At 44.9% G+C, this 144,179-nt stretch overlaps 1 protein-coding gene and 1 long non-coding RNA gene across 8 annotated transcripts; one reads left to right on the top strand and one right to left on the bottom strand.

Annotated features, from left to right (window-relative positions):
- Positions 1–44,933: 44,933 nt before the first annotated feature.
- On the bottom strand, positions 44,934–92,551 carry LOC143818100 (uncharacterized). 7 transcript variants are annotated; one of them, XR_013224310.1, is made up of 15 exons: positions 92,472–92,551; positions 86,719–86,760; positions 74,836–74,877; positions 74,621–74,659; positions 74,264–74,314; positions 73,690–73,767; positions 73,455–73,505; positions 72,604–72,651; positions 67,232–67,300; positions 65,025–65,108; positions 59,272–59,336; positions 59,080–59,119; positions 58,775–58,832; positions 48,984–49,104; positions 44,934–45,244 (listed from the first exon to the last, which is right to left on the bottom strand). XR_013224310.1 is itself a non-coding variant. In XM_077299526.1 (14 exons), the coding sequence occupies exons 1-13, from the start codon at positions 92,540–92,542 to the stop codon at positions 58,784–58,786; spliced, it is 729 nt and encodes a 242-aa protein (XP_077155641.1). In that variant the 5' UTR covers positions 92,543–92,551; the 3' UTR covers positions 44,934–45,244; positions 58,775–58,783. The 7 variants fall into 7 exon arrangements, 4 of the variants coding, with proteins under 4 accessions (XP_077155641.1, XP_077155638.1, XP_077155640.1 ...); XR_013224311.1 differs by having other exon boundaries at positions 49,062–49,104; XR_013224312.1 differs by having other exon boundaries at positions 59,080–59,116.
- LOC143818101 (uncharacterized) lies at positions 69,807–130,307 on the top strand. The gene is made up of 3 exons (XR_013224313.1): positions 69,807–69,930; positions 70,493–70,540; positions 130,237–130,307. It is a non-coding gene; the product is annotated as an uncharacterized LOC143818101 (long non-coding RNA).
- The last annotated feature ends 13,872 nt before the right edge of the window (positions 130,308–144,179 follow it).

Genomic DNA, 144,179 nt, shown 5'->3' with positions numbered 1-144,179 from the left:
AGTTGCCTTCTTCTTCTGAGTTGGTTCCTCTGTTTTTTCAGAATGTTGTCCGATTGCACGGTATTCCTGAGAATATTGTTTCTGACAGAGGTACCCAATTTGTGTCTAGATTTTGGCGGGCATTCTGTGCTAGGATGGGCATAGATTTGTCTTTTTCGTCTGCTTTTCACCCTCAGACTAATGGCCAGACCGAGCGGACTAATCAGACCCTTGAGACATATCTGAGGTGTTTTGTCTCTGCTGACCAGGATGATTGGGTTGCTTTTTTGCCATTGGCAGAGTTCGCCCTCAATAATCGGGCCAGTTCTTCCACCTTGGTGTCCCCGTTTTTCTGTAATTCGGGGTTTCACCCTCGATTTTCCTCCGGTCAGGTGGAATCCTCGGATTGTCCTGGAGTGGATGCGGTGGTAGAGAGATTGCATCACATTTGGGGGCAGGTTATGGACAATTTGAAGTTGTCCCAGGAGAAGACTCAGCGTTTTGCCAACCGTCATCGTCGTGTTGGTTCTCGGCTTTGTGTTGGAGATTTAGTGTGGTTGTCTTCTCGTTTTGTCCCTATGAGGGTCTCTTCTCCTAAGTTTAAACCTCGGTTCATCGGCCCTTATAGAATATTGGAGATTCTTAATCCTGTTTCTTTCCGTTTGGACCTCCCTGCGTCCTTTTCCATTCATAACGTTTTTCATCGGTCGTTATTGCGCAGGTATGAGGTACCTGTTGTACCTTCAGTTGAGCCTCCTGCTCCGGTGTTGGTTGAGGGTGAGTTGGAGTACGTTGTGGAGAAAATTTTGGACTCTCGTGTTTCCAGACGGAAACTCCAGTATCTGGTCAACTGGAAGGGTTACGGCCAGGAGGATAATTCTTGGGTCAATGCATCTGATGTTCATGCTTCTGATCTTGTTCGTGCCTTCCATAGGGCTCATCCTGGTCGCCCTGGTGGATCTGGTGAGGGTTCGGTGCCCCCTCCTTGAGGGGGGGGTACTGTTGTGAATTTGGATTCTGGGCTCCCCCGGTGGCCGCTTGTGGAATTGGACTTGTCATCCTCTTTCCTGTTTCACCTGATTCCATCAGTAGTGGGTGTCGCTATTTAAGCTCATTTCTCTGGTGGTTTCTTGCCGGTCAACAATGTTATCTGATGCCTCTCAGTGCTTGTTCCTGCTTCTAGACTACTACTAGATAAGTTGGACTTTTGTCCATGTTTTGTTTTGCCTATTTGTTCCAGTTCACAGCTGAAGTTTTGTTACTGTGTCTGGAAAGCTCTCGTTGATCAGGGATTGCTACTCTGGCGTTATGAGTTAATGCCAGAGTTTAAGGTAATCTCTGGATGGTGTTTTGTTAGTGTTTTTCTGCTGACCATGAAAGTATACTATCTGTCTTCTGCTATCTAGTAAGCGGACCTCAAATTTGCTAAGACTATTTTCCTGCTGCGTTTGTTGTTTCATCTGAACTCACCGTCATTATATGTGGGGGGCTACTGTCTTCTTTGGAATATTTCTCTAGAGGTGAGCCAGGTCTTATATTTCCCTCTGCTAGCTATTTAGGTCTTAGGCCAGAGCTGGGCATCTAGCGTTAAATAGGAAATGCTACCTGGCTATTTCTAGTTGCGCGGCAGGCTTAGTTCATGGTCAGTATAGTTCCATCTTCCGAGAGCTTGTCCCTCTATAGGCTTGCTATGATCTCTGCCTGCAGAGATCATGACAGGAGAGAAAAACACTCTCAATTGCCAGTGATCTCTTAAAAGAGCAAATTGAGATCACAAAAAAATTCTCAGCTGAGCCCGATTTTTCCTCAAAAGAGACACTCCTCCAGAACGTAATCGAGAGGTACCAGTATAATCTCAAAGAACGGAAGCACCGGAACTTTGTTCGAGATTTACAGGAATTCAAAGAAAATAAAGCTTATAACCTTCCCGCCAATAGAAACTTTCCAGCCAATGGGAACAGGACTTTTGAAACGGATATATCATCCACAGACACAGATATTTCGGATTCCGAAACACGAGTGAAAACTTCTAGAGGAAGACAAAGGGGTAGAGGGAATCAGAGAGGCAGACCAGGGGACAGAACAGCTAATACCCGTTTTTTAGACCAGGGGTATTTCCTGAGAAACAGGCCAGGATCGAACAACTAGGAACAGTCGAGCCCAATCAGGTCATTAATTTATCAGGGAGAATTTTAAATAGCACAGAACTCCAAGTTTTGAATAGAGGCTTAAATTTCGTGCCCACGTCGGACTTCCAAGTATTTGAAAGTATAAAAGATCTCCACCTTTTCATAAGAAAGTTGAAGTGGAGAAAACATTTCATTAGGGAAGACAAACATACATGCTTGGAGATGAATGTCCCTGATACACTATTACCGGATATTAGGTTACTTTTTGGCTTGTCGGACCCCATACCTGAACACACTGGTGAAGGTCCATTTACTGACTGTAAATTGAAAAGTTGTAAGATGCCCCCGAATTCAGGTGACCAGTCCACATTGGATGTATTCCTAGAACTGGTCAGTAAGGATTTGGAGAATTTGGCTACTAAAAAGAATGGGGGTACTAATTTCAATTTATCCAGACAGGAGATGGAGGCATTGTTGAGTCTCGAACAGGATCACAACATTGTGTTTAAGCCTTCTGACAAAGGTGGGAATACGGTGGTGATGGACTACACAAAGTACCAACTTATGTGTGAGGATATTCTAAACAATCGAGAATCCTATGAGCAATTACCTTCTAATCCGACTCCCACCTTTGTCAGGACTTTGAAAGAGATCCTGGATAGGGGCCTTTTCAAATCACTCATTGACAAAAACGAGTATCAGTTTTTATGCCCGAAACATCCAACCATGCCAACCTTCTATTGTCTCCCCAAGGTGCATAAGGGCCTTTCACCTTTAAAGGGGAGACCAATAGTATCTGGAATCGAAGGTATTGGCCATCATGTTGGGGTGTATTTGGATAAGGTTTTGAAACCTTTTGTTCTGGCTCTTGATTCCTATACGAGGGACTCAACGGATCTCCTACGCAAATTGGAGGATCTGACTCTTGACCCCCAGTCCATACTGTGTAGTATAGATGTGGAGGCTTTATATTCTTCCATTAATCATATGGATGGAATAAAAGCGGTGGAATACTACCTAAAAGGTAGGGGTCAACAATGCCAGGTGTCATGATCTCTGCAGGCAGAGATCATAGCAAGCCTATAGAGGGACAAGCTCTCGGAAGATGGAACTATACTGACCATGAACTAAGCCTGCCGCGCAACTAGAAATAGCCAGGTAGCATTTCCTATTTATCGCTAGATGCCCAGCTCTGGCCTAAGACCTAAATAGCTAGCAGAGGGAAATATAAGACCTGGCTCACCTCTAGAGAAATATACCAAAGAAGACAGTAGCCCCCCACATATAATGACGGTGAGTTCAGATGAAACAACAAACGCAGCAGGAAAATAGTCTTAGCAAATTTGAGGTCCGCTTACTAGATAGCAGAAGACAGATAGTATACTTTCATGGTCAGCAGAAAAACACTAACAAAACACCATCCAGAGATTACCTTAAACTCTGGCATTAACTCATAACGCCAGAGTAGCAATCCCTGATCAACGAGAGCTTTCCAGACACAGTAACAAAACTTCAGCTGTGAACTGGAACAAATAGGCAAAACAAAACATGGACAAAAGTCCAACTTATCTAGTAGTTGTCTAGAAGCAGGAACAAGCACTGAGAGGCATCAGATAACATTGTTGACCGGCAAGAAACCACCAGAGAAATGAGCTTAAATAGCGACACCCACTACTGATGGAATCAGGTGAAACAGGAAAGAGGATGACAAGTCCAATTCCACAAGCGGCCACCGGGGGAGCCCAGAATCCAAATTCACAACAGTACCCCCCCCTCAAGGAGGGGGCACCGAACCCTCACCAGATCCACCAGGGCGACCAGGATGAGCCCTATGGAAGGCACGAACAAGATCAGAAGCATGAACATCAGATGCATTGACCCAAGAATTATCCTCCTGGCCGTAACCCTTCCAGTTGACCAGATACTGGAGTTTCCGTCTGGAAACACGAGAGTCCAAAATTTTCTCCACAACGTACTCCAACTCACCCTCAACCAACACCGGAGCAGGAGGCTCAACTGAAGGTACAACAGGTACCTCATACCTGCGCAATAACGACCGATGAAAAACGTTATGAATGGAAAAGGACGCAGGGAGGTCCAAACGGAAAGAAACAGGATTAAGAATCTCCAATATTCTATAAGGGCCGATGAACCGAGGTTTAAACTTAGGAGAAGAGACCCTCATAGGGACAAAACGAGAAGACAACCACACTAAATCTCCAACACAAAGCCGAGAACCAACACGACGATGACGGTTGGCAAAACGCTGAGTCTTCTCCTGGGACAACTTCAAATTGTCCATAACCTGCCCCCAGATGTGATGCAATCTCTCCACCACCGCATCCACTCCAGGACAATCCGAGGATTCCACCTGACCGGAGGAAAATCGAGGGTGAAACCCCGAATTACAGAAAAACGGGGACACCAAGGTGGAAGAACTGGCCCGATTATTGAGGGCGAACTCTGCCAATGGCAAAAAAGCAACCCAATCATCCTGGTCAGCAGAGACAAAACACCTCAGATATGTCTCAAGGGTCTGATTAGTCCGCTCGGTCTGGCCATTAGTCTGAGGGTGAAAAGCAGATGAAAAAGACAAATCTATGCCCATCCTAGCACAGAATGCCCGCCAAAATCTAGACACAAATTGGGTACCTCTGTCAGAAACAATATTCTCAGGAATACCGTGCAATCGGACAACATTCTGAAAAAACAGAGGAACCAACTCAGAAGAAGAAGGCAACTTGGGCAGAGGAACCAAATGGACCATTTTAGAGAAACGGTCACAGACCACCCAGATGACAGACATCTTCTGGGAAACAGGCAGATCTGAAATAAAATCCATCGAGATGTGTGTCCAAGGCCTCTTAGGAATAGGCAAGGGCAACAGCAGTCCGCTAGCCCGAGAACTACAAGACTTGGCCCGAGCACAAACGTCACATGACTGCACAAAGACTCGCACATCTCGTGACAGAGAAGGCCACCAGAAGGATCTTGCCACCAAATCCCTGGTACCAAAAATTCCGGGATGACCTGCCAATGCAGAAGAATGTACCTCAGAGATGACTCTGCTGGTCCAATCATCCGGAACAAACAGTCTATCAGGCGGACAACGATCCGGTCTATCCGCCTGAAACTCTTGCAAGGACCGCCGCAGATCAGGAGAAACGGCCGACAAAATTACTCCCTCCCTAAGGATACCTGTGGGTTCAGAATTACCAGGAGAGTCCGGGTCAAAACTCCTAGAAAGGGCATCTGCCTTAACATTCTTAGAACCCGGTAGGTATGACACCACAAAATTAAAGCGAGAAAAAAATAAAGACCAGCGCGCCTGTCTAGGATTCAGGCGTCTGGCAGTCTCAAGATAAATCAAATTTTTGTGGTCAGTCAATACCACCACCTGATGCCTAGCCCCCTCGAGCCAATGGCGCCACTCCTCAAACGCCCACTTCATGGCCAAAAGCTCCCGATTCCCAACATCATAATTCCGCTCTGCGGGCGAAAATTTGCGAGAAAAGAAGGCACAAGGCCTAATGACGGAGCAGTCGGAACCTTTCTGCGACAACACTGCCCCAGCTCCGATCTCCGAAGCGTCAACCTCAACCTGAAAAGGCAGATTCACATCAGGCTGACGCAACACAGGGGCAGAGGCAAAACGGCGCTTAAGCTCCTGAAAGGCCTCTACAGCATGAGGGGACCAATTAGCAACATCAGCGCCTTGTCTGGTCAAATCAGTCAGTGGTTTAACGACATCCGAAAAACCAGCAATAAATCGGCGGTAAAAGTTGGCAAAGCCCAAAAATCTCTGAAGACCCTTAAGAGAGGAGGGCTGAGTCCAGTCACAAATAGCTTGCACCTTGACGGGATCCATCTCAATGGAAGAGGGAGAAAAAATATACCCCAAAAAGGAAATTTTCTGGACCCCAAAAACACACTTAGACCCCTTCACACATAAAGAATTAGACCGCAGAACCTGAAAAACTCTCCTGACCTGCTGGACATGAGAGTCCCAGTCATCAGAAAAAATCAGAATATCATCCAGATATATTATCATAAATTTATCCAGAAAATCGCGGAAAATATCATGCATAAAAGACTGGAAAACTGAAGGGGCATTAGAAAGACCAAAAGGCATGACCAAATACTCAAAGTGGCCCTCGGGCGTATTAAATGCGGTCTTCCACTCATCCCCCTGCCTGATCCGCACCAAATTATACGCCCCACGAAGATCAATTTTAGAGAACCACTTAGCACCCTCTATACGAGCAAACAAATCAGTAAGCAATGGCAATGGGTATTGATACTTAACAGTGATCTTATTCAGAAGCCGATAATCAATACATGGTCTCAAAGAGCCGTCTTTTTTTGAGACAAAGAAAAACCCAGCTCCCAAGGGAGAAGAAGATGGACGAATATGTCCCTTTTCCAAAGACTCCTTTATATATTCCCGCATAGCAGCATGTTCCGGCACAGACAAATTAAACAAACGACCCTTTGGATATTTACAACCCGGTATCAAATCTATGGCACAATCGCACTCACGGTGCGGAGGTAACGACCCAAGCTTGGGTTCGTCAAAGACGTCTTGATAATCAGAGAGGAACTCAGGGACTTCAGAGGGAATGGACGACGAAATAGAAACCAAAGGTACGTCCCCATGAATACCCTTACATCCCCAGCTCAACACAGACATTGCTCTCCAGTCCAAGACTGGGTTGTGAGACTGCAACCATGGCAATCCCAGTACCAAATCGTCATGTAAATTATACAGCACCAGGAAACGAATAATCTCCTGGTGATCCGGATTGATACGCATGGTTACTTGTGTCCAGTATTGTGGTTTATTATTAGCCAATGGGGTGGAGTCAATCCCCTTCAGAGGAATAAGAGTCTCCAAAGGCTCTAAATCAAAACCACAACGATTGGCAAAGGACCAATCCATAAGACTCAGAGCGGCGCCAGAGTCAACATAGGCGTCCGTGGCAATGGATGACAAAGAGCAAATCAGGGTTACAGACAAAATAAACTTAGACTGAATGGTGCCAATGGAAACAGACTTATCAAGCTTCTTTGTACGCCTAGAGCATGCCGATATAACATGAGTAGAATCCCCACAATAGAAACACAATCCATTCTTCCGTCTAAAATTCTGTCGCTCGCTCCTGGACAGAATTCTATCACACTGCATACTTTCTGGCGTCTTTTCCATAGACACCGCCAGATGGTGCACCGGTTTGCGCTCCCGCAGACGCCTATCAATCTGAATAGCCATTGTCATGGACTCATTCAGACCTGCAGGCAAAGGGAACCCCACCATAACATCCTTAACGGCATCAGAGAGACCTTCTCTGAAAGTTGCCGCCAAGGCGCACTCATTCCACTGAGTAAGCACAGACCATTTACGGAATTTTTGGCAGAAAACTTCAGCTTCGTCTTGCCCCTGAGATAGTGCCATCAAAGTTTTTTCTGCCTGAAGTTCCAAATGAGGTTCCTCATAAAGCAAGCCCAAGGCCAGAAAAAACGCATCCACATCGCGTAACGCAGGATCCCCTGCTGGCAATGAGAAGGCCCAATCTTGAGGGTCACCCCTGAGCAAGGAAATCACAATCCTAACCTGCTGAGCAGGGTCTCCAGCTGAACGAGACCTCAGGGACAAATAAAGCTTACAATTATTTCGGAAATTCTGGAAGCTAGCTCTATTCCCTGTGAAGAACTCCGGCAAAGGAATTCTCGGCTCAGATACCGGAGCATGTACCACAAAATCTTGTAAATTTTGTACTTTCGTGATGAGATTATTCAAACCCGCAGTTACACTCTGGAGATCCATTATTGTCAGGTGCACACAGAGCATACAGAGATTAGGAGGAGAGAGAGAAAAAAAGACTGCAGCAAGGCAGACTGGAGGAAAAAAAAAAAAAAAAAAAAAAAAAAAAAAAAAATTCAGCAGACTTCTTATAACTCTCCTTTCTCAACCTGGGTCTTTAACACTTTAGGGGCCGGTCAAACCGTCATGATCTCTGCAGGCAGAGATCATAGCAAGCCTATAGAGGGACAAGCTCTCGGAAGATGGAACTATACTGACCATGAACTAAGCCTGCCGCGCAACTAGAAATAGCCAGGTAGCATTTCCTATTTATCGCTAGATGCCCAGCTCTGGCCTAAGACCTAAATAGCTAGCAGAGGGAAATATAAGACCTGGCTCACCTCTAGAGAAATATACCAAAGAAGACAGTAGCCCCCCACATATAATGACGGTGAGTTCAGATGAAACAACAAACGCAGCAGGAAAATAGTCTTAGCAAATTTGAGGTCCGCTTACTAGATAGCAGAAGACAGATAGTATACTTTCATGGTCAGCAGAAAAACACTAACAAAACACCATCCAGAGATTACCTTAAACTCTGGCATTAACTCATAACGCCAGAGTAGCAATCCCTGATCAACGAGAGCTTTCCAGACACAGTAACAAAACTTCAGCTGTGAACTGGAACAAATAGGCAAAACAAAACATGGACAAAAGTCCAACTTATCTAGTAGTTGTCTAGAAGCAGGAACAAGCACTGAGAGGCATCAGATAACATTGTTGACCGGCAAGAAACCACCAGAGAAATGAGCTTAAATAGCGACACCCACTACTGATGGAATCAGGTGAAACAGGAAAGAGGATGACAAGTCCAATTCCACAAGCGGCCACCGGGGGAGCCCAGAATCCAAATTCACAACAGCCAGGGCCATAATATGTTTGTTCTGGAACTGCTAGAGTTTTGCCTGACCAAAAACATTTTTTCGTTTAATGGCAGGATCTTCCACCAGCTCAGGGGCACTGCGATGGGCAACTCCTGTGCGCCATTGTACGCAAATTTGCTCCTGGGCGGGTGGGAGGAGACAATTGTTTTCAGTGACTTGTATAACGTTGAGTGCTCAAAAATAATGTTTTGGGCACGTTATATAGATGATGTCCTGTTAGTTTGGAATGGTGAAATTTCTGAGTTGAAAAGTTTTGTAACTAAGTTGAATATAAACCCCCTGGGCCTGAAATTCACTTTTGATTACCATAGGGAAAAACTTCCCTTTTTGGATATTTGGATCCGAAAGACCCCTGATGGTCATGTGGAGACAAAAACATATCGAAAACCCACTTCTACTAATGCCCTTCTAAGGTGGGAGAGTCACCATCCCCACCCGTTGAAAAAAGGTATCCCCAAGGGGCAGTACATGAGAATCCGTCGTAATTGTTCATCAGAGGCGGATTACCAGGAACAGGCAACGGACCTGCGTCACCGCTTTCAAAACAGAGGCTATCCTGACGGTATCCTTCGGAAAGCCTATAAGGAAACGAGGGATTTGAATAGAACTGTTTTGTTAAACCCACCCCACCGTGAAGGGGAATCTACTATGAGTCGGTTCATTACCACTTTTAATTCAGGAGCAGACCAGGTGAGGTCAATCCTCAATAAGCATTGGTCAATCTTGAGGATGGATGATGACATTGGAGACCTGGTTGGACCGCATCCCCTGATCACCTTTCAAAAAGGTAGATCAATTGGAGATAGAATTGTACATAGTCACTTCTCTCCCCCAAAAAATGAAACATGGCTGACTGATAAGCCCAAAGGTTGCTACCGGTGTAGTGGTTGTGTGGGTTGTCCCGTAATGGAGACGGGCCAGTCTTTTAAAAGTAATGTCACTAAACGAGAATATAAGATCCGCCACTTCATTAACTGTCGGTCTAGAGGAATAATTTACAAGGCAACTTGTCCGTGCGGCATGGAATATGTTGGAAAGACCATAAGAGAACTCAGGAGACGAGTTGGTGAACATCTGAGAGACATTGCTTTGAAGAGAGACACACCACTGGCTAGACACATCACTACTGTACATAATGGGGATGCATCGGGCCTGAGGTTCATGGGGATTGATAGGATAGCGGCACCAGTAAGGGGTGGAAATTGGGACAGAAGGATACTGCAATGCGAGACGAAGTGGATATTTAGTCTCAAAACACAACAACCATTGGGCCTCAATGAGACCCTGACCTTTGCGTGTTTCCTATAAACCCCAAACCCCCTTTAAAAGCATTGACAGTAGTCCATCTGTATCTTTCCCAATTTCCTCCCTCTTTTGTACTTTCCTTTCTTCCATGTAGTTCCTCTTCGGGCACTTAGTTAGTGCATTTTTAAGTTAGGGACTACGAGGGCTTTATAGGGACAGCCATCGTTCGAGTGGGGGCGCCTTTTCTCGCTTTTAGGGTGCCAACCTCCACAGGTTAAGTAGGGATGATTTATAGGGCCCTGTTAGGGAATAATAGACCGCCCGGATTCCACTGGGTCTCCAATGATCATTAGACAACCAGGTATGATCAATATCTTCCCTGCTCTTGTTAGCTACAATAATAATAAACAATAGGGTGTTTTTAGTGTTTGGGGGTTTTTCATATAGGTGTCTATGGCACCGGGCATCCGCAACACAAAATATATGGTAATTGTTCTGCCATTATCTCCTCTTTTTTCTCTTTCATAGTTCCTCTCATATATATGCTCTTAGGTTGTTTTGCTTGGTATCCCAGCTCTAGTTACCACCAATGCCCGCTGTAATGTTCTCCCTCCGTGATATGGAGGTTGTAGGACATCCTTATTTATTTATTTATTTTGCTGTAATTTTCGACCCCCACGGGAGTAAGGTCTGTAATCCTGTGAATCAGGTACCTTAGGGGTTAAAATTTTTCCCCCCATCTTTTTCTTTGTGTCTCTATATGCATGACAACAACGCTACCTCTCCGGGGGGTGGAGTTTTTCTCCTCCCCGCTCTACCGGAAGTGACGCTTGCGCGTCACTGTGCGCTTCACGCAGACATGATCCCTGCTTTGGGCGTTCCTGACCTGTGATCATGTGACCGCTATCAAACCGGAACCCGTACACAGCTCTGCATGCGTCACACGCTTAATGTAAGTGGCGCGGTGTATAAATGAATGAGATGTGTGCGGTGAAACCGACCCTCCTATGTGTGCGGGACGAATGACGCACACTATTATCCTTTTGAAGTGGCTTCTCCCCTGATGATACTGCCACAAGAAACGCGTTGGGAGAAATTTTGAATGAAGGAGGAATAGATATCTGGTGGGACGAAATCCGCATGAGTGAGGTTTGAAATGGGTACATAGAGTGCCACCTCGTATTTACATGGGTTTCCAGACCACGATATCCTGTGAAGCTACTGCCATCTTGGGTGAGATTGTTCTTATTATCAGTAGCAATCAATGATTATTCCCCGGGATTGGATGTGTTCTGTTTATTGTATAGAGGGCATATAAGAAAAGACACCTCTTGCATTTTTTCAGGTGTTTATATTAATCACCGTGCTGTTTTTTGGAGCTTGTATAGAGCTCACTGATAATATCAGCCAGTATATGTACGTTGTGTCTCATGTCGTTTTATGAGTCAAATGGGCTCTTTTAGTGGTATTTATTAAAAGTTACTTTTTATTGTATCTAATTACAGTCCTACCTTGCTGACAAAACACTTGGGGCTATTTAGTTTGGAAAAATGAAGGCTAAGGGGTGATCTTATTTTAATGTATAAATATAAGAGGGGACAGTACAAAGACCTTTCTGATGATCTATTTACTCATAGACCTGAGACAGGGACAAGGGGGCATCCTCTACGTCTGGAGGAAAGAAGGTTTAAGCATAATAAGAGACGCGGATTCTTTACTGTAAGAGCAGCGAGACTATGGAACTCTCTGCCGTATGATGTAATGAGTGATGAAGGGACTGGATGCCTTTCTTGAAAAGTACAATGTTACAGGGTATATACACTATATTTCTTGATAGGGCGTTGATCCAGGGAACTTGTCTGATTGCCGTATGTGGAGTCGGGAAGGAATTTTTTTCCCCAATGTGGAGCTTACTCTTTGCCACATGGTTTTTTTTTTGCCTTCCTCTGGATCAACATGTTAGGGCATGTTAGGTTAGGCTATGGGTTGAACAAGATGGACTTAAAGTCTTCCTTCTACCTTAATAACTATGTTAGGTACATGTTTCTTCAGTATTCTAGTCAGTTCTCGCACACAGCACACTCTGAGCTTAAGGATGTCATTAGATTCTCTTAGTCTAGTCAGCTTTTTGGTGCCACTGGAAAAACACCTTGAGGTCCGCAATATAACCTATTCAAGAGGCAACAGTGACCTCTTGTGGCCAGAGTCCAACACTAAAGCATTGTCAATTCAATAACATCTCACATCCATGAAAAAGTTTTTATTGTGTAATAGCACCAAAATGTAAAGATATAAATGTGGTATTGCTGTAATCGTACTGACCCAAGGAATAAAGCTGCCTTATCAATTTTACCATTCGCAGAACGGTATAAAAAACCCTTAAAACAAGTTCTGAATTGCCACTACAGTTGAAAGCAATGATGGAGCAAAGAGAGTCACGTGACACTCCCTCTCTCATTATCCCCCTCTGCCTGTGACACAGTGGGCATGATGACATCATTGCGCATCACGCTGTACTGGGCAGTAGAGCTTCTGAGGTGAGGAGACACGCTGCAGTGGGGACAGGGCCGGTTTTAGACAAAGTGGGGCCCTAGGCAAAAGTTTAAAATGAGGCCCCCAATGCTCACATACATATTGTCGTTTGGCTCTTGTTTCTCGGCCTCTTTACATCGTCTGAGGACGAATCGAATGATGGGGACAGAACACTAGTAGATCAATCTGTCCCCATATAGTATCATGCTATAAGCAGCAGGGCTGTGTGTGTGTGTGTGTGTCTATATATATATACACACACACACACACACTCTAGTCTGTTCAACCATTATTTTAAAATGTGCATGGAACACACACACGATCACTGTATGTTTATATAGAATAATGCAAAAAATTATATATATATATATATATATATATACACACAATTAAACACACGCACATGACACATGCTTATACACACACACTTATACACACATTCATACATGTACATGGCACGCACGTATACACACATACACGGCACACACTTATATACACACACATATATATGGCATGCACTTATACACAGACACATACATAGCATTCTTATACATACACACATACATAGCGTATATATATATATATATATATATATATATTTTACACACACATATGGCACGCACTTATACACACAAATATATACATGGCACGTACTTATACACACACATATATATACATGGCACGCATTTATACACATACATGGCACGCATTTATACACACATACATACACTCACATATATATACACATAGATACACACACATTATATATATATATATATATATATATATATATATATATATATATACACACACACACACACGGCAAGCAAAGACACACTTATACACACACACATACACGGCACACACATGCAGCACAACAAATGCTCATTTGATACATGTGATTCACATAAGCACACACTACACATGACACACGCTATACACACCACACACACACACACCTTTATGCTGGAGGGAATGAGATGATGCACACAGCACACTATCAGATGCAGCTCCTCCTGCTCCCAGCAGACACCTTTCTGCCCTCTCCTCTGCTGGGACTGCCGACAAGAGCAGGAGTTGCTGACAGCAGGACAGGAGCCATCATCACCAGGAGCAGCACACACAGTGGGACGGTGCTCTTTACTTATCTGCCGGCTCAGGTTGTTACTGGTGCTGGGTCTCTCTCCCTTCCCTCAGAGGCTCCGTTCAGCAGGACAGGGCACTGGCCAATCAGCACTTCTATCACGCTGATGGGGGAGGTTCAGTGGCCGCTGCTCCTGTGCTTCACTGCAGGCTCCTATTTTACTGCTACAAACATTCCCAGAGTACATGGCCTGTGGTGACATCACGGTCACATGGCAGGTCACCTGATCGTGATGTCACTACAGGTCCTTAACCAGTCTCTACTCGGAAGCTTCACTGATAATGCTATTATCAGTGAAGCTTCTGCTGTAGATGCTGGGGGCCCCCAAGGGAGTGGGGGCCCCAGGCAGCTGCCTAGTCTGCCTGGCCCTAACGCCGGCCCTGAGTGGGGAACGAGGAGAGGTGAGTATTGTATTTATTTATGGGGCTGCATTACATTCTACAGGGGCTGCATTACATTCTATGGAGGCAGGCTCCATTACATTTTACGGGGGCTGCATTACATTCTATGGGGGTTGTATTACATTCTATAGGGGCTGGCTGCATTACATTCTATGGGGGCTGGCTGCATTACATACTATGGCAGCTGGCTGCATTACATTCTAAGGGGGCTGGCTGTATTACATTCTATGGGGGCTGGCTGCACTACATTCTATGGGGGCTGGCTGCATTACATACTATGGCGGCTGGCTGCATTACATTCTATGGGGCTGGCTGTATTACATTCTATGGGAGCAGACTGCATTACATTCTATGGCGGCTGGCTGCATTACATTCTATGGGAGCAGGCTGCATTACATTCTATAGTGGCTGGCTGCATTACATTCTATGGGGGCTGGCTGTATTACAATCTATGGGGGCTGGCTGCATTACATTCTATGGGGCTAGCGGCATTACATTCTATGGGGGCTGGCTGCATTACATTCTATGGCAGCTGGCTGCATTACATTCTATGGGGGTTGGCTGCATTACATTCTATGGTGGCTGGCTGCATTACATTCTATGGCGGCTGACTGCATTACATTCTATGGTGGCTGGCTGCATTACATTCTATGGTGGGTAGCTGCATTACATTCTATGGTGACTGGCTGCTTTACATTCTATGGGTTCTGGGTGCATTATATTCTATGGGGCCTGGCTGCATTACATTCTATGGTGACTGGATGCATTACATTCTATGGGGGCTGGCTGCATTACATTCTATGGGGGCTGGCTGCATTACATACTATGGGGGCTGGCTGCATTACAGTCTATGGTGACTGGCTGCATTACATTCTATGGGGCATTCTAGCGGCATTACATTCTATGGGGGCTGGCTGCATTACATTCTATGGGGGCTGGCTGCATTACATACTATGGGGCCTGGATGCATTACATTCTATGGTGACTGGATGCATTACATTCTATGGGGGCTGGCTGCATTACATTCTATGGGGCTGGCTGCATTACATACTATGGGGGCTGGCTGCATTACATTCTATGGTGACTGGCTGCATTACATTCTATGGGGGCTGGCTGCATTACAATCTATGAGTGGCTGACTGCATTACATTCTATGGGGGCTGGCTGCATTACATTCTATGGGGGCTGGCTGCATTGCATTGTATGGGGGCTGGCTGCATTACATTCTATGAGGGCTGGCTGCATTACATTCTATGGGGGCTGGCTGCATTGCATTCTATGGGGGCTGGCTGCATTACATACTATGGTGACTGGCTGCATTACATTCTATGGGGGCTGGCTGCATTACATTCTGTTTGGGCTGGCTGCATTAGATTCTATGGTGACTGGCTGCATTACATTCTATGGGGGCTGGCTGCATTACATTCTATGGGGGCTGGCTGCATTACATTCTATGGGGACTGGCTGCATTATATTCTATGGTGACTGGCTGCATTACATTCTATGGGGGCTGGCTGCATTACATTCTATGGGTGGCTGGCTGCATTACATTCTATGGGGGCTGGCTGCATTACATTCTATGGGGACTGGCTGCATTAGATTCTATGGCGGCTGGCTGCATTACATTCTATGGGAGCTCATTCATCCGGCTCCGCCTATGGCTGCATGCGTCCTGCATACCCTATCGTTAACACTGGGTATGCAGGCCATGTGAATGTATGTGGATGCTTCCGCATGCGTTGTTTTCATGCTGCGCCGACCGCAACAAAATGCAACATGTTGCTTTCGGTGCATGAAAGCGACACATGCGGAGGCATCCGCATACATTCGCATGGCCTGCGTACCCAGTGTTAACGATAGGGTATGCAGGACGCATGCATCCGTGGGTGGAGCTAAATGAAGAGGCGTGGCAGTGGGCAGGGCTTAACGGAGGCACTATGCAGCCCTCCACAAAGCCCTCGTCCACAAATGTGAAACCAGCCTAGCTTGGACAATTGCTATCCGATGTTGGCCTGTGCAGATCTGTGTTTTTTTTCTAAAGACCATGTTTTTTTCTGTGTTCAATTTACGCAGACACAGAAAATGGAGAAGATAGAAAAAATAATTTTTCTATCTTCTCCACACCTGTGATACAATTCTCTCACCCGAGAGAATCAGATGACAGTAAACCGACACTCAGCTGAAATTCAGATAAGAGTTTGATTGGAGTGTCATTACCATAGTCCATCCGATTCTCTCGGAAGAGGGAATTATCGCTCATGTATTAAAAAAATCAGTCCCATTCTCATCCAGGAGAGTGGGACGATTTTTTCCCTCTTTTCATCCATGTGCTGTCCATATGCAATTAGTTTTTTTTTTTATCAACAGCTATTAATCTTTTACAGGCCATTTACAGTTTACAATCTTAGAGAACTGCAATGTATCAGTAAAAACCGAATGCCATACTGATGGTCAGTCCGTATGGCATCTCACTTTTTTTCTCTCACCCATCAGATTGTGAAATCGCAGCATTCTGCAATTTTTTTTTATTCACACCTAATACACCTGAGAAAATAGGGGGTTGACATTGCTGTGCATACGCTCATTCTTTTTGGCATTTTGTTAGCATTTTTCAGATGGATTCCAGGCAGACTCCACTTGAATAAGACATTGTGTGCACATACCCTAAGAGATTGGCGATATTTCCCATGTACTTACTTTCTACAGAATCTGTGCAGCTAAGGCTACTTTCACATTAGCGTCGTGCACTGCACGTCGCAATGCGACGTTGCGACGTACCGACGCATACTGTGCAAGCGCCGCACAACGGGGGCAGCGGATGCTGTTTTTCAACGCATCCGCTGCCCCATTGTGAGGTGCGGGGAGGAGGGGGCAGAGTTCCGGCCACGCATGCACGGTCGGAAATGCTGGACATGACGCACCAAAAAACGTTACATGCAACGTTTTTTGGTGGCGACGGTCCGACGCAACCGTCGCACGACGGTTGCGACCTGTGGAAATGCGTCACACTGCGTCGCTAATGCAAGTCAATGGAGAAAAAACGCATCCTGCAAGCACTTTTGCAGGATGCGTTTTTTCTACAAAACGACGCATAGCGACGTGCAGTGCACGACGCTAGTGTGAAAGTAGCCTTACAGAAAACTGAACTGATGTCTTTGCTTGTTGTTTCAGGAATAACCCCTTGTGGGCAATAGCACGTCATGTTTTAGCTTCCTTGCTGTATAATGTATCCAATGTGAACATGTATAAAATGTGTTTTAGAATAATTATTTATTTATTCTACTCACTTACATAGCGCCATTAATTGCACAGCACTTTACAGACATTATTGGTGCTGTCCCCATTGGGGCTCACAAACTAATTCCCTACCAGTATGTCTTTGGCGTGTGGGAGGAAACCGGAATGTGAACAGTATATTCCATGTTCATTCCTCACCTAACAAGCACAGGGAATATAATGAACAACTCTTTATATTGATATATGTTAATTGTCGTATTTTGTACATATATTCCATGTTCATTTCCCACCAAACAAGCTCAGGGAATATAATATACACCTGTTTATATGGTATATGTGATACTTACCCTGTTCTACAGATATGCCATGTTCAATCCCCACCTAAGAAGCACAGGGAATATAATATACTGGTACACCTGTTTATATGGAATATACTGTATATTTCCCAAATATCTATTCCATGTTCATTCCCCACCTAATAAGTACAGGGAATATAATATATAACTGTTGATATGGTATATGTGCTGATTCCCCTATTATCTACATATATTGCATATTCATTCCTCATGTAACAAGCAAAGAGAATATAATATCCACATTTTTATATGGAATGTGATCATTCCCCTGTAATCTACATATATTCCATGTTCATTCCCTATCTAACAATCATAGGCAATATAGTATACACTTTATGTGGAATATGTGTTCATATCCCTGTAATCTACATATATTTCATGTTGCTTGTCCATAAACAAGTACAGGGAATATACTTTATTTTTCAGATTATAAGCTGTTGCGTTTTATAATCCAAATGTAACTTACTGTCAGAGCAGCTGTGGTGAAGCGGGGTCCCAAGGTCACTGCTGCAGGTAGCTTTATGGCGGCAGTGGTAGGAGAGGGGGTTGATGCTGAGGACCCCATGTTTGGAGGAGGGAGTGTTCGCTGGTGCAATGCTGCAATAGGCTGTGGGCTTTCACAAACTTTTGGCGAGGCACCTGCATTTGTATGGTTTTCAATGAGGTGGACTTTGGGAAAATGGCCTCTGGAGGCAGCGCATGCGTAGATTGAGAACTCGGCACCGAGATTTCTCCCCCGAGATCTTAATCTGCTCATTTGCCGCCTCCGGCGGCCATTTTCCGAAATGCACCACCTTGAAAACTATGGAAAGTGCGGGAGTTCCTCAAACATTTTGTGAAAGCCTGGAGCCTGACACAATGTTGCACCGCCCTCTTCTCCTGCTGTTGCCACCACCAGCTTCCTGCAGCAGCGACCCTTTAACTCCGCTCCACCTCAGTCGCCACTCCCGGTAAGCTATCATAACAGCAGATTATAAGACGCACTACCATTTTATTAATTTTTTTCCTGTTTTCCTCCCCAAAATTTTCGGTGCATCATATAATCCACAAAAAGAAAATATACATCAATATGTGTTCATGCCCATATTATTTACATATATTTCATGTTCATTCCCCACCTAACAAGCACAGGAAATAATGAAGTATCTTAGGTCAAAGATAGTTATTATCCCTGTGGTGTAGTATTTCATACAATATGATATGGTGTATCCTGTTAGAGGATAATAGAAAATGTCATGCAAAATGGGGTAGGCTAGCTCATAACTACTGTAATCATCTCATGATACCATTCCAATGTCCTTCTGTTTTGACGTTTTCCCTCTCTGAAATGCCTCTATACAAATGTGATTTACAGTATATCCTTACGCATCTGTGTACTGTTATTCCAAAAGCTCTTGGACATGTTATCAACCGGTGCAGTGTTTAAAATGGTTTTATAAATTTCTTTAAAAAATGAGAAATTGCTGCAAAATTTTAACCCTGCTAATATCTTAACAAAATAAAGTGACATTGGAAAAATGATGCAGATGTAAAGTAGACATGTGGGAAATGTTATTTATTAATAATTTTGTGTGATATACAGTAACGCTCTGGTTTAACCCCTTCATAACCCAGCCTATTTTGACCTTAATGACCTGGCCATTTTTTGTAATTCTGACCAGTGTACCTTTATGAGGTAATAACTCAGGAACGCTTCAACCTAACAGTTCTGGCTGTCCGGCCATCCCGCGCTGCTCTCGGCGCTGACAGGAAGCGCTGTGAGCCGCGGTGACGTCTAGGGGCGAAGCCGGCATGTGTTTCCGGGTCAGGGGTTGCCGCGCATGCGCGGTGACTCCAAGATGGCGGCTCCCACCGGTAATTGTACGCCGTGCAAAGCATGGGCTTCCTGCCTGTCACCTGCACCTGAGGGGCGGACAGCGAATCAGGGGCAGCGCCAGGCATTATGCTGAACCGGAGGAGGGGATTTAAGCAGGCTCCAGACCCGGACCCTTGCTTCTGGCCTCAAGGTGTGAGGATGGAGAGTGACCATGAGCAGCAGGCCCTGCTGCCGGAGGAAATTCGTCAGAAGCCCAAAGCCAAGGACCATGTCAGAAGAAGTAACGATTCCGGTCGTAAAAGCTCCTCCAAACAAGGATCAGATGCATCATCCAGAAAAGACCCCCTCGTATTCCGGTATCTTTTTTCTGCAGCCACTGATAAGTGATCTACGAGAAAGTTCACTCAGTGATGCAGTCCCCCTCATATTATTTATTTTAGGAATAGAAGAAGTGCATCGGTAAGGCTAAACACAAGGAATGCACCCTCTTACCAGATTCATGCTCAAAAAAACGATGTGCCCGCTGTATCGGGTGGGGTCTCAGGGAGGGGGAGGGGTGGAGTGGCACTAAGTCTAGAAAGACTACATTGCCTTACTATCCTCCCTCAGGTAGCAGAAGAATCTACTAATATGGCGGCAAGCCTGAAGGAGATGATCAGGGCAGAAGTTAAGCAGTCTGTTAAGTCCCTGTCTCAAGCAGGACCCTCAAAATCCAAAGGTCCCCTGGTCTCTGATTCTTCAGGGGATGAGGATAGGGATGAAGGCTCCTATGATTCAGGTCCCTCGTCCTCCTCATTGGGAGAAGATTCTGGCTGCTTTTGTTTACCCCTTGATAGGATTGACAAGTTAGTCAAGTCAGTCAGGGGGACGATGGGCATAGCAGAACCCAAGCCGCAGTTATCCAAGGAAGAGATCATGTTCAGTGGACTGGATCAGAAGAAACGTAGGTCTTTTCCATTGAATGAAAAGATTCAGGAACTTATTTATAGAGAATGGAAGAAACCTGAGAAGAAAGGTTCCCTGCCACCAGATTTAAAGCGTAGATCTCCCTTTGACGACCCAGCAGTCAGCACTTTGGACAAGGCCCCTAAGCTAGATGCGGCGGTGGCCAAAGTCTCAAAACGAGCCTCGCTGCCTTTTGATGATATGGGATCTCTTAAGGATCCACTTGACAGAAAGGCAGACTCCTTCCTTAAGGGTGTAACGGAGTACCACCCCTCCCTGATTTCATAGACCATACTTAATTAACATTTCCTGCTTCTGGTGGGGGGCATTGTGCTCATCTGTTGCTCTCTGCAGGGGGCTTCTCAGACTGGCTGGGACTGGACATCTGGAGCCTCTTTTGTACTTTCAGCTCCAGGTAACAAATGTTTGAGGGTGGGTGTGAGCCCCTCCACCCATCCAAGGGGCTGATCCCTAGAGGGTGGAACAATAAGCCCATGGATATACTATCATTCTTCTGGGACCTGTGTGGTGTGAGGAGCTAGGATCTGCTGCTGTGGCCAGATCCTGGTGCCTGTCTATGAACTAGTGTTTTGTTTTCCCTGGAGTCGGATTATCGGGTGTCGCCCTGGATTTGTTATTTTGTTGCGGCCTTATTGTAAGTTGAAGAACCTGATCACTGTTTGCCGGAATATTCTCTCAGTTGCAATAAATGTCTCTTGGATTATTCATCGGTCTGCTGTCCCTGCTTGCTCTGTCGCACACCCCGTCACAACTGGTGGCAGCAGCGGGATCAGAGCAGAGGGAATGGAGATCAGCAGCCCAGCAACAAATGGAACTAGAACCTCAGGATACAGGAACTGGACTGTGATGAACCTACAGACAAAGGCCTGTGAATTAGGAGTCAGTTACAAAGGACTGTACAAGGATCAGCTGATTTAGGCTTTGGAAGGAGCTTGCCTTCAAGATGGCACTGGAGAGGGACTCCCAGAGCAATTGGAGGAAAGACGGGACCTGGAGGTAAATACTCAGAAAAGTCAGTGGGTTGTTTGGTACGAGGAGGAGATGGCCTTGCTGGGAGAGGAAGCCACCATAGAAGATAAACGGGAGGCTATTCGGAGAGCTCATGAAAGGCAGCTCTCTGAGGAAGCAGCTAGAGCCCACAGGCAGACCTCCACCATAACTCCCACCATGAGGGAATCTCCAAGAGTGTCCCACAAGTACTTTAAGTCATTTATCGAGGCTGCAGGGGACATTGAGGGATTCTTCCAAGACTTTGAACATCAATGTCAGTTAATGGAAGTCCCAGAAATGGAGCAGGTCAGACATCTGGTGGGACTTTTGGACGGTGGGGCTGCGGATGCATATCGAGCTATGGACCTCTCCGTGGAATCAAGAGTATGAAGACATCAAATAAACCATTCTGGAACATTATGTTGTGACCCCAGAGACCTACAGGACTCAGTTCCGCTTGCTAACCTGTAGTGGGCATGGGTCTTTTAAAATATATGCCCATAGAATCAAAAAAGCATGCCATCGCTGGCTGGAGGGGGCCTTAACGCCGGAGACCATCCTCCAGGCCATCCTAAAAGAACAGTTCTTTGCGAAGTGTCCCACAGAGATCAGGGAATGGGTGCGTGAGAGAAAGCCAGCTACAGTAGAACAAGCTGCCGCCTTCGCTGATGAGATTCTCACCATCAAGCCTCAGTGGAAAAAGTTACTGATAGATGGAGAAAGAACTACCAACTCCCCTTTATCACCAGTGGCTCCTTTACCTTCAGTCCCCAATGTTCACCGCCCTACTGGACCACACTCCCTCATACTGATACCCGTGTAAATGTGCCTGCAGCTGCTACCGCATCTTCTGGAATGCGACGCGGGGGAAGAATAGCAGAATGTAGATGTTATGGATGTGGGCAGCCTGGGCATCTGCAAGCTGCCTGTCCAGGTGGTCGGAGGAGGAATGGTCACACCCCAACTTGGCCAATCCATTAGCTACAGACACCTTCAACAGAGGAAGAGCTTTTTTCACTCTGTGATGACTTGCCAAGTGACCATGATATGTCTGCCCCACTACCTGGAGTTTATGGGGTGCGGGCCACCGCCACCTGTTCTTCTGATCTGCAGAGCAAACATCTACAGGAAGTTATGCTGGATGGCCAAAAGGTTGTTGGCTTCTGTGACTCGGGGGCATTTCTCACTATAGCTGATCCCCGGGTGGTTCAGCCAGAAGCCATTCAAAAGGGACCAGGGATTGCCATTGAATTGGCTGGGGGCACCCAGAGGAATATTCCAAAAGCCAACGTGATCTTGGTCTATGGCTTTGTGGCAAAACGATTCATGATTGGTGTGATGGGTGGCCTTCCTGCAGACATTCTTCCAGGAAATGATGTGGGGGATCTTCAGTGCCACTTTGTGGGTGCAGTAACCCAAAGTCAAGCCAAGAGAGAAGCACTAATGGATATGCTCAACCCGTCATTGGAGCTAAGACCATCAGCATTGCCTTTGCAGCCGGTGAGTGACTCTTCTGTTGTGGATAATATAAGTGTCCCTTGGGATAAAGCTCAGTTTAGACAAGAAGTAGAGACTGACCCTACCCTAGCCAGTTTTACAGTTCGGGGCAGATAGGGGAATATGGGAAAATTATGAAAGAAAAATGGACTTCTATATCGTATTACCAATACTACCTCTCCAGAAAAACCTTGGAATTCTAGTAAGCAGCTGATTGTTCCTCAGAAATACAGGGTTTCCCTACATCACCTTGCTCATAATATCCCTACTGCCGGCCATCAAGGGAAAACCCGAATGGAGAGACGATTAACTCAGGTTTTCTATTGGCCTGGGATATCTCAAGCAGTAGCACATTTCTGCCGAATTTGCAACATATGTCAGCGTAGAGGGCGACCAGGAGATCATCCAAAGGCACCCTTGCAACCTCTCCCCAAAATAGAAGAGCCCTTCCAAAGAGTAGCTGTTGATATTATTGGACCCCTGGCTAAACCCAGTAAATCTGGAAAGCAGTACATTCTCACTGTTGTGGACCGTGCCACTAGATACCCAGAAGCGGTGGCCCTGTCAAGTATCTCTGCCGCCAAAGTAGCTGAGGCCCTGGTTACAATTTTCACTAGAGTGGGATTCCCAAGTGAGATCCTATCGACCAAGGCTCCCAGTTCATGTCAGAGCTGGTACAGTGTCTGGCGCACTTGTGGAGTACGAGCGATCCGAACTACACCATATCATCCTCAAACCAATGGGCTTTGTGAAAGGTTTAATGGCACCCTGAAGAATATGCTAAAGGCCTTCCCTGAAATAGATTCAGACTGGGAAAAGTATCTACCCCATCTCCTATTTGCTTACCGGGAAGTTCCCCAGGAGTCAACAGGGTTTTCTCCATTTGAGCTAGTCTATGGAAGGAAGGTCAGAGGACCCTTAACCCTGCTAAAAGAATATTTGGAGGGGCAAGTTGAAGATACAGGAATCCCTGTTGTCCCATATGTCCTGAAGCTTCGCGAAACTCTGGCTTTACTGGCTAGGTTTGCTCAGGATCATGTACGGATGGCTCAAACCAGACAGAAGACATGGCATGACCGCAAAGCACGCTATCGAGAGTTTGCAGAAGGACAACGGGTCTTGATAATTGTTCCCCATCCACAAAATAAACTTGAGACCACTTGGGAATTACCTCCTTGCTTTAGATGACCAGGGTCGAAGGCAAAAGTCTGTTAAATATTAATTAATTGAATCTCAATTCAGTACTGAGTACATTGCTTCTTGCTGATATTACCAAAAGCTATTTCTGTGTATGTGTGAGTCGACGCCATGTACAGAGAACACGTGGTCTCTAGGAAAGATATATAAACGTCTCTTAGGAGGGTGGGGGTTGGTCTTTTGTCACATGGGACTGCCACCTCCCGTCTTCACCATCATTCTCCTTGGACGTCCGAGAAGGAAGGAACAACAGCTGTTAGCTGACAGCCATCATGACCTTCAGACACACAGACAGACGGCTTTTACCATTCAAACTTCGGGAAAGATGAGTAACAAGTGCTGATATCTACACATGGACAATCTGTTCTTAACTATTTAGTCTATTTTTATGTTTCACTGAAATGTGCTTTTTCTGTGGACAATTCAATAAACCACTACCTTTTTTATGAGAATATCATGACATTTTTCTTTTAAGAATAACGCACCTGGTTAAGTCTTGATTAAATAAATGTGCGAAAATCAGCATATTTAACACTGTCCACGTGAATATGATCAAGGAATATCATGACCAGACCCTACCTGTGATAGCCAGTTGTCAGCTAGTTTCAGACGAGAGTCAGGAAGAGGACCCGTTACCTGATCTTGTTGAAGCTGCGAGAACCCCTTCCACTGTGGAACAGGTTCCACTGGGGGACCACTTGAATTCCTTACAACAGAAACAAATGCTGGAAGTGCTCCACCAAAGACAGGCTGCTTTCTCATCCCGACCAGGGCAAACCACAGTAACTCAGCATAGCGTGGACACCCAGGGCATCCGCCCCATACAGCAGGCTCCTTACCGGGTACCAGAATCTGTTAGAAACACCATGCAACATGAGCTGAAGGAGATGTTACAGCTGGGGTAATTCAGGCCTCACAAAGTCCTTGGGCCTCTCCTGTGGTGTTAGTACCCAAGAAAGATGGCAGTACTAGATTTTGCGTGGACTACAGGTGATTAAATGACCATACCGTTAGCGATGCCTACCCAATGCCCTGCATCGATGAACTTCTAGACCGGCTAGCTGGGGCAAAGGGAGCCTGGGAAATGGTGGCTGGTTCCTTAAGGCCAGCAGTAGCATCAACTTGTATGGCCAGATCAATGATGGTCTGGCTTGACCAATTAGAATCCCAGTTAAAGGAAGGTGCTTCAAGAGACACTATGTTAAGTTCTCTGCCGGTGATCCAGGAGGCCGCTGACTTCAGATGCTTCTATCGACTCAGTTAAGATGGCTGCTAGGGTGGCGGGTCTCTCTAATGCTGCTAGGAGAGCCCTATAGTTGAAATGCTGGTCTGGGGACATTCAGGCGAGATCAAGACTCTGCGCCATTCCATGCAAAGGAGAGTATTTATTCGGTCCGGCATTGAATGAGTTGCTAGAAAATGCTGGCGACGATAAGAAGTTCCCTAATTTATCCATATCCTACCGTCGTCCCGTCAACAAGAAAAGATTTGGTCAGGGAAGGAAACGTGCATTTTCACCCTCTAGAGACCGATTTAGAAGGGAAGAAAGGCGTAGAAGAGGTACAGGATTTATGTTCCGTCGTTCCTCGAGGGAAAGGAAGAAGCCAGACCAATGACTAGCAATGCCGGTAGGGGGGAGGTTGTTGGCCTTTTCCGCAGCAGGGTCAGAGATCACAAATAGTGACTGGGTGCGGTGCGTTATATCTCAGGGACTCAAACTTGAGTTTAATCGTATTCCAGAAGTTAACTTTAAACTTACTCCCTTGCGCTCTTCTCCCCTTGAACAGTCGGCGTTAGAATCGGAAGCCACGGCTCTATGTCTAAAGAATGTTCTGATAGAAATTCCAGATTCTGAAATAGGGAGAGGATTTTACTCTCCCCTGTTTCTCATCCAGAAACCCGATAAAACATTTAGGACCATCATTAACCTTAGGTCTCTTAATAGTTTTCTGGTCAAACATACCTTTAAAATGGAATCTATTAGTTCAACAATAAAAATGCTGTTTAAAGACTTTTTCATGGTAGTAGTGGATTTAAAAGATGCATATTATCATGTACCCAGCCATGCGGATTCCCAACAATTCATAAAGGTGGCGGTTTTCATGGGCGGAATAGTTCGCCACTTTCAATATATGGTGCTTCCCTTTGGGTTATCAGCTGCCCCCAGAGTATTTACAAAAATAGTTGCGGAGGTTATGGCACATTTACGGGAATCCAATATTCTCATTGTCCCATACTTAGACGATTTTCTCATAGTGGGGAGTTCAGCGGATCATTGCCTATCACAATTGGAGGTGGCTAGGAGTAAGCTAGAACATTTAGGCTGGATAATAAATTATGAGAAATCTCGGCTACAGACCCTATAAGTTCAGAGGTTCTTGGGTCTGCTGTTGGATTCAGCTACCCAGCAGTGCTGTCTTCCCCCGGATAAGTCAATTCAGATTCAGCATCAGGTGTTAAAAGCAATTAATAAACCCACCATGACCCTTAGACAGGCCTTAGGGTCCCTGACATCATGTATTCCGGCTGTCAAGTGGACTCAGCTTCACACCAGACCCCTTCAAAAAGATGTTTTGCTTAATGATAGGGCCTTGTCAGAGGAAAAGAAAATGTAAAGGCAAACTTTCTCAGCTGCAATACCCTAAGGCAAGGCGAATGGTCTTTAAACAGGGACATCTTCAACCTGATTGTCCGCAAATGGGGTCAACCAGAGGTAGACCTCTTTGCCACCAAATGCAACAGAAAAGTAAGAAAATTCTGTTCCTTGAATCCCAGGGAGAATCCTCTGGCTGTGGACGCCTTCCTGATAAAATGGGATTTTCATTTGGCCTACGCTTTCCCACCACTGAACCTGCTGCCTCTAGTGGTGAGGACAATCAGGGAGGATGGGACAAAAGTTATACTGATTGCCCCGTTCTGGTCCAGGAGGACCTGGTTCGTAAGGCTCAGGACAATGTCGGTAGACGATCTCTGAGTACTTCCAGACATCCCGGACTTGCTCTACCAAGGTCTGATCAGCCATCTACAAGTGAAGGGACTCCATTTAACGGCATGGAGTTTGAGCGGTCATTGTTAAAAGACAGAGGCTTCTTCCCGAATTTAGTAGTTACCCTTCTTAAGAGTAGGAAACAGATCACAACTAAGATCTACTCTAGACCTTGGAAGAAGTTCCTGGTCATATGAGACTTCAACATAAAAGGGCGTGGGCCGATACGCCAGATCTTAGAATTTCTGCAGAAGGGATTGGAATTAAACCTTTCCACGAGTACTCTAAAAGTACAGGTCTCAGCCCTGGGAGCCCTGTTCTCTTTTAATATTGCCAACAATTATTGGGTTTCGAGGATTATTAAGGCTGTTGGTAGAGCTAGACCCATACATAAAGGCCCCGTCTCACATAGCGATTTACCAACGATCACGACCAGCGATACGACCTGGCCGTGATCGTTGGTAAGTTGTTGTGTGGTCGCTGGGGAGCTGTCACACAGACAGCTCTCTCCAGCGACCAACGATCAGGGGAACGACTTCGGCATCGTTGAAACTGTCTTCAACGATGCCGAAGTCCCCTTGCAGCACCCGGGTAACCAGGGTAAACATCGGGTTACTAAGCGCAGTGCTGCGCTTAGTAACCCGATGTTTACCCTGGTTACCAAAAAAAACAAACAGTACATACTCGCCTTTCGGTGTCCGTCAGGTCCCTTGCCGTCTGCTTCCTGCTCTGACTGTCTGCCGGCCGGAAAGTGAGAGCAGATTACAGCGGTGACGTCACCGCTGCGCTCTGGTCTCACTGTACGGCGGCTCAGTCAAAGCAGGAAGCAGACGGCAAGGGACCTGACGGACATCAGATGGTGAGTATGTACTGTTTGTTTTTTTTGGTAACCAGGGTAAACATCGGGTTACTAAGCGCGGCCCTGCGCTTAGTAACCCGATGTTTACCCTGGTTACCAGTGAAGACATCGCTGGATCGGTGTCACACACACCGATTCAGCGATGTCAGCGGGACCTCAACGACCAAAAAAAGGTCCAGGCCATTCCGACACGACCAGCGATCTCACAGCAGGGGCCTGATCGCTGGTACGTGTCACACATAGCGAGATCGCTACTGAGGTCGCTGTTGCGTCACAAAACTTGTGACTCAGCAGCGATCTCGCTAGCGATCTCGCTATGTGAGACGGGGCCTTAAGAGTAAGTTGGTTCCATGGGATCTTAATCTAGTCCTTTCATCTTTGACCAATGAACCCTTCGAACCCCTACAATCAACCTCAATAAAGATGCTATCCCTTAAAACAGCTTTTCTGGTAGCGATAACATCTGCACGTAGAGTAGGAGACATCCAGGCACTTTCCAGGCTTTCCCCTTATACAGAATTCTTGCAGGATAGGGTAATCCTCAGATCGGACCCAGCTTACTTGCCGAAAGTAGCATTCCATTTCCACAGGTCTCAGGAAATAGTTCTACCATCATTTTTCCCTAATCCTTCTAACTCTAAAGAAGAACTCCATACATTAAGGGTATGTGCACACGTTCAGGATTTCTTGCAGAAATTTCCTGAAGAAAACCGGAAATTTTCTGCAAGAAATCCGCATTTTTTTTTTTTGCGTTTTTTTTCCGTTTTTTTCGCGTTTTTTTAGCATTCTGCAAGCGTAATTAGCTTGCAGAATGCTAAAGTTTTCCAAGCGATCTGTAGCATCGCTTGGAAAACTGACTGACAGGTTGGTCACACTTGTCAAACATAGCGTTTGACAAGTGTGACCAACTTTTTACTATAGATGCAGCTTATGCAGCATCTATAGCAAAAGATAGAATGTTTAAAAATAATAAAAAAAAAAAAAAAATGCTTATACTCACCCAGACATCTCCTCACCGGCGTCCGGCTCCTCTTCCTATAGCTGGTCTGTGCGCACAGGACCTTCCGTGACGTCACGGTCACGTGAGCGGTCACATGACCGCTCACGACCAATCACAGGACAGTGACGTCATCGGCAGGTCTTTCGCCGCACACCAGCTACAGGAACCGAACGGCAGCGTGCAGTGGAGGCGGGAAGACATCGAGGGTGAGTATAGGACTGTTTTTTATTTTAATTCTTATTTTATGACCACTTATATGGTGCCCAGTGCGTGGAGGAGAGTCTCCTCTCCTCCACCCTGGGTACCAACCGCACATAATCTGCTTACTTCCCGCATGGTGTGCACAGCCCCGTGCGGGAAGTAAGCAGATCAATGGACCCCTAGGTGTGCGGAATCCCCTGCAATTCCGCATTTTAATGAACATGTTGCTTTTTTTTCCGCGATGCGATTTTTTCGCGGAAAAAAAGGCTACATTTGCACAAAAAATGCGGAATACACTTAAAATAATAGGAGGCATATGTAAGCGTTTTTTTCGCGTTTTTATCACGTTTTTATAGCGAAAAAACGCGAAAAAAACGCGAAAAATACTGAACGTGTGCACATGGCCTAAATGTCAGAAGATGTCTTCTGCAATATATCTCAGTCACTGATACTTGGAAGAGAGATAATGCACTATTCTTATCCCTTCAAGGTCCTAGGAAAGGGTATAGAGTATCAAGATGAACTCTGGCTAGATGGATTAGGGAGGCTATCTCTCTGGCTTATACAGCAGGTGGGGGTCAGGCTCCGCACAATCTGAGGGCGCTTTCCACCTGGGCCATGAAATCATCCTGGGCAGAAAGATCTGGAGTATAAATCGAACAAATATGTAAGGCGGCCACATGGTCATCCCCTTCCACCTTTTATAAATACTATCGGTTGGACTTGGGCTGCTCCTCAGATCTCACCTTTGGGTTAAGGGTGCTGCAGGCTATAGTCCCTTCCTATGGTAGCTTAGATCTCTGTAAATCTCTCGTGGTGCTCTCATGTGAGTCCGAATAAAGCATTAAGCTACTTACCGGTAGCAGCATTTTTCGGAGGTCCATGACAGCACCCTTAGTTCCCTCCCTTTTCACGAGGGGCTTGCACTTCCTTAAGTAAAAAAAAATATATATATATATACCGTATATATATAGAGAGAGTTTTTTCACGTGTGTTATCTGGCTTGCGGATTATATAAGATTTTATATGTAATTGTACTGTATATATATACAGTTAGGTCCATATATATTTGGACAGAGACAACATTTTTCTAATTTTGGTTATAGACATTACCACAATGAATTTTAAACAAAACAATTCAGATGCAGTTGAAGTTCAGACTTTCAGCTTTCATTTGAGGGTATCCACATTAAAATTGGATGAAGGGTTTAGGAGTTTCAGCTCCTTAACATGTGCGACCCTGTTTTTAAAGGGATTAAAAGTAATTGGACAGATTCAATAATTTTAAATAAAATGTTCATTTTCAGTACTTGGCTGAAAACCCTTTGTTGGCAATGACTGCCTGAAGTATTGAACTCATGGACATCACCAGGCTCTGTGTTTCCACCTTTTTGATGCTCTGCCAGGCCTTCACTGCGGTGGTTTTCAGTTGCTGTTTGTTTGTGGGCCTTTCTGTCTGAAGTTTCGTCTTTAACAAGTGAAATGCATGCTCAATTGAGTTGAGATCAGGTGACTGACTTGGCCATTCAAGAATATTCCACTTCTTTGCTTTAATAAACTCCTGGGTTGCTTTGGCCTTAGGTTTTGGATCATTGTCCATCTGTAGTATGAAACGACGACCAATCAGTTTGGCTGCATTTGGCTGGATCTGAGCATACAGTATGGCTCTGAATACCTCAGAATTCATTCGGCTGCTTCTGTCCTGTGTCACATCATCAATAAACACTAGTGACCCAGTGCCACTGGTAGCCATGCATGCCCAAGCCATCACACTGCCTCTGCCGTGTTTCACAGATGATGTGGTATGCTTTGGATCATGAGCTGTACCACACCTTCCCCATACTTTTCTCTTTCCATCATTCTGGTAGAGGTTGATCTTGGTTTCATCTGTCCAAAGAATGTTCTTCCAGAACTGTGCTGGCTTTTTTAGATGTTTTTTAGCAAAGTCCAGTCTCGCCTTCTTATTCTTGATGCTTATGAGTGGCTTGCACCATGCAGCGAACCCTCTGTATTTTCTTTCATGCAGTCTTCTCTTTATGGTAGATTTGGATATTGATACGCCTACCTCCTGGAGAGTGTTGGTCACTGGGTTGGCTGTTGTGAAGGGGTTTCTCTTCACCATGGAGATTATTCTGCGATCATCCACCACTGTTGTCTTCCGTGGGCGCCCAGGTCTTTTTGCATTAATGAGTTCACCAGTGCTTTCTTTCTTTCTCACGATGGACCAAACTGTAGATTTTGCCACTCCTAATATTGTAGCAATTTCTCGGATGTGTTTTTTCCTGTTTTCGCAGCTTAAGGATGGCTTGTTTCACCTGCATGGAGAGCTCCTTTGACCACATGTTTACTTCACAGCAAAGCCTTCCAAATGCAAGCACCACACGTCAAATCAACTCTAGGCCTTTTATCTGCTTAATTGAGAATGACATAACGAAGGGATTGCCCACACCTGTCCATGAAATAGCCTTGGAGTCAATTGTCCAATTACTTTTGGTCCCTTTAAAAACAGGGTGGCACATGTTAAAGAGCTGAAACTCCTAAAGCCTTCATCCAATTTTAATGTGGATACCCTCAAATGAAAGCTGAAAATCTGAACTTCAACTGCATCTGAATTGTTTTGTTTAAAATTCATTGTGGTAATGTCTATAACCAAAATTAGAAAAATGTTGTCTCTGTCCAAATATATATGGACCTAACTGTATCTACTATATAATTGTCTAAGGGTCACTTCCATCTGTCTGTCCTTCTTTCTGTCTGTCTGTCATGGATATTCATTGGTCGCGGCCTATGTCTGTCATGGAATCCAAGTCGCTGATTAGTCGTAGCAAAATAGCCACGACCAATCAGCGACGGGCACAGTCCGGCGGAAAAATAGCTGCTCCTTCCTCCCCGCAGTCAGTGCCCGCTCCATACTCCCCTCCAGTCTGCCCTTACACAGGGTTAATGGCAGCGGTAACGGACCGCGTTATGACGCTGTGTAATGCACTCCGTTACCGCTGCTATTAACCCTGTGTGACCAACTCTTTACTATTCATGCTGCCTAAGCAGCATGAATAGTAAAACGATCTAATGTTAAAAATAATAAAAAAAATAAAAAATCGTTATATACTCACCGTCCGTCGGCCCCCGGATTGACAACAGGCCTTTCCCGCTCGCGATGCTCCGGTAACCGGTCCATGCTGCGATCTCGCGAGATGATGACGTAGCGGTCTCGCGAGACCGCTACGTCATCATCTCACGAGACCACAATGCACTCTTGAGACCGGAGCGCACGAGCAGCGTCGGTAACCGCTTCGCTCCGGAAGGTGAGTATATAACAATTTTTTATTTTATTTCTTTTTTTTAACAGGGATATCATGCCCACATTGCTATATACTGCGTGGGCTGGGCAATATACTGCATGGGCTGGGCAATATACTACGTGGCTGGGCAATATACTGCGTGGGCTGGGCAATATACTGCGTGGGCTGGGCAATATACTACGTGGCTGGGCAATATACTACATGGGCTGTGCTATATACTATGTGGCTGGGCAATATACTACATGGGCTGTGCTATATACTACGTAGCTGGGCAATATACTACGTGACTATACAACGTGGGCTGTGCAATATACTACATGGCTGGGCAATATACTACGTGGCTGGGCAATATACTACGTGGCTGGGCAATATACTATGTGGACTGCGCAATATACTATGTGGGCTGCGCAATATACAATGTGGGCTGCGCAATGTACAACGTGGGCTGCGCAATATACAACGTGGGCTGCCAATGTACAACGTGGGCTGCGCAATGTACAACGTGGGCTGCGCAATGTACAACGTGGGCTGCACAATGTACTACGTGGGCTGCGCAATGTACAACGTGGGCTGCGCAATGTACTACGTGGGCTGCGCAATGTACAACGTGGGCTGCGCAATGTGCAACGTGGGCTGCGCAATGTACAACGTGGGCTGCGCAATGTACTGCGTGGGCCGCGCAATGTACTGTGTGGGCTGCGCAATGTACTGCGTGGGCTGCACAATGTACTGCGTTGGCTGCACAATGTACGGCGTTGGCTGCGCAATGTACTGCGTGGGCTGCGCAATGTACTGCATGGGCTGCGAAATGTACTGCGTGGGCTGCGCAATGTACTGCATGGGCTGCGCAATGTACTGCATGGGCTGCGCAATGTACTGCGTGGGCTGCGCAATGTACTGCGTGGGCTGCGCAATGTACTGCGTGGGCTGCGCAATGTACTGCGTGGGCTGCGCAATGTACTGTGTGAGCTGCGCAATGTACTGCGTGGGCGGCTGTTGTGAATTAGACTTTTTTGGCTCCCTCTTGTGGTCACTAGTGATATGACTCTGGGATTGTCTTTCCTCAGTTTGGAACCCACCTGGGTCGTTAGTCCAGGGGTGTTGCTATATAAACTTCCTGGTTTCTCAGTCCAGTGCCTGGCATCGTTGTAATCAGTTCCTTTCTGTTTGCTCCTGTCTGCTGGTCTTGGATCTTGCAAAATTAAGCTAAGTCCTGCTTCCTTGTTTTTTTGGTTATTTGCTTTGCTCTTATTTTTTGTCCAGCTTGTACTAAATGTGATTCCTGATTTTGCTGGAAGCTCTAGGGGGCTGGTGTTCTCCCCCCGGGCCGTTAGACGGTTCGGGGGTTCTTGAATATCCAGCGTGGAAATTTTGATAGGGTTTTTGCTGACCATATAAGTCATCTTACTATATTCTGCTATTAGTCAGTGGGCCTCTCTTTGCTAAATATCTAGTTCATTCTTACGTTTGTCTTTTCTCCTTACCTCACCGTTATTATTTGTTGGGGGCTTGTATCCAACTTTTGAGGTCTTTTCTCTGGAGGCAAGAAAGGTCTATCTTTTCCCTTCTAGGGTTAGTTAGTTCTCCGGCTGGCGCGAGACGTCTAGAACCAACGTAGGCACGTTCCCCGGCTGCTACTATTTGTGGTGCTAGGATTAGATATATGGTCAGCCCAGTTACCACTGCCCTATGAGCTGGTTTTTTGTGTTTGCAGACTTGGTATGTACTTTTGAGACCCTCTGCCATTGGGGTCATAACAGTATGCCAGGCCAAGGTTGAATGTTTAATGCATTGCAGAAGTGGGATTACAAGAAAGGAAAGTCTGAGTTTTTTTTTTTGTTTTTTTTTCTTTCCTCTCTTTTTTTCCTCCCCTTTACCTCTGAGTGGCTTGTGCTTGCTGCAGACATGAATGTCCAGACTTTGATTACAAGTGTGGATCAGCTTGCTGCTCATGTGCAGGGCATACAAGATTTTGTTACCAGTAGTCCAATGTCTGAACCTAAAATACCTATTCCTGAACTGTTCTCTGGAGACCGATTTAAGTTTAGGAATTTCAGGAATAATTGTAAATTGTTTCTATCTCTGAGACCCCGTTCATCTGGAGACTCAGCTCAGCAAGTAAAAATTGTTATCTCTTTCTTACGGGGCGACCCTCAGGATTGGGCCTTCTCGCTAGCGCCAGGAGATCCGGCATTGGCAAATATTGATGCGTTTTTTCTGGCGCTCGGATTGCTTTACGAGGAACCCAATCTTGAAATTCAGGCATAAAAAGCCTTGCTGGCTATTTCTCAGGGTCAGGATGAAGCTGAAGTGTATTGCCAAAAATTTCGGAAATGGTCCGTGCTTACTCAGTGGAATGAGTGTGCTCTGGCCGCAAATTTCAGAAATGGCCTTTCTGAAGCCATTAAGAATGTGATGGTGGGTTTCTCCATTCCTACAGGTCTGAATGATTCCATGGCGCTGGCTATTCAAATTGACCGGCGTTTGCGGGAGCGCAAAGCCGCGAATCCTCTGGTGGTGTTGTCTGAACAAACACCTGATTTAATGCAATGTGGTAGAATTCAGACTAGAAATGAACGGAAAAATCATAGACGTCAGAATGGGTTGTGTTTTTACTGTGGTGATTCTACACATGTTATATCAGCATGCTCTAAACGCCTAACTAGGGTTGTTAGTCCTGTCGCCATTGGTAATTTGCAACCTAAATTTATTTTGTCTGTGACTTTAATTTGCTCATTGTCCTCCTACCCTGTTATGGCGTTGGTGGATTCAGGTGCTGCCCTGAGTCTTATGGATCTGTCGTTTGCCAAGCGCTGTGGTTTTGTTCTTGAGCCGTTGGTAAATCCTATCCCTCTTAGAGGTATTGATGCTACGCCATTGGCGGAAAATAAACCGCAGTTTTGGACACAGGTAACCATGTGCATGACTCCTGAACATCGGGAGGTGATTCGTTTTCTTGTTCTGCATAAAATGCATGATTTGGTCGTTTTGGGTCTGCCATGGTTACAGACCCATAATCCAGTCTTGGATTGGAAGGCAACGTCTGTGTCAAGTTAGGGCTGTCAGGGAATTCATGGTGATTCCCCGCCGGTGTCTATTGCTTCCTCTACTCCTTCGGAAGTTCCTGAGTATTTGTCTGATTACCAGGATGTATTTAGCGAGTCCAGGTCCAGTGCTCTTCCTCCTCTTAGGGACTGTGACTGCGCTATAGATTTGATTCCAGGTAGTAAATTTCCTAAGGGAAGATTATTTAATCTGTCTGTACCTGAGCATACCGCAATGCGTTCGCATATCAAGGAATCTCTGGAGAAGGGGCATATCCGTCCATCCTCTTCCCCTCTTGGTGCGGGATTCTTTTTTGTGGCCAAGAAGGACGGATCTTTGAGACCTTGTATTGACTATCGGCTTCTGAATAAAATCACTGTTAAATTTCAGTATCCTTTGCCTCTGTTGTCGGACTTGTTTGCCCGGATTAAAGGTGCCAAGTGGTTCACCAAGATAGATCTTCGTGGTGCGTACAACCTTGTGCGCATTAAGCAAGGAGATGAATGGAAAACTGCATTTAATACGCCCGAAGGTCATTTTGAGTACTTAGTGATGCCTTTCGGGCTCTCTAATGCTCCTTCAGTGTTTCAGTCCTTTATGCATGATATTTTCCGGAAGTATCTGGATAAATTTATGATTGTTTATCTGGATGATATTCTGGTTTTTTCTGATGATTGGGACTCGCATGTAGAGCAGGTCAGGATGGTGTTTCAGGTTTTGCGTGAGAATGCTTTGTTTGTTAAGGGCTCAAAGTGTCTCTTTGGAGTACAGAAGGTTCCCTTTTTGGGTTTTATTTTTTCCCCTTCTGCGGTGGAGATGGACCCAGTCAAGGTCCGAGCTATTCATGATTAGACTCAACCCACGTCAGTTAAGAGTCTTCAGAAGTTCTTGGGTTTTGCTAACTTCTACCTTCGTTTTATCGCTAATTTTTCTAGCGTTGTTAAACCTTTGACGGATATGACCAAGAAAGGTTCTGATGTTGCTAACTGGGCTCCTGCAGCCGTGGAAGCCTTTCAAGAGTTGAAGCGCCGGTTTACTTCGGCGCCTGTTTTGTGCCAGCCTGATGTCTCACTTCCCTTTCAGGTTGAAGTGGATGCTTCTGAGATTGGGGCAGGGGCCGTTTTGTCGCAGAGAGGCCCTGGTTGCTCTGTAATGAGACCATGTGCTTTTTTCTCTAGGAAGTTTTCGCCTGCTGAGCGGAATTATGATGTTGGCAATCGGGAGTTGTTAGCCATGAAGTGGGCATTTGAGGAGTGGCGTCATTGGCTCGAGGGTGCTAAGCATCGTGTGGTGGTCTTGACTGATCACAAAAATCTGATGTATCTCGAGTCTGCTAAACGCCTGAATCCTAGACAGGCCCGCTGGTCATTGTTTTTCTCCCGTTTTGACTTTGTGGTCTCGTATTTACCAGGTTCAAAGAATGTGAAGGCTGATGCTCTTTCAAGGAGCTTTGTGCCTGACTCTCCTGGAGTCGCAGAACCAGTTGGTATTCTCAAAGAGGGAGTTATCCTGTCAGCCATTTCTCCGGATTTGCGACGTGTGTTGCAGAGATTTCAGGCTGGTAGACCTGACTCTTGTCCACCTGACAGACTGTTTGTTCCTGATAAGTGGACCAGCAGAGTCATTTCCGAGGTTCATTCCTCGGTGTTGGCAGGGCATCCGGGAATTTTTGGCACCAGAGATCTGGTGGCTAGGTCCTTTTGGTGGCCTTCCTTGTCACGGGATGTGCGGTCATTTGTGCAGTCCTGTGGGACTTGTGCTCGAGCTAAGCCTTGCTGTTCTCGTGCCAGCGGGTTGCTCTTGCCCTTGCCTGTCCCGAAGAGGCCTTGGACACACATTTCCATGGATTTCATTTCAGATCTTCCGGTGTCTCAGGGCATGTCTGTCATCTGGGTGGTATGTGATCGCTTTTCCAAGATGGTCCATTTGGTATCTTTGCCTAAGCTGCCTTCCTCTTCCGATCTGGTTCCTTTGTTCTTTCAGAATGTGGTTCGTTTACACGGCATTCCTGAGAATATTGTGTCTGACAGAGGATCCCAGTTTGTTTCCAGGTTCTGGCGATCCTTTTGTGATAAGATGGGCATTGATTTGTTGTTTTCGTCTGCCTTTCATCCTCAGACTAATGGACAAACGGAGCGAACTAATCAGACTCTGGAGGCTTATTTGAGGTGTTTTGTTTCTGCAGATCAGGATGATTGGGTGACCTTCTTGCCGTTGGCTGAGTTTGCCCTTAATAATCGGGCTAGTTCCGCTACTTTGGTTTCGCCATTTTTTTGCAACTCTGGTTTCCATCCTCGTTTTTCCTCGGGACATGTGGAGCCTTCTGACTGTCCTGGGCTAGATTCCGTGGTGGATAGGTTGCAGCGGATCTGGAATCATGTGGTGGACAACTTGAAGTTGTCACAGGAGAAGGCTCAGCGTTTTGCCAACCGCCGCCGCGGTGTGGGTCCCCGACTTCGTGTTGGGGATTTGGTATGGCTGTCTTCTCAATTTGTTCCTATGAAGGTCTCCTCTCCTAAATTTAAGCCTCGCTTCATCGGTCCTTACAAGATATTGGAAATCCTTAATCCTGTGTCCTTTCGCTTGGATCTTCCGGTGTCGTTTGCCATTCACAACGTGTTCCATAGGTCTTTGTTGCGGCGGTACGTTGTACCTGTGGTTCCTTCTGTTGAGCCTCCTGCTCCGGTGTTGGTTGAGGGCGAGTTGGAGTACGTGGTGGAGAAGATCTTGGATTCTCGTCTCTCCAGGCGGAGGCTTCAGTATCTGGTCAAGTGGAAGGGCTATGGTCAGGAGGATAATTCCTGGGTGGTTGCCTCTGATGTGCATGCGGCCGATTTAGTTTGTGCCTTTCACGCTGCTCATCCTGATCGCCCTGGTGGTCTTGGTGAGGGTTCGGTGACCCCTCCTTAAAGGGGGGGTACTGTTGTGAATTAGACTTTTTTGGCTCCCTCTTGTGGTCACTAGTGATATGACTCTGGGATTGTCTTTCCTCAGTTTGGAACCCACCTGGGTCGTTAGTCCAGGGGTGTTGCTATATAAACTTCCTGGTTTCTCAGTCCAGTGCCTGGCATCGTTGTAATCAGTTCCTTTCTGTTTGCTCCTGTCTGCTGGTCTTGGATCTTGCAAAATTAAGCTAAGTCCTGCTTCCTTGTTTTTTTGGTTATTTGCTTTGCTCTTATTTTTTGTCCAGCTTGTACTAAATGTGATTCCTGATTTTGCTGGAAGCTCTAGGGGGCTGGTGTTCTCCCCCCGGGCCATTAGACGGTTCGGGGGTTCTTGAATATCCAGCGTGGAAATTTTGATAGGGTTTTTGCTGACCATATAAGTCATCTTACTATATTCTGCTATTAGTCAGTGGGCCTCTCTTTGCTAAATATCTAGTTCATTCTTACGTTTGTCTTTTCTCCTTACCTCACCGTTATTATTTGTTGGGGGCTTGTATCCAACTTTTGGGGTCTTTTCTCTGGAGGCAAGAAAGGTCTATCTTTTCCCTTCTAGGGTTAGTTAGTTCTCCGGCTGGCGCGAGACGTCTAGAACCAACGTAGGCACGTTCCCCGGCTGCTGCTATTTGTGGTGCTAGGATTAGATATATGGTCAGCCCAGTTACCACTGCCCTATGAGCTGGTTTTTTGTGTTTGCAGACTTGGTATGTACTTTTGAGACCCTCTGCCATTGGGGTCATAACAGGCGGCGCAATGTACTGCGTGGGCTGCACAATGTACTGCGTGGGCTGTGCTATACACTACGCATACATATTCTAGAACACCCGATGCGTTAGAATCGGGCCACCATCTAGTATATATATATATATATATATATATATATGTATGCTACTAACCGCGGTAGTCCTCTCAAGCTCTGAAATACAACTGATACGTGGGAGAGGTGCCGCCCTTTTGTATCTGTAGTTCCTGAAGGGCGGATCCCCTCTCTCGTGGTGCTGTCATGGGCCTCCGAAAAATGCTGCTACCGGTAAGTAGCTTAATGCTTTAAATGTTTAGTCCCAAAAATGATCTTTTAGCAACAATTTTTTATTTTTCCAAGGGTAAAAGGAGAAACTGGACCACGAAAGTTGTGGTCCAATTTGTCCTGAGTACGCCGATACCCCATATGTGGGGGGAACCACTGTTTGGGCGCATGATGGGGCTTGAAAGGGAAGGAGCGCCATTTGACTTTTTGAATTAAAAATTCAAAAAAATCTTTAGTGGACACCATGTGGCGTTTGGAGTGCCCCTGTGTGCCTAAAGATTGGAGATCCCGCACAAGTGACCCCATTTTGGAAACTAGACCCCCCCAAGGAACTTATCTAGATTCATAGAGAGCACTTTAAACCCCCAGGTGCTTCACAAGTTTGTCCAGAGTACGCTGATACCCCATATGTGGTGGTAAACCACTGTTTGGGCACATGTCGGGACTTGGAAGGGAAGTAGTGACGTTTTGAAATGCAGACTTTGATGGAATGGTCTGCGGGCATCACGTTTTGTTTGCAGAGCCCCTGATGTGCCTAAACAGTAGAAACTCCCCACAAGTGACCACATTTTGGAATCTAGACCCCCCAAGGAACTTATCTAGATGTGTTGTGAGCACTTTGAACCCCCAAGTGCTTCACAGAAATTTATAACGCAGAGCTGTGAAAATAAAAAATCATTTTTCTTTCCTCAAAAAGGATTTTTTAGCCTGCAATTTTTTATTTTCACAAGGGTAACAGGAGAAATTGCACCCCAAAAGTTGCTCTCCAGTTTGTCCTGAGTACGCTGATACCCCATATGCGGGGGTAAACAAGTTTGGGCACACGTCGGGGCTCGGAAGGGAAGTAGTGACGTTTTGAAATGCAGACTTTGATGGAATGGTCTGCAAGCATCACGTTGCGTTTGCAGAGCCCCTGATGAGCCTAAAAAGTAGAAACCCCCCACATGTGACCCCATTTTGGAAACTAGACCCCCCCTGGGGAACTTATCTAGATGTGTGGTGAGCACTTTGAACCCCCATGTGCTTCACAGAAGTTTATAACGCAGAGCCGTGAAAATAAAAAAATCATTTTTCTTTCCTCAAAAATTATTTTTTAGCCCGCAATTTTTTATTTTTGCAAGGGTAACAGGAGAAATTGGACCTCAAAAGTCGTTGTCCAGTTTGTCCTGAGTATGCTGGTACCCCATATGTGGGGGAAAATCACTGATTGGGCACACGTCGGGGCTCGGAAGGGAGGGAGCACTATTTGACTTTTTGAACGCAAGATTGGCTGGAATCAATGGTGGTGCCATGTTGCGTTTGGAGACCCCCTTATGTGTCTAAACAGTGGAAACCCCTCAATTCCAACTCCAACACTAACCTCAACACACCCCTAACCCTAATCCCAACTCTAGCCATGACCCTAATCACAACCCTAACCCCAACACACCCCTAACCACAACCCTAACCCCAACACATCCCTAACCCTAATCCCAACCCTAACCACAACCCTAATCCTACAAGCCTTGTGAGCCTTGTCACATATTTGGCTATTATCCTAAGTCATGTGACAAGGCTCGTTAAAGGGTCAACATTGACTTGAAGGATTGCTACCTTCCAATAGGTGGCACTAAAGTTTTAGATCTCTTCCTCTCTGAAGAGACAATTTCCATAATTAGCATATTACCCAGAGGAGCATTGCGGCTTTAAGTCTCTTCATCTCGGCATGCTTAGCATGTCGATCTCCGCAAGTAGAAACGATACTTCTTGGATAATGGTCTGACGGCTCTCACACAGCCAAACCAGATCTCCGCTTTGCACTGATGAGGGGCAGTACACCGAAACACAGTGTCTGCAAATTGAGATTCTGGTTTGGCTATTATCCTAAGTCATGTGACAAGGCTCGTTAAAGGGTCAACATTGACTTGTAGGATTGCTACCTTCCAATAGGTGGCACTAGAGCTCTAGCCCTCTTCCTCTCTGAAGAGACAATTTGCATAATTAGCATATTACCCAGAGGAGCATTGTGGCTTTAAGTCTCCTCATCTCGGCATGCTTAGCATGTCGATCTCCGCAAGGAGAAACGATACATATTGAGAGAAGATATATATACTTAAATGATAGAAGAGATATGCCACATGCACAGCTTGTTATTATGGAAAGAAAAAAAGAGATTTAGGCTAAAAGCATATGCCAGCTCACCGACAAACCACAGGTGCGTGGAACTCCATCTGGACCTTGAGGTGCAGTAATGAGAAAAGTAAGAAAATCCACATTCCAGCTCCTTTAAAATTTTATACTTCTTTAATCAATCCATTAAAACTTCTTAATCAGCATATAATCCTTGTACATAGGGGATGCAAACAGGTGAAACAACAAGTTAACCCCTTCCCGACATCGGACGACATCGTCCGATGTCGGGTCCCCTGCTTTGATGTGCGCTCCGGCGGTGAGCGCACATCAAAGTCGCGACATGTCAGCTGTTTTTTACAGCTGACATGTGCGCGCAATAGCGGCGGGTGAAATCGCGATCACCCGCCGCTATTAACTAGTTAAATGCCGCTGTCAAACGCAGACAGCGGCATTTAACTACCGCATCCGGCCGGGCGGCCGGATATGAGCGCATCGCCGACCCCCGTCACATGATCGGGGGTCGGCGATGTGTCAGGACAGTAACCATAGAAGTCCTTGAGACCTCTATGGTTACTGATCGCCGGTGGCTGTGAGCGCCACCCTGTGGTCGGCGCTCACAGCACACCTGCATTTTAGCTACATAACAGCGATCTGATGATCGCTGTTACGTAGCAGAGCCGATCGGGCTGTGCCTGCTTCTAGCCTCCCATGGAGGATATAGAAGCATGGTAAAAGTTTAAAAAAAAAGTAAAAAAAAATGTGAAAAAAATAAAAAAAATATAAAAGTTTAAATCACCCCCCTTTCGCCCCAATCAAAATAAATCAATAAAAAAATAATCAAACCTACACATATTTAGTATTGCCGCGTTCAGAATCGCCCGATCTATCAATAAAAAAAAAGCATTAACCTGATCGCAAAACGGCGTAACGAGAAAAAAAATCGAAACGCCAGAATTACGTTTTTTTGGTCGCCGCGATTTGCATTAAAATGCAATAACGGGCGATCAAAAGAACGCATCTGCACCGAATTGGTATCATTAAAAACGCCGTCTCGGCACGCAAAAATAAGCCCTCAACCGACCCCAGATCATGAAAAATGGAGACGCTACGAGTATCGGAAAATGGCGCAATTTTATTTATTTTTTTTTTTGCAAAGTTTGGAATTTTTTTTCACCACTTAGGTGAAAAATAACCTAGTCATGTTAGGTGTCTATGAACTCGTACTGACCTGGAGAATCATAATGGCAGGTCAGTTTTAGCATTTAGTGAACCTAGCAAAAAAAACAAACAAAAAACAAGTGTGGGATTGCACTTTTTTTGCAATTTCACTGCACTTGGAATTTTTTTCCCGTTTTCTAGTACATGCCATGGTAAAACCAATGGTGTCATTCAAAAGTACAACTCGTCCCGCAAAAAATAAGACCTCACATGGCCAAATTGACGGAAAAATAAAAAAGTTATGGCTCTGGGAAGGAGGGGAGTGAAAAACGAAAACGGAAAAACGAAAAATCCCACGGTCATGAAGGGGTTAAAGCGGTACGCGTTTCGATCTACAAAGATCTTAGTCATTGTAGATCGAAACGCGTCGCTTTAACTTGAACATAGTTTTCTAACGCATATAGGCTATCAATGTACTCAGGAGAAGAAAATTTTGGAGTCCATTTTCTCTTGTTACCATTGTGAAAATGCAAAATTTGGGGCTAAAGAACTTTTTTTGTGGGAAAAAATTGATTTTTTTTTATTTTCACGGCTTAACGTTATAAACTTCTGCTCACCACATATCTAGCTAAGTTCCATGAGGGGTCTAGTTTGCAAAACTGTGTCACTTGTGGGGGTTTCCACTGTTTAAGCACATCAGGGGCTCTCCAAACATGACATGGTGTCCGCTAATTATTCCAGCATATTTTATATTCAAGAAGTCAAATGGCGCTTCTTACCTTCCGAGCCCTGTCCTGCGCCCAATCAGTGGTTTTCCCCCACATATGGGATATCAAGGTGCTCAGGAAAAATTACCAAACAAATTTTGAGGTCCATTTTTTCCTGTTACCCTTGTGAAAGTAAAGGAAATTGGGTCTAAAGTAGAATTTTTGTGACAAAAAGTTAAATGTTTATTTTTTCCTTCCATATTCCATTAATTCTTGTGAAGCACCTGAAGGGCTACTAAACGTCTTGAATGTGGTTTTGAGTCCCTTGAGGGGTGCAGTTTTTAGATTGATGTCACTTTTGGGTGTTTTCTGTCATATAGGCCCCACAAAGTCACTTCAAATGTGATGTGACCCTTTAAAAAAAAGGGTTTATTAAATTTTGTTGGTCATCTTTTAACCCTTCTAATTTTCTAACAAAATAAAATTATGTTTCAAAAATTGTGCTGATGTGATATAGAAATGTGGGAAATGTTTTTATTAACTATCTTGTGCAACATGACCCTGATTTAAGGACAAAAAATAAAAAGTTTGAAAATTGCAACATTTTCAAAATTTCACCAAATTTCAGAAAGAACCGTAAGCCACATCAAAGAATTTCCACCATCATGAAGTACAAAATGTCACGAGAAAACTTTCTCAGAATCACTGGGATCCGTTGAAGCATTCCAGAGTTATTATCTCATAAAGTGACAGTGGCCAGAATTGTAAAAATTATCCTTGTCAGAAAGGTGAAAACAGGCTTGGGTGGGTGAAGGGGTTAATATATCCAGTTGTTCTGATGCAGCGATACCAATTAGGTGTACTTTTTATGTTAGACTTCGCTTATAGCAGGATCTTACAGGCTGCAGTACCCTGGGGTCATCAGATGACCTTGGAGTACCATGGAACCCCTGATTATGATTGTGGATGGTCAATTCTGTCAAAGGGGATCTTTTAACCCTCTTTTAACCACTTAACTCAAGGGGTTAATTGATTCCGATCAGTTCCAAAACTGTCAAAGGCCGATACCACAGGAGGTCAGCTATCATGTACAGCTGTCGTCCGTGGGGGTGGCGCTATTTACTTAACCCTGATTCCCATCTTAAATTAATGAGGGAATGAGGCCCCTTAACGACTGCCGTTTTAATGCGTATCGACGGTCGTTAAGGGATCAAACATTTTGCATACAGAGAACTGCTCCAACATCACCAGTATAGCTCTCATCATCCATTTCTATACCTGCGCCTTTGCTTCCTCCCGACACATACTATAAATAACTTGACATAGCCAATTCTTAAACAACATAGCATTCATTTTTATTATTTTGTTATTCTACATTTGGTTATCATCAGAAGGAACAAAGAGTGAGAGATCCGGCCCCGGTGTAATGTCCTTGGCGCTGGCACCATCTGAAGCTGTAATGTCTTCTAGTGTATAATTCTCATGGGAGTCCGAGTTGTATTGTGACCAGTGAGTGTTACACCCACTTCTTCTGCAGGAGCTGCTGATGTGTCCCTTGTTCTACAACTTTTGCGTTCTGAATCACGGTGATTATATCTGCGTTGTGAATGGTGGACAAGCGGTGAGTGATGACGATACATGTGTGACGTTCCACAGCTTTGTCCAAAGGTTCCTGTACAACGTGAAGGGGAGAGAAACATTACATTGTTATATATACAATGAATAGAACACAGAAATCAGAATGTAAAAGCATAAAAATGTACATGTAAATGTTTATTTGTGATACTGACTTATTCTCATCACTACTGTGGTTTCTGTATGGTCCACAGTATGATGATGGCTGTTAATAACAACTCCCGGAATTTCCTTACAATCGTTAAGGACATACTGGGAGTTGTAGGGTTGTAGGTTCATGCAATACAATTGGTAATCAGTCTAACTTGATATTACAGTTGATTGTTGTACCAAGATTGTTTCTTGTGCTTAAGTACTCTTGGTTCTGGTCATGTATTCATATACTTATGGTGGTTCTGGTGACATATTCACATGCTGATGGAGGTTCTGATGATGTATTAATTTAAATAATGATAGTGGTTCTCGTGACATAGTCTTGATGGTGGGTTTGTTGATGTATTAATGTACTGAAGGTGTCTCTAATGATGTAAGTGCAGTGCCCCAGAGTCCTGGTCGTTGCAGTAATGTCGCTCTTCCACCAGGGGGAGTGATGTTACGTCTGATGGTACTAAAGGAGTTCACCTTGCCAGGTATCACAGTCACACACTACACTTTACACTCCAGTCCACCAGGGGGAGCAAAGCTTCTATCTACTAGGGCACTCCTCGCACACGGGTAAAACTGGTGGGTTGGATAGGAAGTTAGAGAGAGAAGCAGACTGGGCTTCGACCAGATAACATCGAGGGAGAAGCAGCCTGGGTTTGACCCAGAGAGGTCCTGTCAGGGGTGGGATCCTGACAGAGGCCTAGCAAGAGATAGAGCGTTACGGAGCTGCGCCTGCACATCATAGCTGCAGCATCCTAAGAAAGGACACGAAGTGAAGTATATTGTGGAGAGGGAGAACCGAAGTCACAGCACAAGGAGATAATACCGAGAGGAGTTCTGCCCCGAGATCGGCAGCCTCCTTCCGAGGCGCGTAGCCGGTGGCCGGAACACCAAGGGAGTACTGACTCTATGCATTACTCCAGACAACGGCAGGACAGTCAATTCCAAGTTGGCTGCCCAACCTAAATACCTATGAAGACACGGAGACAATTGTGGGAGAGGGGCGTCTCTAGGGTCCCTATAAAATAGCTCCAGGCCTACCCCGTCATACGGGTTGTCCTATCCATATCATCTGGGGGACAGAGAGAGAGAGAACATCAGAAACATTTACAAAGGTTGTGAGTACTTTCCCGTGGTGCTCAGCAGGGAGGTACTACAACACACAGGCGCTAGTAGGAAGGCTACTGATTTCCTCCTGGCTAAGAGGCCTCTGGATGTGCCTTCGGACCGGCCGGACTCAGCCAGCCCTGTGAGCGGTACTCTGGACTGCGGACGCTGAAGTCTTCAGTAAAAGGTAAAGAGACTGCAACCTTTGTGTCCTCGTTATTCATCGCGCCTTACAACGTCCACCATCACCACCTATACAACTGGGAAGCACTGGGGACATACTTCACCTGTGGGAAGGTATACCATCTGGCTGCCATTCCATCACCCCAGCGGACCCCCAGCAGCGTCGGTCACCCTGACCGAATACCACAGGTGGTGTCACGAACACCGTACAAACTTACACCTTTAATTGGGCGCCCCTCAGAAGGGCCACGGACCAGGTCGGGCCACCGTGACATCCCCAGAACCGAGACCAAGGGACCCGGTGCCGAGTGCCCCATTGCCCTGCGCCTGGGGGCGATCCATATTCATATACTAATGGTGGTTCTGGTGACATATTCATGTACTAATGGTGGTTCTAGTGACATTCATGTACTGATGGTGGTTCTGGTGATGTATTAATTTACTGATGATGTTTGATGATGTTTCTGGTACCATGTTCATGTACTATTGATGGCTCTGGTGCTCTAATTATGTACTGATGATGATTTTGGCTTCGTATTCATGGCAATGAGGTTGGTTCTGGTGATGAATATATCACCAGAATCATCATCACTACATGAATACAGCACCAGAACAACCATCACTACATTAATATGTCATCAAAATCAGAATACATAACCAGAATGACCATCAGTTTTGTGCAAGCTGTATTTGTCACATGACGAAAGCAAAAAACATCAGACGTATCCCTTCATTTACAATTGGAGACTGTTTATTTTCCATTAAGGTATTTGCCAACCCAATGCTGGACACCTTCATTGAAACCAAACAGCCCTGATTATAGTTAGTTACACTTTATTAGTTTCCATAACTATCCTTGCATTTTACATCTAAAATATAGAATGTCCAGGATGAATTTCACTATTTTACCCCCGTATTGTACAAATGGTCTACAAAAAATTATTGATTCTGTATGTAACTTTGAAATTGCACTTCCTGTTAAGTCACATCTCTAAAGTACATCACTTTTTTTTGTGAAAAAAGATACCGTAACAATTCTAGTGGAAGTGGTCATCAGTGTTTCTTACCTAACCCATCGGAGTGGAAGGGGGATGTTCATCAGGGGTCCTATTACTTTAGTCTTTGAACCATTCTGTCACAGGTTTACTGTGACAGAGAGGAGGGAGAATACTGTGCTGACTGATTTTCTACTACTCCTGCACTGATTAGAAGCACTTCACCTTACAATAGAAGTTTGCTTGCGTAGATGTTCTCAGCCATTCAGAGTGGGCCATTTTCCTCTCCTATTCAAACTGGTCTCTGGCAATCAAGAATTGCCAGAGTTGAATTCATTCTGCATGGTTCAGGGGCTTGGAGGAGTTTTGTTGTTTGAGGAGTCATTTGGTGGATTTATCAAGTGATTGTTGCTTGGCTTTGGTTGTATGCTAATCCATTTCTTCTCCTTTTTTTTTTTTTTTTTTCCTTACTTCACTCCTTGGTGTATCCCTCTGTTGTTTGTGTGAGCTTATTTGTATGATTGGTATTTTCCTTTATCCCTGTATGTATTCACTTGTTAGTCTCATTGGTGTATTTCCATACACTACTACTCCACGCTTCCTTGGTTATGGGATGGGAAAAAACTAAGGCTGGATTCAGGAGCTCATCAGGGTATGTTGGTTGTGGGTGGGGAAAAAACTAAGCGTAGATTCAGGAGCTCAGCAGGGTACATGGCTCAGCATCTTCAAAATGAGCAAAATCTGAATTAATAAGGGGAACAGGGATAGATAGGGTGCCCCTTAGCGCTAAGGACAGGATAGGAGCCACTGGCCTTGGGATACCCAACAACAGAGTTGGGACACATTCCTTTGGAGTGGGGGTGGGCACCATTGGATTCATCTGCCTGGGGCAACAAAATACCAAAAACCCACACACAAACATGTGGCATTGATTGATCAACTCTTCCTTTCCTGTTTCTATGTAGCACATGTCCAGAAGCAGCAGCAGCATGTAGGACATAATATAGAAGACGTGAGCAGTGTAGATGTGAATCCAGCACAGTCTGTATATACACCTGTATATACAGTACAAGCATAAAGCATATAGGCAATATATACTGTACCTACATGTAGACACCAGCTTTGGTAGAACAACCCCTGCTGTATAAATCTGATCTGCTAGTACATTGTGCTGCCTTGGACACATCTTCGATGTGACACACATGCAATAGTAAAATTTCACTTTATAAGCAAGAAGGTCAAAAAGTTATGGTCTCTAGGAGGACTGTCAGCACATTTGGACTGTGGACCTATGCAAGACATGTTATATCCAGCATTACAGATGAGCAGATGAATAATAACTATTACTTGCTTGTCCTAAATACGGATAGTCGCTGGAGTAGCACTTATAAAGCCGACTAATTTCATATTGGAAGACACTCTTACACCACAGTGCCACTGGGACAGCCAGCCTGGAGGACGCAGCACCCTATAATAGATACACAGGTATTACCATCAGTGATCTTCCTAGATCAGGTCTTTAGCTCTTAACAGATTGCACAGAGATTAAAAGAGGCATTCAAATGGTTAATCAGCAGGGATCAGCGCAAGCTCTGATTGCTGCTGTTAGAGGCAGGTGCTGACTGTATAAGAAGGTCGATACCCACCATGTATGGAGCAGGGTCAGCTCCTACTGTACACCCAAAATACACTGCACATGTAAGGCGGATGCACAGCAGGACAATTTAAACTTTTAGATTTCCTTTTCATTGATATTATTTATTTATTCGCATTTTTTTTGTCGACCATAAGGAACTTGAACCTGCAGTCTCACCTGTTCGTTATACAATACCATTTTATATTAATATTATATAAATACCAGTTTTCTTTGAAGCCAAGGCAGAGGCTCCAGTAAACTCCAATCCCGAGACCCATAACCACTCATCGGCAACCTGCAAATATTTTGTGGCTGATGGGCGTTGGAAACTATCCTATGTTCGTAACCGCCTAAATGCTGCTGTCACAATTGACAGTGGCCTCTAACAGGTAAAAATGTTGCAATCAGAGCTAGTTCAGATCACAGCAATTATACTCTGGTGCCAGTTGTATAACACAGCCAGCACCTGCACTGTATGAAGCAGGATCAGCTCCTGAGCCCGCTCCATACAGTTAGTTCACACATCTGCCGTACATGACAATCAATGTCGACAAAAGGCTAAAGTTATTGTCCATGACTTAGCTGGTAGACCAACACATGCCAGCTCCATACAATGTGTAGTAGTCGGCCTCGGGTACTGACATCATAATAGCTTCCTGGTCTCTTCACGTTTGATTCTTCTCAAATTTTTTTCTAAATGTAACAAAAGTTTGATGCTTCTGCAATCGTGCCCCAATATCTTAGCAATTTCAGGAGAGCTGCATCCTTTGTAAGAATTGTCACATTTTTTTACTTTTCTAATTACTACACATAACTGAATTTATGGACATTTATGGTTTGATCTCTTTTCCTGTGTGGATTGGATGAGTTGTTACCGACATCTGGTGAGAATTTCATGTCAATAGCACCTTCAAAAATGTATTTACTTAAAATATTGGTGACGTATTGGAGGTCAATCATCTGTTCCTTCATAGCCTTTCACCAGGCACTGCTCCTAATAGCCAGTTTCCTACTCCACACTGATGAGGGGCAAAAACCCCGAAACAGCTGTTTGTGGATGGATACCATGCTTGGCATAGGTGGTCTTCCTTTATTGGATATTCTCCTTTATTGGATGCTGCCCTTCCCGTGGTTGTTCCTTCCCGGAGAAAGGCCTGGCTATTCATTGCTTGCGTTGAGAAACACGTGATGGTGTCTCCGCAGCTTACTTTACATGCGTTTGCATATTTCCCATAAGGGATGGGGGCAGTGTTCTGGATCACTGCGTTGAGAAACACGTGATGGTGTCTCTGCAGTGTTGGATGTTTTGGTCTCCCCGAGGTCAATCATCTGTTCCTTCATAGCCTTTCACCAGGCACTGCTCTGTTATGACCCCAATGGCGAGGGTCTCAGAGGAACGTGGAAGTCTGCAGAATACAAAAATCCAGCTCATAGGGCAGTGGTAACTGGGTTGACCATATATCTACTCCTAACGCCAACACTAGAAGTAGCCGGGGATCATTCCTACGTTGATTCTAGATGACACGCGCCAGCCGGAGAATCTAGCTACCCCTAGTAGAGGAAAACAAAGACCTTTCTTGCCTCCAGAGAAGGGAACCCCAAAGCTGGATAGAAGCCCCCCACAAATAATGACGGTGAGGTAAGAGGAAATGACAAACACAGAAATGAACCAGGTTTAGCACAGAGAGGCCCGCTTACTGATAGCAGAATAAAGAAAGGTAACTTATATGGTCAACAAAAACCCTATCAAAATCCACACTGGAAATTCAAGAACCCCCGAACCGTCTAACGGTCCGGGGGGAGAACACCAGCCCCCTAGAGCTTCCAGCAAAGGTCAGGATATAGATTTGGAACAAGCTGGACAAAAATACAAAACCAAAACAAATAGCAAAAAGCAAAAGGCAGACTTAGCTGATATAACTGGAACCAGGATCAGTAGACAAGAGCACAGCAGACTAGCTCTGATAACTACGTTGCCAGGCATTGAACTGAAGGTCCAGGGAGCTTATATAGCAACACCCCTAACTAACGACCCAGGTGCGGATAAAAGGAATGACAGAAAAACCAGAGTCAAAAAACTAGTAACCACTAGAGGGAGCAAAAAGCAAATTCACAACAGTACCCCCCCCTTAGTGAGGGGTCACCGAACCCTCACCACGACCACCAGGGCGATCAGGATGAGCGGCATGAAAGGCACGAACTAAATCGGCCGCATGAACATCAGAGGCGACCACCCAGGAATTATCCTCCTGACCATAGCCCTTCCACTTGACCAGGTACTGAAGCCTCCGCCTGGAGAGGCGAGAATCCAAGATCTTCTCCACCACGTACTCCAACTCGCCCTCAACCAACACCGGAGCAGGAGGCTCAGCAGAAGGAACTACAGGCACAATGTACCGCCGCAACAAGGACCTATGAAATACATTGTGAATAGCAAACGACACAGGAAGATCCAGACGAAAAGATACAGGATTAAGGATTTCCAATATCTTGTAAGGCCCAATAAAACGAGGTTTAAATTTGGGAGAGGAGACCTTCATAGGAACAAAGCGGGAAGAAAGCCATACCAAATCCCCAACGCGTAGTCGGGGACCCACACCGCGGCGGCGGTTGGCAAAGCGCTGAGCCTTCTCCTGTGACAACTTCAAGTTGTCCACCACATGATTCCAGATCTGCTGCAACCTATCCACCACAGAATCCACCCCAGGACAGTCAGAAGGCTCCACATGACCCGAAGAAAAGCGAGGATGGAAACCAGAGTTGCAGAAAAAAGGCGAAACCAAGGTGGCGGAACTAGCCCGATTATTAAGGGCAAACTCAGCCAACGGCAAGAATGTCACCCAATCGTCCTGATCAGCAGAGACAAAACACCTCAAATAAGCCTCCAAAGTCTGATTGGTTCGCTCCGTCTGTCCATTAGTCTGAGGATGGAAAGCAGACGAAAACGACAAATCAATGCCCATCCTACTACAAAAGGATCGCCAGAACCTGGAAACGAACTGGGATCCTCTGTCTGACACAATATTCTCAGGGATGCCGTGCAAACGAACCACGTTCTGGAAAAACACAGGAACCAGATCGGAAGAGGAAGGCAGCTTAGGCAAAGGAACCAAATGGACCATCTTGGAGAAGCGATCACATATCACCCAGATAACGGACATGCCCTGAGATAGCGGAAGATCAGAAATGAAATCCATGGAGATATGTGTCCAAGGTCTCTTCGGGACAGGCAAGGGCAAGAGCAAACCGCTGGCACGAGAACAGCAAGGCTTAGCTCGAGCACAAGTCCCACAGGACTGCACAAATGACCGCACATCCCTTGACAAGGAAGGCCACCAAAAGGACCTGGCCACCAGATCTCTGGTGCCAAAAATTCCCGGGTGACCTGCCAACACCGAGGAATGAACCTCGGAAATGACTCTGCTGGTCCACTTATCCGGGACAAACAGTCTGTCAGGTGGACAAGACTCAGGCCTATCAGCCTGAAATCTCTGCAACACACGTCGCAGATCCGGAGAAATAGCTGACAAGATAACTCCATCTTTAAGAATACCAACAGGATCAGCGACTCCAGGAGCATCAGGCACAAAGCTCCTAGAAAGAGCATCGGCCTTCACATTCTTTGAACCTGGTAAATACGAGACAACAAAATCAAAGCGGGAGAAAAACAATGACCAGCGGGCCTGTCTCGGATTAAGGCGTTTAGCAGACTCGAGATACATCAGATTTTTGTGATCAGTCAAGACCACCACACGATGCTTAGCACCCTCGAGCCAATGACGCCACTCCTCAAATGCCCATTTCATGGCCAACAACTCCCGATTGCCCACATCATAATTTCGCTCGGCAGGCGAAAACTTCCTAGAGAAAAAGGCACAAGGTTTCATAACAGAGCAACCAGGGCCTCTCTGCGACAAAACGGCCCCTGCCCCAATCTCCGAAGCATCCACCTCAACCTGAAAGGGAAGTGAGACGTCAGGCTGGCACAAAACAGGCGCCGAAGTAAACCGGCGTTTCAACTCCTGGAAAGCCTCCACGGCAGCAGGAGCCCAGTTAGCTACATCGGAGCCCTTCTTGGTCATATCCGTCAAAGGTTTCACAATGCTAGAAAAATTAGCGATAAAACGACGGTAGAAGTTAGCGAAGCCCAAGAACTTCTGAAGACTCTTAACTGACGAGGGCTGAGTCCAATCAAGAATAGCTCGGACCTTGACTGGGTCCATCTCCACAGCAGAAGGGGAAAAAATGAACCCCAAAAAGGGAACCTTCTGTACACCAAAGAGACACTTTGAGCCCTTGACAAACAAAGAATTTTCACGCAAAATTTTAAAGACCAACCTGACCTGCTCCACATGTGAATCCCAATTATCAGAAAAAACCAAAATATCATCCAGATAAACAATCAAAAATTTATCCAGATACTTCCGGAAAATGTCATGCATAAAGGACTGAAAAACTGAAGGCGCATTGGAGAGCCCAAAAGGCATCACCAAGTACTCAAAATGACCTTCGGGCGTATTGAATGCAGTTTTCCATTCATCACCTTGCTTAATGCGCACAAGGTTGTACGCACCACGAAGGTCTATCTTGGTGAACCACTTGGCACCCTTAATCCGGGCAAACAAGTCAGACAACAGCGGTAAAGGATACTGAAATTTGACAGTGATCTTATTTAAAAGCCGATAATCAATACAAGGTCTCAAAGATCCGTCCTTTTTTGCCACAAAAAAGAATCCCGCACCAAGAGGGGAAGAAGACGGACGAATATGTCCTTTCTCCAGAGACTCCTTGATATATGAACGCATAGCGGTATGTTCAGGTACCGACAGATTAAACAGTCTTCCCTTAGGAAATTTACTGCCTGGGATCAAATCTATAGCACAGTCACAGTCCCTATGAGGAGGCAGTGCACTGGACTCAGACTCACTGAAGACATCCTGATAATCAGACAAATACTCCGGAACTTCCGAAGGCGTAGAAGAAGCAATAGACACAGGCAGGGAATCCCCATGAATACCACGACAGCCCCAACTTGAGACTGACATAGCCTTCCAGTCCAGGACTGGATTATGGGTCTGTAACCATGGCAGCCCTAAAACAACCAAATCATGCATTTTATGTAAAACCAGGAAACGTATCATCTCGCGGTGTTCAGGAGTCATGCACATGGTAACCTGTGTCCAATACTGCGGTTTATTTGCTGCCAATGGTGTAGCATCAATACCCCTAAGAGGAATAGGATTTTCTAATGGTTCAAGAGTAAAACCACAGCGCTTAGCAAATGAGAGATCCATGAGACTCAGGGCAGCACCTGAATCTACAAACGCCATGACAGGATAAGATGACAGTGAGCAAATCAAAGTTACAGACAGAATAAATTTAGGTTGCAAATTACCAACGGTGACAGGACTAACAACCTTAGCTATACGTTTAGAGCATGCTGAGATAACATGTGTAGAATCACCACAGTAGTAGCACAAGCCATTCCGGCGTCTATGAATTTTCCGCTCATTTCTAGTCAGGATTCTATCACATTGCATTAAATCAGGTGTCTGTTCAGACAACACCATGAGGGAATTTGCGGTTTTGCGCTCCCGCAACCGCCGGTCAATTTGAATAGCCAGTGCCATAGTATCATTCAGACCTGTGGGAATGGGAAAACCCACCATAACATTCTTAATGGCTTCAGAAAGGCCATTTCTAAAATTAGCGGCCAGTGCACACTCGTTCCAATGTGTCAGCACGGACCATTTCCGAAATTTTTGGCAATACACTTCAGCCTCGTCCTGCCCCTGAGACATAGCCAGCAAGGCCTTTTCTGCCTGAATCTCAAGATTGGGTTCCTCATAAAGTAAACCGAGCGCCAGAAAAAACGCATCAAGATCAGCCAATGCCGGATCTCCTGGCGCCAGCGAAAAAGCCCAATCCTGAGGGTCCCCCCGTAAGAACGAAATAACAATTTTGACTTGCTGAGCAGAATCTCCAGATGAACAGGGTCTCAGGGACAAAAACAATTTACAATTATTCACGAAATTCCTAAACTTAAACCTGTCTCCGGAAAACAGTTCAGGAATCGGTATTTTAGGTTCTGACCTAGGATTTCTGATAACATAGTCTTGTATGCCCTGCACACGAGTAGCCAGCTGGTCCACACTTGTAATCAAGGTCTGGACATTCATGTCTGCAGCAAGCATAGCCACTCTGAGGTAAAGGGGAAGAAGAAAAAAAAAAAAAAACTCAGAATCTTCTTTCTTATAATCCCTCTTCTGCAATGCATTAAACATTTAATACTGGCCTGGCAAACTGTTATGACCCCAATGGCGAGGGTCTCAGAGGAACGTGGAAGTCTGCAGAATACAAAAATCCAGCTCATAGGGCAGTGGTAACTGGGTTGACCATATATCTACTCCTAACGCCAACACTAGAAGTAGCCGGGGATCATTCCTACGTTGATTCTAGATGACACGCGCCAGCCGGAGAATCTAGCTACCCCTAGTAGAGGAAAACAAAGACCTTTCTTGCCTCCAGAGAAGGGAACCCCAAAGCTGGATAGAAGCCCCCCACAAATAATGACGGTGAGGTAAGAGGAAATGACAAACACAGAAATGAACCAGGTTTAGCACAGAGAGGCCCGCTTACTGATAGCAGAATAAAGAAAGGTAACTTATATGGTCAACAAAAACCCTATCAAAATCCACACTGGAAATTCAAGAACCCCCGAACCGTCTAACGGTCCGGGGGGAGAACACCAGCCCCCTAGAGCTTCCAGCAAAGGTCAGGATATAGATTTGGAACAAGCTGGACAAAAATACAAAACCAAAACAAATAGCAAAAAGCAAAAGGCAGACTTAGCTGATATAACTGGAACCAGGATCAGTAGACAAGAGCACAGCAGACTAGCTCTGATAACTACGTTGCCAGGCATTGAACTGAAGGTCCAGGGAGCTTATATAGCAACACCCCTAACTAACGACCCAGGTGCGGATAAAAGGAATGACAGAAAAACCAGAGTCAAAAAACTAGTAACCACTAGAGGGAGCAAAAAGCAAATTCACAACACTGCTCCTAATAGCCAGTTTCCTACTCCACACTGATGAGGGGCAAAAACCCCGAAACAGCTGTTTGTGGATGGATACCATGCTTGGCATAGGTGGTCTTCCTTTATTGGATATTCCCCTTTATTGGATGCTGCCCTTCCCGTGGTTGTTCCTTCCCGGAGAAAGGCCTGGCTATTCATTGCTTGCGTTGAGAAACACGTGATGGTGTCTCCGCAGCTTACTTTACATGCGTTTGCATATTTCCCATAAGGGATGGGGGCAGTGTTCTGGATCACTGCGTTGAGAAACACGTGATGGTGTCTCCGCAGTGTTGGATGTTTTGGTCTCCCCGAGGTCAATCATCTGTTCCTTCATAGCCTTTCACCAGGCACTGCTCCTAATAGCCAGTTTCCTACTCCACACTGATGAGGGGCAAAAACCCCGAAACAGCTGTTTGTGGATGGATACCATGCTTGGCATAGGTGGTCTTCCTTTATTGGATATTCTCCTTTATTGGATGCTGCCCTTCCCGTGGTTGTTCCTTCCCGGAGAAAGGCCTGGCTATTCATTGCTTGCATTGAGAAACACGTGATGGTGTCTCCGCAGCTTACTTTACATGCATTAACACTCGTTGTAGCATGAGACGGACTCTACAACCCATACAAGTGGCTGGTAGTGCAGCTCATCCAGGATAGGACATCAATGCGAGCTGTGGCAAGAAGGTTTGCTGTGTCTGTCAGAATAGTGTCCAGAGGCTGGAGGCGCTACCAGGAGACAGGCCAGTACACCAAGAGATGTGGAGGGGGCCGTAGGAGGGCAACAACTCAGCAGCAGGACCGCTACCTCAGCCTTTGTGCAAGAAGGAACAGGAGGAGCACTGCCAGAGCCCAGCAAAATGACCTCCAGCAGGCCACATATGTGCAGGTGTCTGCAGAAATGGTTAGAAACTGACTCCATGAGGATGGTCTGAGTGCCCGACGTCCACAAATGGGGGTTGTGCTCACAGCCCAACACCGTGCAGGACGCTTGGCATTTGCCACAGAACACCAGGATTGGCAAATTCACCACTGGCGCCCTGTGTTCTTCACAGATGAAAGCAGGTTCACACTGAGCACATGTGACAGACGTGACAGAGTCAGAGTCTGGAGACGCCGTGGAGAGTGATCTGCTGCCTGCAACATCCTTCAGCATGACCGGTTTGGCAGTGGATCAGACCTCATGTGGCTGGAGTGTGTCAGCAGTTCCTTCAAGATGAAGGCATTGAATCTATGGGCTGGCCCGCCTGTTTCCCAGACCTGAAGCCAATTGAACACATCTGGGACATCATGTCTCGCACCATCCACCAACGTTGCACCACAGACTGTCCAGGAGTTGTCGGATGCTTTAGTCCAGGCCTGGGAGAAGATCCATCAGGAGACCATCCGCCGCCTTATCAGGAGCATGCCCAGGCATTGTAGGGAGATCATAAAGGCACGCGGAGGCCACACACACTACTGAGCATCATTTCCTTCTCTTGAGGCATTTCCACTGAAGTTGAATCAGCCAGTAACTTCATTTTCCACTTTGATTTTGAGCATCATTCCAACTCCAGACCTCCGTGGGATATTAGTTGTGATTTACGTTGATCATTTTTAGGTTTTATTGTTCTCCACACATTCCACATTTGTAATGAATAAAGATTTACAACTGGAATATTTCATTCAGTGATATCTAGATGTGGGATTTTAGTGTTTCCTTTATTTTTTTGAGCAGTGTATATTATATATACACCTCTGATGTGATGAAAACCCAGGCGCTTGTTTCGGCACAAGGACTTAATCTGGGTGTGGTGCCATACGTCCTTCTTTAATAACACTCTGGCTAATAAAGCAGAAAAAATCACTGCGTAGATAAAAAGACAGACTCTATTGGCGCTTCCTATGGTTAACGTTTCCGGTCGGGTGCATCTCTCATGTCATGCTGTACGTGATGTCAGAACATGTGACTGGAGTCCCCATCCACGTGACGTGTTTCGCGGAAAGCAGTCTGATCACATGTCCACAACAGCTGCTGCTCTATATACAGCCGGGATGCAGCCTGTCCCCCTGCCCCACACATGCGCACCACTGGCAGTTTGGAGCTATATTGTCCAGAAAGGAAAACTAGGGTTGAAGATGGGCTGATGAAACAGGAGAAATATTACAGCAGCCGTCTGGACTCCTAGATGAGGAGCTCAAGCAATGAAGTTATATCATACCAGATACTGAATATCACAACTTGACTGTGACATCATCCTCTTACCTTCCCTCCTGTACACCCCCTACCCGCCTTCATCAGCGTATTATAGCGTGTTTTTTTATAAGACTAATCCTCATTTGTCACCACCAGATTGTTTATATGAGAATTATTGGAAACTTTAGATAATACTGAATAGATTTTGTGAATCTTAAAATCATTCAATGAAAAAAGTGTTAAAAAATACTTACGTTTTTTCTTTACTCTGCCGTTTTGCTGCAGAAGCAGCAAAAAAATGTTCTGAGGAGCCTAAGAGGATGCCAAAAAAATCAGTAAACAGTGTTTAGAATTGAGAAGAAAGGACAGGAGGGTTAGTGAGTCTAGGAGTCGGAACTGAAGAGGGAAATGCTTTTCTCTCACTATGGGACATATAGAGAGACATTTACATATTGGTTTCTTTCATTAAAAACATACAACGCATCTCTACCCCTGATATTTTGAGCCTCATGAGTGTCACAACACGTCATATACAACAATGGGTGAAGCTTTTCCTTACTTTGATGGACGGCGCACTTTCTCCTCACTATCTTCTGCTGCTGGAGAAATAGAAGAAATAATCACAAATAAATGGCAATAGTAATAAGGAACAAATTCTTGTCCCATATGGACACATATATTTTTGCATCTAGAAGACAGCAATTAAGACATGAGGGCGCGTCCATTTGTGTGAAGAGCTTAAAGTACCTACATGGTTTGACTTTGCTCCTGCTCATTTTCCTGAAGCATTTAGGGATCCACGATTTACGATTGTGCCTTTAAAAAATCCAAACAAATAAATTGAGATACAGACAGGTCACAATTAGTGATGAGCGAGTGCAGCGCCCCCACTGCCGCCGCAGGGCCGAGGGGTACCCGGTACCGGGCCTCTGAGTCTCTGCTCTGGGGTTGTCACGGTGGCTAGGCCCCGGTCCGTGACCCTGCCGAGGGGGGCGTACTGAATAATAGATATGGATGTGGATGATGGTGGTGGTGATGCTGTAGTGGTGCAGTGCAGTAAATAACGAGGACACCAAGTTGCAGTCTCTTTACCTCTTTACTGAAGATCTCTGGGTCCTCAGTCCGGAATCCGGATAACCAGGCTGCGCAAGTCCGGCCGGTCCAATGGCACCTCCGGAGCTCTCGTTGCAGGTGAAAATCTGTGCCTTCCTGCTAGCGCTATGTGTTGTGGTCCTTCTCTGCTGTGCTTACGGAAAGTCCCCACAACTGTTGTGTCCGTTTCTTAAGTTCCCTCACAACTCGATTAGATGATGTTCTGCTAATCCTCCGTCCCTCCCTGATGTTACGGTTGGGACGGCACCCGTTTGACGGGTAGGCTCGGAGCTCTTCCGGGACCCTAGAGTCGCCCCTCTCCACAAGTTGCCCCCCAAGACTGCATAGGTGATTAAGTGAGACAGCCCGCCTTAGACTGACTGTCCTGCCGCTGTTTAGAGTATTGCTTGAAGCTGAATATTGTAATACTCCCTCGGCGTTCCGGCCGCCGGTTGTGCGCCTCAGTAGGATGTTGCCTCGGTCTTACAGCACGACTCCTACTGGTATTCTCCTTATTGCGTTGATCTCGTTTCTCACTCAGCACAATCTATCTCGCTTCTGATCCTTCCTTGGGCACCGCCGCTATCCTGAGCAGGCACGGTCCCGTTACATTCGCTCAAGTTGCCAAGCCTCTGTCAGGATCCCACCCCTGACAGAGACCCTACTGAATCTTCCCCCCACAACACCCTCTGCCACAAGGTGTTGCCTGGTTCTAACCCAGTCAGCTTTCTGATCTAACTTCCTGCCTGACCCCCAGTTTACCCACAATGGTGGGGAGTGGCCTAGTGAATAGAACCCTTAGCTCCCCCTGGAGGCCCGACTGTGAAATGTATTGGTGTCTGTGATACCTGATCAGATGAACTCCTTCAGTGCCATCAGACGTACCATAGCTCCCCTTAGTGGCGGAGCCACAGTACTGCAACGACCAGGACTCTGGGGCGCTGCACTCTCCCCTGGTTAAATCCAGTACTCCGGGACTGGGAAGAAAACAACAATACAAGTTAGCAAAAAGACATACAATTTTGTTGAGTGCAATAACAATAAGCATATTTAAACAGAGCTTCCCTTTATGGGAGGTGAGGACACTTGAATGTTACAAACATGGTTAAATATCATAGCAACATGCTATAAATAACTTTTCTTACCCAACCGGGTATTCTACTTTGTACAAATTCTTGAACAATAACTTAACATCGCCTTTAAGGATGTACACTCTGAATCCGCTAAAGACCTTCTTATAATCACATTATAAGGCAATTTAACTTTTACATTCTCCTTCTTTAAATCTGCAGGACCGCCTGTCCTAACGGCACCAGACCTACTGCCTCTCCTTTCTCACAGGACCGCTCCTTTCAGTCCGAGCCTTCTGTCTTTTCAACTACTATACATAGTATAGAACATAACATTACTTTCAGTTTAAGAGCACTGAGCCATCTCTATATGGCTCCTAGGAGGACTCAGGGTTCACCTTCTGTCCTCGTTGTCTATCAACATTATCAAACATTTTCTATAGAACATTAAACCCTCTCATTATTTTCTTACTAACATGTATGCTGGACACTACGTCTACCCCTACGGGCCCACTGCATCCTTCTTCTAGCTTTCACTTTCTTTCAGGGAACATTATCAGCATTTCTTTACAATTAACTAGTTGGATACATATAACTTTCTCATGCAAACATTATCATCACTTTCTCTTTATCAAGACATTATTGCTATCTCTCAGTCTTAAAGCAATACCATTCTTTAAGTGCAACAAATGAACATCCCCTTTAAGAGGGGACCAAGTCTCTATAAGGTAGCATATCTTCTCAAGCTTCCAGTCCATACTCAGCAAAGGTTCCAGTGTGGTATCTTCACAAAGAGTCCTTTTTGAAGTAAAACCAGTAGGGAGCACCTTTAAGAAGGTGCAAACTATTTACAAGCAGTTTGTATCATGCACTGTTCATGATCCAGCAGTTCTTTGTAAACTTGGGTAAACAAGGAGCAAAAGGAAAATAAAAACAAAAATAAAAGCAATAGGGATCCCGGGTAAACTAAGGGATCCCTTTAAGAATAACCCAGGTCGGGTATTAGTAGCAAAAAGCAGGGAAACAAGCAGTTAACTATGTACAGTTTCAGGTTTCCGAGGTTTAGTTGAACGGCTTCCAGGGCTGCACCTGGCACTTAACCCTTCCTGGCCTGGGAAAGGTGAGGTCCAGGGTTACACCCAGTGCTGGACAAACGCCGTTAATCCATCTTTCATGTACGGTTAAATCATGCGCAGCTATGGAGGTCTGCGCAGCTTGAGTATGGACATTTGCTGCAGCAGAGGTAGCGGCTGCTGCAAGATCAGTCACTGGAACGGAGTCAGCAGCTGTGGCACTAGCAGTCACTGGAGTGGTGTCGGTCGTCAGGGCAGGGTCGTCTTTCATACCTGCTTCAGACGCGGTCGCTCCGGTGCCGGTCTGCTCTGCCTCCGCTGGGATCTGGAACGCTGGTTGCAGGGCCTTGCGCTGCGGCGTTGTCATCTCCGTTTGCAGCATCTCGCTTTCCGGCAGGGCCTTGCCTTCTGGCTTCGGAGCACTGGAACTTCTTTCTTGCTCCGGACCAGACGAGGCTGCCGACAGATGTCTCTTGAGGCTCCCGATGATGGTCTTCTTCCACCCGGCCTCAGTGCTCAGCTGCGTCTGCAGGAGTTGGTGGGTCAGCTCGTCCGCTCCGATCTGCAGGAGGTCAGCGTCAGCTGCGGAGGTCTGGCTGCGGTGCCTCTCCGGGTAGCTGGGGGAGTCCTCGGCTCCGACCCCACGCTCCGGCTCCAGGCGGCTGGCCATGGCGTCCTCCATGTCGCGGACTTCTTCTTCCTGGTCCTTTTCCCGCTCTCTCCTTCGTGGGCGGTTTCGTTTTCTCTGTCTCTGCCCACCATTGAGGATCAGGAGGCGGATCTCGGCTGCTGACGGACACGTCCTCAAGGGGCCGAGATATTTAGACTGGGCGGCCATTGTCTTTCGCGCTCTTCAGCTTGTTCACGCCCACTTCCACGCCCTTCTTCTTCTCCTGCGCTCTCCTTAGCGCCGTAATGGCGGCGGTTTTGGCGCGAACTTTTGGCGGTAAATGACGCAGCACAGTCTTTACAATAAAGTACAGTCCAAGTATAATAAATCACAGTTCCAAGGCACACATGACCTGATTCTTCAGGCTTAAGTAGATCCTGTTCGTGACGCCAAGTTTTGCAGCGCCCCCACTGCCGCCGCAGGGCCGAGGGGTACCCGGTACCGGGCCTCTGAGTCTCTGCTCTGGGGTTGTCATGGTGGCTAGGCCCTGGTCCGTGACCCTGCCGAGGGGGGCGTACTGAATAATAGATATGGATGTGGATGATGGTGGTGGTGATGATGTAGTGGTGCAGTGCAGTAAATAACGAGGACACCAAGTTGCAGTCTCTTTACCTCTTTACTGAAGATCTCTGGGTCCTCAGTCCGGAATCCGGATAACCAGGCTGTGCAAGTCCGGCCGGTCCAATGGCACCTCCGGAGCTCTCGTTGCAGGTGAAAATCTGTGCCTTCCTGCTAGCGCTATGTGTTGTGGTCCTTCCCTGCTGTGCTTACGGAAAGTCCCCACAACTGTTGTGTCCGTTTCTTAAGTTCCCTCACAACTCGATTAGATGATGTTCTGCTAATCCTCCGTCCCTCCCTGATGTTACGGTTGGGACGGCACCCGTTTGACGGGTAGGCTCGGAGCTCTTCCGGGACCCTAGAGTCGCCCCTCTCCACAAGTTGCCCCCCAAGACTGCATAGGTGATTAAGTGAGACAGCCCGCCTTAGACTGACTGTCCTGCCGCTGTTTAGAGTATTGCTTGAAGCTGAATATTGTAATACTCCCTCGGCGTTCCGGCCGCCGGTTGTGCGCCTCAGTAGGATGTTGCCTCGGTCTTACAGCACGACTCCTACTGGTATTCTCCTTATTGCGTTGATCTCGTTTCTCACTCAGCACAATCTATCTCGCTTCTGATCCTTCCTTGGGCACCGCTGCTATCCTGAGCAGGCACGGTCCCGTTACGTTCGCTCAAGTTGCCAAGCCTCTGTCAGGATCCCACCCCTGACAGAGACCCTACTGAATCTTCCCCCCACAACACCCTCTGCCACAAGGTGTTGCCTGGTTCTAACCCAGTCAGCTTTCTGATCTAACTTCCTGCCTGACCCCCAGTTTACCCACAATGGTGGGGAGTGGCGTAGTGAATAGAACCCTTAGCTCCCCCTGGAGGCCCGACTGTGAAATGTATTGGTGTCTGTGATACCTGATCAGATGAACTCCTTCAGTGCCATCAGACGTACCATAGCTCCCCTTAGTGGCGGAGCCACAGTACTGCAACGACCAGGACTCTGGGGCGCTGCACGAGTATACTCGTTGCTTTGGTTTTCCTGAGCATGCTCGGGTGACCTCCGAGTATTTATGACTGCTTGGAGATTTAGTTTTCATTGCGGCAGCTGAATGATTTACAGCTGCTAGCCAGGCTGAGTACATGTGGGGATTGCCTGGTTGCTAGGGAATCCTCACATGTAATCAAGCTGTCTAGTAGCTGTAAATCATTCAACTGCGAGATGAAAACTAAATCTCCGAGCAGTGATAAATACTCGGAGGTCACCCGAGCATGCTCAGGAAAACCAAAGCAACGAGTATACTCGCTCATCACTAGTCACAATATAATTCTGAGGAGATATACAGTGATATCGTCCTGTGTAATGTCCAGTGCTTGTGTCACTGCATGATGTCAGCTTTCAAAAATCCGAGGTTCCATTGGAGTAAATGCCGCCATGTTTGCTCTTATTACCTACTGCATTGGTTCTGTGTTGTCCCATGCTGAGATACGTAGAAAATATCAGAAGATATCATTTACAGTATAAAATATATATAGATTGTCTACTAAATGACTTAAATTGAATCTGTCATGTAGGTCATAGGAAACTGAATAAAATTATACCATACCTCGATATCTGCGATCTAACGTCTTATTCCTGAGGAATCCATAGTTTTCTTAATATTTAAATTAGTTGTTAAAATCTATGGGCCGGACATAGATCTCTTGGAGAATCTGCCTCCAGAGCTTATTTTAAATAAAAGGGGGCATTACCAATGTGAGACATGTAGATCAGGACAGCAGTCGTTACATGTCTCACACTGGCAATGGTCCCCTGTTCTCATGGCCCCATGGCCACAATGGAGCAGCACCACTGGTGAGACAAGACTAGGGGCTATATAACCCTGATGTAGGGGACTCCCAAGTCCATAAACCCCCAATAAGTCTCTGATACCCAGGTATATGCATATGTTCTATCCTCCTCAGTCTCTACCCAGTGATAACAAGACATTCATTAGTTAATAATAAATATCTACAATCATATACAGCCTATAATATCTGTATATGTCTCTACTTACAGTCTGATATTCTCTGCACTGTGCGCTTCCTCTCTTATTCCTTGCACTTTGTCATCACCGATCACTTCTTCCTCTTCATCACTACTGGACACATAACATAGACTATGCATTAGCTCTCTCATAAATGACTATTCTTCTAGTCGCTCTTTATAGGGCTTTTTAGAGTGGGTTCGTACAATACAATCATGGAGGGTTTTCTATTGTGTTTTTTTTTTCAAAACTAACAGATGTAAGATTTTTCTGACAAATTCAGAATGTTACATGACAGCGCACAGTACTGCACAGCTCCAGCAGGTGGCGTATTAAGCCTAAGAACATTGTTTGTGGTGTAGTAAATAGCGATACAGGTCAGCACAATTATGACATCATGCCGGTCTGTGTCCGCAGGCAATAGGAGTTAGGGCGTAAAACAAAGCCCTACAGCAGCCTTCTCTAAAGAGGGCTGCACAAGTACAAAGCCTAAATCAGTCATCGTGGGCTTCAGGTGATTACATTGGGACATTCAGGCATGGAATAGAAATAAACAGCATAACTAAAGGGGCTATAAATGCCAAACTGGCACACAAATCATTGCCTCCTAAGTGCCTCCTTGCCATTTATTCTTGCTTTTTTATTGCTTTTCTGTGTCAATTGGGTGCAGTTTTTTTATTTGCTTAGCCCATATACCCAGCTGAGTTTAAGAGCCCTGCTGAAGTGCATACTTGGAGGGGTGCAGTATTTAAAGGGTTAATTGGTAACTCTTGGCCTATAGTCTGCAATAACCATTCTGCTGCCTCACCACCACCCGAGCTGCCGCCTCACCACCACCAGAGCTGCTGCCTCACCATCACCCGAGCTGCCGCCTCACCACCACCAGAGCTGCCACCTCACCACCACCAGAGCTGCTGCACCCTCGACCTTCTGTCTCTTCCCCATTATCCCGTAGAATGTAAGTCCGCAAGGACAGGGTCCTCTCCCCTCTGAACCAGTCTGTCATCATAAATTTGTGTACTGTAAACGATATCTATAACTGTATGTAACCCCTTTCTCATGTACAGCACCATGGAATAATAATAGTGAAGAACAGGCAGATAAAGCATGCGATGGATGAAAAAAGAAGCCCTGAGAAACGGTTGGCAAGCAGCGGGGCGGCCGATAAGGGAGCAGTGAGGTGACTATTAGGTTTATTTATTTTTCTACCATTTGCCAACCCTATAATTCACTATAACGGCGGCCAGGCATTTTATTTTGTGATCCCTGCTAATGAAATCACAAAGTGTCCTAAGTGGAACTGCGTATTTTGGGAAAATCGACATGAACTCCATCCTCTGCGGATCAAGACACTCGACTCTACTGCTACAAGGTAGAGTCTTTGCCCAGCGCTTTACAGACATCATCATCGCTGTGCCCATTGGGGCTCACAATCTAAATTCCCTATCAGTATGTGTTGTGTGTTAGAAGTGTGGGAGGAAACCAGAGAACCCAGAGGAAACCCATCCATCCCCAAAACATTGCATCTTCAGTAGTAAATCATTATTGCTCCTTGTTTGACTGTTTATTATCCCCTTTCTCACCTCTTGACATTCATTGACCCTTTTACAGGGACAGAACTACAGTTGTGTCAGCCATAGTGAATGCACAGAATCGGGGACAGCAAGTTGTCCACAGAGTGGAGGGATAGAAATGGGTAACTACTAGTGGTGAGCAAATATACTCGTTACTCGAGATTTCTTGAGCACGCTCGGGTGTCCTCCGAGTATTTTTTAGTGCTCGGAGATTTAGTTTTCCTCACCTCAGCTGAATGATTTACATCTCTTAGCCAGCTTGATTACATGTGGGGATTCCCTAGCAACCACGCAGCCCCCACATATCCTTATGCTGGCTAACAGATGTAAATCATTCAGCTGCAGCGATGAAAAGTAAATCTCCGAGCACTAAAAAATACTCATAGGTCACCCGAGCGTGCTTGGGAAATCTCGAGTAACGAGTATATTCGCTCATCACTAGTAACTACTTTATAGACTGTACTGAACTACACATGTATAAAGGATCTGACCTTGCTGGTCTTTTGTTTTTGACTCCTCCATCAGTTATCATTATGTATATGCAGCCATGTTTTATACTAAGTAACTCAAAGTGCCATAACTGTAAGTATATAACGTTGTACTATCTATATTTTATGTATATAATCACCCTTTATGTCTGTGGTCTCACCACTCTCCACTTACCTACTCACACTACAGTTATCACGTTCCACGTTTTTTTCTTCTTCTTGATCCTCACTCCAGTCCTCCACACTATTAGACACATAAAATAAGTCATATAAATCATATATATTGTAATCTACTTTCACATCTCGGGACACAGAGTTATATGAAGACTGGGATAGGATATGCTTAACCGATTAACGACCTCCGATACGCCTTTTAACGGCGGCGGTTAAGGGTACTTAAACCACAGTGCCTTTTTTTAACGACGCTGAGGAATAAGGGTATAGCGCCCCCCAGAGTTGGAATTTCTACCGGGGGTAGCTGAGACCGCAGAGAACATGATTCGGGTCGGTTTTTACCTAACCAGGGTTGCGATCGCCATTTTTAACGGTATAATGGCGACCACAAAAAAAGTCAGATTTTCCATTTAATTTCTCTCACCTCTGATGTGATCGCACCTCAGAGGAGAGAGAAATAGGGTCCCCCAATCCCTCCCTGGTACCTCCGTTGTCCCTGCAACCCCCTGTGAAGTGTCCTGGGCCGCTGGGGTCTTATTCTGGAAGAAAATGGCAGGCACATGCGCAGTGCACCCGTTGAGATCTGCCAGCTGGCACCTGGCAACAATAGGAAATTTTTACTATTGGTTCATTTTAATCACTGTAATAGACTCTATCACAGTGATAAAAAAAAAATAGTAAATGAATCCCTCCTTTATCACCCCCTTAGTTAGCTAAAAATAATAATAATAATAAAAAAAATGTATTTCCATTTTTCCATTAGGGTTAGAGTTGGGCTAAAGTGAGTTGAGCTAAAGTTAGGGTTAGGGTTAGGCTAAAGTTAGGGTTGGGGTTGGTCTAGGGTTAGGGTTGGGCTAGGGTTAGGGTTGCGGTTATGGTTGGGATTAGGGTTGGGATTAGGGTTAGGGGGGTGTTGGGGTTAGGTTTGTGGTTAGGGTTCTGGTTAGGGTTGGCATTAGGGTTAGGGGTGTGTTGGAGTTAGGGTTGGAGTTAGAATTGGGGGGTTTCCACTGTTTAGGTACATCAGGGGTCTCCCTGACATGGCGCCACCATGGATTCCAGCCAATTTTGCATTCAAAAAGTAAAACGGTGCTCCCTCCCTTCTGAGCCTTGCCATGCACCCAAACAGTGGCTTTTCCCCACATATGGGGTATTGGCGTACTCAGGAGAAATTGCACAACAAATCTTTTTCTGGTCCATTTTCTCCTGATACCCTTGTAAACATAAAAAAAATTGGTTCCAAAGAACTTTTTTTGTAAAAAAAAAGTAAAATGTTCATTTTTTTCCTTCCACATTGCTTTAGTTGTCGTGAAGCACCTGAAGAGTTAATAAACTTCTTGAATGTGGTTTTAAGGGGGTGGAGGGGTGCAGATTTTAGAATGGTGTAACTTTGGGGTATTTTCTGTTATATTGACCCCCCAAACTCACTTCAAATGTGAGGTGGTCCCTAAAAAAAATGGTTTTGTAAATTTTGTTGGAAAAATGAGAAATCGCTGGTCAACTTTTAACCCTTATAAAGTCCTAACAAGAAAAAATTGTTTCCAAAATTGTGCTGATGTAAAGTTGACATATGGGAAATATTATTTATTAACTATTTTGTGTGACACCACTCTAATTTAAAAGGTACAAAAATTAAAAGTTTTAAAATTGCTAAATTTTCAAAATTTTTGCCAAATTTCCATTTTTTTCATAAATAAAGATAAATAAAGTTATATCGAAGAAATTTTGCCACTAACATGAAGTACTATATGTCACGAGAAAAAAATCTCATAATCAGTGGGATACGTTGAAGCGTTCCAGAGCTATGACTTCATAAAGTGACAGTGGTCAGAATTGTAAAAATGTACTTGGTCTTTAAGTACCAAATTGGCTCTGTTACAAAGGGGTTAATGAAAGGTACCATTAACCCCTTCTCTGTATGGAATGGGCTCAAAAGTTGAGTATACTCTACACAGTAGTGGTGATGGCTCTGTTACATAGCTAGCACCCAACAGTAACTGATACAATTGGGGCTAGCCTCGATCAGATTAGTTTAACCCTTCAAATGCTGCTGTGAATCATGACAACAGCATAGAAAGAGGATTTAACACGCAGCTGTCACTTTATATGGCCATCAGCTGCCTATGCGGCGTGATTGTGGATTGCTGATAGGTTTCCATTGCAGTTAGGGGTCCACTGGAGGCCTCCCTGTCTGTATGTGTGATTCAAAGCCCAGCCTAAATCTTCTTCAGCCTGTACCCATAACAAGTCACTCATCAGTTACTGTTAAACATCTACAATCATATACAGCCAATAATATCTGTATATCTCTATTTATAGTCCGATATTCTCCTCAATGCCATCTTCCTCTCATCACTATCTCTTTATTACCAGTGTTCCCATCTACTTTCTCTTTCTCAGTACTTAGTAGCGTAGCTACCGGTGGGGCAGATGGGGCGGTTACCCCGGGTCCCACAATCAGAGGGTCCCACCGAGAGCTACCACTACTCTTAACTGTATCGGCATGTGCAGCACGCCCATAAAGATAAGCTCTGTTGTAGAGAAGGGAAACATGATCTTTCATGTCTCTTTAGTCCTGCGGTCTACAGAACGGCAGGATGATGCAATGGCCCAGGGGACTCTAACGTCCTGTGCTCGCACAGGCTCAATGAGATACAATGCCTTGATCTGCTGGGTTGACTCATTAGGATCTTGAATCTGGTGAATATATTAATTTTTTTATTTTGCTTAAAACTTTTTGTGTGACTGTGGGGGCATTATACAGTATGGAGGGGAACTGCATGAAGTGGGAAGGAGGCCCCTCATACTTGTAGGGGTTACCGTGGGAGTCCTCAAAGTGTGGGGGTGATTATACAGCACGGGAGCTCATGTGGGGGCCGTCATACAATATTGGGGCTAATTTGGGAGCCATCATACAGTATGGGGTCTAATGTGAAGGCCATCATATAGTATGGTGACTAATTCTGGGGCTATCATATAGTATGAGGCCTATATGGGGGACTTCATACAGTGTGGGAGCAAATGTGAGGGACATCATACAGTGTGGGAGCTAATGTGGGGGTTATCATACAAATGTAGGGACTACTGTGGGGCTTTGACAAAGAACACCTAGTGTGTTTGAAATGCATAGCTGCTATACGCTGCTATTTGGTCATGTGAACTTGCCTCCACAAGTCTGGTTTTTATATGCAAGCAATAAATTATTCCTTTCGGACTATCTGGAAGCTGGAAAAATCTCTTTTTTTTCTGTGATCTCATTAAGGTGCAATTACACGTGCTCTCTGCTTCCCCACACCACAAGCCGCAACAGGTGAGCTGTTTTTTTGCTTTGTTTTTTACTACTGTCGGGGCCTTTATACAAAGTGGAAACTAATGTGGGAACTCTCATACAGTGTACGGGCCCTCAAAGTGTGGGGACTACTGAGGTGGCCAACATAAAGTGTGGGGGCCATTATACAATGTGGGAGCTAATGTGATGACCACTATAAGTTTGAAGACTACTGTGGGGTGACCTCATGCAGTGTGGGAGCTACAAGTTACTGTGGGGGGCCTTCAAACAGTGTGAGGGCCCTCAAAGTGTGGAAACTATTGTAGGGACCATCATAAAGTGTTGGGACTACTGAGGGGGCCATCATACAGTGTGGGAGCTAATGTGAGGGCCATTATACAATTTGGGGACTACTACGGGAGCCATCATACAGTGTAGGGGCCCTTAATGTGTAGGGACTACTGAGGGTCCCACCACACAGTGTGAGGCTACTGTACTGGCCATTATACACTTTTGGACTTAATGTGAGGGCCATTATAAAGTTTGGAGAATACTGTGGGGGCCCTCAAACTGTAGGAACTACCAGGGGACCATCATACAGCGTGGGGGGCATTATACAGTGTGGGACCTAATGTGAGGGCTATTATAAACTTTGAGGGCAACAGGGGGGTCGTTATGCTGTGTTTTGGGGACTAGTAAAGGCATAACACATATTTATAGGGGAGCGGTGGTGACACTATACTGTGTATAGGGGAGTTGTGGGCTTATCATACTGTGCTTCGGGTAGCTGTGGGTCCATCATATTGTATATAGTGAAGTTATGGGACCATCATACCGTATATAGGAGAGCTGTGGGGGCATTATACTGTGTATAGGACAGCTGTTGGCCCATTATATTGTGTATAGGGTAGCTGTGAGCCTATAACACTGTGTATATAGGGGAACTGTACATGAGGGGACTCAGGGAATATTATTAACTGTTGAGTAGGGACATAAGCATTATTGTTGTAGGAGCACTCTGCATTATGACAGTTAAAGGTGCACATGGAGGAATTATTGCATTCTAAGGGCAAAATGTGGACACTTTTACAGGACATTTGCATAGGGCATTAATAATTTCTAGGGATTTGCCAGGTATTAATATTGTCCATGATGACATCATTCTGGACTGTATCCGCAGTCAGGTGTCAGGCCATAAGACTGAACCCTGCAATAGCCTTCTCTTTTCCAAGAAGAGGGGCAGAGGTTTTGCACAAGCACAAGACATAAGTCAGTCATTGTGAGCCTGATGATTAAAGGGTTTTCTATTTTCTTTACTATGTGCTTAAAAACTAACAAGGAGGTAGTTGCTAACTATCTGCTTGTTCTACCCAGCGCCGGCACAGAGCGGCCACTAACTACTCCCACCAGCGATTCAGCAGCTTCATGTCAACATAGCAGCTCTTCCTCTTCTGGGCTGCTCTGTTCATGGGGTGTGACTGCTTGGCATCATGCATTTTAAAAAAAGAAGGCCTGGATACATCCTTTCAATGGGGGCACTAACAATATACATTCAACGATGTAATAAATGGCAAAATTTCACAAAGCTCAGTGCCTCCATAGTGCCCACTTACCACTGTTAGTTTATTTTGTAGTGTTCTTATGTGCCATTTGGATGCTATAGAAGCAATATATTGGAAATTGGCACCTGAATATAGTGATACAAACGGGAAAACGGGCACTTATGAGACTTTGAATTCAGGAACCATTTTCCATTTATTGTCTCTTTTTTGTCCTTTTCTTCATTACCTCCTTTCTGACCAACTGACATATAGTGACCCCTTTAGTACTTTTCCATGACAAACAAGTGCAGGGTGAGGGGCAATAATTGTGTACAGGACCCCAATAAGTTACCACACAGAAGAGCATTAAACAAGCAATGGATTAACCCTTGAAACTTGATACTTCTCTGCCTCCTTTCAGAACAAAAAAGTGTTATAAATTCTTTTAAAGTTAGCTTCAAACACAGATGAAAGAAACATTTATTCCTTTTTCCAGGATCTTTCCAGTCCTGGTCTATGGGATCTATTATTGTAAATGCAGCAATGAAGGTTCTAATAACTTACTTGACTGATTCAACGCTCGCCCAGGCTGTTTTTCGGAGTCTCATTGGCCTATAAAAAATTGTAGCTTTGACTACAGTGATACTTAAGAAACCTACAGAAATCATCATTTATATAGTATGTCTCGTTAATAAATGCAATGACAAATGGTAGCATTCAGGGGCCTAACTATATAGAGTAATTAGGATACAATAATTTTATGGTATCCGATGGCATCGTTTTTTTTTACTAGTTTAAGTAGGATTTGGACAAGAGCATGGAGACTGGGGTGAGATGAACATTCACATATAGGTACAGGGAGAGCAGAGGTAGTAGTAGCATTGGGGCACCCTCATCTGCCACATATACAGTATATTCATCACTGTTATAAATGGTTTATGGTAGTTGAGGGCAGGGCTGTGCAGTCAGTAAGCCAAACCTCCGACTCCGACGCCGACGCCTCAATTTCCCTGACTCTTGACTACGACTCTGACTCCACAGCACTGGTCACTATTGAGCATCTGCATAAAGTGCAGCACAGATTCATCTCAACTAAAACCCAAGATCCTTAGATCAGGAACAGAACAGACATTTATAAGACATTTCACAACATTCCCAAATTCTTATAAAAAAGTACCAAATTTATTATATATTTGAGCAGTCGGTCCATTTTATACTGACTCCACCAACTGGACACTGACTCCATGACTCTACCTCCGACTCCATATCCATGGTTGAGGAGCCTTGTTACATATTTTGTAGTAGGACCCAAGATGTTCTAGTTTCACCTCTGATTGCATTTATGTCTGATAGTGAAAATAACTAAGGACTTCAAACATTAAAAGTCGTGCACCATGATTACCCCAATTACTTACGGCGGGGACCCTTCACTGGCCCATGCAATCATTACATCACATCCAGAGCGCCTGAAATAAAAAAAATAAAAAAATCTCAGGTAAGGAGAATTGATGCTTAGGAAGCCTATGGATAAAGTTATCTGGCTATATACAACTGCTATAGATGTGTATGTGTGAGTCACTTTTTCCTGGAGACTCAGATGTTCTGGGAGTGGTGGCGAGTACACAATAATCTCACTATCTCTCTACTTACAATCTTATGTACTTATTGCTGTTGTCTGTTCTGATGTCTATCAAAAACAAATCATCGCCTTCTTCCTCGTCTTCCTCACTATTGGACATATAATATAGACTCTATTTAGCAATTCTCATAAACTACCATTGTTATAATCACTCATTTTATACGAGAAATTTATCTAAAAAATTCCAAATTTCTATCCATCATCACTGTTTTCCTCCAGTTGCCAATGATTAGCAAAATGAAGGATGCATTTATGGTGGACTGTGTATGGAGGACATAAATGGTTTCACAAAGCTCACAGGTATGCTCCATGAAAACTCTAAGGCCACATTCATACGTTCAGTTTTTGGTCAGTATGTTACCTCAGTATTTGTAAGCCAAAACCAGGAGTGGGTGATAAATACAGAAGTGGTGACGTGTTTCTATTACACTACTCCTGATTGTTCCACTTCTTACAAAAAATTATGTAAAATACTGAATGTGTGAATGTGGCCTAAGAAAAAGTCTCGGTGTTACTCACAGCAACCAATCAGGTCATCTCTCTCATTTTAAAGGAAACATTACCCTGATTATTACACCTACTTACTCAATTCTCTCCAGAAAAGGGAAGCGGGACACTTCTCGAAATTTATGAGGCCTGTAATAGAACATACACATCTGATTAACACCTTGGCTAATATGAAGCCTATAGAAATCTATATAACCTGTCTGTTAGATAACATCATGGACATCACCTCCAGAATCTATAGAGATCTACGTTCTCATAGATGGTACTGCACAGTATGATCATCATTTAATCTAGGAAGCAATCTTATCCTCCATATGGAAACAATCCTTGAGTGAGAGCGGTAATGCCATGATACCGTCATTATGGAGTCCTCCCCTTATTGGTACACATACTACTCCTATATGAATGGGCTAGGAAATGTCATAAGATAAATACCGGAATACGTGCTTCGCTTTCTTCACTCTCCGTAGCCATCTATTAAAGAAAAAGCCAAGGAAAACAAGTAATACTATTATATTATACCCACACATTTACCAAAATGATAGGAAGATACATGATATTATTGAGCCTTAATATAACCAGTGCAGACATCTCTGTGTATTAGGGAGAATATGGGAGAATCAATAATCCCAGTTATATCAGATACATACTTCTCATCTGAATATTTCTCCTCCTCGCTTTCTACCTTCATCCTATCAAAGAGTAAGGAAGACAATGAGAATTGATTCATCTGCTCCATAGCTGATAACAGAAGATCATCAATGGTCACTAGACAGTCTATATGATCAGGTATAGACAATAGTTATAGAATAGACTCCATTTTATAACATACTTATAAATATTACAGTAGACAAAATTGGGACACTTAATCCAGTAATGTCTCCACACACCGGCATGGCAAGCTGTTATGATCCGGTGACCTTGGAGCCGCATGAGAGACTTTCTCAGGAGTAGGTGGTACCTGTACTGACCGCAAACCCTAAACTAACACCGCAACTAGAAGTAGCTGTGGGATGTACCTAACACGTCCTAGACACCTCGACACAGCCGGAGGACTAAATACCCCTATAGATGGAAATGGGAATTCTATCTTGCCTCAGAGCAGAACCCCAAAGGATAGGCAGCCCCCCACAAATATTGACTGTGAGTATAAGAGGAAAAACACACGCAGGCAGAAAAACAGGATTTAGCAAAAGAGGCACTTCTAGCTAAATAGAAAAGGATAGGACAGAATTCAGTATTAAAATCCTAAAAATATCCACAGCAGATAATACAAATATTCTACATCTAACTAAAGACATAGAAAGTATATCTGCATCTCCTGAGAATCCAGCATGACTGAAAAATCCAAACAAAGTCTAAGCTGGACAAAAACACAATGAATTGCACTGAATTGCAAAGCACACTGCATGTGTGCACAGAGACAAAAAAACAGACACTTATCTTAGCTGAATTGGCAGCAGGGCATGAGGAACCAGAGAGAGATGCAATCCCTCCAAGAACAATGGACAACTGGCAAGGACTCATGGATCCTGCACACCTAAATACCTAATAGAGCTGCAATCAGCAGAAACACCTGCCCTGGATTACAACCCCAAGACAACTGCACTACCACCAACAACCACCGGAGGGAGCCCAAGAGCAGAATTCACAACAGTACCCCCCCTTGAAGAGGGGTGACCGAACCCTCACCAGAGCCCCCAGGCCGATCAGGACGAGCCAGATGAAAGGCTCGGACCAAATCACTAATATAATACCACCAATCAATGTAAATGTGCAATTAGCAAGGTAGGACTGTAGTTAAATAAAATATAACTTTTAATTTACTCAATTAAAATGAGCCTATCAAACTCATAAAAACCACATGACAAACAACGTACATAATAATAACAAATGCTCCCAGTGAGCTCCGCAAAAAAAGCTCCAGCACAGCACGGTGACAAATAGTGACACCTATTCTGATAGAAACTAACACTATACCAGAAGTTTCTTTTCTCACACAACCTGTATATAGTGAGCCTTGTAACATAACAGATCAAAAAGGAGTCATAAATGATTGCTACTAATATATAGGAACAATCTCACACGAGATAAAGGTTGCTTCACAGCGTGTTGTGGTATGGATGTCCATGCGTATAAGGTGGCGCTCTGCGTGCCCGTTCAAAACCTCACTCTTATGGATTTCATCCCACCGATTCTTTCTTCCTCCCTCATTCTGAATTCTCCCAACGCGTTTCTCGTGGCTCAATCATCAGGGGAGAAGCCACTTCAAAAAAATTAATTAGATGTGTGTCATCCGTCCGGCACACATAGGAGGGTCGGTTTACCCGCGCGCGGCACCTTCATTTATATAGCGCGCCACTAACACCACATACGTGACGCACTCGCTCCAGCGCCCAGGTTCCGGTTTTCAAGCGATCACATGATCCCTGGTTAAGAGCGCCCCTGAGAGGATCATGTCCGCGTGAAGCGCATAATGACCCGCAAACATCACTTCCGGTCCAAGGGGAGGAAAGACTCCACCCCCAGGAGGAGTACGTAGCGTTGTTTACATGCAGATAAGCATAAAATGCGTCTCAAAGATACCGATGAATTTTAACCCCTAAGGTACTCTAAACACAGGTTTGCAAACCTTACTAAATTGGGGGAAGGATTTTCACAAAAAAATGAATAAACAATATACACCTATATATCCTACAACCTCCATACCTCGGAAGGAGGATATTAAATAAGACCTTGGTGGTCTCCAAAACTTAGGGTACCAAAACATCTACCTGAAGGCGTTAGGAAAAGGAACTATGGGAACCATAGCAAAAATAAATACACAATATGGTAAAGACAAAGAGGATTCTACATTTTAGACAAGGCTGTTGTTCATTATTATACAGCTCTTTGGATTGGAAACTGAATGAATTATATCTATAAAAGATCCCTGATTATTAGATGACAAATGGAGACCTAGTGGGACACGGGCGGTCTACTTGTCCCTAAGGGGACCCCCTACATTATTCCTACCTAGCCAGTGGGGGTTGGCACCCTAAAAAACGAGAGAAGGCGCCCCCAACTCCACGACGGCTGTCCCTATAAGACCCTAGTAGTCCCTGGCTTAAAAATGATCTAACTAAGTGCCCGAAGGGGGAACTCCATGAAAAAGACAGAAAAGAACAAAAGAGGGGAGGTTATTGGGAGAGATACAGGAGGATTACTGTCAACGCCTAGGGAGGTTATCACAGGGAAAGTGGGGTAGTTATTTGAGAACAATCATTTATAGAAAGCAGGCAAAAGTGAGGGTCTCATTGAGACCCAATGGTTGTTGCGTTTTAAGGCGAAATATCCACTTCGTCTCGCATTGCAGTATCCTCCTGTCCCAATTACCACCCCTTACTGGTGCCACTACCCTGTCAATCCCCATGAACCTCAAACCCGATGCATCCCCGTTATGTACAATCGTGATGTGTCTAGCCAATGGTGTATCTCTCTTGAGGGCAATGTCTCTCAAATGTTCACCCACCCGTCTCCTGAACTCCCGTATGGTTTTTCCAACATACTCCATGCCACACGAGCATGTTGCCTTATACACTATTCCTCTAGACCGACAATTAATGAAGTGGCGAATTTTGTATTCTTGTTTGGTGACATTACTTTTAAAAGTCTGACCCGTCTCCATTACAGGGCAACCCACACAACCACTACAACGGTAGCAACCTTTTAGCTTGTTGGTAAGCCAAACTTCACTTTTCGGGGGGGGGGAGAAATGACTGTGTACAATTCTGTCTCCTATTGATCTACCTTTTTGAAAGGTGATCAGGGGATGAGGTCCCACCAGGTCTCCAATATCGTCATCCATCCTTAAAATCGACCAATGCTTATCAAGGATTGATCTCACTTGGTCTGCTCCTGAATTGAAAGTAGTAATAAATCGACTCCTCATGGACTCCTCTTTCTGGCGGGATGAATTCAACAAAGCCGTTCTACTCATGCCTCTCGTTTCTCTATAGGCTTTCCGGAGGATCCCATCAGGATAACCTCTATTTTGAAAACGCTGACGAAGGTCAGTTGCCTGTTCCTGATAGTCAGCTTCTGAGGAGCAGTTGCGACGGATCCTCATATACTGCCCTTTGGGGATACCTTTTTTCAAAGGGTGGGGGTGGGGACTTTCCCACCTTAAAAGGGCATTTGTAGAGGAGGGTTTCCGGTATGTCTTTGTATCCACATGTCCATCAGAGGTCTTTTGGATACAAATATCCAAAAAGGGGAGTTTCTCCCTGTGATGCTCATAAGTGAACTTTAGGCCCAGAGGATTTATGTTTAGTTTGGCTACAAAATCTCTCAGTTCCGAAATTTCACCATTCCAGACTAGCAGGACATCGTCTATATAACGTGCCCAAAACATTATCTCTGAGCATTCCACGTCATACAGATCTCCAAAGACAATTGTCTCCTCCCACCAGCCCAGGAGCAAATTTGCGTACGACGGGGCACAAGAATTGCCCATCGCAGTGCCCCTGAGCTGGTGGAAGGTTTTGCCATTAAAAGTAAAGATATTTTTTGTCAAGCAAAACTCAAGTAATTCCAGAACAAACAGGTTGTGGCCTTGGCATTGTTGGCCCCTGCCTTTTAGATAGTATTTCACCGCTCTTATTCCGTCCACATGATTGATGGACGAATATAGGGCCTCCACATCTATACTACATAGTATGGATTGGGGGTCAAGGGTCAGGTCCTCCAATTTACGCAGGAGATCTGTTGAGTCCCTCGTATAGGAGTCAAGGGCTAGGACAAACGGTTTCAATACCTTATCTAGATATACCCCAACATGATGACTAATGCTCTCAACCCCAGACACTATTGGTCTCCCCTTTAAAGGTGAGAGACCCTTATGCACCTTGGGGAGACAGTAGAAAGTTGGCATTGTTGGATGTTTCGGGTATAAAAACTGATATTCATTCTTATCAATGAGTGATTTAGCAAGACCTCTGTCCAGAATCTCCTTCAAGGTTCTGACAAAAGTGGGAGTCGGATTACTTGGTAGTTGTTCATAGGATTCACGGTTGTTTAAGACATCCTCACACATAAGTTGGTACTTTGTATAGTCCATCACTACCGTGTTCCCACCCTTGTCCGAGGGCTTAAACACAATGCTATGGTCCTGCTCCAGACTCAACAGTGCCTCCATCTCCTGTCTCGAAAGGTTAAAGTTAGTACCCCCTTTCCTTTTAGTGGCCAGTTTCTCCAGATCTTTACTTACTACTTCCAAAAAGACGTCCAGTGTAGACTGGTCGCCTGAATTGGGGGGCATCTTACAACTCCTTAATTTACAATCAGTGAACGGACCCTCGCCAGTATGTTCAGGTATATCGTCCGACAAGCCATAAAGCAACCTAATGTCTGGTAGTAGTGTGTCAGGGACATTCATCTCCAAACATGTACGTTTGTCTTCCCTAATAAAATGTTTTCTCCACTTTAGTTTTCTTATAAAGAGGTGGACATCTTTTACACTCTCGAACAATTGAAAGTCGGACGTAGGCACAAAATTTAGACCCCTATTCAGTACTTGGAGTTCTATATTGTTCAGGGTTCTCCCTGATAGGTTAATAACCTGATTAGGCTCAACTGTTGTTAATTGTTCAGTCCTGGTCTGTTCCTCAGGTAGTACCCCTGGTCTAAAAAACGGGTATTGGCTGTCCTGTCCCCTGGTCTGCCTCTCTGGTTTCCCCTGCCCCTCTGTCTCCCTCTAGAGGTCCTAACTCGTGTTTCAGAGTCCGATACGTCCGTATCTGTGGATGATATGTCTGTTTCAAAATTCCTGCTCCCGTTACTTGGAAAATTCCTGTTAGTTGGGAGATTATAAGCCTTATTTTCTTTGAATTCCTGTAGATCTCGAACAAAATTACGGTGCTTGCGTTCTTTAAGATTATACTGATACCTCTCAATTACATTCTGGAGAAGCGTTTCTTTTGAGGAGAAATCGGGCTCCGCTGAGATTTTCTTAGTGATCTCAATTTGTTCTTTCAAGAGATCACTAGCAATTGAGAGGGTCTTTTTCTCCTCCTCCAAAAGAATGTTCATAAATCTCAGGGAGCTCGATGTCGCCTCTTTCTCCCACCGTTCACTCAGAGGACATCCCCTATATCTAAAGCCTGGCTGTAATGTTATCCTCAGATGTCTTGGGACTATGTCCGCTCTAATATAGTTTTCCAAGCTCTGCACCTCCCACCAGCTGGAAATTTGATTTTTATAAATTTTAGTTAGTTCCTTAAACGCATTACTATAGGAGGGGGTATATTTTGGTTGCACAAAAGTTTTCTCTGAAAACACCTCCTTTACTTCCGCCACCCAGGTGTCAGTATTAATCCCCTTTGTTAGGAAACCAGCCATGCCACTCTTAATTAACAAAACCACTAATATAATACCACCAATCAATGTAAATGTGCAATTAGCAAGGTTGGACTGTAGTTAAATAAAATATAACTTTTAATTCACTCAATTAAAATGAGCCTATCAAACTCATAAAAACCACATGACAAACAACGTACATAATAATAACAAATGCTCCCAGTGAGCTCCGCAAAAAAGCTCCAGCACAGCACGGTGACAAATAGTGACACCTATTCTGATAGAAACTAACACTATACCAGAAGTTTCTTTTCTCACACAACCTGTATATAGTGAGCCTTGTAACATAACAGATCAAAAAGGAGTCATAAATGATTGCTACTAATATATAGGAACAATCTCACCCGAGATAAATGCTCACTGGGAGCATTTGTTATTATTATGTACGTTGTTTGTCATGTGGTTTTTATGAGTTTGATAGGCTCATTTTAATTGAGTGAATTAAAAGTTATATTTTATTTAACTACAGTCCTACCTTGCTAATTGCACACGGACCAAATCAGCAGCATGGACATCAGAGGCAAAAACCCAAGAATTATCCTCCTGGCCATAACCCTTCCATTTGACAAGGTACTGAAGCCTCCGCCTCGAAAAGCGAGAATCCAAATCTTCTCAACCACATACTCCAACTCCCCATCAACCAACACAGGAGCAGGAGGATCAACCGAGGGAACAACGGGCACCACATATTTCCGCAATAAAGATCTATGGAAAACATTATGGATGGCAAAAGAGGCCGGAAGGGCCAAACGAAAAGACACCGGATTGATAATCTCAGAAATCCTATAAGGACCAATAAAGCAAGGCTTAAACTTAGGAGAAGAAACCTTCATAGGAACATGACGGGAAGACAACCAGACCAAATCTCCAACCCGAAGCCGGGAACCAACACACCGACGACGGTTAGCAAAACGCTGAGCCTCCTCCTGAGACAACACCAAATTGTCCACCACATGAGCCCAAATCTGCTGCAACCTGTCAACCACAGAATCCACACCAGGACAATCAGAAGGTTCAACTTGCCCCGAAGAAAAACGAGGATGAAAACCAAAATTACAAAAGAAGGGCGAAACCAAAGTAGCCGAACTAGCCCGATTATTAAGGGCAAACTCGGCCAATGGCAAGAAAGCCACCCAATCATCCTGATCAGCAGACACAAAGCATCTCAAATAAGTTTCCAAAGTCTGATTAGTTCGCTCGGTCTGGCCATTTGTCTGAGGATGAAATGCGGAAGAAAAAGACAAATCAATGCCCAGCCTAGCACAAAAGGCCCACCAAAACCTAGAAACAAACTGGGAACCTCTGTCAGACACAATATTCTCCGGAATACCGTGCAAACGAACCACATGCTGAAAAAACAATGGAACCAAATCAGAAGAGGAAGGCAATTTAGGCAAAGGCACCAAATGAACCATCTTAGAAAACCGGTCACAAACCACCCAGATAACCGACATCCTCTGGGAAACCGGAAGATCTGAAATAAAATCCATAGAAATATGCGTCCAGGGCCTCTCAGGGACCGGCAAAGGCAAAAGCAACCCACTAGCACGGGAACAACAAGGCTTGGCCCGCGCACAAGTCCCACAGGACTGCACAAAAGAACGCACATCACGCGACAAAGAAGGCCACCAAAAGCACCTACCAACCAAATCTCTGGTACCAAAAATACCAGGATGGCCAGCCAACACAGAACAATGAACCTCAGAAATCACTCTACTAGTCCATCTATCAGGAACAAACAGTTTCCCCACTGGACAGCGGTCAGGTTTGTCAGCCTGAAATTCCTGCAGAACCCGTCGCAAATCAGGGGAAATGGCAGAAAGAACCACCCCTTCCTTCAGAATGCCGACCGGCTCAAATACCTCAGGAGAATCAGGCAAAAAACTCCTAGAGAGGGCATCAGCCTTAACATTCTTAGAACCCGGAAGATACGAGACCACGAAATCAAAACGGGAGAAAAACAGGGACCATCGAGCCTGTCTAGGATTCAACCGTTTGGCAGATTCGAGGTAAATCAGATTTTTATGATCGGTCAAGACCACAATACGGTGCTTGGCTCCCTCAAGCCAATGTCGCCATTCCTCAAAGCCCACTTCATAGCCAACAACTCCCGATTGCCGACATCATAATTGCGTTCGGCAGGCGAAAACTTACGGGAAAAGAAGGCACACGGTTTCATCAAGGAACCATCAGAATTCCTCTGAGACAAAACGGCCCCTGCCCCAATCTCAGAAGCGTCAACCTCAACCTGAAACGGAAGAGAAACATCTGGCTGACGCAACACCGGGGCAGAAGTAAATCGGCGTTTAAGCTCCTGAAAGGCAGAGACAGCCACAGGGGACCAATTCGTTACATCAGCGCCTTTCTTTGTCAAATCGGTCAGGGGTTTAACCACACTGGAGAAGTTAGCAATGAAACGGCGATAAAAATTAGCAAAGCCCAAAAATTTCTGTAGGCTCTTCACAGATGTGGGCTGAATCCAATCATGAATGGCCTGAACCTTAACCGGATCCATCTCTATAGATGAGGGAGAAAAAATGAAGCCCAAAAAAGAAACCTTCTGCACTCCAAAGAGACACTTAGACCCCTTCACAAACAAAGCATTATCATGAAGGATCTGAAATACCATCCTGACCTGTTTCACATGAGACTCCCAATCATCGGAAAAAATTAAGATGTCATCCAAATATACAATCATGAATTTATCAAGATAATTCCGGAAGATATCATGCATGAAGAACTGAAAAACAGATGGAGCATTAGAGAGCCCGAATGGCATCACAAGTTATTCAAAATGGCCTTCGGGCGTATTAAACGCAGTTTTCCATTCGTCACCCTGCTTAATACGAACAAGATTATATGCCCCCCGAAGGTCAATTTTAGTAAACCAACTAGCCCCCTTAATCCTGGCAAACAAATCGGAAAGCAAAGGAAAAGGGTATTGAAACTTGACCGTGATCTTATTCAAGAGGCGATAATCAATACAGGGTCTCAAGGAGCCATCCTTCTTAGCAACAAAAAAAAATCCTGCTCCCAACGGTGAAGAAGATGGCCGAATATGCCCTTTCTCCAAAGACTCCTTAACATAACTCCGCATGGCGGTATGTTCCGGCACAGACAGGTTGAAAAGTCGGCCCTTAGGAAACTTACAGCCTGGAATCAAGTCAATAGCACAATCACAGTCCCTATGCGGTGGAAGGGAACTGGACTTGGGCTCATCGAATACATCCTGAAAATCAGACAAAAACAATGGAACTTCAGAAGAGGAGGAAGAGGAGATTGACATCACAGGAACGTCATTATGAACCCCCTGACAACCCCAACTAGTCACAGACATAGACTTCCAATCCAACACAGGATTATGTATCTGCAACCATGGAAAACCCAGCACAATAGCATCATGCAAATTATGCAACACCAGAAAACGACAATCTTCCTGATGGGCTGGCGCCATGCACATGGTCACCTGTGTGCAAAACTGGGGTTTATTTTTAGCCAAAGGTGTAGCATCAATGCCCCTTAAAGGAATAGGGTTCTGCAAAGACTGTAAGGGGAAACCACAACGCCTGGCAAATTCAAAGTCCATTAAGTTCAAAGCGGCGTCTGAATCCACAAACGCCATGACAGAAAATGACGACAATGAGCAGATCAAGGTCACAGATAACAGAAATTTAGGTTGTACAGTTCCGATGGTAACTGAACTAGCGATTCTCTTTGTACGCTTTGGGCAGACTGAAATGACATGAGAAGCATCGCCACAATAAAAACACAACCTATTCTGACGTCTGAATCCTTGTTGTTCCGTTCTAGACAGAATCCTATCACACTGCATAGGCTCAGGCATCTGCTCTGAGGACAACACCACAGCGCGCACAGTTCTGCACTCCCGCAAGCGCCAATCAATCTGAATGGCCAGAGACATAGAATCACTCAGACCAACAGGCGTGGGAAACCCCACCATAACATCTTTAACAGATTCAGAAAGACCCTTTCTGAAAATTGCCGCCAAAGCATCCTCATTCCATTTAGTCAGCACAGACCATTTTCTAAATTTCTGACAATACAATTCTGCCGCTTCTTGACCCTGAGACAGGGCCAACAAGGTCTTCTCCGCTTGATCCACAGAATTTGGTTCATCATATAATAATCCTAGAGCCTGAAAAAAGGCATCTACATTAAGCAAGGCTGGATTCCCAGATTCCAGGGAAAATGCCCAATCGTGAGGGTCGCCACGCAGCAGGGAGATGACAATTTTAACCTGCTGAATGGGATCACCAGAGGAACGAGGCTTCAGAGCAAAAAACAGTTTACAATTGTTTTTAAAACTCAAAAATTTGGACCTGTCCCCAAAAAACAAATCAGGAGTAGGAATCCTAGGCTCTAAAAGCGGAGTCTGAACAATATAATCAGAAATACCCTGTACCTTAGCAGCAAGCTGGTCTATACGAGAAACTAATCCCTGAACATCCATGCTAGCACAAGACTCCTCAGTCACCCAGAGGAAAAGAGGGAAGAAAAGACAAAGCAGGCTACAGAAAAAAAAATGGCTCTTTCTTCCCTTCTTCTGAGATGCATTTAACTCATTGTTGGCCAGTTGTACTGTTACGATCCGGTGACCTTGGAGCCGCATGAGAGACTTTCTCAGGAGTAGGTGGTACCTGTACTGACCGCAAACCCTAAACTAACACCGCAACTAGAAGTAGCTGTGGGATGTACCTAACACGTCCTAGACACCTCGACACAGCCGGAGGACTAAATACCCCTATAGATGGAAATGGGAATTCTATCTTGCCTCAGAGCAGAGCCCCAAAGGATAGGCAGCCCCCCACAAATATTGACTGTGAGTATAAGAGGAAAAACACACGCAGGCAGAAAAACAGGATTTAGCAAAAGAGGCACTTCTAGCTAAATAGAAAAGGATAGGACAGAATTCTAAGTGGTCAGTATTAAAATCCTAAAAATATCCACCGCAGATAATACAAATATTCTACATCTAACTAAAGACATAGAAAGTATATCTGCATCTCCTGAGAATCCAGCATGACTGAAAAATCCAAACAAAGTCTAAGCTGGACAAAAACACAATGAATTGCACTGAATTGCAAAGCACACTGCATGTGTGCACAGAGACAAAAAAACAGACACTTATCTTAGCTGAATTGGCAGCAGGGCATGAGGAACCAGAGAGAGATGCAATCCCTCCAAGAACAATGGACAACTGGCAAGGACTCATGGATCCTGCACACCTAAATACCTAATAGAGCTGCAATCAGCAGAAACACCTGCCCTGGATTACAACCCCAAGACAACTGCACTACCACCAACAACCTCCGGAGGGAGCCCAAGAGCAGAATTCACAACAGCAAGCCCTCCAAACATAGCACCAAACACTCAGTTTGCCCCTTTTATATCACTTTCTTTTGCAAATTATTATTATTATGGTGGATCTCACGTGGCCCCGCATCTCAGCTAGGCCATACCCATGTTTTTAAAAAGTGTCAATACTGGCGTAAAAAAGCCAAAAATTGAAAAACTGTGTTAGGAACTTTGTGATACATAAAAATGCACAAGTTTTATATGGCAGAAAACTGGGAGAGCGGAAGATGAATTTTCCCCTATGGCTGAATATCTAATCCAATTTGGATGAGGCTAAAGTCACACATCTGTGGGAATATACTCGTATGTATATGAGGCTGTTGTGCTCGGATCAGGAGACCGCAGACGTTCCGTGCATCGAGGTCCAAACTTGTACAGTGATACACGGTTGTGTCAATGTAGCCTAACAAAGAAATCAGAAGACACAACTCAATGATTTTATCTAAACTGGGCACGGAGCTCTATGTTGTGTTCAGATATAGCAGTAAATCTGGGCTGTAGATGTCGCTGCAATACTGTGGCTGAATTTGCTGTGTTACTATAGATCTGCCATATCTCAGCTTAGCCTTAGGCTAATGCTCGATGGTAACACGGAGTCACCGGCCATTCTCCTTACTCACAAGGAGCGTCAATGTTTCCCTATGAGAAGAGAAGTTGCAGAAGTTTATGGGTGACATGGAAGGTGACTCTCCACCATCTCCACCATCAAGTGACCCCAGGCTATCAGAGAAATTGTAGTTTCAGCATAAGAGTGAATTTACCTTATTTTTCTCACTACCAACTCACTCGCCAACAACAAAACCCTAAAATGATAAAAGAAAATGGATTCCAGCAAATATTGTAGCTCTAATTCAGGAAATAAACTTCATGTTTTGATATTTCTGAAGAATGGAAGGTGGTAAGATAAAGGAGAAACTAACAGAACATAAATAAGGATTTAAAAAGTCACCAGTACATAGTTTAGTTATACTTAATGATGATAGGTGAAGATTTGTGGCACTTATTTCCATATTCCAAATTCTAGCTAATTCATACATTATATTGCATTGTACTCAACTTTAAGTGGATACAATGAAAAAGGGTTGGATAGATAGATAGATAGATAGATAGATAGATAGATAGATAGATAGATAGATAGATAGATAGATAGATAGATAGATAGATAGATAGGTCTCTCCAGGGTAAAGATAACAGTTGGTGCCTTAACCCAGTATCTAGACGATTGTTGGTGCCTCATATTACATTTCCCACCAGCTCTCTCGAGCTCCCCTTTGGGGCTCATGTAAACAGTGGCATATCGCTAATGGCACCAGACCACACAGCCGCTATGGGGCCCAACAATTGGGGGGCCCGATACAGTTGAAAACAATAATAATAATAATAATAATAATAATAATTTTATTTATATAGCGCCAACATATTCCGCAGCGCTTTACAACTTATAGAGGGGACTTATACAGACAACAGACATTACAGCATAACAGAAATCACAGTTCAAAACAGATACCAGGAGGAATGAGGGCCCTGCTGCTCGCAAGCTTACAATCTATGAGGAAAAGGGGAGACACAAGAGGTGGATGGTAACAATTGCTTTAGTTATTTGGACCAGCCATAGTGTAAGGCTCGGGTGTTCATGTAAAGCTGCATGAACCAGTTAACTGCCTATGTATGTAACAGTACAGACACAGAGGCTATTAACTGCATAAAGTGTATGAGAACATGATGGAGGAACGTGATTATGTTGTTGTTTTTTATTAATAGGCCACACAGGGATAATTAGGTTAATGCGTTGAGGCGGTAGGCCAATCTGAACAAATGAGTTTTTAGTGCACGCTTAAAACTGTGGGGATTGGGGATTAATTGTATTAACCTAGGTAGTGCATTCCAAAGAATCGGCGCCGCACGTGTAAAGTCTTGGAGACGGGAGTGGGAGGTTCTGATTATTGAGGATGCTAACCTGAGGTCATTAGCAGAGCGGAGGGCACGGGTAGGTTGGTAGACTGAGACCAGAGAGGAGATGTAGGGTGGTGCTGAGCCATGGAGTGCTTTGTGGATGAGGGTAGTAGTTTTGTACTGGATTCTGGATTGGATGGGTAGCCAGTGTAATGACTGGCACAAGGTAGAGGCATCGGTGTAACGGTTGGCGAGGAATATGATCCTGGCAGCAGCATTCAGGACAGATTGGAGCGGGGAGAGTCTGGTAAAAGGTAGGCCAATTAGTAGAGAGTTACAATAGTCCAGACGAGAATGAATAAGTGAGACAGTAAGAGTTTTTGCAGAGTCGAAAGTAAGAAAAGGGCGAATTCTGGAAATGTTTTTGAGATGCAGATAAGAAGAGCGAGCCAGTGATCAGATGTGGGGGGTGAATGAAAGCTCGGAATCAAGGATGACTCCAAGGCAGCGGGCATGTTGCTTTGGAGTAATGGTGGAACCGCACACAGAGATGGCAATGTCGGGCAAAGGTAGGTTTGTAGAGGGAGAGAACACGAGGAGTTCAGTTTTTGACAGGTTCAGTTTCAGATAGAGGGAGGACATGATGTTAGAGACAGCGGTAAGACAATCACTGGTGTTTTCTAAAAAGGTCGGCGTGATAACAGGAGAGGAGGTATATAATTGGGTGTCGTCAGCATAGAGATGGTACTGGAAACCAAATCTACTGATTGTTTGTCCAATAGGGGCAGTATACAAAGAGAAGAGGAGGGGGCCTAGGACTGATCCTTGAGGAACCCCAACAGTAAGGGGAAGGTGAGAGGAGGAGGAACCAGCAAAACAAACAGTGAAGGATCGGCCAGAGAGATAGGAGGAGAACCAAGAGAGAACGGTGTCCTTGAGGCCGATGGAGCGGAGCATAGTGAGGAGGAGCTGATGATCCACAGTGTCGAATGCTGCGGAGAGATCCAAGAGAATTAGCATGGAATAGTGACCATTAGATTTAGCTGTTAGTAGGTCATTAGAGACTTTAGTGAGGGCAGTTTCAGTAGAGTGTAAAGAGCGGAAACCAGATTGAAGAGGGTCGAGAAGAGAATTATCTGAGAGATAGCGGGTAAGACGGGAGTGGACCAGGCGTTCCAGGAGTTTAGAGATGAAGGGAAGATTAGAGACAGGTCTATAATTAGCGGCACAATTTTGATCGAGGGAGGGCTTTTTAAGTAGTGGATGTATGATGGCATGCTTAAATGAGGAGGGAAAAATACCGGAAGTGAGGGAAAGGTTGAATATTTTTGTTAGGTGAGAGGTGACAGCCGGGGAAAGGGACTGGAGGAGATGCGACGGAATGGGGTCGCTGGTGCAAGTGGTCGGGCGAGAAGATGCAAGGAGCCTGCTTACTTCTTCTTCTGTAACTGGTTCAAAGTCAGAGAGTGAACTAGATGCAGTGGGGGAGGGAGGACAGTGCTTGGTATGAAGAGATTGGGAAATGATTTCCTGTCGAATGTGGTCAATTTTTTCTTTGAAGTAATTGGCCAGATCGTCAGCGTGGAGATCTGTGGTTGGGGCCTGCTCTCTTGGGTTGAGTAGGGACCGGAAAGTGTCAAAGAGACGTTTAGGGTTATTGGACAGCGAGGTGATGAGGGTGTTGAAATAGGTTTGTTTGGAGAGGTGAAGGGCAGAGTTGTATGTTTTTAACATGAACTTATAATGGATGAAATCTTCGGGCAGATTAGATTTTCTCCACAGACGTTCGGCGCACCTGGAGCACCGCTGCAGGAAACGTGTTTGCAGCGTGTGCCACGGTTGTCGCCGTCTGTGCCGAGTTGTTCTATGTATAGGAGGTGCGAAAACAATGATGGGAAGGGGAGCCGTCAGCAGACGCTCCCTCTTCCATAATTCCCCATCTGCGTCTGAGGTGACATCTCAGCACAGAGGGCGCAATGATTTACTTATAACGCACCCTCTGTGCTGAAAAGTGCAGAGCATCAAAAAACATTGAGGAAACCAGAGCACGGAATGGGGAGAGGTAAGTATTTGATTTTTTTTGTGTGGACCATTATATGGGGCCCATCATACTGTATGGAGCACTACGTGGGGCCAATTATACTGTATAGAGCACTATATGGGGCCTAGTAAAATATGAAGCAATATATGGGGCTCATTATACTGTATGGAGCAATATAGTGGGCCCATTAAGCTGAACGGGGCAATATATAGGACCCATTATACTGTATGGAGCAATATAGGAGGCCTAATATACTGTATGGAGCAGTATAGGGGCCTAGTGTACTATATAGAGTATTACGTGGGCCCATAATACTGTGTGGAGCACTATGGGGGGCCCATTATACTGTATGGAACACTATATGAGGCCCATTATCGCATATGGGGCAATATATAGGGCCTATAAAACTGTATGGAGCAATATAGGGGACCCATTATGCTGAATAGGGCAATATAGGGGTCTGATTATAATGTAGGGAGCAATATATGGGTCCCATTATACTGTATGGAGCATAATGAGGGGCTCTTTTTACTGTATGGGGCAATATATGGAACCCATTATACTGAATTGGGCAATATATGGGGCCAATTATACTGTATGGAGCAATACAGGGGGCCCATTATACTGTTGAGAGCAATATAAGAGGCCCAATATACTGCATTGAGAAATATATGGGACCCATTATACTATATGGAGCACTATGTGAGGCCCATTACACTGTATGGAGCACTATATGGGGCCCATTATACTGAATGGAGAAATATAGTGGGCCCATAATATTGTATGAAGGACTATGTGGTGCCCATAAGACTGAAAAAAGGACTATGTGGGGCCCAATAAACTGTATGGAGCAAAATAGAGGGCCCATAATATTGTATGGTTGTATGGAGGACTATGTAGTACCTCCAATGCTGAATGGAGAACTTTGTGATTCCCATGATAATGTATGGAGGGCTATATAGAATGAAAATTATTTTGTAAGGGCTACAAGCTTGTGAGATATGCTCCTTAGTGACTCTGTCGAATATTAAGGTATTTTGTTTTGGTGGGGAGCCCAAATATAACCTCTGCTCTGGGGCTCCATGTTTTCTATGTACGCTCCTGACGACCGTATTGCAGCGCCCCAGAGTCCTGGTCGTTGCAGTACTGTGGCTCCGCCACTAAGGGGAGCTATGGTACGTCTGATGGCACTGAAGGAGTTCATCTGATCAGGTATCACAGACACCAATACATTTCACTGCTGGGCCTCCAGGGGGAGCTAAGGGTTCTATTCATTAGGCCACTCCTCACACACTGGTAAAACTGGGGGTCAGGCAGGAAGTTAGACAGAAAGCTGACTGGGTTGGAGCCAGGCAACACCTTGTGGCAGAGGGTGTTGCGGGAGAAGATTCGGTAGGGTCTCTGTCAGGAGTGGGATCCTGACAGAGACTTGGCAACTTGAGAGAACGTAGCGGGACCGTGCCTGCTCAGTATAGCGGCGGTGCCCAAGAAGGGATTGGAAGCGAGATAGATTGTGCTGAGTGAGAAACGAGATCAAGGCAACAAGGAGACACCAGTAGGGGTCGTGCTGTAAGACCGAGGCAACATCCTACTGAGGCGCACAACCGGCGACCGGAACGCCGAGGGAGTATTACAATATTCAGCTTCAAGCAATACTCTAAACAGCGGCAGGACAGTCAGTCTAAGGCGGGCTGTCTCACCTAAATCACCTATGCAGTCTTGGGGGGCAACTTGTGGAGAGGGGCGACTCTAGGGTCCCGGAAGAGCTCCGAGCCTACCCGTCAAACGGGTGCCGTTCTAACCGTAACATCAGGGAGGAACGGAGAATTAGCAGAACATCATCTAATTGAGTTATGAGGGAACTTAAGAAACGGACACAACAGTTGTGGGGACTTTCCGTAAGCACAGCAGGGAAGGACCGCAACACATAGCGCTAGAAGGAAGGCACAGATTTCCACCTGTTAAGAGAACTCTGGAGGTGCCATTGGACCGGCCGGACTTGCGCAGCCTGGTTATCCGGATTCCGGACTGAGGACCCAGAGATCTTCAGTAAAGAGGTAAAGAGACTGCAACTTGGTGTCCTCGTTATTTACTGCACTGCACCACTACAGCATCACCACCACCATCATTTATCATATCTATCACTGTACGCCCCTCAGCAGGGTCACGGACCGGGCCTAGCCACCGTGACAACCCCAGAGCAGAGACTCAGAGGCCCGGTACCGGGTACCCCTCGGCCCTGCGGCAGTGGGGGCGCTACAGTATCATCTCATCACGTAACTATCTCCCCTGCTTTCCTAATATCTTAAAATACAGGTCACATCCTTCCAACCCTTCTTCTTTATTTGGAGCACAGATTTTGAATGAAACCAAATCAGATGTAATAGAGTTTGCAGCAAGCTGTAATATCAGACCTACAAGCTGTAAGCTCAGTTGTGTGGTTTGTTTCCATGAGAATGTATATGGTTTGTGTCACGATGTGTTCTGTATTACACCCTGTATCAATGGTATCCATATATTTTGAAAATCTTTAATAAAACAGATTAAACATAAATCAGGAGCTAATATAAGGTTACTCACACTCCACTGCTAACTGCAACCCTCAAAGGAGTTCCGCTTGGCAGTTGCTTATATGTCACCGTGATGAACATTCCGTGACCTCACAACCGGCAGTTGCCTACAACCAATGCAGTATACAAGGAATGGGCTATTAAACCATCATAGGCAGAACGGATTTTGGCCTTAAAAAACGTTATTAACCTGCAGATATGGGATTATTCTGCAGGTAAATAGCGTTGCTTACCTGCCCGATGCCCGCACGTAGCCAAACACTGCGGAGAGAAAATGAACATCTTATCTTACATGGTTTTGTGTCATCAGCAAAGAATGACACTTTGCTCACAATCCCATCCACCAGGTCAATAATAAAGAGATTAAAAAGAATTGGTCCTAACACAGATCCTTGTGGTCCCCATTTCTGTCAGTACAAATCCATGTGGCCCCAACTCAGAAGCGTAGCTACCAAGGGGGCAGAGAATGCAGTCACCCTGAGCCACATGAGATGAGAGTCTCACCCGGACCTACGCTACTTTTAACTGTACCGACGTTCACAGCGCGCCGATACAGTTAAGCTTCATGGCAGAGCAGGGAGATCGCCCTACACTGCCACATGGCACTCTGCCCATCCCAAGTTCAACTGCATTGGTATCCTTGATGCCGGTACAGTTGACAGCAATCATGAGAGAGGGAATGTTGGCTGACGCTCCTGCTCCAACTCTCATCATTCTCCTTCAGCATCTGACATCACAGCACAGCGAGCGCGATGACGCCACTACATGGTGCCTGCTGTGCTGAGATATGCCGGCACTTCAGAAGAACAAGAGGAGAGGTGGAGGACTATGGGGAGTACATTATACTGTATGTGTTGGCAGATAGGCAACAGATAGACTTATTTGTGTGCAGTAGGAGTTTACACTTTTCTGACAGTAGATGGCGATGTTGTTACTGTTATATGCTTAGTTGAATGTAATGCATATACACTGTGTGCAGAATTATTAGGCAAGTTGTATTTTGATCACATGATACTTTTTATACATGTTGTCCTACTCCAAGCTGTTCAGGCTTGAGAGCCAACAGCCAATTAAGTAAATCAGGTGATGTGCATCTCTGTAATGAGGATGGGTGTTGTCTAATGACATCAAAACCCTATATAAGGTGTGCTTAATTATTAGGCAGCTTCCTTTCCTTTGGCAAAATGGGGCAGAAGAGAGATTTGACGGGCTCTGAAAATTCCCAAATTGTGAGATGTCTTGCAAAGGGATGCAGCAGTCTTGAAATTGACAAACTTTTGAAGCGTGATCACCGAACAATCAAGCGCTTCATGGCAAATAGCCAACAGGGTCGCAAGAAGCGTGTTGGGCAAAAAAGGCGCAAAATAACTGACCATGAATTGAGGAAAATCAAGCGTGAAGCTGCCAAGATGCCATTTGCCACCAGTTTTGCCATATTTCAGAGCTGCAACGTTACTTGGGTAACAAAAAGTACAAGGTGTGCGATTCTCAGGGACATGGACAAGGTAAGGAAGGCTGAAAAACAACCACCTTGGAACAAGAAACATAAGATAAAACGTCAAGACTGGGCTAAGGAATATCTTAAGACTGACTTTTCATAGGTTTTATGGACTGATGAAATGAGAGTGACTCTTGATGGGCCAGATGGATGGGCAAGAGGCTGGATCAGTAAAGGGCAGAGAGCTCCACTCCGACTCAGACACCAGCAAGGTGGAGGTGGGGTACTGGTATGGGCTGGTATCATCAAAGATGAACTTGTGGGACCTTTTCGGGTTGAGGATGGAGTGAAGCTCAACTCCCAGACCTACTGCCAGTTTCTGGAAGACAACTTCTTCAAGCAGTGGTACAGGGAGAAGTCGGTATCGTTCAAGAAAAACATGATTTTCATGCAGGACAATGCTGCATCACATGCCTCCAAATACTCCACAGCGTGGCTGGCCAGTAAAGGTCTCAAAGAAGAAAAGATAATGACATGGCCTCCTTGTTCACCCGATCTGAGCCCCATAGAGAACCTGTGGTCCCTCATGAAATGTGAGATCTACAGGGAGGGAAACATTACGCCTCTCGGGAACAGTGTCTGGGAGGCTGTGGTGGCTGTTGCATGCAATGTTGATCGTAAACAGATCAAGCAACTGACATAATCTATGGATGGAAGGCTGTTGAGTGTCATCATAAAGAAAGGGGGCTATATTGATCACTATTTTTTGGGGGTTTGGTTTTTGCATGTCAGAAATGTTTATTTGTAAATTTTGTGCCGTTATATTGGTTTACCTGGTGAAAATAAACAATTGAGATGGGAATATATTTAGTTTTTATTAAGTTGCCTAATAATTCTGCACAGTAATAGTTACCTGCACAAACAGATATCCTCCTAAGATAGCCAAATCTAAAAAAAGCCCACTCCAACTTCCAAAAATATTAAGCTTTGATATTTATGAGTCTTTTGGGTTGATTGAGAACACAGTTGTTGATGAATAATAAAAATAATCCTCTAAAATACAACTTGCCTAATAATTCTGCACACAGTGTGTTTGTTATACTTTGGTTTCACTTTGTCTCTGGTAAAAGGTCATTTAGACTTCCTGTTATGCTGTATTAAGAAGCTGATGCACGTACCTAATGTTCTGTGTAGATAAAAGTTGAATTACCCCATATAATCTACTCTCCAAGTTTCTGATGGAGTCGTCACTTTTCCCGTCTTTTCCATCTGGCCCAGACCGACATGACAACTTCTTCCATTAACAACTTGTCTGCAGAGATTACAAAAAAGACACGTTTCGCTTCACACATTCCAGCCCCATCACCATCTATTCCCAACCTGCACAAACTCCTCATCCTGCTGAGTTATCCCCTATAATTATTACACCTGCTGATACCCCAATACTGAGCCGCTGCTGCCATATGTGTCCCTATTACTGCTCCTGATACCCCAATACTGAGCCGCTGCTGCCGTATGTGTCCCTATTACTGCCCCTGATAGCCCAATACTGAGCCGCTGCTGCCGTATGTGACCCTATTACTGCACCTGATACCCCAATACTGAGCCACTGCTGCCGTATGTGTCCCTATTACTGCACCTTATACCACAATACTGAGCCGCTGCTGCTATATGTGTCCCTATTACTGCACCTGATACCTCAATACTGAGCCACTGCTACCGTATGTGACCCTATTACTGCACCTGATACCCCAATACTGAGCCGCTGCTGCCATATGTGTCCCTATTACTGCACTTGATACCCCAATACTGAGCCGCTGCGTATGTGTCCCTATTACTGCCCCTGCTGTGTGGTTCTCTGTGCCATCTAAATTTTAAGGCACCCCTCTATAATATAGCAATGCCAGGTGCAAGTGCCCTAGAAAACAGAGCCCATATTTTGCCCCCTAGAAAGTAATATTGTCCTGTGTGACCCTTTGATAGTCACAGTAACCTGAGTTCCCCTATAACGATAAGTGCCCACTTTACATTTAATAATGTCCCGAGTCTCCCCTGTACAGCTCCCCTATACACAGTATGATGATCTCTTATACACAGTATACTGACCCCTTAGTAGCCTCCAAACTGATGGCTCCAAAACTGTAATCCCCACACTATATGATGCCCCTCTAGATAGCCTCCATATAGTATAATGCACCAGATCGTCCTCAATATAGTATAATGCACCAGATAGTCCTCAATATAGTATAATGTACCAGGTAGTCCTCAATATAGTATAATGTATGAGATAGTCCTCAATATAGTATGATGTACCAGATAGTCCTCAATATAGTATAATGTACCAGATAGTCCTCAATATTGTATAATGCACCCCCCATAGACAGACCCTGTAGTATAAGGTAGCACCCGCAGGCAGACCCTGTAGTATAAAGCAGCACCCCTATAGGCAGACCCTGTAGTATAAGACAGCACCCCCATAGGCACACCATGTACTGTAAAGGCAGCAACCCTATAGGCAGACCCTGTAGTATAATGCAGCACCTCCATAGGCAGACCCTGTAGTATAAGCCAGCCCCCCCATAGGCAGACCCTGTAGCATAAGGCAGACCCCCCCACAGGCAGACCCTGTAGTATAATGCAGACCCCCCAAAGGCAGACCCTGTAGTATAAGGCAGACCCCCATAGGCAGACCCTGTAGCATTAGGCAGACCCTCCCATAGGCAGACCCTGTAGTATTAGGCAGACCACCCATAGGCAGACCCTGTAGTATAAGGCAGACCCCCCTATAGGCAGACCCTGAAGCATTAGGCAGACCCCCCATAGGCAGACCCTGTGGTATTAGGCAGCCCCCTATAGGCAGCCCCCCATAGGCAGATCCTGTAGTATAAGGCAGCACCTCCATAGGCAGACCCTGTAGTATAAGCCAGCCCCCCATAGGCAGACCCTGTAGTATAAGGCAGACCCCCCATAGGCAGACCCTGTAGTATTAGGCAGACCCCCCATAGGCAGACCCTGTAGTATTAGGCAGACCCCCCATAGGGAAACCCTGTAATATTAGGCAGACCCACCTCATAGGCAGACCCTGTAGTATTAAGCAGACCCCCCATAGGCAGACACTGTAGTATTAGGCAGACCCCCCCATAGGCAGACCCTGTAGTATTAGGCAGACGCCCCTATAGGCAGACCCCCCATAGGCAGACCCTGTAGTATTAGGCAGACCCCCTATAGGCTGATTGTGTACTATAAGGCAGCACCCCTTAAAAAATAAATACTCACCTCTTCTTCATGGTTCCTGCGCTGCTCTGAGCTCCCACTCACCTCGGCGCCAGGCAGTGACTCATCGCATCCCCTGTCAGCGTCGCCGACATCAGACACTGACAGGGGGATGATGGGGGAAGGAGCGCAGGGCTCCTTCCCTCATCATTGCGGTCAGCTGTATCGGCTAAATGCCGGTACAGCTGACCCTGCAATCACAGGCAAGGGACCCACTACTGGCACCAGGGCCCCCCGCCTGCTCAGGGGCCTCATAGCGGCCGGCGGCAGAGCAGGGAGATCGATTCTCCCTGCTCTGCCGCAGAAGGTAACTGTATCGGTGGGCTGCGCGCGCCGATACAGTTACAGTAGTGTAGCTCCGGGTGGGCCCCCTCAGAGCGCCGGGCCTGGGGCGCCCGCACCCTCTGCCCCCCCGGGAGCTACACTACTGGGTTGGAAGTTGGAAGCCTTCCTTCTAGTGCTGAGTTGTCCCTTGCTGCCTTATGCCTCACACAAGGTCCTCACGTTTTCTCTCTGTCCTCCTTGCAGGTAGGACACTACCCGTATGACAGGTAACTCGAGCCTTTTTACAGGATCTCCATCATGGACCCGGGCTCTATGCATTACTATTTCTTTAGGTGTTTGGTGGACAGGTGACTTAACCCCTTAACCTCCAAGGGTAGTTTGCACGTTAATGACCCGGCCAATTTTTACAATTCTGATGACTGTCCCTTTATGAGGTTATAACTCTGGAACACTTCAACGGATCCCAGTGTTTCTGACACTGTTTTCTCACGACATATTGTTCTTCATGATAGTGGTAAAATTTCTTTGATATTACTTACGTTTATTTGTGAAAAAAACTGAAATTTGGCAAAAATTTTGAAAATTTTGCAATTTTCCAATTTTGAATTTTCATGCCCTTAAATCACAGAGATATGTTACACAAAATACTTAATAAGTAACATTTCCCACATGTCTACTTTACATGAGCACAATTTTGGAACTAAAATTTTTTTTTGTTAGGGAGTTATAAGGGTTAAAAGTTGACCAGCAATTTCTCATTTTTACACCATTTTTTTTTTAGGGAGCACATCACATTTGAAGTCACTTTGAGGGGTCTATATGATAGAAAATAGCAAAAAGTTAAACCATTCTAAAAACTGCACCTCACAAGGTGCTCAAAACCACACTTAAGAAGTTTATTAACCCTTCAGGTGCTTCACAGGAATTTTTGGACTTCCCAGTGCCACCGGGGGTTAACGTGCCGGTAGCGGTCTGTGACCGCTCCTGGCACATAGTGCCGGATGTCAGCTGTGATAATCAGCTGACACCTGGCCGCGCTCCCCTATGAGCGTGGCTGATCGCATATGACATACTATCCCGTCAATGGTCATACGGGCCCAGGTCACCTCGATGGGATAGTACGTCTGATGTCAGAAAGGGGTTAAAGTCCAGCTATCCTCCGGTTTCTGCCATGGAGCATAGTTACCCCCACAACCTCGGTCGTCCGGCTACTGCTATTCTGTGCTTCAGCGTGGAGGTAGCTCATTCACAGCTAACCCCCAGCTCTTAACTCTCCTTTGCTCCTTTTCTTCCTTCACTGTCTCTACAAACTGTGTTCTGTTCTTGTTTCTTCTAGGAGCAGCAGCACCTCACATGTCTGCATGGCCCTTCTGGCCTGGAGTCAGAACATGTTGCATGTATGTTAATACCTGATAAAAGGGATCCTTCCTAGCTTCCAAGCATGACATCACTCTCCCCGTGAGGAAAGCAGTGCCACTGTAACAACCAGGAACATGGGGTGTTACATATAAATATATGCTCAAAAAAATAAAGGGAACACTTAAACAACAGAATATAACTCCAAGTAAATCAAACTTCTGTGAAATCAAAGTGTCCACTTAGGAAGCAACACTTTTCATGGTTTACTGAGTTTTCGGGTCAGGTAGTTGCAGGGTTAACTCGGATGGCCTCTTTCTGGGTCCTGGGAGGCTTTTTATAGCCTTACTGTGTGGTCAATCCTTGTCATTTATATTCTGACCCTTTGCTGAGTGTGTCTGACCCTGGTGTGCCTCTGCTTTGTGCATGTACTATTGTTTGTCTGTTTGGTTTCTGATCTGATTCCCTGCCAGTTGTGATTCTTGCCTGCTGTTTCTGTACCGTCTATTGCCCGTTCTGGTTTACTGATCTCTTGCTACGTCCTGACTATTCTTCTGACTGCCCCTGTGTACTGCATTGACTTCTCTGTGTATGACTTTGGCTTATGTGACCACGTTTTATCCTTTCACCCATTTTAACATCCTAGGGGGTTCCTCTCCTTCTTACACATTCTCCCAGAGCCACTGTAGTCCCGCTCTGCAAGCTCAAACAGGGGCACCAAGCTCCTCCCACCCTCTCTGACACACGGTCATGTGACCCCGCAGGTCTTGTCTGCCTTCTCTGGAGAGTGGATAGCCCCTGCAGTGCCACTGCTACCGCTCTCGTTTACAGCTCCTCGGTGTCACAGGCTGTCCCTGGCACCAGACGTCCAGGTTAGCCTCCTGCGCTGTCGCCAGTGAGTGCCCATCGGGTAGCTGGTCCCGACAACACTGTTTGACAATCTATTCCATTTGCACAACAGCATGTGAAACTGACAACATGGAAATTATTGGCAATTATCAAGACTCACTCAATAAAGGAGTGGTTCTGCAGGTGGAGCCCACTGACCACATCTCAGTACCAATGCTTTCTGGCTGATGTTTTGGTCACGTTTGAATGTTGGTTGTGCTTTCACACTTGTGGTAGCATGAAACGGACTCTACAACCCACACAAGTGGCTCAGGTAGTGCAGCCCATCCAGGATGGCACATAAATGCGAGCTGTGGCAAGAATGTTTGCTGTGTCTGTCAGCATAGTGTCCAGAGGCTGGAGGCACTACTAGAACAGAGTCCAGGACACCAGGAGACATGGAGGGGGCCGTAGGAGAGCAACAACCCAGCAGCAGGACTGCTACCTCCCCCTTTGTGCAAGGAGGAACAGGAGGAGCACTGCCAGAGCCCTGCAAAATAACCTGCAGCAGGCCACAAATGTGCATGTGTCTGCACAAATAGTTTGAAACCGACACCATGAGGATGGTCTGAGTGCCTGACGTCCACAGATGGGGGTTGTGCTCACAGCCCAACACTGTGCAGGATACTTGGTATTTGCCACAGAACACCAGGATGTGGCAAATTCGCCACTGGCGCCCTGTGCTCTTCCCTAATGAAAGCAGGATCACACTGAGCACATGTAACAGACGTGACAGAGTCTGGAGATGCCGTGGAGAGCAATCTGCTGCCTGCAACATCCTTCAGCATGACTGGTTTGGCACTGCGTCAGTAATGGTGTGGGGTGGCATTGCTTTGGAGGGCCGCACAGCCCTTCATGTGCTCGCCAGAGGTATTCTGACTGTCATTAGATACCGAGATGAGATCCTCAGACCCCTTGTGAGACCATATGCTGGTGCGGTTGGCCCTGGGTTCCTCCTAATGCAGGACAAGGCCAGACCTCATGTGGCTGGGGTGTGTCAGCAGTTCCTGCAAGATGAAGGCATTGAAGCTATGGACTGGCCCGCCGGTGCCCCAGACCTGAATCCGATTGAACACATTTGGGACATCGTGTCTCACACCATCCACCAACATCATGTTGCGCCACTGACTGTCCAGGAGTTGGCAGATGCTTTAGTCCAGCTCTGGGGGCAGATCTCTCAGGAGGCCATCCGTCGCCTCTTCAGGAGCATGCCCAGGCATTGTAGGGAGGTCATACAGGCACGTGGAGGCCAGACACACTACTGAGCATCATTTCCTTGTCTTGAGGCATTTCCACTGAAGTTGGATCAGCCTGTAACTTCATTTTCCACTTTGATTTTGAGCATCATTCCAACTCCAGACCTCCGTGGGATATTAGTTGTGATTTACATTGATAATTTTTAGGCTTTATATTTCTCAACACATTCCACTACGTAATGAATAAAGATTTAAAGATTTACAATGGAATATTTCCAACAGTAATATCTAGGATGTGGGATTTTAGTGTTCCCTTTATTTATATATATATATATATATATATATATATATATATATATATATATATATATATATATATATAAATATATATATATATATATACACAGCACAGACCAAAAGTTTGGACACACCTTCTCGTATAAATATTTTTCTGTATTTTCATGACTATGAAAATTGTACATTCACACTGAAGGCATCAAAGCTATGAATTAACACATGTGGAATTATATACTTAACAGAAAAGTGTGAAACATCTGAAATTATGTCTTATATTCTAGGTTCTTCAAAGTAGCCACCTTTTGCTTTGATGACTGCTTTGCACACTCTTGGCTTTCTCTTGATGAGCTTCAAGAGGTAGTCACTGGGAATGGTCTTCCAACAATCTTGAAGGAGTTCCCTGAGATGCTTAGCACTTGTTGGCCCTTTTGCCTTCACTCTGCGGTCCAGCTCACCCCAAACCTGTTGTGAATTAGACTTTTTTGGCTCCCTCTTGTGGTCACTAGTGATATGACTCTGGGATTGTCTTTCCTCTGTTTGGCACCCACCTGGGTCATTAGTCCAGGGGTGTTGCTATATAAACTTCCTGAATTCTCAGTCTGGTGCCTGGCATCGTTGTAATCAGTCCTTTCTGTTTGCTCCTGTCTGCTGGTCCTGGTTCTTGCAAAATTAAGCTAAGTCCTGCTTCCTTGTCTTTTGGTTATTTGCATTGCTCTTATTTTTTGTCCAGCTTGTACTAGGTGTGATTCCTGATTTTGCTGGAAGCTCTAGGGGGCTGGTATTCTCCCCCCGGGCCGTTAGACGGTTCGGGGGTTCTTGAATATCCAGCGTGGAGATTTTGATAGGGTTTTTTGCTGACCATATAAGTCATCTTACTATATTCTGCTATTAGTCAGTGGGCCTCTCTTTGCTAAATACCTAGTTCATTCTTACGTTTGTCTTTTCTTCTTACCTCACCGTTATTATTTGTTGGGGGCTTGTATCCAACTTTTGGGGTCTTTTGTCTGGAGGCAAGAAAGGTCTATCTTTTCCCTTCTAGGGTTAGTTAGTTCTCCGGCTGGCGCGAGACGTCTAGAACCAACGTAGGCACGTTCCCCGGCTGCTGCTATTTGTGGTGCTAGGATTAGATATACGGTCAGCCCAGTTACCACTGCCCTATGAGCTGGTTTTTTGTGTTTGCAGACTTGGTATTTATTTCTGAGACCCTCTGCCATTGGGGTCATAACAGTATGCCAGGCCAAAGTTGAATGTTTAATGCATTGCAGAAGTGGGATAATAAGAAAGGAAATTCTGAGTTTTTTTTTTTTTCCTCTCTTTCTTCCTCCCCTTTACCTCTGAGTGGCTTGAGCTTGCTGCAGACATGAATGTCCAGACCTTGATTACAAGTGTGGACCAGCTTGCTGCTCGTGTGCAGGGCATACAAGATTTTGTTACCAGTAGTCCAATGTCTGAACCTAAAATACCTATTCCTGAACTGTTCTCTGGAGACCGATTTAAGTTTAGGAATTTCAGGAATAATTGTAAATTGTTTCTATCTCTGAGACCCCGTTCGTCTGGAGACTCAGCTCAGCAAGTTAAAATTGTTATCTCTTTCTTGCGGGGCGACCCTCAGGATTGGGCTTTCTCGCTAGCGCCAGGAGATCCGGCATTGGCAAATATTGATGCGTTTTTTCTGGCGCTCGGATTGCTTTACGAGGAACCCAATCTTGAAATTCAGGCAGAAAAAGCCTCAGTGGAATGAGTGTGCTCTGGAGCGCAAAACTGCTAATCCTCTGGTGGTGTTGTCTGAACAAACACCTAATTTAATGCAATGTGATAGAATTCAGACTAGAAATGAACGGAAAAATCATAGACGTCAGAATGGGTTGTGTTTTTACTGTGGTGATTCTACACATGTTATATCAGCATGCTCTAAACGCCTAACAAGGGTTGTTAGCCCTGTCGCCATTGGTAATTTGCAACCTAAATTTATTTTGTCTGTGACTTTAATTTGCTCATTGTCTTCCTACCCTGTTATGGCGTTTGTGGATTCAGGTGCTGCCCTGAGTCTTATGGATCTGTCATTTGCCAAGCGCTGTGGTTTTGTTCTTGAGCCATTGGTAAATCCTATCCCTCTTAGAGGTATTGATGCTACGCCATTGGCGGAAAATAAACCGCAGTTTTGGACACAGGTAACCATGTGCATGACTCCTGAACATCGGGAGGTGATTCGTTTTCTTGTTCTGCATAAAATGCATGATTTGGTCGTTTTGGGTCTGCCATGGTTACAGACCCATAATCCAGTCTTGGATTGGAAGGCAATGTCTGTGTCAAGTTGGGGCTGTCAGGGAATTCATGGTGATTCCCCACCGGTGTCTATTGCTTCCTCTACTCCTTCAGAAGTTCCTGAGTATTTGTCTGATTTTCAGGATGTATTCAGCGAGTCCAGGTCCAGTGCACTGCCTCCTCATAGGGACTGTGACTGCGCTATAGATTTGATTCCAGGTAGTAAATTTCCTAAGGGAAGACTATTTAATCTGTCTGTACCTGAGCATACCGCAATGCGTTCGTATATCAAGGAATCTCTGGAGAAGGGGCATATCCGTCCATCCTCTTCCCCTCTTGGTGCGGGATTCTTTTTTGTGGCCAAGAAGGACGGATCTTTGAGACCTTGTATTGACTATCGGCTTCTGAATAAAATCACTGTTAAATTTCAGTATCCTTTGCCTCTGTTGTCGGACTTGTTTGCCCGGATTAAAGGTGCCAAGTGGTTCACCAAGATAGATCTTCGTGGTGCGTACAACCTTGTGCGCATTAAGCAAGGAGATGAATGGAAAACTGCATTTAATACGCCCGAAGGTCATTTTGAGTACTTGGTGATGCCTTTTGGGCTCTCTAATGCTCCTTCAGTGTTTCAGTCCTTTATGCATGATATTTTCCGGAAGTATCTGGATAAATTTATGATTGTTTATCTGGATGATATTCTGTTTTTTTCTGATGATTGGGACTCGCATGTAGAGCAGGTCAGGATGGTGTTTCAGGTTTTGCGTGAGAATGCTTTGTTTGTTAAGGGCTCAAAGTGTCTCTTTGGAGTACAGAAGGTTCCCTTTTTGGGTTTTATTTTTTCCCCTTCTGCGGTGGAGATGGACCCAGTCAAGGTCCGAGCTATTCATGATTGGACTCAACCCACGTCAATTAAGAGTCTTCAGAAGTTCTTGGGTTTTGCTAACTTCTACCGTCGTTTTATCGCTAATTTTTCGAGCGTTGTTAAACCTTTGACGTATATGACCAAGAAAGGTTCTGATGTTGCTAACTGGGCTCCTGCAGCCGTGGAAGCTTTCCAAGAGTTGAAGCGCCGGTTTACTTCAGCGCCTGTTTTGTGCCAGCCTGATGTCTCACTTCCCTTTCAGGTTGAAGTGGATGCTTCTGAGATTGGGGCAGGGGCCGTTTTGTCGCAGAGAGGCCCTGGTTGCTCTGTAATGAGACCATGTGCCTTTTTCTCTAGGAAGTTTTCGCCTGCTGAGCGGAATTATGATGTTGGCAATCGGGAGTTGTTGGCCATGAAGTGGGCATTTGAGGAGTGGCGTCATTGGCTCGAGGGTGCTAAGCATCGTGTGGTGGTCTTGACTGATCACAAAAATCTGATGTATCTATCTATGTAGGTCTATCTTTTCCCTTCTAGGGTTAGTTAGTTCTCCGGCTGGCGCGAGACGTCTAGAACCAACGTAGGCACGTTCCCCGGCTGCTGCTATTTGTGGTGCTAGGATTAGATATACGGTCAGCCCAGTTACCACTGCCCTATGAGCTGGTTTTTTGTGTTTGCAGACTTGGTATTTATTTCTGAGACCCTCTGCCATTGGGGTCTTAACAAAACCATCTCGATTGGGTTCAGGTCTGGTGACTGTGAAGGCCAGGTCATCTAGCGTAGCACCCCATCACTCTCCTTCTTGGTCAAATAGCCCTTACACAGCCTGGAGGTGTGTTTGGGGTCATTGTCCTGTTGAAAAATAAATGATGGTCAAACTAAACGCAAACCGGATGGAATAGCATGCCACTGCAAGATGCTATGGAGCCATGCTGGTTCAGTATGCCTTCAATTTTGAATAAATCCCCAACAGTGTCACCAGCAAAGCACCACCACACCATCACTCCTCTTCCTTCACGGTGGGAACCAGGCATGTAGAGTCCATCTGTTCACCTTTTCTGCGTCGCACAAAGACACGGTGGTTGGAACCAAAGATCTCAAATTTGGACTCATCAGACCAAAGCACAGATTTCCACTGGTCTAATGTCCATTCCTTGTGTTCTTTAGCCCAAACAAGTCGCTTCTGCTTGTTGCCTGTCTTTATAGCAGTGGTTTCCTAGCAGCTATTTTACCATGAAGGCCTGCTGCACAAAGTCTCCTCTTAACAGTTGTTGTAGAGATATGTCTGCTGCTAGAACTCTGTGTGGCATTGACCTGGTCTCTAATCTGAGCTGCTGTTAACCTGAGATTTCTGAGGCTGGTGACTCGGATAAACTTGTCCTCAGAAGCAGACTCTTGGTCTTCCTTTACTGGGGCTGTCCTCATTTGAGCCAGTTTCTTTGTAGCGTTTGATGGTTTTTGTCACTGCACTTTGGGACACTTTCAAAGTTTGCCCAATTTTTCGGACTGACTGACCTTCATTTCTTAAAGTAATCATGGCCACTCTTTTTTCTTTACTTAGCTGCTTTTTTCTTGCCATAATACAAATTCTAACAGTCTATTCAGTAGGACTATCAGCTGTTTATCCACCATACTTCTGCACAACCCAACTGATGGTCCCAACCCCATTTATAAGGCAAGAAATCCAACTTATTAAACCTGACAGGGCTCACCTGTGAAGTGAAAACTATTCCTGGTGACTACCTCTTGAAGCTCATCAAGAGAATGCCAAGAGTGTGCAAAGCAGTCATCAAAGCAAAAGGTGGCTACTTTGAAGAACCTAGAATATAAGACATATTTTAAGTTGTTCCACACTTTTTTGTTAAGTATATAATTCCACTTGTGTTAATACATAGTTTTGATGCCTTCAGTGTGAATCTTCATGGTCATGAAAATACAGAAAAATCTTTAAATGAGGTGTTTCCAAACTTTTGGTCTAACGAAAGTATACAAAGAGCAGATTTCCTCCTGGTGGAAAATCCAGAGCCCAGAGAATTATATCAAATGCAACATAGTACCAAGGGGTCTACGCATTACACTTTTACCAGCATTTACCAGCGGGAGCTCTATACGGTCCAAGGGCCGGAAGCTACGTAAGCATTCCACTGCTGTGACACAGGGATGATCCAAGAGGCGGAAGTTATTTAAGCGTTCTACTGCTGAAACACAGGGATGCGCAAACCAGAAAGGACAAGAGACAAGATAAGCTCCTAGGGCACGTGGTAGGGTAGTTCCCACCCCCACTATAATGGAGATGACATCAGATGCCGTGATAATTGAGGAACTATTTAATGGACAGCAGACTGAATGAATGGGTGAATTTTTTTTCCCGTGACATGGAGCACTGGCATGATCAGTCATTTTGTGAGGCTTTACCTGCCACTGCAAGGGGCCTCTAAGAACATTGCTATAGGGGAAATGTGTTGGGAAGGCTACATAACCCTATGGGTAACTTATTGACAGGTTTACACTAGGGTACTCCCCTTGTTAGGGTGGCAGCAATGCAGGGGCACGACATGGATTGGTAAAACTAAGAATACTCCCCCCTATTTTTCTTTACCTATTCCCCATTATCTGTTTTAAAGGGAAAAGGACTTCTTATTCCACTATGAAGGAGCATCTATAGAACTTATAACCCTCAAAAAATTCATCAGACCAAATAGAATATTGTAGAACAAAATATTAATTTTATTTTAATAAAATCACAATAATATCGCCAAAACAATTCATATACAGAAATCTTTATTGATATTGAAAAAATAAAAACAATTAAAAAAAGGATAAAAATATATATAAAACGCATAAATAAATTATATTATAAATTATATATATATATATCTCCCATATCGTGGTTTATGGAGATAAAAGTTTATTGAACCATATGTATGTGCAGGACAGGGCAAACCCAAACCGATTGGTATAAATAAATAAATATGTAAATATATATATGATACTAAAATTAATTGGCAGCAAAATAATTTTTATATATAAAAATATTTATGAAATAAATATATATGAAACAGATATATATATATATAAGTGATGGTATATTTAAAAAATAATATATATATAAATAAATCCAGTGGCAAAAAGTATAAACATGTGCATGTAAAACTCAATATTTTAATTTAATTAATATAGTGCCAAAGTGCAATTAATAAAAAATACAAAGTAAATACAAGACGCAAAATGTGACAAACCCTAATAACAAGTGCATAGAAGAAAATGTCACCAAAGTATAATTATACCCAAACCACAATTGCTGCCAAAGGTGCTATTAAAGATTAGTGCAATATACCAACCAGTGTAAGGATGCCTCTGCCCCGCACACACCACCCCAACACACGTTTCGCTTGCCGCTTCGTCAGGGAGTGACTGACTTACCGCTGACGTTCTTTCTGATGGTATCGTTCACTTTTCCCGTCTTTTCCCATCTGGCCCAGACCGACATGACAACTTCTTCCAGCCAGGACTCGGTTGCAGAGATTACAACAAAAACACATTTCACTTCTCACATTTTCAGCACAGTCACCAATGGGACTATTCCCAACCTGCACAAACTCCTCATCCTGCTGATACCCCAATACTGAACCGCTGTTGTATGTGTCTGTATGTGTCTGTATCGCGCAGGCGCAGCTAGGGTTTTGGTTCAAGGGGGGCAAAACTTCTGAGTGGGCCCCTAACCAGGTAACCTCGATTACAACTGGGTGACACACCCTAATAGTGGAGGAGAACCTCAGCAGATGATACTGAAAATAATCTCTATATAAAGACCAACATTGATATTACCGCCATATGGTCAGTGGTAAATACCAGTCCTACAGAACATATAAGTGATCACAGCACAGTTACAGATAATGACTGACCTCTGACGTTCTTTCTGATGGAGTCGTTCCCTTTTCACGTCTTTACCATCTGGCCCAGACCGACATGACAACTTCTTCCAGCCACGACTCACCTGCAGAGAATACAACAAAGACACATCTGACTTCTCATATTTTCAGCACTGTCCCCAATGGGACTATTCCCAACCTGCGCAAACTCCTCATCTTGCTGATACCCCAATACTGAGCCGCTGCTGCCGTATGTGTCCCTATTACTGCACCTGATACCCCAATACTGAGTCGCTGCTGCCATATATGTCCCTATTACTGCACCTGATACCCCAATACTGAGCCGCTGCTGCCGTATGTGTCCCTATTACTGCACCTGATACCCCAATACTGAGCCACTGCTGCCGTATGTGTCCCTATTACTGCACCTGCTGTGTGGTTCTCTGTGCCCTCTAAATTGTAAAGCAGCCCTCTAAAATATAGTAATGCAGGGTGCAAGTGCCCGAGAAAACAGTGCCCACATTTTGTCGCCTAGAAAGTAATAATGCCCTCTTTGTGCCATTTTGACAGTCACAGTAACCTAAGTTCCCCTATAACAATAAGTGCCCATTTTACATTTAATAATATCCTGAGTCTCCCCCCTGTACAGCTCCCCTATACACAGTATGATGCTCTCTTATGCAAAGTATAATACCCCCTCACTGTATATATACTGACCCCTTAATATCCCCCAAACTATTTAATGGCTCCAACACTATTATTATTATTATTATTATTATTATTTATTGTTATAGCGCCATTTATTCCATGGCGCTTTACATGTGAGGAGGGGTATACATAATAAAAACAAGTACAATAATGTTAAACAATACAGGTCACGACTGGTACAGGAGGAGAGAGGACCCTGCTATATGATGGCCCAGTTACTGTAATCTCCACACTGTATGATGGCCCCCTAGAGAGCCTCCATATAGCATAATACACCAGATAGTCCTCAATACAGTATAATGCACTCCCCATAGGTCTCCATATAGTGTAATGCACTCCTCATAGGTCTCCATATAGTAGACTGCACTCCCCATTGGCAGACTCTGTAGTATAATGCACCCCTATATGCAGCTTCTGTTGCATCATGCACCACCATAGACAGCTTCTATAGCATAATGCACCCCCATAGTCAGCCTCTATAGCATAATGCAGCCCTCCATATGCAGCCTCTAAAACATTATGCACCCCCATAGGCAGCCTCTATAACATAATGCAGCCCCCCATAGGCAGCCTCTATAGCATAATGCAGCCCTCCATATGCAGCCTCTAAAACATTATGCACCCCCATAGGCAGCCTCTATAACATAATGCAGCCCCCCATAGACAGCCTCTATATAGTACAATACACTGCCCTTTGGCCTCCATATAGTATAATGCACTCCCCCATAGGCCTCCATATAGTATAATGCACTCCCCATAGGTCTCCATATAGTAGACTGCACTCCCCATTGGCAGACTCTGTAGCATAATTCACCACCATAGGCAGCTTCTATAGCATAATGCAGCCCCATAGGCCACCGCTATAACATAATGCACCCCCATAGGCAGCCTCTATAGCATAATGCAGCCCCATATAGGCAGCCTCTAGAACATATTGCACTGTTATGACCCCAGTGGACAGGGTCTCAGAGGAACGTGTAAGTCTGCAAGATACAAAAATCCAGCTCATAGGGCTGTGGTAACTGGGTTGACCAAATAGCTACTCCTAACGCCAACACTAGAAGTAGCCGGGGATCATGCCTACGGTGATCGCTAGATGACTCGCGCCAGCCGGAGAATCTAACTACCCCTAGGAGAAGAAAACAAAGACCTCTCTTGCCTCCAGAGAAAGGGACCCCAAAGCAAGATACAAGCCCTCCACAAATAATAACGGTGAGGTAAGAGGAAATGACAAACACAGAAATGAACCAGGTTCAGCAAAGAGAGGCCAGCTTACTAATAGCAGAATAAAGCAAGATAACTTATCTGGTCAACAAAAACCCTATAAAAATCCACGCTGGAGATTCAAGAACCCCCGAACCGTCTAACGGTCCGGGGGGAGAACACCAGCCCCCTAGAGCTTCCAGCAAAGGTCAGGATACAGATGGAACAAGCTGGACAAAAATACCAAACAAAACAAAAGCAAAAAGCAAAGAAGCAGACTTAGCTTGAAAAACAGGAACCAGGATCAGAGGACAAGAGCACAACAGATTAGCTCTGATTTCAACGATGCCAGGCATTGAACTGAAGGTCCAGGGAGCTTATATAGCAACGCCCCTGAACTAACGGCCCAGGTGAGGATATAGGAAAAGACAGACGCTCCAGAGTCAAATCACTAATGACCACTAGAGGGAGCAAAAAGCAAAATCACAACAGTACCCCCCCCTTAGTGAGGGGTCACCGAACCCTCACCACGACCACCAGGGCGATCAGGATGAGCGGCGTGAAAGGCACGAACTAAATCGGCCGCATGAACATCAGAGGCGACCACCCAGGAATTATCTTCCTGACCATAGCCCTTCCACTTGACCAGGTACTGAAGCCTCCGCCTGGAGAGACGAGAATCCAAGATCTTCTCCACCACGTACTCCAACTCGCCCTCAACCAACACCGGAGCAGGAGGCTCAGCAGAAGGAACCACAGGCACAACGTACCGCCGCAACAAGGACCTATGAAACACGTTGTGGATAGCAAACGACACAGGAAGATCCAGGCGAAAGGACACAGGATTAAGAATTTCCAATATCTTGTAAGGACCAATAAAACGAGGTTTAAATTTGGGAGAGGAAACCTTCATAGGAACAAAGCGGGAAGAAAGCCACACCAAATCCCCAACACGTAGTCGGGGACCCACACCGCGGCGGCGGTTGGCAAAGCGCTGAGCCCTCTCCTGTGACAACTTCAAGTTGTCCACCACAAGATTCCAGATCTGCTGCAACCTATCCACCACAGAATCCACCCCAGGGCTGTCAGAAGGTTCCACATGACCCGAAGAAAAACGAGGGTGGAAACCAGAGTTGCAGAAAAACGGCGAAACCAAGGTGGCGGAACTAGCCCGATTATTAAGGGCAAACTCAGCTAACGGCAAGAAGGTCACCCAATCGTCCTGATCAGCAGAGACAAAACACCTCAAATAAGCCTCCAAAGTCTGATTAGTTCGCTCCGTCTGTCCATTAGTCTGAGGATGGAAAGCAGACGAAAACGACAAGTCAATGCCCATCCTACTACAAAAGGATCGCCAGAATCTGGAAACGAACTGGGATCCTCTGTCTGACACAATATTCTCAGGGATGCCGTGCAACCGAACCACGTTCTGGAAAAACACAGGAACCAGATCGGAAGAGGAAGGCAGTTTAGGCAAAGGAACCAAATGGACCATCTTGGAGAAGCGATCACATATAACCCACATAACAGACATGCCTTGAGACACCGGAAGATCAGAAATGAAATCCATGGAGATATGTGTCCAAGGTCTCTTAGGGACAGGCAAGGGCAAGAGCAACCCGCTGGCACGAGAACAGCAAGGCTTAGCTCGAGCACAAGTCCCACAGGACTGTACAAATGACCGCACATCCCTAGACAAGGAAGGCCACCAAAAGGATCTGGCCACCAGATCTCTGGTGCCAAAAATTCCTGGGTGACCTGCCAACACCGAGGAATGAACCTCGGAAATGACTCTGCTGGTCCACTTATCAGGCACAAACAGTCTGTCAGGTGGACAAGAATCAGGCCTATCAGCCTGAAATCTCTGCAACACACGTCGCAGATCTGGAGAAATAGCTGACAAGATAATACCATCCTTAAGAATACCAACAGGTTCAGCGACTCCAGGAGCATCAGGCACAAAGCTCCTGGAAAGAGCATCGGCCTTCACATTCTTTGAACCTGGTAAATACGAGACAACAAAGTCAAAACGGGAGAAAAACAATGACCAGCGGGCCTGTCTAGGATTCAGGCGTTTAGCAGACTCGAGATACATCAGATTTTTGTGATCAGTCAAGACCACCACACGATGCTTAGCACCCTCGAGCCAATGACGCCACTCCTCAAATGCCCATTTCATGGCCAACAACTCCCGATTGCCCACATCATAATTTCGCTCCGCAGGCGAAAACTTCCTAGAGAAAAAGGCGCAAGGTCTCATAACAGAGCAACCAGGGCCTCTCTGCGACAAAACGGCCCCTGCTCCAATCTCTGAAGCATCCACCTCAACTTGAAAGGGAAGCGAGACATCAGGCTGGCACAAAACAGGCGCCGAAGTAAACCGACGTTTCAACTCCTGGAAAGCCTCCACGGCAGCAGGAGCCCAATTAACCACATCGGAGCCCTTCTTGGTCATATCCGTCAAAGGTTTCACAATGCTAGAAAAGTTAGCGATAAAACGACGGTAGAAGTTAGCGAAACCCAAGAACTTCTGAAGACTCTTAACTGACGAGGGCTGAGTCCAATCAAGAATAGCTCGGACCTTGACTGGGTCCATCTCCACAGCAGAAGGGGAAAAAATGAACCCCAAAAAGGGAACCTTCTGTACACCAAAAAGACACTTTGAGCCCTTGACAAACAAAGAATTTTCACGCAAAATTTTAAAGACCATCCTGACCTGCTCCACATGCGAGTCCCAATTATCAGAAAAAACCAGAATATCATCCAGATAAACGATCAGAAATTTATCCAGATAGTTCCGGAAAATGTCATGCATAAAGGACTGAAAAACTGAAGGGGCATTAGAGAGCCCAAAAGGCATCACCAAGTACTCAAAATGACCTTCGGGCGTATTGAATGCGGTTTTCCATTCATCCCCTTGCTTAATGCGCACAAGGTTGTACGCACCACGAAGGTCTATCTTGGTAAACCACTTGGCACCTTTAATCCGGGCAAACAAGTCAGACAACAGCGGCAAAGGATACTGAAATTTGACAGTGATCTTATTTAAAAGCCGATAGTCAATACAAGGCCTCAAAGATCCGTCCTTTTTAGCCACAAAAAAGAATCCCGCACCAAGAGGGGAAGAAGACGGACGGATGTGTCCTTTCTCCAGAGACTCCTTGATATATGAACGCATAGCGGTATGTTCAGGTATCGACAGATTAAACAGTCTTCCCTTAGGAAACTTACTGCCTGGAATCAAATCTATTGCACAGTCACATTCCCTATGAGGAGGCAATGCACTGGACCTGGACTCGCTAAAGACATCCTGATAATCAGACAAGTACTCCGGAACTTCCGAAGGCGTAGAAGAAGCAATAGACACAGGCAGGGAATCCTCATGAATACCACGACAGCCCCAACTAGACACTGACATAGCCTTCCAGTCAAGGACTGGATTATGGGTCTGTAACCATGGCAGCCCCAAAACAACCAAATCATGCATTTTATGTAGAACGAGAAAACGTATCACCTCGCGGTGTTCAGGAGTCATGCACATGGTAACCTGTGTCCAATACTGCGGCTTATTTTCTGCCAATGGCGTAGCATCAATACCCCTAAGAGGGATAGGATTTTCTAATGGTTCAAGAATAAAACCACAGCGCTTAGCAAATGAGAGATCCATAAGACTCAGGGCAGCACCTGAATCTACAAACGCCATGACAGGATAAGATGACAGTGAGCAAATCAAAGTTACAGACAGAATAAACTTAGGATGCAAATTACCAACGGTGACAGGACTAACAACCTTAGATATACGTTTAGAGCATGCTGAGATAACATGTGTAGAATCACCACAGTAGTAGCACAAGCCATTCCGGCGTCTATGAATTTTCCTCTCATTTCTAGTCAGGATTCTATCACATTGCATCAAATCAGGTGTCCGTTCAGACAACACCATGAGGGAATTTGCGGTTTTTCTATCACATTGCATCACATCAGGTGTCTGTTCAGACAACAACATGAGGGAATTTGCGGTTTTGCGCTCCCGCAACCGCCGGTCAATTTGAATAGCCAGGGACATGGTATCATTCAGACCTGTGGGAATGGGAAAACCCACCATAACATTCTTAATGGCCTCAGAAAGGCCATTTCTAAAATTAGCGGCCAGTGCACACTCGTTCCAATGTGTCAGCACGGACCATTTCCGAAATTTTTGGCAATACACCTCTGCCTCGTCCTGGCCCTGAGACATAGCCAGCAAGGCTTTCTCTGCCTGAATCTCAAGATTGGGTTCCTCATAAAGTAAACCGAGCGCCAGAAAAAACGCATCAATATCAGCCAATGCCGGATCTCCTGGCGCCAACGAAAAAGCCCAATCCTGAGGGTCACCCCGTAAGAATGAAATAACAATTTTTACTTGTTGAGCAGAGTCTCCAGACGAACAAGGTTTCAGGGACAAAAATAATTTACAATTATTCCTGAAATTCCTAAACTTAAATCGGTCTCCTGAAAACAGTTCAGGAATTGGAATCTTGGGTTCAGACCTAGGATATCTGGTAACATAATCTTGTATACCCTGCACACGAGCGGCAAGCTGGTCCACACTTGTAATCAAGGTCTGGACATTCATGTCTGCAGCAAGCTTAAGCCACTCTGAGGTAAAGGGGAAAAGAAAAAAAAAAAAAAAATGAGAGAGGGAAAAAAAAAACCTCAAAATTTTCTTTCTTATAATCCCACTTCTGCAATGCATTAAACATTTAATACAGGCCTGGCATACTGTTATGACCCCAGTGGACAGGGTCTCAGAGGAACGTGTAAGTCTGCAAGATACAAAAATCCAGCTCATAGGGCTGTGGTAACTGGGTTGACCAAATAGCTACTCCTAACGCCAACACTAGAAGTAGCCGGGGATCATGCCTACGGTGATCGCTAGATGACTCGCGCCAGCCGGAGAATCTAACTACCCCTAGGAGAAGAAAACAAAGACCTCTCTTGCCTCCAGAGAAAGGGACCCCAAAGCAAGATACAAGCCCCCCACAAATAATAACGGTGAGGTAAGAGGAAATGACAAACACAGAAATGAACCAGGTTCAGCAAAGAGAGGCCAGCTTACTAATAGCAGAATAAAGCAAGATAACTTATCTGGTCAACAAAAACCCTATAAAAATCCACGCTGGAGATTCAAGAACCCCCGAACCGTCTAACGGTCCGGGGGGAGAACACCAGCCCCCTAGAGCTTCCAGCAAAGGTCAGGATACAGATGGAACAAGCTGGACAAAAATACCAAACAAAAGCAAAAAGCAAAGAAGCAGACTTAGCTTGAAAAACAGGAACCAGGATCAGAGGACAAGAGCACAACAGATTAGCTCTGATTTCAACGATGCCAGGCATTGAACTGAAGGTCCAGGGAGCTTATATAGCAACGCCCCTGAACTAACGGCCCAGGTGAGGATATAGGAAAAGACAGACGCTCCAGAGTCAAATCACTAATGACCACTAGAGGGAGCAAAAAGCAAAATCACAACATTGCACCCCCTTAGGCAGCCTCTATAGCATACCGCAGCCCCACATAGGCAGCCTCTAGAACATATTGCACCCCCATAGGCAGCCTCTATAGCATAATGCAGCCCCATAGACAGCCTCTATAACATTATGCACCCCCATAAAATAAATAAATATTCACCTCTCTTCTTCCTGGTTCCTCCACTGCTCTGAGTGCCCGCACATCTTCGGACCACGGACACTGAGTAGTGGCGAAGTCGTCACGCCCTTTGTCAGTGTCGGCATCGGTGATGTCAGACGCTGACAGGGAGATGATGGGAGAGGGAGTGTAACTTTTCCTATCTCATCAATGCGGTCAGCTGTATCGGCATTTAGCCGATACAGTTGACCTTGCGATCACGGGTGGGGGGCTCAGTGCTGGCACCGGGCCCCCCACCGCCTGCTCAGGGGCCCCATAGCGGCCGGGCAGCAGAGCAAGGAGATCAATTCTCCCTGCTCTGCCGCAGAATGTAACTGTATTGGCACGCTGTGCACGCTAATACAGTTACAGTAGCGTAGCTCCAGATGGGCCCCCTCAGAGTGCGGGGCCCTGTGTGACCGCCCCCTCTGCCCCCCGGTAGCTACACTACTGCAATAACAGTTAAAGTTTATACATCTTGGAGTTGTAAAGTCTGCATAAAAATGATAAGGTCGAAATATTCACTAGCCAAATAATTGGGCACACAGTGTAGTGAAATAGATTTTTAGGGTTAGGCAATGGTTGAAAAAGTGAATAGTTAAAATTAAAAAAAAATATATTATTTTAAAAAGTACAAAAAATTTTAAGGTTTTGCAGCTAGTTACATTTAATAATTGTTGGCACCACAGCAATGCTACTGGCTGGTTCCACAAATTAGTTTCTGTGTATTAACATATGTTGTGAGCTACATTTTCGGGGTTAAACAAGTTTTGTTAAGGGGGGAGAATTAAAAGAAATGATGTATTCCCCACCCTCAAGAAAAAAAACCCAAACAACTACAGAGTCTCCATCTCCGGTCACAGCTGCTGGCTCACAATCTGTTCTCTGTGTGACAGCGTGGTAACCGCGATACCCAGTGGCTGTGACCAGTGGTTATTTTAGTAAGGTTACAGCTGATCAATGCTGGTGTTTCCCGCGCTGTCACACAGAGCACAGCGTGGGAAGCGCCGGATTGACTTGAATGGGATTCAGGATCAAGTTCGGATACTGTTTTGGTACCCGAACCAAACCTTTTTTGAAAGTTCGACCTTACCCGACGAATCTGAACATCCATGCCTAAGAGCCAGGTTCAAAAAGTTAGAATTTTCATTTTGTAAGCAAAATAGAGATTAGTTTTTTCCTCCCTGTAAAATCCATCTATCATTTGACTACTGTCATTGATAATAATATTAATTTCTCTAGTCAAACTTTTTCAGGTGTAGTGGGAGATACACTAAGCTAAACGTGTAAGAATTCTGACTTAATTTGAGCCAAAAATGTTCTTGTGCTTTATCCATTTTTTATGACTTGATAGTAGAGATGACAGAATGTTTTGAAATTTCAATTTGCCATGTTTGATAAATTTTTCCCAAAAAATCGATTGGCAGAGAATCAATTTAGTGCAAAGGGCAATAAGGCAATGCCTCTAACTGCCCTGAAATGACATGTGTAATATTGAGGTCTCCTAGGACTGTATCCAAAACCTTTCAATCTCTTTATCACAAATGCAGTCTTAGTAATGTCAAAGTCACCTAACCATAGAAATGGATGGTAACCTAGTAGGAACTTACAGTCCATTTAATAACACACTGCACTGGCAGACCATATATTTTATATTAAAAAAAAAACAGTCCAAAAATTATCACTCTAAGTCATTTGTGATCAGGCTGACCATTCTGTGCAGATCACTGAATAAAAAAGTGTTGCTGTCTGAAGTAACATTATCCTGCTGTGACTTAGCTGAGTGATTTGCACCATATTCCATAATACCCTGAGCCTACTCCCCACTAGTATGCCTGCTGGAGGCAAAAGAGGCTTATTGTGACCTACGTTCAGCACTACTACTGTCAGGATGGCTGGTGCCAGTGATGGTACTGATGCTAGCGGCTCTCACATTCTTAGCCTTGGTACGCCATCGCTTCTAAAGCCATATGAGCCCTCTATGGCCGGTGCAATCTTCTGCCATATGTAAAATTTCTCTAGGCATTTTTTGGTTGTTTGCTCAAATCACATTGCAAATTGTTACATTACGCCACGACCTACAAATTCCATAAAATTCTACATCAATTTGATTTTCATCAAGTCAATTCGCTCATCTCTACCCGCTAGCAAATGGGGTGTGGTTTGAGATAACAAAATTGTGCCAATGTTTTGCCAATAGAGTAGCTATTGCCCACTTGCTAAATGTACAGTAGGGCTATGACAATGCTAAACATTGTCATTTGGAGAGCCCTCTGATTTACAGGGAATTTTGGGGATCCATGGCTAAAAGTAAACTTAAGTCAGGCATATGCCACTCACCGAATTAGGTGCAACTTATAACTGGCGTGCATCTCCGTTGCCAGAAATGCTACTGGAGTACATTTCGAATGTAAGTTACGCCACTAAAGTGGTTTCAATTTTACTGAATTTGCCAGGTGGGCTTCTCCCCAGTCCTCCCACTTTAGCAAAGATATTTGGGAATGGCATAAATAGGGCAAAAGTTGCAAATGTTTTGCCCAACTTCAAGTTGCACAAACATTTTGCGAGATTTCAAGGAGTTTTATGCCAGAATTCTGTGACAAATAACTTGTTTAAAGCACCGCTCCATTGGGGCTTTTTTTCAGCACTGGAGTGGCGCTTTAAGTTAAGGCCCTTGCCCCTGGTCATATACTCAACCTCCGGCGTTCTCCTCGCTTCTTGGATCCGCACCGGCCCGCGGCGCCATCTTGTAACAGTGGCTTCTGATTCAATAAATGTAAACCTAGCACTCAGCTTGAGAAAAGATTTATTGCAGTACACGAAAAACATTTCGGTCCAAATAGAACCTTCTTCAGTAACTTCAACAATAAATGAATAGGTATAACATGATGCAGTATAAGAATGAACACAAATAAAAAGAAAATAAAGTATATACACAGCGAAACAGTGGTCATTGAGAAATATATCCAAAATTGCAGACAAACAGATAAACACTGTCAACAGCGCCGCACAATCCTACATGAGAACGGATGAATGGATGAAAAAGATTGACATACAGTGAGACGTAGTGAGATGAAGCACCCGCGTAGGGTGTGTAACCCATACCGTGCTGTACTGGGCATGTGGGGTACGTGGCTCTCAAAGGAGAGACCGGATGTGCTGGGCGTTATCTACGAAGAGAGATGCAGCCGAGTGAGACCAGGGTAAGGGCCTTAATAGGGAATATGAATTATCAGCTTTCATATAAGGATCATATTTGTTGATTTAAGATATTTGATGGATATTATAATTGGCTATTGAAATTGATGTGAATGGTACATTGTGCTCTTTGACTTATGGAAACTCTTTCTGGTCAGTCCACTAACGTATTCTTTTGTCTCCTATAGAGCCGTCTATATTAATATGTATGGATCGGATGTCACTACCACAAGTCTATGCTTCTTGTCTATGGAATCGATCACGATCACCTCCTTATAGACCTCGGCTAAAAGAATACACCCTTATTCACCTGGAAACGCACCACGTGTACTTGGTCTCCGCTATAGCTCATCAAGTACAACATGCACTCCTATTACCGTCAGCAGAGTATATTCACATTGTGGCCGCCACCTCTATTTCCTTCCTTTTTATCCCTCCATCTCACCACTATACTCGGCCATCTGACTGTCCGGTTATCTCAAGTCCCTGTCCCCGTTTCCCCACCCCCTTTAACTGCCATCCACAACCGTTAGGCTGTTTTATGTCCGTGTCCGCTCTTCTATAGTTTATTCCAGCATGGAGCTGCTGGAACGCACTCTTTACATGGGTGGAACGCATGTCCGTACTGTTCCGGTATGTCACTTCCGGTACAACAGTTCTCATTTACTCATTGGCCGTTAGCTAATTAGATCCACCCCCCTCTCACATTTAACTTCTTGGGGGATCCCGCCTCCTTAGACTTGTGGTGGATTCCACGTCCGGTGGCACGTTTGCCCGACCCACATGCACATCTCAGGTATTACCGCTATTTCCTGTCTCTTACGCAGGGCGGCATGTTTTAGCTCTATTATTAATAACGGCTGTTATCACTCCATTGGCAGTTTCATTTGCTACCCGCTACGGGCTCCCGATGAAAGTACTCCTTCCCTCCTCATATACTTCATACTACTTACCCTGGTCTCACTTGGCTGCATCTCTCTTCGTAGATAACGCCCAACACATCCGGTCTCTCCTTTGAGAGCCACGTACCCCACATGCCCAGTACAGCACGGTATGTGTTACACACCCTACGCGGGTGCTTCATCTCACTACGTCTCATGTATGTGAATCTTTTTCATCCATTCATCCGTTCTCATGTAGGATTATGCGGCGCTCTTGGCAGTGTTTCCCTGTTTATCTGCAATTTTGGATATATTTCTCAATGACCACTGTTTCCGCTGTGCATATACTTTCATTTCTTTTTATTTGTGTTAATCCTTATACTGCATCATGTTATTCCTATTCATTTATTGTTGTAGTTACTGAAGAAGGTTCTATTTGGACCGAAACGTTTTGCGTGTACTGCAAGAAATCTTTTCTCAACGCATTTAAGCTGAGTGCTAGGTTTACATTTATCGCATCTATGGTTTGGGAACCTAACCTTAGCACCACCCCGTAGCTGTGCTCACGGTGTTTCTTTACAGTGGCTTCTGATTGGCTGGAAGTCAGAAGCTACGCCACAAGCTCTCAATGTAAGTTTACGAGAGCCAGAATGAGCCCAGAACGAGGCTCTCATAGACTTCTATTGAAAAGTGACCTTCACGCTGCTCCATGAAACACTGGGGCTGTCAGCAGGTCATTTTTCGCTTGAAACCAATGGGAGAGACGCTGGAAAAAGATGAAGGCCGGTAAGTATGAGACAGGGACCAGGGACTGAAGTGGTGCCTTAATTGGGCCCTCTGCGTTTTTAGTACCCCCTATACTACGAATCCATCTTGACATGTCTGCTCAGCAGCTGGAGAAGGGGGAAAATGTGATCTTTTCGTTTTGTATTATTTGGTACTGTTTTGTAAAATGTTAATAAAAATGTTATCTGATTAAAATATTGGTTTACTTTTCAGACAGATCCAAAATGATTACGTGCAAACCGAAGTCATACATGATACTCATGGATCTGTCTGCTGTTTAATGTCTGCTGTCAGGTGTATACAGGAGGAGTCCCAAAATTGTGATGAGCTTTTATTTTTAGAGTTCTGAGATAAACTGCCTTGTTATGCAATCTTTCTCATACCTGGAAATCGGATTCATGAGAGTCTGTCACCAGGTTTGTGTTATGTAATCTGAGAGCAGCATAATGTAGGAGCAGGGACCTTGATTCCAGAGATGTGTCACTTTCTGATCTGCATGCTGTGATTTTGATGCAATCACAGTTTTCTCTGCTGGAGATCTGTCAGTGTTCAGAGTACTGAGCTCTGTATAACCCCGCCCACAACACTGATTAGCAGCTTTCTATGTACACTGTGCATAGGCAGAAAACTGGTAATTAGTGATGGGGTAAAAGGACTACATGGCACGAGACACCTAGTCCTACAGTGATAATCTCCTGGTGATAAAACACTGATTTTATTGAAAAAGCAACACACATCCTTGTAAATGACAGATTCCTGGTATCAGGCTCCCAGACCCCACATTATGCTGCTCTCAGATTACATAGCAACAACCTAATGACAGATTAGCTTTAAAGTATAGCTTTATAGTAGCAACATGAGACCTTTGTGAGCAGGAATTCATTTATTGACACAGCAGGACTAGCTCAAGTACACATTTTATCTCAAGGTCAATATATATTACACAACCCAGACATTACCTTTGTAAACTCCATGAACCTAAGGCAATCACTACTGTGGAATTTAGCCCTGATACAGAAAATCAATATATTTTATAACCAGAAAGAATGCATAAAATATATGTACAGGTGCTTCTCACAAAATTAGAATATCATCAAAAAGTTAATTTATTTCAGTTGTTCAATACAAAAAGTGAAACTCATATATTATATAGAGTCATTACAAACAGAGTGATCTATTTCAAGTGTTTATTTCTGTTAATGTTGATGATTATGGCTTACAGCCAATGAAAACCCTAAAGTCATTATCTCAGTAAATTAGAATACTTTATAACATTAGCTTGAAAAAATGATTTAAAAATCCGAAATGTTGGCCCACTCAAATGTATGTTCAGTAAATGCACTCAATACTTGGTCGGGGCTCCTTTTGCATCAATTACTGCATCAATGCGGTGTGGCATGGAGGCGATCAGCCTGTGGCACTGCTGAGGTGTTATGGAAGCCCAGGTTGCTTTGATAGCAGCCTTCAGCTCATCTGCAGTGTTGGGTCTGATGTCTCTCATCTTCCTCTTCACAATACCCCATAGATTCCCTATGGGGTTAAGGTCAGGCGAGTTGCTGGCCAATCAAGCACAGTGATACTGTTGTTTTTAAACCAGATATTGGTACTTTTGGCAGTGTGGCTCTTTAGGGTACGTTCACACTGGCGTCGATTATCTCTTGCAAGAGAATCGGTCAAACTATGGTTAGGACTTTGTCAGAGTTTGATCGCTATTTGTGCAGATATTGGGTCAATCTGAAGGTTAATGGTGTTCTGACATTATACGACTGCCCCACTGAGGGCCCAGCTGCCGGAGGAAATCAACTTTATTCTCCTTGGCAGCCTTGGGCTTTCAGTCATATGGGTGTGGCTCTAATGCTCAACCTGTTGTCACTCAGTGCCGGGAGTGTAAAGAAGCTGGGTGAAACGTGCGTCGGGGTGGAGGGACACAGTGCCAGATATACTTTTGTGCAGCGGCACTTTGACTCATAATAAGGTATTGTTACCTCCATTTATCTGTGATCTCTCATGCTGGCAACATCATTTTATGTAAATTAGACACCTAGCAGATTAATATAGAGGTGGAAAATGGCTGATTAAGTATGTCAACTAGCAATATCCTTTCCTCCATTATACAATGCTTTTGTGTTTAGTTACTACTATATTTATGTCAGGCATATACTATGTCCCAATTTCTTGTTTGTTTTTAAATGTTTTAGCAATTTGTTTCTTACTTAAAGCATTACTCCAGTTGTTTTTTTATTGCATCTTTGGAGTGGTGCTTTAAATGTTATTCCTCTGTCCCATTTCTCATAATCACCTGCCGCAACCTTCATCCTTTTCCAGCATTGCTCCTGTCGGTCTATAGTGAAAAGTAGAAAAGTGACCTGCTGGCAAATCCATTGTTTCTTGTAGTGGGCTGGAGGTCACTTTTCAATACAGTTCTATGAGACCCTCACTCTGGCCTCGTTCTGGCTCTCAAAAAGTTGCATTGAGTTCTTGTGACGTAACTTCTGACTTCCGGCCAGTCAGAAGTTACTGGTGCAAGAAGGCACTTGGGGATCGGTAAAAGGTGAAACCGCTGGATGGCGAGTATAAGAATGGTGGCAGGTGGCTTACATTTAAAGCTCCACTCCAGCGCTGGAGTGGTGCTTAAATAAATATATATTGATCTAATACTAATTTTCTGGTTCTCTTCTTTTGTCCTAAAACTTAACTCACAATTTCCAGGCTATAGTATGTGTTCGGAAATCCAATAGCAATGGAGATGGCAAGAGATGGAACATATGCCAACACTTATCCACTCACTAGTAGTCGAAACGTTGTCCATAATGGGAGATAAGGAAATTATTCCCCTTTCTGGAGGTAGTGGTTGGTACGAGAAGTGGGGGCCTGCATCTTTCAGACATTTATGGCATATCCAATGGACGCGTCAAAAATGTCTCTTCCAAGACAACTCCTTTAAAGAGTACTATATTTCTTTACTCCTAAATCAGATATTAGTTTGGTTATTCGTGCCACAACATTGTAGCTTCTACACTCCTGACCTCTATTTAGACTTCTTCTGTGCTCTTTGACTACATAGTATTGCTTAGATTGGCAAACTCAATCTGTGCCACTGGGATTTACAATGTTACTTGTCTTTCAGTCCTTGATATGCCAATTACAACAACCTTTAAGTAACCTCTGTAGACATGCCAATATGATTTTTTGGCTTTTCTAGCTACCATAATTAGTTTTCTTTCAAACTAAACTCTGCAATAAAGCCAGAGTAGATAACAGATAGTAAATAATAACCAGTATAGATACCTGTATGTAGCATAAGCCCGCCAAACACATTAGATGGCTTGTGGCTGAAAGATGCTTCATCCAACTGACATATATTTTAGCAATTTCTCCCATACACAGGAAGGTTCGTTTGGCAGAGCACTTTTGTGTTCTCTATGAAAAAGCTGCCAATAGACATCTCTGGTGTTGTCTTATCTCCGGGAGAATAAAGCTACCGGCAGTCAAAAATTGAAAGACATCTTCCCCAATGATCAGTTGGCTGGCAATCCCATACACACAGTGTCAGATGAACCCATTGATATGGACATTAGTCTAATGCAGGGGTGGGTAATTAATTTTCCCGAGGGGCCACATGACAGACCATGACTGTTGTGGAGGGCTGAATTAATAGCTTGAAATTAATTCTACTCAATATAAATTTATTAATATTAATTGTATCACTTAATATTGAGCATAATTAAGTATGCTGACAACCCCTATATATCTTTGAACACCCCACAGCCCCTTATATACAGCATGAGCCTCACACAGACTACTACATATGCGGCATGAACCCCACACAGCTTCACTGTATACGGCATGAGGCCCACACAGCCTCCCTATATACGGCATGAGCCCCACACATCTTCCCTATATACACAGCATGAGCCCCACACAGCCTCCCCATGTACAGCATGAGCCCCACACAGACTCCCCATGTACAGCATGAGCCCCACACAGCCTCCCCATGTACAGCATGAGCCCCACACAGCCTCCCCATGTACAGCATGAGCCCCACACAGCATCCCTATATATGGCATTAGCCCCACACAGCCTCCCTATATACGGCATGATCCCCACACAGCCTCCCTATATACAACATGAGTCCCACACAGCCTCCCTATATACTGCATGAGCCCCACACAGCCTCCCTATAAATGGCATGAGCCCCACACAGCCTCCCCATATACGGTATGAGCTCCACACAGCCTCCCCATGTACAGCATGAGCCCCACACAGCCTCACTATATGCGGCATGAGGCCCACACAGCCTCCCTATATACGGCATGAGCCCCACACATCTTCCCTATATACACAGCATGAGCCCCTACACAGCCTCCCTATGTACAGCATGAGCCCCACACAGCCTCCCCATGTACAGCATGAGCCCCACACAGCCTCCCCATGTACAGCATGAGCCCCACACAGCCTCCCCATGTACAGCATGAGCCCCACACAGCCTCCTTATATACAACATGAGCCCCACACAGCCTCCCTATAAATGGCATGAGCCCCACACAGCCTCCCCATATACGGTATGAGCCCCACACAGCCTCCCCATGTACTGCACAATCCCCACACAGGCTTCTTATATACAGCATGAGCCCCACAGTCTCTCCACATACTGAATGAAGCCCCACACAGCCTTCTTGTATACAGTATGAGCCCCACAGTCTCTCCACGTACTGAAAGAGGCCACACACAGCCTCCCATATACTGCCTGAGGCCCCCACAGCCTCCCCATATACTGATTGAGCCCCACACAGGCTCTCCATAAATTGCATGACAGTATACAGCCTTCCCATAGCCTCACCTTGTGCAGCATGTCACCCCCTTAGCCTCTCCATGTGCAGCATGATACCCCCATAGCCTCCCCATCTGCTGCATGTCACCCCCATAGAATCCCCATGTTTACCGCATAGAACCCCCATATTCACCCCATAGAATCCCCATGTTCACCCCCATAGAATCCTCATGTTCACCACCATAGAATCCTCATGTCCATACACATGAAAAAAAAAAAACACCACATACTCACCTCGGTCCCGTTCCCAGGCGCCCTGCTTCCGTTGCTGCCTCCTATGCGCTGAATCTGCGGCGGTACACAGCTGATGTCATTGCATCAGCTGTTTCACATGCTGATTGGTGGAGGAAGTAGCTGGAGGCTCCTCCGCCACCCATGCTGACTGCAGGAGAGCGAGCGAGCGGGCGGGCACAGTGCAGCCTGCGGACCTCAGGTTTTCAGCCCCACGGGTGTCTAGGTCTGCACTTTGCCCAGGTCTGGTCTAATGTGTATGGGGGCCTTTATTCAGTATGTACAGTATCAATCTAACTTTGTGCAATCTTTGTGAATGGAGGGCTATTGGGCCACTAATACTGAGCCGGCTGTCAGGCAGTGCTGTGGCCTGGTTTCAGCTGCCGCTCACTATGCACTCAGTGGTGACTGAAGGTCCACCCCTATGACTTAAGTGCAGGCACGCCTATGACTCAGTGCTGGTGCTGGGTAGCTTCAGAACATTATTAACCTGCAGATTAACCCCATACTGGCAGGTTATTAGCTTTTTGTTTGCATAACACATTCCCCTTTAATCCATAGTAACTTCGCAAGTATTGGGAAAAAAGTTTGGGGTCAATAAACCTGGCTTTCAAAGTAAATTTTCCTTTATTATATTTAGTCAGTAAAGAAGCAAAGTTGCTTTTTAAAAAAAAACTTGCCATTTTATACTATTTTACCTAATTTCTTTTTTCAAAAATATTTTCATTCTGATTTTTATATTGTGCCTACATCGAATTAATAGCATCTAAAGGGTGCCTTTCTGATAGAAGGTTGTCCTTGAAAACAACCCCAGTTTATAGTTAGAACTTTATCAAGCTGTTATATTTAACCATGAGCTGTAGGGAGTCTCAGCCAAAAAGTTTTAAATAATGCAGATGCACAAAGTGGCAAGAGTGCCAGAGGAGCAACAGTTGTGTCCTTCAGGTTGCAATGTTAGAGGAACTGAAAGTCATATTACTTGTGGAATAGGACCAATCCATCACATACAGCATGGCATTTAATAAAGACAGGTAATATAACCTCTTTGATTACTTTAAATTATTGCAACTCCACTTAGCTGTGTAAAGTATACAGACTTGAGATACCCTGAGGAAAAGAGTCTAGCAATTTGCTCAAAGTTACTAATTCTACATGAAAAATATTTAGAACTAGATGGTGGCCCGATTCCAACGCATCTGGTATTCTAGAATATGCAAGTCCACGTAGTATATTGCCCAGCCACGTAGTATATTGGCCAGCCACGTAGTATATTGCCCAGTCACGTAGTATATTGCCCAGCCACGTAGTATATTGCCCAGCCACGTAGTATATTGCCCAGTCACGTAGTATATTGCCCAGCCACGTAGTATATTGCCGAGCCACGTAGTATATTGCCCAGTCATGTAGTATATTGCCCAGCCACGTAGTATATTGCCCAGCCACGTAGTATATTGCCCAGCCACGTAGTATATTGCCCAGTCACGTAGTATATTGCCCAGCCACGTAGTATGTTGCCCAGCCACGTAGTATATTGCCCAGCCACGTAGTATATTGCAAAGCGCACGTAGTATATTGCCCAGTCACGTAGTATATTGCCCAGCCACGTAGTATATTGCCCAGTCACGTAGTATATTGCCCAGCCACGTAGTATATTGCCCAGTCACATCTTATATTGCCCAGTCACGTAGTATATTGCCCGGCCACGTAGTATATTGCCCAGCCACATAGTATATTGCACAGCGACAGAGTATACACCACAGAGCCACGTAGTATACAGACTTAAAATAAAAAATAAACATATACTCACCTTCCGAAGGCCCGTTGAAGTCCTGGCCCTGTGTGCGGTGCACGCGGCAGCTTCCGGTCCCAGGGTTGGTATGAGCGCAGGACCTGTCATGACGTCGCGGTCACATGACCGTGACGTCATGGCAGGTCCTTCTCGCAGGACCTGTGATGACGTCACAGTCACATGACCGTGACGTCATGGCTGGTCCTTCTCGCATACCATCCTTGGCACCGGAACCTGCCGCTTGCATGGAGTGGTCACCGGAGCGTCGTGAGGAGCGGGAAAGGCGGCGGAAGGTGAGTATATAATGATTTTTTTTTTTTATTATTATTTTGAACATTAGATCTTTTTACTATTGATGCTGCATAGGCAGCATCAATAGTAAATAGTTGGGGACACACAGGGTTAATAGCAGCGGTAACGGAGTGCGTTACACCGCGGCCCGTTACCGCTGGCATTAACCCTGTGTGAGCGGTGACTGGAGGAGATTATGGAGCGGGCACCGGGCACTGACTGCAGGGGAGTAGGGGAGGGACTAATTGGTCTGTGCCCGTCGCTGATTGGTCACGGTAGCCATGACAGGCAGCTGCCGAGACCAATCAGCAACGCGGGATTTCCGTTATGGAAGTTGAGGACAGAAAGACGGAAGTACCCCTTAGACAATTATATATATAGATTGAGAGTCCTCAGTGGTTGATACCTTTTAATGGCTAACTGAAAAGATGGTAACAAATTGCAAGCTTTCGAGACTACACAGGTCTCTTCATCAGGCAAAGACTAAAAGAAAATAAACAAACTGCAAAACCCAAGAAAAAGCCCTTGGGCTATCAGAGGGCAACCCTTGTCAGCCAATACATATAAACCAAAAAAGAAAAGAAACCACCGAGAGTCTACTCAGTGCAAAATGGAAAACTCATGTAGTAATACCAATGTAAATAGTAAAACAAATTTTTTGTACATGAAATCCATATAAGACAAGGGTAATAATAAGTATAAATTTATTGAAAAAACCTACAAATAGGTGTATAAATACATCATACAAAAAAGACAGAAGGTGCACAGATATAGGAAACAGCTGAGAAAAACAGCGCATGGGATGTCAAAATATTGCGCTGAAGATGACACAAAATTGATCCTAATCACTGCTGCACACCCCGCAAAAACACCCCAGGAATACCATAAGTTACAACGGCCAGTGGTGAATAATCATAAATGAAAAAATAACAAACCACAAAGGCTGTAGGTATAAATACTGGGGCCACCAGATGTTCAGCTATAATGCTCAGATATTAAGAGAAATACCAGGGGTAATACCAGGAGTGAACAGGCTGAATACTCATACCTTGAGACATCACAGCAGTGGAGAGCGGGCGTGCAGACAGCGAAAAATGAGCCTCGACGCGCGTTTCACCGCCTTGGCTTCGTCAGGAGGGTGGTTAATAGAGGAAGGGCCGGGATATTTATTGAGAAATGAAAGGGGATGCAGCGAATCAACAGGCTAGCCAGACACAGCGTGTACAACACGTCAGTGGAGAGTTCTGATATCCCTCAGATGTTCCTGTACTCGCACCTCGTACTCGCCGGGGAAACACGCCCCTAAACCCATCACCACGGCAACGCGCCCGGCCCGCGACGCCACCAAGGTGCCACAGCATGTGTGAGGGACGCATCCATGAAGAGGTGCCTACGGTACAACATAGGAGGCGGGAATCTCAGTAGAGGTAGGGAATCCAGTGAATCGGCGCGCTGCCCAGCATGATGTGCGCGCATAAGTGGAGATGCGGCCGTGGAGTATGGGTAGGAGGACGCACGTCGTCCGCCCCATCTCCACGGCAACGCTCCCGGCCAGCGACGCCACCAAGGCGCCACAGCGCATGCGTGGGGCGCGTCTGCACCGGAAAGGAGGTAAACAAATAGGATGAAAAAAGTTGCTAGCTAAATAGCAAGAACTTATAAAATGACGATCAAGAGGCCTGGGTACAAGGTAACAGGGGTCCGACATCAAATAGAATTATTACAAAAATATACAACCCCAAAACATATGCACCAATACAACTATAGGCCCCAATGTCAATGTACACCCCCACAAGGGAAATCCACATATAATTGAAAACAGTAAAAGTTAAAGAGAATTAAACAAAATAAACAAAAAAACCACAAAAGAACACATATATGAACCCCACTATAGAACCAAATAAACATCAGACATATAGAAAGATAGTCATAAGATGAATGAGTTAAACTGGCATAAACAAATGACAGAAAATAAATGTCCATATAACAGGCACAAAGATTCTTGAACTTGAGACACAGATATGTCTGATGCAGGGTGGTCCAGATGTCTCCCGCCAACCTAAAGCACTCTCCAATGCCGAATCCCCTTGACATCTACAGGAGCATAATGGATAGAACAGCATCTAATCAGTAAAAAAAGAAAACCATTAAAAGTAGTACATAATGACAAAACAGTTAAAACAAGTGCCCAAACCATGCTAAAAACAACTAGAGGAAAGACTTGAAACTGAGGGCCTCATTTAGGCCTTTTGGTGAGAGAGAATCTAGGGTCACTATCCAACGTGCTTCTTTTTGAAGCAATTTCTGCTTCACGTTACCACCCCGAATACCCAAATAAATGCGGTCAATCCCGCATACAGCAAATCCCTTAGGGTTGCTGTTATGACTTTCAAAAAAGTGTTTGGGAATGGGTTTAAGTAGATGTGGTTCGGAACAATTCACCGAATTTCTGATATCCCTCAGATGTTCCTGCACTCGCACCTTCAAAGACCTGGTTGTCATGCCAACGTAGATGCGATCACAAGGACAACGGCCACAATACACGACAGCTTCGGTATTACAGGTAATATGGTGGACAATCCTAAAATTCTTATTACCAGCTGAATTTGTAAAGTTTTTTGTTCTTTTGATAGTGTGGCAAGCTGAACAGTTCCCACAAGGGAAACAGCCCCAAGGAGGACCACCGCCAACCAAGCCAAACAGATTACTTTTAGGAGGTACGTAGTGGCTGTTACAAAGCATATCACCCAAAGTCCGTGATTTGCGCCACGTAATGAGGGGATAGGAGGTGAGTTATTTTGCCAAATCCCTGTCGGTCAAAAGTACTGGCCAGTGTTTTTTAAAAATACCGCTAATTTCTTATCAATTGGCGTTGAATTTTGTAATAAAACGGGGGGTCATATCCGAATCCTTGGTACCCCTACTAGGTGGCTTAGTCAGCAAAGTACGTCTATCCGAATGGAGAGCACGAGAAAAGCCTCTATGGATATCCCTCTGTTTATAACCTCTCATTTTGAAACGGGTGGAAAGATCTCTGGCCTGACAGAGGAAACTATCATCATCCGAACAAATACGACGGGCTCTCAAAAACTATCCCACAGGGATCGAGCTTTTAAGTTTAGGAGGATGAGACGATGTAAAGTGCAACAATGCATTCGTAGCTGTCTTTTTCCGAAAAATATTTGTACTCACAATACCCTCCCCAGAATTAGAGATAAGCAGATCCAAAAAGTCGATAGAGTCCCGACTATACTTCCACGTAAGCCTGATGTTGAGAATATTGTCATTGAGATGGTTCAGAAAGGAATCCAGCTGTGACGTGGAGCCCTGCCAGATGAAAAATACATCATCGATATAGCGGAGCCACGAGATGACGGAACTGTGACCTGGTGTGTCAAGGACCGCATCCCTCTCCCACAGCCCCAGGAACAGATTAGCATACGAGGGCGCACAAGACGCCCCCATAGCTGTGCCCTGGAGCTGTAGGAAGGGGCGGTTCTTGAACACAAAAAAGTTATGCGTGAGAATGAACTGTAAACGTTCCAAAATAAATGAAATCAAATTCGGTTCCAAATTAGTCATAGTAAGAAAAAATTTAGCAGCCCGCATCCCGTGGCCATGCCCTATCGATGTGTACAAGGACTCCACGTCACAGGTGACGAACCACATATCCTCGTCCAGAGTGAGACCGTCCAATCTTCTCAAGACCTCAGTGGTGTCTTTGACAAAAGACGGGAGGGTCTCAACACATTGCTTGAGATAAAAATCAATGAACTGGCAGGCTGGTTCACAAAGACCCCCCATGCCCGAGACAATGGGTCTGCCCGGTGGGCAGAGGGGGTCTTTGTGAACTTTAGGCAATAAGTAAAACGTGGGAATGACAGGAAATTCGGGGAATAAAGCCTGCCTCATTTTGGTAGTAATAGCATGGGACTCAACACCTTCATCCAAAAGATGGCTTAACTCTCTTTGAAATACAGTCAATGGTAAAGAATTGAGTTTTTTGTAGTGGTCAGGTCTAAGCAGCTGCTTAAACGCCTCAGCCTCATACAAATCAACAGGCCACACCACCACATTACCTCCCTTGTCCGCCTTTTAGATCACAACGTCCTTCATTTTACCGAGTTCACAAAGGGCACTCCTCTGTACCAACGTCAGATTATCACAGTGAACACGGGGATTTAATTTGAGAAGATCCTCTCTCATCAATCTCACAAAGATTTCTACTTGAGGACAGGCGGACAAGGGGGGAAAGTCCTGGATCGTGGATACAAATGCGTTGGAATAGAAGATACATAAGGCTGAAGATTCTCAGCCTCCAAAGACTCCAGATCACTCAAAACCTGTAAATCAATTGGGGTGAAGGTTGAATCAGTTTTGGGAGTGAAATACTTTTTAAAAATCAGTTTTCTCATAAAAAGCTCTAAGTCATTTATCAAGGTGAAATAATCAGACCCCTCAACCGGTGAGAAAGACAGTCCTTTGGAAAGCATCTCAACCTGTGACGAGCTCAATTGATATTGAGATAAATTAATTACCTTTAAAATTTCCTTGTTTTCTTGTCTCGGAAGTTGTACTGATGTTTTCTCTTTGCGGCTACTGGTGTATGTACGCGTTGGGCGTGGGGGTCTAGCAGAGGGCCGTCCCTTGCCGATGTATGTCCTCTGTCTAAAAAATGCTCTCCACATGTTCCCTCCGAGGTGCTAGACACACTGGAGAAGGAATGTGATCTAACTTGCTTCCTAGGGAGTTTTTGACGCCAGCGATAAACACGCTTTAGCTGATAGTCCTCTAAGTCACGTAAATACTTCTTAGTTTTGTTATTCTGTATATCCAACCCCCATTTAGAGAGCTCCTCTTCCAAGGACAGATCAAATTTTCTACACTCGTCACCCGGGAGGGTGCTTTGAATTTTTTCACGTACAATTTCAATCTCTTTCTCTAAGGTCTCGAGAGTCCTCTTATCAACCCCTACCAGGAGTTCCAACAGAGTCTTAGAGCATTTAGTTAGGGTTTCCTCCCATTTTCTTGTAAACACTAGATCCTCAATATCGAGGGTAGGGAATAGTTGCACCCGTAACCCCCTAGGTATAATATCTTTTTGTAAGTAATTTTCTAAGGCCGCTTTGTTCCACCACGTTTTGGTTCTTTTTTTAAGCAGATCCCTAATCCTCAGTTTCAAGTCTTTGATGTCAATTGCGTCTTTATCAATCAGCTGTCTCTCACCGAACACCGCCCCGAGTTGTGTGACCCGGGTTTTGTCCCATTTCTTAAAATCCATGTATCCTATAAGGGAGTCTGTAGACACAAGATAATAAACAAACTGCAAAACCCAAGAAAAAGCCCTAGGGCTATCAGAGGGCAACCCTTGTCAGCCAATACATATAAACCAAAAAAGAAAAGAAACCACGAGGGTCTACTCAGTGCAAAATGGAAAACTCATGTAGTAATACCAATGTAAATAGTAAAACATTTTTTTTTTTTTTTGTACATGAAATCCATATAAGACAAGGGTAATAATAAGTATAAATTTATTGAAAAAACCTACAAATAGGTGTATAAATACATCATACAAAAAAGACAGAAGGTGCACAGATATAGGAAACAGCTGAGAAAAACAGCGCATGGGATGTCAAAATATTGCGCTGAAGATGACACAAAATTGATCCTAATCACTGCTGCACACCCCGCAAAAACACCCCAGGAATACCATAAGTTACAACGGCCAGTGGTGAATAATCATAAATGAAAAAATAACAAACCACAAAGGCTGTAGGTATAAATACTGGGGCCACCAGATGTTCAGCTATAATGCTCAGATATTAAGAGAAATACCAGGGGTAATACCAGGAGTGAACAGGCTGAATACTCATACCTTGAGACATCACAGCAGTGGAGAGCGGGCGTGCAGACAGCGAAAAATGAGCCTCGACGAGCGTCTCACCGCCTTGGCTTCGTCAGGAGGCGTGGCTAATAGAGGAAGGGCCGGGATATTTATTGAGAAATGAAAGGGGATGCAGCGAATCAACAGGCTAGCCAGACACAGCGTGTACAACACGTCAGTGGAGAGTTCTGATATCCCTCAGATGTTCCTGCACTCGCACCTTCAAAGACCTGGTTGTCATGCCAACGTAGATGCGATCACAAGGACAACGGCCACAATACACGACAGCTTCGGTATTACAGGTAATATGGTGGACAATCCTAAAATTCTTATTACCAGCTGAATTTGTAAAGTTTTTTGTTCTTTTGATAGTGTAGCAAGCTGAACAGTTCCCACAAGGGAAACAGCCCCAAGGAGGACCACCGACAACCAGGTATTTGAAGGTGCGAGTACAGGAACATCTGAGGGATATCAGAAATTCGGTGAATTGTTCCGAACCACATCTACTTAAGCCCATTCCCAAACACTTTTTTGAAAGTTATAACAGCAACCCTAAGGGATTTGCTGTATGTGGGATTGACCGCATTTATTTGGGTATTCGGGGTGGTAACGTGAAGCAGAAATTGCTTCAAAAAGAAGCACGTTGGATAGTGACCCTAGATTCTCTCTCACCAAAAGGCCTAAATGAGGCCCTCAGTTTCAAGTCTTTCCTCTAGTTGTTTTTAGCATGGTTTGGGCACTTGTTTTAACTGTTTTGTCATTATGTACTACTTTTAATGGTTTTCTTTTTTTACTGATTAGATGCTGTTCTATCCATTATGCTCCTGTAGATGTCAAGGGGATTCGGCATTGGAGAGTGCTTTAGGTTGGCGGGAGACATCTGGACCACCCTGCATCAGACATATCTGTGTCTCAAGTTCAAGAATCTTTGTGCCTGTTATATGGACATTTATTTTCTGTCATTTGTTTATGCCAGTTTAACTCATTCATCTTATGACTATCTTTCTATATGTCTGATGTTTATTTGGTTCTATAGTGGGGTTCATATATGTGTTCTTTTGTGGTTTTTTTGTTTATTTTGTTTAATTCTCTTTAACTTTTACTGTTTTCAATTATATGTGGATTTCCCTTGTGGGGGTGTACATTGACATTGGGGCCTATAGTTGTATTGGTGCATATATTTTGGGGTTGTATATTTTTGTAATAATTCTATTTGATGTCGGACCCCTGTTACCTTGTACCCAGGCCTCTTGATCGTCATTTTATAAGTTCTTGCTATTTAGCTAGCAACTTTTTTCATCCTATTTGTTTACCTCCTTTCCGGTGCAGACGCGCCCCACGCATGCGCTGTGGCGCCTTGGTGGCGTCGCTGGCCGGGAGCGTTGCCGTGGAGATGGGGCGGATGACGTGCGTCCTCCTACCCATACTCCACGGCGCGCGACGGCCCGCGTCTCCACTTATGCGCGCACATCATGCTGGGCAGCGCGCTGATTCACTGGATTCCCTACCTTTACTGAGATTCCCGCCTCCTATGTTGTACCGCAGGCACCTCTTCATGGATGCGTCCCTCACATATGCTGTGGCACCTTGGTGGCGTCGCGGGCCGGGCGCGTTGCCGTGGTGATGGGTTTAGGGGCGTGTTTCCCCGGCCCATACTCCATGACGCGCGGCGGCCCGCCTCTCCACTGACGTGTACACGCTGTGTCTGGCTAGCCTGTTGATTCGCTGCATCACCTTTCATTTCTCAATAAATATCCTGGCCCTTCCTCTATTAACCACGCCTCCTGACGAAGCCAAGGCAGTGAAACGCGCGTCGAGGCTCATTTTTCGCTGTCTGCACGCCCGCTCTCCACTGCTGTGATGTCTCAAGGTATGAGTATTCAGCCTGTTCACTCCTGGTATTACCCCTGGTATTTCTCTTAATATCTGAGCATTATAGCTGAACATCTGGTGGCCCCAGTATTTATACCTACAGCCTTTGTGGTTTGTTATTTTTTCATTTATGATTATTCACCACTGGCCGTTGTAACTTATGGTATTCCTGGGGTGTTTTTGCGGGGTGTGCAGCAGTGATTAGGATCAATTTTGTGTCGTCTTCAGCGCAATATTTTGACATCCCATGCGCTGTTTTTCTCAGCTGTTTCCTATATCTGTGCACCTTCTGTCTTTTTTGTATGATGTATTTATACACCTATTTGTAGGTTTTTTCAATAAATTTATACTTATTATTACCCTTGTCTTAGGGTATGTTTCCACGGTCAGTAAACGCTGCTTGTTTGACGCTGCAGCGTCAAACAAGCAGCGTCCAGATGTTCCAGCATAGTGGAGGGGATTTTATGAAATCCCGTCTCCACTATGCGTGGAAACCCGCACGCGGCGGCCCTGCGACTCCGGACATGCTGCGCGTCTTTTCAGAACGCAGCATGTCCGTACACCTTGCGGGGACGCAGCGTCCCCGCAAGGCATATCACAGGGCCCTATGGCGAGGGGTGCGATGATCCTGGATGTGTACTGTACACATCCGGCACCATCGCGTCCCATTAAGGGGGCGGGGCTTAGCGCCGAGCGGCTTCGCCGCTGCGGCGATACCGCCGCGTAGCCTTAACGTGGAGACATAGCCTTATATGGATTTCATGTACAAAAATTTTGTTTTACTATTTACATTGGTATTACTACATGAGTTTTCCATTTTGCACTGAGTAGACTCTCGGTGGTTTCTTTTCGTTTTTGGTTTATAAAAGACTAAAAGAAATTCTGAAGAATCACATATTTATGCACAACATAGCACAGAAAAAAAAAACATGGATAAGACAGGTGACATGAAGCAGAATTACCATGAGTGATAAACAGTTATGTCCATAAATATTGGGCCAGTTCTTAGATAAGGAATGTTTTATTGCCCTCTGATTGGGGTCTGGTTCTGTTGTGATGACCCCACATGGTCTGAGGGGCAAGTTCCTTAGTTTATGTAAAAAGACATAAATCCATGCGACACATTCATTCCTGCAGTGAGACTGTCAAAGGTTGTCATCAGTTTATATTCCCATACTCTTCTGTCTCTCTTAGATTTGAAGCTACCTTTTAACACAAGTAATTTCATGTCCATAATGTTATTATTTGGGAGACAAAAATGTATTGCCACAGGTAGATCCATTCTTTTTTCTCTTATTGTGTGGCGGGCGGTGAGAATTCATTCTTGTTCTAAGCTTTTGCCCTGTTTCCCCCACATACAGACCCCCAGTTGGACATTTAGTACAAATAATTAGGTACACCACATTAGAAGTGTCGCAGCTGAAAGTACCTGGTATCTTGTAGTCCTGATGTGAATTGGGGATCTTTATCTTGTCCGTGGTCATTATAAATGGACAGGTTTTACATTTTTTCTGATTGCAAGGAAAGGTACCTGCAGCTGTTGGAGATATTAATTCTACATGAGCATTTTGCATTGGCGAATACAAAAAGAGAAAAGTGCAAGTCCTTTCTCTAAACTTTCCCCATAATTTTGGATCCACTTCTGGCTTTTGGTTTAAAAACAATTGCATTCTATCAGCTCGACAACATATTGAAAAATATGAACCTCCCAATGGAGACCATATTAGGATGTACCAGACTCTTAATATTCTTGTTCTCTCACATACGCAATGGACCTCCCAATTCCTACTTCCTTTCAGTTTTGATGCCAACTCTCATTGGTGAGCCCAGTCTTTATTTCCAACATATACTGTATGCAGATATGATCCATCCCCCAGCCAATTCTAAACTACCATTCATGCTATGATATGAGCAGGATCTTGGCTTCCAAATGTGACTTAAGCGCTATTGCTCTACCACAATTATCAAAGTCAGTCATCAGGTCACCCTGACTTGAATCTTCCATCAAAATATTACGTAGGACCTACCTGCTTCCCACCGAGGTCCATGACTTCTTTCACTTTGTTTCAGAGGATGCTTGCATCTTGGCTCCATGGCATATACAGTATATGGTGACATTGCACCCAAATATCTGCCTTTTCAGTATATGGTGACATTGCACTCAAATATCTGCCTTTTAGTAGGATATATTTCAGGTCTTATCAGCACCATTCACCAAAAACCCATCAGTTTTTTACTGGCCGATAAATCTCCAGGTTATTCTAACCAAACTCAAAGTATCACGGTATGTCTGCACAGAATCCCACATTCATGTTGCCTCGCAATGGAAATCTTAGCACCACAACACGGATGTGGTTGAGTGTAACCCTTAAAATGATTTATGAAAAATTATATATCATCTATACAGACTACATGGAGCTCTCATTGAAAGCTTGGCAGCCCTGGGTTGATTTTATTGATATTCTCGTCTCCATATTTCTCTTCACACCCAACTTCTGGGGTATGTACCCCCAAGCCTTACTACTTTAACAACCTCCTAATTACTCTCATTTGGTTCACTCCTTCCCCATCTTGTTTGATTAGTGGCCCATGGTATAAAGCAGAGGCGCAAAACATTTTTTGCTCCAATGACCACATTGCCATACTGATTCAATCCCAAGGGCTGCATAAAATTTAAAGGGGTAATTACATAAATACATCACCAGAATCACCATTAATTAGTACATTAATACATCACTGGAACCATGTTTTGATTATTTGAGGAGAATTTGGAGAGTTTCTGCTTAAAAAAAAATCAGTGTGAACACATGCTCACTTAAACTTAGGGGGTTTTTTAGCAGAAATTTTCCAAATCTGCCTCAGTCTCAAATCCTCTAGGTTTTGAGGATTTTTAAATGTTAACATAGCCATGAAGCATGTTGTGGATTGCTACATGTATACAAGATCATAACCACCATCAGCCCATGAGTTTTGAACCAGAGCCACCATTATTACATGAATGCAGAGCCAGAACTACCATCAGTACATGGAAGCAGTGCCAGAACCACCATCAGTACATGCATTTAGTGCAAGCACAACTGTCAGTACATGATTGCAAGGCCAGAAACACTATTGGTACACCTATACAGCACCAAGCTTAATACAATGATCAATTGTAATGTCAAGTCAGCCCCATATACAATTGTATCATAGAAACCTACAACTCCCGGTATATCCTTATCAATGGTAAGGAGATGCTGGGAGTTACTGTTACTAGTCATCATCAGACTGCAGACCATACAGTACCACAGTACTATTGAGATGCAGGCAGTATCCCAAATATTTACATCCATGTACCTTATAGGTGACATCTGTTGTGATTGAAATCATTTTCCTTCTCCATTTTGTCCAGATGCCATGATGAGATTTCATTCTCAAAGTTCATCTTTGCAGACTTCCCTCTTCTCCATCCTCACAAGCACTTCACGACACGGTGCCATTAAAAATAAAAGCATCATTATACTGCACTATAAATATCTCCTATGCTGTGCTCCAGAATAAATAATTGCCCCTCATTGTGCTTCCTGCAGAAAATATCCCCCCATACTGCCCCTCTTGATAATATCTCCCACACCACCCCTCTCTATAATACACCTCCAGAATGCACCTCTCCAAAATGTCCTCCCTTACAGCCCCTCTCCATAGTATACCCCCACAATGCCCTCTCCATAATATACACCCTCACCGCCCCTCTCCATAACATCACCCCAAACCGCTCCTTTCCATATGTCTCCCACAGTGCCTCTTTGCATATTGTCTCTACTGACCCTGCTATATTATGCTCCTCCCTTACACAATCTGCCAATTGCCCCATAATGTACCCCATCTACTATATAAATGTCTAAGGGTCACTTCCGTCTGTCTGTCCTTCTTTCTGTCTTTCTTTCTGTCACGGATATTCATTGGTTGCGGCCTCTGTCTGTCATGGACTCCAAGTCGCTGATTGGTAGTGGCAAAACAGCCATGACCAATCAGCGACAGGCACAGTCCGGCGGAAAAATGGCCGCTCCTTCCTCCCCGCAGTCAGTGCCCGCTCCGTACTCCCCTCCAGTCTGCCCTCACACAGGGTTAATGGCAGCGGTAACGGATCGCGTTATGCCGCGGTGTAATGCACTCCGTTACCGCTGCTATTAACCCTGTGTGACCTACTTTTTACTATTCATGCTGCCTATGCAGCATGAATAGTAAAATGATCTAATGTTAAAAATAATTTAAAAAAATAAAAAATCGTTATATACTCACCGTCTGTCGGCCCCCGGATCGACAACAGGCCTTTCCCGCTCGCGACGCTCCGGTAACTGGCCCATGCTGCGATCTCGCGAGATGATGACATAGCGGTCTCGCAAGACCGCTACGTCATCATCTCGCGACACCACAATGCACTCTTGAGACCGGAGCGCACGAGCAGCGTCGGTAACAGCTTCGCTTGGATCCGGGGGCTCCGGAAGGTGAGTATATAACTATTTTTTATTTTATTTCTTTTTTTTAACAGGGATATGATGCCCACATTGTTATATACTACGTGGGCTGGGCAATATACTACATTGGCTGGGCAATATACTTACATGGCTGGGCAATATACTACATGGGCTGTGCTATATACTACGTGGCTGGGCAATATACCACATGGGCTGGGCAATATACTACATGGGCTGTGCTATATACTACGTGGCTGGGCAATATACTACATGGGCTGTGCTATATACTACGTGGCTGGGCAATATACTACGTGACTATACAACGTGGGCTGCGCAATATACTATGTGGACTGCGCAATATACAACGTGGGCTGCGCAATATACAACGTGGGCTGCGCAATATACTACGTGGGCTGCGCAATATACTACGTGGGCTGCGCAATGTACAACGTGGGCTGCGCAATGTACTACGTGGGCTGCGCAATGTACTGCGTGGGCTGCGCAATGTACTGCGTTGACTGCGCAATGTACTGCGTTGGCTGCGCAATGTACTGCGTTGGCTGCGCAATGTACTGCGTGGGCTGCGCAATGTACTGCGTGGGCTGCGCAATGTACTGCGTGGGTTGCGCAATGTACTGCGTGGGCTGCGCAATATACTACGTGGGCTGTGCTATACACTACGCATACATATTCTAGAATATCCGATGCGTTAGAATCGGGCCACCATCTAGTTGCCTCATAATGTGCTCCATAATGCCCTCCATTGCCTCTTTACGTGCCCTAGCAGTAAACCGAACCCTTCTCTCTCCTGGCCCCCTCATCTAAAATGAAAGCACATTTCATCTTCAGCTCCTGTGTGTGGCACTTACCTGTACCCAATGTCTCCTCTGCATCACCAGCACCAGTATAGGGCTGGAGCTGATGAACGCTGCGCTGCTTCTGTCCCGGCACCACAGTATTCAAATGTATTCACGTCTAAAAAAACACGAATACATTTGAATGGAAGAATGGAGTGACATCTCCAGGACTGCTGCGCGACCAGCACAACGTCGCTTAGGCTAAGTTCACATTTGCGTATATGTGCGCAGAATATCATCTGAATACGCAAACGCATGTTTACGCAGCATTTTTTATAGGCATCAGCTTACACATGACGGCAAAAAAACACTGCGTGTGCATGCATTTGTATGCGTTTTCTGCCTGCGTTTGCGTTTGCGTTTTTTATGCGCATGCGTTCGATATTTCTAGGAGGGCGTGTCTCAATCAGTTCCTGGACATGCGCAGTCTGAAGTATGCAAGCGCATCAAACGCATGCGTACACAAGGACATGCGTACGCATGCGTTCCCATAGACAGTAATGCATTTTTTAATGCACTCATCCGCATGCCTGCAAATATTTGACGGATTTTTGATGCCTCCAAAAATGCAACATGTTGCGTTTACCGCGCCCGGCCCAAAACGCATGCGTACACAAAAGCATGCGAATGCATGCAAAAGCATGTCCATGCGTACACCATGTCAATTATATGTACGCATGACGCATGCGGATGTATGCAGATCAAACGCTGCGAGCCGCATGCAGCCCGTACATTGCGCAGGCATAAAAACTAAAGTCTGTACTCAATTTTGTGCAAACATACTGTATATATGGTCAGAAAAAATAGCCACATGTATGCTAATGACCCCATGCATGGTGAAATTGTTTGTGCACTATATTTGTTTTGCAACAATCTTTTTTTTTTTTAAATGAAACCATTTAGTAAGACAAATTACTGTCTAATGAAGCTTATTTGTGAATTCATTCAAGAGTTACAGTTAAAGTCTATGAAAAATTGTACAAGTTTACATACGCAGTGTTAAGGCTCATTCAGATGTCAGTGATATTTCTCATATGCAAAAATTAGTACGAGTTTCATCAGCTTGTCTTGTCTGGTCAGTGTGTCATTTTTACCATCAGAGTTTGGTCAAAGTTTCATCAGTTTCGCACACATGAAAAAAAATGAACAGATGGAAGTTTCTCAATCTTCTCCTACCAAACAGTCCTTGAAGGATGTCATCTGAGAGCTGTCCCATTTTTTCAACAGCAGATATCCTCGCAAGTGGCCCCATTTGAGAAACTACTCCCTTCAAAGAATGATTCTAGGGTTGTAGTGAGCATTTTAACCCACAGCTACTTCACAGGATTTTATAACATTTGTCTTTGAAAATGAAGTTCTATTTTTTTCTACCAAAATGCTGCTTTAGCTTCAATTTTTCTCATTTTCAAAAGAGTAAAAGGAGAAAGAGATCCACAGAATTTGTAACACAAATTTCTACAACTGTTTGGGTACATTATAGTGCTCAGAAAGGAAGGAGTGCAGAATTTAATGGAATGGCTTGTACTGTAAGCACTATGTGATAGTGACGGGGCCCCTGAGGTGGCAGAACAGCAGAACCCTCCAAAATTGTCACTACTTTACAAACTATGTGTTCATTTTAAACCACTAAAAAAATATTTTTTTCTTTTTACACGAAAATTGTGTTTTAAATGGGAAAACCTTTTTCCTGTTATTTTTGTATTCTTTCTTTCTTCTCATTTTGTTAACTTTTTTCTTTACTGTTCTACTTAGTCCCAATAAGAGACTAAATCATTCGATAGTGCATTAGACCTGTCAGTGCTCTACTGACAGGAGGCCTGTTAGACCCTGCTAATGTTAGGGCCTTACAGGCCACCATACATGGCTGACCCAGAGGTTGATGTTTCTCAACTGGATGCCATGAAACCCATCAGCATAATGTGATCGTGCAGCTTGGGTGTCAGGGAGACCCTTGCCTCCTTGCAATGGTCACTATTGACTTTGGCATCTAGAGGGTTGAACAGCTATGTTTACTGTGGGACCAGCCCTGGCCATTGATTGAGGAGCTGTCAGATAAGCCGAATTCTCATGGTAATTGCCCACATGATCACATGACATACTGGCACGTTCAATTGCAAGAACACGTAGCGAGTACCAGCATGTGCAATATCGGGATGAGGTTAAGCATTATTGCAGACCAAGAACACCCCTCCATGGTAGCCACATTGCCTAATATCAGTGGTCTCTTCTAGCAGAATAATCCACCCTACCACATAGCAAAATGTTCAGGAATGGTTTGAGGAACAGGACAAAGAGTTCAAGGTGTTGTCTTCTTCATATCTTAAGTCCCCAAGTATTAATCCAATCAGGTATCTGTGGTTTGTGCTGGAAACGAAATGAGAAGACCCTACACACTATTAGGCTGGTATTATGGCTGATCTTAATCCTTGTATCGTGCTCATATTCTTTGGAAAGTCAACAGGTCATTTACAATCACAGCATTTCCTGCCATGCGGTGCTGTGTACAAAGCTGTAAAGGATTATATGAATGTACTTTCCATTGTGCTACAAAGACAATAATAACAATACTAAAGTCACTGGTGACTGGCCAATGTATGCTTTATGAATTATCAGGCTATAGGCTCACACTACAGTGCGGGATAAAATACATTGTACACGTTACTATTTAAAAAAGCAAAAACCTGTAGGTCTATTTAGTTTATTGGCACTGAGTAAATACAATCATTATTGGCGTCTCTCCATGTCAGCACTGGCTACAATCCCAGGAAAGTATTTTTCCACAGCTTGCAGAAGAAAAAAGTTTGCAGCTCTACACGTTTGTGAGTTTCAGTAGTATTGAAGCTTTGTATGGCTGAGATTAATTGAATATATTAAGTGCATCGAACACACAAGCCATTTTTCACTTTAATAAAGGGTTGTTACTGAGACAGTATCACAAGATAGGGGATAACATACTGATTGCTGACAGTACTCCCCCTATTGAAGAAGCTATATGTGAAACGTGCGTCGGGGTCATTTGCTGCCACGTTGTGACCACCCATCCAGGTTTGTGTGCACTTGCACCTTACATTGATACTACGGTATGCCTTCTACTTGCTTAGGATCTAATGGCTAGATAGTTCAGCACAGCACTTTATTTTCTGACCTGGCATACTGTATGTATAGATATACTTTTTCATTATGATGAAACCCTTTTTTTTATAATATTTGTTGCACAGCACTTTATTTATTAATCATGTATATGTCCATCCAATAACTTTTTCACTTGATTATATTTATTTAATTGCTTGGACACTACACAAATTATGTATTTATATTTTGCTATGTAACTTAGAT

The sequence above is a fragment of the Ranitomeya variabilis genome, chromosome 3, assembly GCF_051348905.1.
Source record: "Ranitomeya variabilis isolate aRanVar5 chromosome 3, aRanVar5.hap1, whole genome shotgun sequence".
Lineage (NCBI taxonomy): Eukaryota > Metazoa > Chordata > Amphibia > Anura > Dendrobatidae > Ranitomeya > Ranitomeya variabilis.
Note: the sequence above shows the minus strand (reverse complement) of the source record. Positions and strands in the feature narration are given on the sequence as shown.

Excerpts from the sequence above, each read along its gene's own strand:
- LOC143818100 (XM_077299523.1), bottom strand. The coding sequence starts at position 92,542 with ATGTTCATCACGGTGACATATAAGCAACTGCCAAGCGGAACTCCTTTG. Across the intron at positions 65,109-67,231 it reads GATAACTGTAGTGTGAGTAG|TAGTGATGAAGAGGAAGAAG; the intron begins GTAAGTGGAGAG and ends TTATGTGTCCAG. Across the intron at positions 45,245-59,079 it reads AAAGTGCGCCGTCCATCAAA|GAACCTTTGGACAAAGCTGT; the intron begins GTAAGGAAAAGC and ends CACGTTGTACAG.